The sequence below is a fragment of the Vicia villosa genome, linkage group LG1, assembly GCF_029867415.1.
Source record: "Vicia villosa cultivar HV-30 ecotype Madison, WI linkage group LG1, Vvil1.0, whole genome shotgun sequence".
Classification (NCBI taxonomy): Eukaryota; Viridiplantae; Streptophyta; class Magnoliopsida; order Fabales; family Fabaceae; genus Vicia; species Vicia villosa.
In genome coordinates, this window is record NC_081180.1 from 250173894 (window position 1) to 250318072 (window position 144179).

Sequence of the window (144179 nt, forward strand, 5' to 3'; positions counted from 1 at the left end):
GATTTAAAACTGTTTCAGGTATATTTGGAATGTTGGTTTAATGAGTCTGTTATTCTCAAGGAGTTTGAAAGCTTAAGCTTACCCAAATTGACAAGAACTTATATTATTGAAAGTTTGTGTGACATTTTACCTTTGAAAGCAGTCGCTACTTCTAAGTCTTTGTGCTTAGATAGATTACAATTCCATGAACCTTTCAAGGTATGTCTTATTATGCATTATTGATATTGAAATGTGAAGTTCATGCTGGTGTCCGGTCTTAGTAATGACGATGAGATGATAAAAAAATTTATCCGTTTTTTCTGTTTTTTTTTAATTAAATGATATAGTGTATTTTTATATAATATAGGTGAATCAGGCATTTGATGGTATACCCATCTTTCCTAATTTGACTCATTTGAAGCTCACTGAAAGTTGGGATTTAGTAGTACAAGTGCTCCACCATTGTCCTAAGCTTCAAAATATCGAACTTTACGAGGTTTGATAAGTTTAAGAATATCGGTTCTATATATTTTTAGCGCATCTCCTTCATGTTTCTTTTGTTTTATTTTATTTTATGTGTACTATTAATAGGCGATGTACGTGGCAAGGGAGAATGAAGATAATGATCTTGTTCCACAATGCCTTTCATCGCATCTTAGAAATTGCATTATTCATGACCTTGGACGCCTACATAGGAAGTTTATATTGCCAATGTATATTTTGAAGAATGCAAGAATTTTACAAACCATGAAAATCAAAATCTGGTACCGAAGTGAACTATCTGAAATAGAAAGAAAATTGTCCTTGTGCCCAAAGGCCTCAGCAACATGCCAACTCTTTGTTCATGTTTAAGATATTTACTAGGTAAGTAGTAGTTTCGCTATCTTGTTTGTTGTTTCCTGTTAGATTTGGTTATGAATATCACGACTTTGTCTCACAATGAAAACGGATTTTAAATGATTTACTTAGTAACTATTTTCTGTTTATTTATTTTTTAAAGTGTTTATTACTTGAACTTAGAAATGAACATTTTTGTCATACCATCCAGTAAGAGCCATGTTGCTTTTGTTTAGTTTTGACTTTTTCATGTTTACATGTCTAATGGATATTTTGTTTTCGTATATATATATACATATGTTTTTGTGAAAGTACTATGACCCTGGTTTAAGGTTTACATGTACGACTTCCACTGCATATTTTGGCCTATCACAATGGCTTATATGTATGTATACGCAGTTATGCATAAAGCAGAATTTCATAAATACTTTGAGTTATTGAGATGCAGCTCATCAACGAAAATATGGATGTGGTTGTCTATGGATTAGAATAGTTTGTGGGGGGGAGATCTTTGGTGGTTGGAATTCTTCTACCATGTAATTATGACTTTCTTCTACCATTTGTTTTTGTTATTGTTAGCAGGAACTGCATTAACTTTGATTCTTATTGGAGGGTTTACCATGGAATTGCTCTTCCAAATAGGTGTCTCAAATATATTATGTTAAATGGATGGTAAGTAGAGATTGCTACAAGTATGTATTAGTGGCTACCTTCCTTGCAAGAGTATTGGAAGGTAGAAAATGAAGATTCTGTAGAACTAGATTAGTTTGCTCTATATGTTTCTGTTATTTATTTAGTTTGCTCATTTGTCTTTAATTGCAGTGTGGTTTGGAATGATTTGAAAATCATTACAGATGGCATTTGATTTTATTGGCAATAGCTAATGATATCATTGGTATTCATTTTTTCCAAAATATAGTAAATTTAATTTATCTTTACTCATTATAGACACATCCCAATAGCTAAAACATGGATTAAAGTATAAGTGTTGGCACTATGAATATATTTTAGAAAAGGTTGATTACAATGTTGAATCAACGTTTATGCTTCAATGCCTAAAAGGTTGGTTGCTATTATATGTTTGATGTATTGTATAACTACTATGGATATATTACTAGTCAATCTTATATGTTAGAAAAATCACTAATTCCTTTAGCAATTTATTTTGAAATATCAATTTGTTTATCACGTCTTTAAGAATTACTTTGCGAATTTATTTTATTTTTTGTTAAGACGTTGTCTACGTCTAATGTTATCAGTGGAGTGTTGGCAAGAAAATTGTCTATTTTTGTTCAATTTAAAGACTCGTTTATGTAAAAAAATCCTGGAGTACATGGGAAGTGGTCGTCTCATGGAGAAAATATGTACGTCAATTGTAATTTTTACGAATTCTGCAAAAATTCTCTGCATTATTTTCGTTAAATTTTGTTTGGGACCGTTTTTAGGTCTCTCTCTTCGTTTGTATTTGGAATTGAGTACCCCTGGTTTTAACTGTATTTCTAGATGTTATCATCTAAAGGGTTATGCAGAATGACACTATCGAAAAGACGACTACTAATTTGGTGTTGGTGGACGACTATGGAGACTTTTGTAGGTGACTTTCGTCTTAGGGAAGTAACAACTATCAAGCTTGGTGTACAAAAAATTGTGAACTGTTGAATTATTTACTTTAATGCGAAGCATATATCATTATTTTGAATAATTGTTCAAAGACTTCAAAACTCTTTAATGTTTTAGTAAGGCCTGTTTCCAAACCAACATCAGGAAGAATTTTCTTGTCTTTATCCACAATAGCGGTTTTTAAGCTTGTATTTGCAAAAAGTACAAATATGTGACAACCTCACATGGGATGAAAAGCTACTGTATCTATGTATTTCTATGTTGTCGGTCCATTTCTTTGTTGCGATGTTGGAGTATTTATAACCACCCTGAATCTGAATCCAAGACCTCATTGAAAATAGTAACCACAAAGTAAGTGGGCAGTTTATCTCCTAATGTTTAAGGGAATGTGACCAAATTTTCTCGTGACTCATTCCAGCCTGTGAGGCACACCTCAGTTGGAAAATCTTCAAGTGTCCCTGTATACTTACAGGGAAAAGCGTGCAAGACATTTAATATCATCAATGGAGGAAGAAAAGAATGGAACAAACTTTTTTCTCTCTCTTAAAAAGCTACGTGTCAAAGTTTCATTGGAGAGGCGCAACTTTGAGTTGACTTTTTCATTTCATGTTAGCATCGTTACTTGGAGGTTCGACTACTTAATCTTAAGACCTATGTGCATAAACTCTTGTAGTTTTATCTGTATGTTTAGTGTGAAATAGAAATATACTCTAACTCCTATGAAGACTTTAAATATAAATTTGCAGAAAGTAAGGAATTTCGACATAGTCGAAATCTTGGTAAAAGTAATACAGAGAAGGTAAATAAATTGTTGTAAAGAGAAAAGTAAAAGTAAAGATATTTTGCTTAAATAGAAAGAAAATGGTGTTCAGAATCATACATTTCACTCAGGTAACTTGTTTCTCACTTCTTTGCTCGGGTACTTTGAGTATGTGAGTTTTTGTAATGAATTTTACACCCCGAATCCTAATAATAGAACTTTTATTTATACTAATACAAAACTAACTACATACAACGACTCTCTTTCTAGAAGTCGAAACGTGTTTGCAGCATGTTTTTCCCTTTTGAATTGGCTTTCACGTGTTCCTTTGGATAAAATCAAAAAACGGTTATTTGCTCTTTTTCATGCTAACTGTTGTTGTAGAAATCTTGTGCCAACTTATGATGTTGAAACCTTGGATGCATTGTTGACGTCGAAATCTTGAGAAAAAAAAACTAAGTCCTAATTTCATCCTACATTTGAGACTTCAACTTCTTGAGTTGAAAGGACCATGTCGAAATGCTCTTCCAAACTTTCAAATTTTACTAAGTTTTTTTCTTTCTGAACTTTCCTCTCACACGCTGAGCTCAATGACATCGAAAATCTAGTCTAACAATTTCTTATACAAATACCATAAAACAATGTATTTTTATCAGTAATTTGAAAAATATATGGTATTTCTTCAAATAATCTTTAAAAAATCGATTGTTTTTGTAATATCCAATATTTCTTCACAGAAATACAAAAAATTCGATAGTCTACTCTCTATCCATTAAAAATCAATTGCACGAACTCCTTAAATTGTCCTTTCATTACAAATTATTTACTTTAAAAAAGGGCATTTAAGTAATTAAGTATTTTTTACATTTTCATTCTCATATACTATTACAACATGTCACGTGTCCATTTTCAACAATCTACCACTCCTTCCGTAACAAATTATAAGCAAATTTTGCATTTTTGGTTCATTGAATAATTGATGTATCTACATCAATTATTCAATGAAACAAAAATGCAAAATGTGCTTATAATTTGTTATAGGGTAGTATATATAAAATATTTAACTTTTTTTAAGATTGACGCATGACATTCATTTTCCAACCTTCATCAATTAAACCATAATTGAATATTACATCCACTCATTCTCCTTCTTGATTAAAAATTTTAATCTCTCACATTCCTTTTTTCCACACTTTTTCACTTTCATTTTAATTTTTTCTCTATTTATTTATTACCACCAAAATACTAATAATCTATTTTCTATTTTAGTAAAATTAATAATTTATTTTATCTCACGAATCATTATCAACACAATATTTATTTTATTTTAATCAACGTCTTAATTTGAGAGACAAATTTTTTATTTTTAAATATTTTTTCTTTCTCCATCTCACAAATTTTTATTGTTTATATGATTATTTAATACAATTAAATTTATATAATTATTCTTCATTTTACAATTAAGTAAATCATTTTAATTTTTCCATGTGTAATATTGACGGAGTTGATATCATGAGATTCTCTGTATAAAATAACAAAATTTTAATTTAAAGTTTAAAATTATTCTTTTTAAATTGTCTCTTAGGCTATGTTTGGGAGTTTGGAGGGGAAGGGAGGGGAGGGCTTTGAAAAATAAGAAGAATTAGGGGAAAAGGATAAAAAGATTTTGGGTAGGAGGGTTTTGGAGGGTTTGAGTTTATTCATAACACCAAAAACCCCATAAAATGGGGAAACTCAAAAATTGTATTGAATGAGGGTTTTGAAGGGCTTACATAAAATTTTCCAAATATCTTTTAGGTTGTTATAGTATTCTGAAAATTAAAAATTTAGTAATTATAATGACTCTTTTATCATTCTAAACAAAATCATTTTTTCAAAAAATGTCAAATATTTTTCTATATTTTTTTAATTTTTAATTTTTGGAAACCTTTCCCTCCCCTCTCCTCCAAACTCCCAAACATAGCCTTAAAGATCTTAAATGTTTCATTGCGGACTTAAAAATTAATTTATATAGAGATAAATTTCTTTTTAAATAGAGATACATTAACAAGGTTCAAAGTTCACATTTATAATGGAATAGAAAAAACCATGTTACTAACTTATTATACCTATTCTAGTATAAAATGTTCATTTTTATTAATACTAGTATATGGAGTACTCCTCATGTCATTTTTGAGTTACATTTTTTAAGTTCGTACACTTGAAAGACTTATGAGTTTGCTCCAATTTATGCGTGTTTTAAAAATGCCATTTAGCAAGGGGAAGGACATAAATAATCTCTCATGGTACTGTCTTTTTATACGCAGTTACTTTGTTTATTTAATGAAATCCAAAAATATTTACCATTACTAAATTAAAGATAATCCATAATTTATTGATAAATTCAATTAGCAATATATTATTAAAAATTAAGTATTATAAAACCCTATAAAAATAAATTTTGATTATATATATATATATATATATATATATATATATATATATATATATATATATATATATATATAAAAGACATATCTTATGAAAATATATAGATTGTTTTTGGGAAATGCGACGGTGCGAAATTTGGAAACCAAACCAACGTCAATGCGAAGATGACTGAATTTGTACCGCGAGAATCGTCTCAATAGAATAAGCGGTCAAAAAGTTACGCGCGTTTCAATGACGAGAAACGTCGGTTCATCTGGCGTGACTGTGCAGAATTTCGTGAATACTGCTCAAGATCTCCTTTGTCAGCACATCTCTTCCTCTCTCTTTCTTGTGGTTTCAACTGTTAATTTCTCTTCGTCTTCAACTGTTATTTTCGAATCCTGTAATTTTTGAATCTTGCTGATGAACTTTAATTTGTGAATTTTGATATTAAACTAGTAACAAACCCGTGCTATCGCACGGGTCTCGTCTGGATTCACATTACATTTATAGATTATTAAATTATTAAGTATGTTACCATGTTTTCAGTTGAGTAACATGAATATAGGTAAAACTTCAATTATTTTATCAAATTTTCATTCATGGATTTGGAATATCACACATAATAACATGTCATTCAATTAACGATATACAAATTTTTTCAAAAGGTAAATTAAACAAAACAGCCAACATGAGTAAAACTAATAATAAGCTTTACATTGCAATGCGCTACATTCAACGTATTTAAAAATATGTCTCATGTAAACCATGTTGGCATTTAGCTCCATATTTGTAGCAAGCGTCGGTCCTATCAACAAATCACGTCTGCATGAACAAATAGGAAAAATTATATACTTCTTGAAATACATGGAAAATGTACATACTATATATGTTAAGGAAATTTCTTTGGCTACCTCCCAACCTTCTAGTCCACCTCTGGTGAAAAACCCAAACTACCCCTGACTTCGGAAATGCATTTCCGAAATGCAAGAAAAAGGTGTTTTCGGAGATGCATCTCCGAAAGCGCCTTTTTTTTTGAAAAAATTGTCTTATTTCGGAAGTTCATTTCCGAAAACACCATTTCGGAAGTTTATTTCCGAAATACTGCGCGTTTTGCAGATTAAGCAAAACAGCCCCTCCCCCAATTCATTTACCCTAATCTTCTTCCAAACTCAACCCCAAAGAGATTTTTCTGCAAACCACTTCCAAGCTACATCAAAGGCTCCATCTACTTGCTCTACTACATTCAAAAGTCCTCCAATCTATTCAATCGGTAAGCATTTTGATTTTAAGATCTATGATTAAAATTTATATTAGGATGTTTACAAATAGCAAAAAATGTATTAGGTTAGGTTTGTACTGATATTTAGGATGTTTAGAATGTGTAGACATATGTTTGATTTAGGATTTTGGGGTCTGCCATTGGAGGTTGCAGAGAACTTCTGCGCAGGGGTGTTTCGGAAGTTCATTTCCGAAAACACTTCCATTCCCAGTTTCAGAAATGAACTTCCGAATTGTATCAGAAGTGCAATTTTTTTTAGTTTTTTATGTTGTCTCGCATATTAATCGATTTCAATTGTTTTCAAGAACATGTCATGCAACCAACCAGCACGCATCAGACATGGTAGAGAGACCCAGACTGCGTCGGCTAGACGCGAGCGGGCGGCGGCGCAGCTGGCGTCGACACGTGGACGGGGGCAGGGCCGGGGACGACGTGTGCGAGTTCCCGTGGAGATGGACGAGGGTACGTCCACATCTGGATCGAGGAGTAGGCTGGCTCGGGTATCTTCTTCCCGCCAGCAAGAGGAGGAGGAGGTGGAGGTATCGGAGGTGGCAGTATCATACCACGAGGAGAAGGGTGTACCGGATGTTGACCCTCCACTCGAGGAGGAGGATGAGCAGGAGGAGGGCTTCCCGGGAGGGCCCAGTGACACTTCAATGCTGATATCCTACCGCGATCACGTCGCTCGGCGGACCTGGGAGGGAGGTATTTTTTTTAATTTGCCCAACTACATTATTTAACCGTTTATAATTTAGACGTTTATTCAATATTTTATTAACCGTCTATTTAACATACTTTTTTATCCATTTTTTTGTAACAGGAGAGAGAGCCGTTGAAAATGGTGAACCATGCCCGAAATATTTTCTGTCTGTTTAAACCGACTGCCGAGTGGTTTAACGACGCTGTGAGAGGTTCAGGGCTCAGTGGGCTCTGCATGACGGGGTACACCACCACCAGCCACGGCATGCAGGGGGCTTTTGTGGAGCGGTGGCACAAGGAGACGTCTTCTTTCCACTTGCCGGTTGGGGAGATGACGATCACCTTGCATGATGTGCAGTGTCTTCTCCTCCTGCCGATCAGGGGGCCACTGTTGACCCACTACCGGATTCAGAGGGTCGAAGCCACTGAGTGGATGGCGCTCTATTTGGGTATGGAGCCCGAAGTTGCTGACTTTGAGTGCGCCACGACATCTGGGTCTCATATCCGGTTCATCACACTGAGCCGCTACTTCGAGCACCACCTGGTGGCGGCGGCCGAGGCTGAGGATGCGGGTGACGAGCTATTTACACATTATCACCGTGGCTGCGCTCTCCGGTGCTGGTACATGCATGTGGTAGGCGCTGCGATCTTTGTGGACAAGATTGCGAGGTACGTCGACGTGACCTACCTCCGCTACTTCATGGACTTGACCATCGTTCACTAGTGGAACTGGGGGGCAGCTACTCTGGCATACCTATACCAGAAGCTGAATGAGGCCTCCAACTGGAGGACGAGGCAGTTTACCGGTTCCTGCATACTACTCACGGTACGTTTCATTTTAATTGTTCCGTATTTATTTATGTTTCGTATTTGTGTTTCGTATTTACTTATGTTTCGTATTTATTTATGTTTCAGAGCTGGATCATCTCTTACTTCTCCCAGATCCACGGCTTTCACATTGATCCTCAGTACGTTGATGCCTTGCCCAGGGCCGCCAGATACGTTCTCCAGAGGGGGAACAATGCGATGGGACCATACTGTGGGTACCTGGACCGCACGATGCACGATGACGTCACCTGGAGGCCATTCATCGACTACACTCAGGTTGTCCCCTTTAACAACATATCTCTATATTCTGGCTGGTTGGCATGCGGGACTACCATCATGGTCCAGTATCTCCCTGAGCGGTGCATACGACAGTTCGGATTTGTGTAGATGATACCCAAGTCACCTTTTGAGGCTGCTCCCGACACAGTGACCAGAGTGCAGCTCACTGCCGTGTTTGAGGATTGGGAGCATCATGTGGTACCGGAGGAGTATCGTCGCATGCGGGTCACCCAGGACTGGCACAGTGTGGAGGGGTACGCCACATAGTTCTACCGGGTGTCCCACCCTCTGCTGACACCCGACGCTCCCGGCGCTCCTAGGCCAGCAGACGAGGAGATCCTGGAGAACCAGCAAGCCGAGGATGACCACGCCATTGATCTCCTGCCGATCTGCCAGCGGATAGATATGCTTGGGCGGGACGCGTTGGATCGAGGTGTCGTTCATCAGGGTGGTCTAGAGGCAGTCGCCGTGATGGAAATGATCGTCACTGATGCGGGCCGTGCGGCGACATATAGGCGATAGAGGAGGGCCCAGGGTGAGAGGGTTAGGCATACCTAGTAGTGGTCGAATTTATTTTTTTTTGCTTTCGGATTGTATCTTTCGTACACTATTATTATTTGGATTTGGATCGGATCGGTTTGTATATATCACTATTCTTATCATATTAGTATATTAGTATTTTCTGTTTATATATCGCTTATTTTATTTGTCGTCTTTCTTTAATTAAAAATACGAGGCTGTTTCCAAAACCATAAAAAAAACACAGTTTCTGCATAATTCGGAAGTTCATTTCCGAAACCCCCCAAAATCTGGAAAAAGGTGTTTTCGGAAGTTCATCTCCGAAAACACCCCCCATTTGGTGTTTTCGGATATGAACTTCCGAAGTCTGGAAAAATTTAGAAAAAAAAATACTTCGGAAATTCATTTCCGAAGCAGGGGTAAAATGGGTTTTTCGCTGGGGGTGACCCCCATAGGGAGGTGGGTAAAGAAAAACCCTATTTTAATTCAAAATAGATTTTTAATTTGAATCGTAAAGTATAAGATATAAAGTTTACCACTATCAAAGTGCTTGAAATACTTCCTTGTACACAACATTAGTAGTAGTAGAACACAGTACATTCTCCTTGTCATGAATTAGGATTTTCAGCCCACTTTTGCTTTTAACTCTTGAAATCGCAACATATAATTGACCATGGCTAAACACAGGAGTAGGCAAATACAATCCAACACTATCAAGAGATTGACCTTGTGACTTATTAATTGTCATTGCATAGGAGACAATAATCAGAAATTGTCTCCTAATTAACTTGAATGGCCAAGGTGAATCAGAAGGTGACATAGACATTCGTGGAATGTAAAAAATGTTACCTATGTTCTTTCCAGACATGATTTTTGCCTCAATGACATGATTTGCAAATCTTGTAACAATTAATCTTGTTCCGTTGCACAACCCATCGACTTGGTCCAAATTTCTCATTAGCATAATAGGTGTACCAACCTTCAATTTGATCATATGATTAGGAAGCCCTGACGTTCTTAATTTACTGAGAAATTCAGGAGTTAGAACTTCATATGCTTCAGTATAACTTGAATCTGTTCTATCAATGGAATCAAAACTCAAATACTCTTTCTCTTCTCCTAAAAAAAGTTTAAAAGTAAAACATAAATAAATTAGTAAAACTATGTTCTTAAATATATATATATATATATATATATATATATATATATATATATATTAAGAATGTAATAATACAGTAAATATAACTGACATGTACCTGGTATCAAGTCTAATACATAATGATTGATTTTGTCCACAACTTCAATGGTTGAAGCAAGAATAGCCTTTCCTTGTAAGAATTCAACATCTTGATATTTTTCCAACAAATTGGGATATGTGTTTTCAACAATTGCTCTTATAGGATCATCAAAATTTGATATTAATAGCTCTTGAGGAGCTTCAATATCAACCAAACCATCATTGGGTTCACAAATCTTACCATCACCCACATTTAAAATCCATTTTGAAAATTCCGCTAGTTCATTAGAACTTGTGTTGTCTCTTCCCTCTTGAAGTCTCATATTTTTTTATAGTGTTAAAACCTGGCAATAATCCCATACATAAGATGAACTAATTGATGCATGAACAATATCAGAACGCCCAACTCTTGGAACAACAGGAAGAATCTGTCTAAAATCTCCTCCAAATACAACAACTTTTCCACCAAAAATAGTATTCTCAACACCCTTTTTGCTCATTACATCTTTAAGGGTTTTATCCAATGCTTCGAAGCAGTTCTTGTGAGACATAGGTGCCTCATCCCATATTATCACATCCGTTGCTTCAAATAATTGAAAATGTTCGGTGTCTTTGTCGATGTTGCAAGTTGAGTTGTCAAGCGTTGGCACAGGTATTTTGAACTTTGAGTGTGATGTTCTTCCACCCGGCAATAATAACGAAGCTATCCCACTTGAAGCAACAGTAAGAACAATTTTTTTTTGAGAATGAAGTGCACTTGATAGTGTTCTCCACATGAAAGTTTTACCAGTCCCTCCGTAACCATGCAAGAAAAATACCCCTCCACTCAGTTTGTTAACAACATCCATGATTTTCTCAAATATCAAACGTTGTTCATCTATAAAATACAAACCAAGAATTATAAGTGCAAGGACAATAAAAATCATTTTTGTAATTCATATTATAAAGAAAATAAATCACCTGTAAGGGCACGAAAAAGTTCTTGGAATTTTTGTTTCTCAGTATCGGCATCGTAATTAAGCAAGATCAAATTTTCGAAAGTTAGCAAACATCCAAGGAATCAACCAAATAAGGTAATATAAAGATATGAATAAACGTACCAACCATCAAATTAGATTGAAACTTTCCATCAACAATGGTGTCCAACCCAATAATGTTTAAAAAATTTGCAGGAATGTCTGGTAATTCTGCTTTCCTAATAAAAGTTGAACCACAAAAGACCAACTTGAAACCATGAGTACTTGATTTGAATGAGAAATCATTATTCTAGACTTTGAAATTCTGCATTATGTATGACCCTCCAATAGCAAGTTCAGCCAAGTATCTTGACACCAAATGCGGTTGGACAATGGCTTGAATCATATCCAGCTGCAAAACGTAAAATTAACCATGGGAAATTAGAACGATTAATTTAAACCTCCAACATCATATATTAACAAAAAACCCTAATATTTATACATTTGAATCAACCAAAATGAGTTTCAAGTGTTGTTTGTTGGATGAACTTGTCACAGTCCACATATGTTTACAACGAACGGCAATCTTCCACAAATCCTTTGAGTCGTTGATGTCTTTCACAACTTCAACCGGTCGCGCCATTGATGTTACTATTTAGACCTGTTACAAAATCTGTATTAAAATGGACACGGAGAATCAAAATATGGGAATGAAGAAGAATTGGAAAATAAAAATATGGGAATAAAGAAGAATTGGAAAATAATACGTAACCTTTTAAAAATAATGGAGAATGAAGAAGATTGAGGAGCGAAAGAGTAACAGTTTAGAATGGCTATAAATAGGGTTTAGAATGCATGGAAAGTTGTGATATCTTGGAATATCAAAATAATCCATTCTAATTCCAATAATATACATTTAATCTTGTAGTGTAATGATAAATAGTGGGTATTTTAAATCATGCAATGAATAAAAAACATTGGAATTGATTTGGTACAGCGAGAGTGAAACAAAACATTGACTCATTGGGTATTTTCATTTAATTATAATAGATCTAATTTGGCCATTCCAATTCCTTCCTCATTAACCGTGAGTCAAACATTAGAATTCAAATTCTGTCAACAAAAAAAAACATTGGAGTTCAAATATAAATAAATTAACCGTGAATGAAACATTGGAATTGGAATTCAAATATAAATAAAATTCAAATATAAATAAAATAAATTAAATAAATTAATAAATCAAATAAATAAAAAATAGTGTAAAATTATGATAGATTGACACGTTCAGCAAAATTAAATGCCAAATGATTATGGTAACAACATAGTGTTGATTAGTCTATTATACCCTTGGAATAAGAAAAGTTATAACATTTAATCAAAAGGTTAGACTTGAAATTTCCAGGTACTTTACTTTTAATAGATTGATAATAGATAAAGATATCGATACTCTTTGATGTTTGAATTGTGCGAATTGATAATTGTAATGGCTCAGTTCTTTGAATTCTCATGAAATATATGTTGTTGTAGTTTAGATGTTTGAGTAAATGCTTGAACTAGAATTGTTGTGTGCTTGTGTTGCTAATTGTTGACAAATTGAATCAAGTTGAGATGATGTTGACGAGATAGATTGTTTTTGTGATATTTGAAATTAATTGGTGATGTTTGTTAATCACGTGGAATTGTTGTTGGTGTGAGTCATGAAAAATTCCTTCGCGAGAATTCATGTTGATGATAATGTTTGATGAGAATTCATGTTGGTTTGGGATGCATTTTACGATTAATTGTGAAAGTTGCTGAATTTGGATTGGTGATACATGTTGATAATTTTCATTGTAAATTAATTGGAGATAATATGCTTTGAGAGGAGTGTTGTGTTAGAAATTCGGTATGATAATCCTGGATATCTTTGAAGAATCGTGTTCGTTCACTTTTCGAACAAAGTATTTCGACCCTATTCTTGTCTGGGTTCACAAAATCTTTGCGGGGATAATTCTCGAAGAGCAATCTGTTTTCTGACAATAGTGAACGAATCACAATGTAGAGAGGAAGTATATTTCGTGTACCAAAATCGAGGCCAAATGACTCCTTATATAGGAGACCAATAACAGAAAACGAACAGACACACCTTTTTCGAAAAAAACGGTCATGTTTGTTGGGAAAGGGTACAACTATTCAGCGGGACCCCAGCCAGGGGCGCTGCCCCTTGGACCCCGACGGGGCGTTTCCCCGCACCCCGCCAGGGGCTACGCCCCTTGGAATCCTGTTTCTATTATTCGTATTCAGTTACACGTTTGGCTCGACGAGCGTGCACTCCGCACTACCCTAACTCGTTTCAAACTTAACGCATAATTGCATTGGCCTATAGTAAATCACATTACTACCAAAATACATTGATGATACTAAAATCACCAACAAACTCCCCCCATTTTAGTATAATCCTTGATTTACTTACAGGTATAACGATCAAACAAATGCATAGACGAAAATGTCTTGCGATTGCATTTTCATCTTAGTACAAATACACATTCCAAATACTCGAAAATCGGGGTGTCACAATGATTGAACCCGTCAATCCATTTGAATATCTGAAGATATAGTACACATATGTTTCTTACAATACTCTACTATTCATACTTGACACTTTACAAGCCATGTGTCCTTATCCATTAATAAGCATATAGGAAGCCAAGTCCAAGCTTCTTGAAACGGCAAAACTTCATGCTCACATAGGCGATCCTTTTAATCTTGCACCTGCATTTGCAATTTTTCAAAAGAACCATTAAGAAGATATACTTCAACCTAGCCATCACTTGTAGGTCTGAGCACATACCTTGGGAAGATAAACACAATTGCTCCAATCTTTAATTATGATCTTTCCACATTGAATTCTGCTTCTAACGTTGTATTAGAAGGGAATTGGGTATACCATAGTTAATAGATTTAAATGGACTTTAATCCCATCCCAATTACCGACTTCTTCAGTAAGTCTCTAGCTAACCCATTCGTCAAGTGGTCGGCTAAGTTTTGTTGCGACCGAACAAACTCAATAGATATCACCCCATTCATGATTAATTCCCTAATCATACTATGTCTAATACTCAAATGTCTACACTTTTCATTGTATATTTGACTATATGCTTTAGCCAGTGTGGCACTACTATCACAACGGGTAGAAATTGGTGATATCGGTTTAGGCCATATCGGAATCTCATATACCAATTTCCTTAGCCATTCTGCTTCTTTACCAGCAGCAGCCAATGCTACAAACTCAGATTCCATTGTGGAACTAGTTATACATGTTTGCTTCTTAGAAGCCCATGAGATGGCACCTCCCCCAAGCAAGAACACCCATCCACTTGTAGAGGATGAATCTTCAACATTATTTATCCAACTAGCATTCGAATAACCCTCTAACACCTAAGGAAATCCCATATATGACAATCCATAATTCATAGTACCCTTTAAGTACTTGAATACCCTAGTTATCGCATGCCAATGATGTCTACTAGGATTACTAGTAAATCTGCTCAACTTTCCAACCGCATAAGCAATATCTGGTCTAGTGCTAATCATAGCATACATCAAAGAGCCTATAGCTCTTGAGTATTCGAGTTGATCCACAGGTTTACCTGTATTTGGCATAAGCTTTTCTCCTGGATCCATGGGAGTACTTACTGGAGAACAATTTTCATAATTGAACTTCTTGAGTATTTTCTTAATGTAGTGAGATTGCGTAATTACGATCCCCTTATTCTCCTGTTTAATCTTAATACCAAGAATAACGTCCGCTTCTCCCATATCCTTCATGGAGAACTTTGATGACAAGAAATTCTTTGTTTTATCAACTTGATTTTGGACGGTGCCAAAAATCAACATGTCATCAACATATAGACAAATGAAAACTCCTTTACCGGATGTATCAAATTTGCTACATACACATTTGTCAGCTTGGTTTATAATGAAACCATTAGACAAAACAAACTCATTAAACTTTTGATGCCACTGCTTCGGAGCTTGTTTCAGCCCATACAACGACTTAACTAGCTTACATACTTTATGCTCATTACCAGGCATTACAAATCCTCCAGGTTGCTTCATATACACTTCTTCTTCCAAATCACCATTCATAAATGCTTTTTTGACATCCATTTGATGAATCACTAGATTATGAATAGCCGCCAAGGCAATCAACAATCTAATAGTAGTGATACGGGCAACTGGAGCATAGGTATCGAAATAATCAATCCCTTCTTTTTGTCTGAAGCCTTGGATAACTAATCTAGCTTTAAACTTGTCAATTGTACCATCGACTTTCATCTTCTTTTTGAAGATCCATTTGCAACCCAGTGGTTTTCAGCCTGGTGGTAAATCAGATAATACCCAAGTATTATTTTCCATGATAGAACCAATCTCTTCATCAATGGATTCTTTCCAAAAAATAGAATCTCAAGATTTCACAGCTTCATCATACGTTCTTGGATCCTCCTCTATACTATAGCAATAATAGTATTGAGTTTCAATATGATCCTTTGATCCCTCAACTAAATATAGTTGAAAATCAGATTCATAAGATCTAGATTTTCTAGCTCTTTTGCTCCTACGGGGTTCAAGTGTCTCACTTGGCACACCATATGAATGATCATCCCTTAGAGATTCGTCTGAATTAGGTATAAATATCTTTGGTCTAGGTATAGAAGAGAAACAATTCTCATCAAATATGGCATCTCTTGATTCTATAATTGTGTTAATAGAAATCGAGTCATTAGGTTCTATAACATAAAACCTATAAGCCTTGGAGTGTTCAGCATATCCAACAAAAATGCAAGCTACACCCTTTTCGCCCAAAGTTTTCCTTTTTGGGTCCGGGAGTCTAACCACGGCCCTACAACCCCAAACACGTAGAAATGTTAAGTTGGGTCGTTTCTTATACCAAAGTTCATATGGGGTAGTCTTGTTCCTTTTATAAGGAACCCTATTTAACAAATAACAAGCCGTTAACATAGCTTCTCCCCAAAACCCTTCACTCAAACCAAAGTAAGATAACAAGGCATTTACCATTTCTTTAAGAATTCTATTTTTCCTTTCAGCCACACCATTTTGTTGGGGTGTATAAGGTGTCGTAGTCTCATGAATGATTCCTACGGATTGGAAAAATACAGGATCATAATATTCACCACCTCTATCGGTACGTAATGTTCTAATCAACACATTCAGTTGCACTTCAACTTCAGTTTTATAAATTTTGAATTTATCTAAGGCTTCGTCCTTAGCGTGCAACAAATAAACATAGCAGAATCTAGATGCATCATCAATGAAAGTGACAAAATATTTTTTATTCCCTAATGATGGAGTAGCATGAAAATCACATAAATCACTATGTATTAATTCAAGAATGTCAGATTTCCTCGTTATACTTTTAAAAGGTTGCCTAGTGATCTTTGTTAACATGCAAGTTTTACATTTTTCATTATTTTCATTAAAAACAGGAATTAAATCGTCTTTAGACATTTCATGCATTCTTTTATAATGTACATGTCCTAAACGAGCATGCCATAACGAAAAATTGATAACATTCGAAGAAGACATAAATATAGAACCAGAATCTTAAGGAACTCCATTCAAATTCATCATAAACATTCCACTATTATAATATCCATATCCTACAATAACACCAGACTTCGATAAAACATATTTATCGGATTCACACACTTGCTTGTATCCAAGCTTATTCAATACAGGACCAGAAATTAAATTCTTACGTAACTTAGGAACATACAATACATTAAACAAAGAAATAGTATTTCAAGAACTGAATTCTTGCACCACGTTTCCTTTGCCTTCAACGGGAGCGAAGTGATCATCTCCCATGTATAGAACAGAACCATCTTCCACTGGAACAAAAGTCTTGAACCAGAAATGATCCTTGCAAACATGTGTTGTGGCGCCAGAATCAATCCACCACGCGATAGCATCATCCTGCACATAAAATGCCTCAGAAGTTAGTGAAACCTTGGTCCTTAGACCCCTTTCCTGAACCACTTGCGTTCGCGTTGTCGTGCTTTTTGCCGAAACGACAATCCTTCTTGAATTGGCCTGTTCTGCCACACTTCCAGCATTCTAGTTTCGGTTTCTTGTTAACACCGAAATTGCCCTTTTTGTTATTGAAAGCACGTTTCTTTCCTTTGTTTTTGTTGTTATCGTTCTTACCACCCTCTTCGATCATATTAACCGAGGGTCCAGCAATTTCTTTGCCTTTTCCTTTGTTATCCTCATGCGCTCGTAGAGATTCCTCTATGCGCAAGTGACTTCCAAGTTGGATCAAAGACAGTTCGTCTTTTCCATGTTTTAGATTGTGTTTGAAATCCTTCCATGAAGGAGGCAACTTGTCTATGATGCTTGAGACATATATTGTTTCATCCATCTTCAATCCATGTTGTGTGAACTGTCCAAGGATTCGGAGAAGTTCATTGAATTGTTCCATGACAGACCTCGATTCAACCATTTTGTAATTGTTGAAATCGGTCACCAGGAACTTTTTACTGGATGAGTCCTCTACCATGTACTTGGCTTCGAGACAATCCCATAATTCCTTTGCAGATTCCACGTTTTGGTAAATATCAAATAAGGGATCAGACATACCGTTAAGAATGTGTCCTCTGTATATGTAGTCGTCGTTCTCCCACTTTGATCGGCGTCTCAGATTTTCAACTGTGTCATCCTCCTCAAGTTCTGGAATTGGTGTAGACAGGACGCGCACCACCTTCAACGTTGTCAACATGAAATGCATCTTCTTCTGCCAACGCCTGAAGTCTTGTCCTTGAAACTTGTCCAATTTTCCAAAACTTTTAGTCATCTCCTTGACGGTGCTTCCTCCTCCAGCCATGATTATCAGAAATAATACTTTGTTCGTTTGTTAGAAATTCGGTATGATAATCCTGGATATCTTCGAAGAATCGTGTTTGTTCACTTTCCGAACAAAGTATTTCGACCCTATTCTTGTCTGGGTTCACGAAATCTTTGCGGGAATAATTCTCGAAGAGCAATCTATTTTCTAACAATAGATAACATATCAGAATGTAGAGAGGAAGTATATTTCGTGTACCAAAATCGAGGCCAAATGACTCCTTATATAGGAGACCAATAACAGAAAACGAACAGACACACCTTTTTCGAAAAAATGGTCATGTCTGTTGGGAAAGGGTACAACTATTCAGCGGGACCCCAGCCAGGGGCGCTGCCCCTTGGACCCCGGAAGGGCGCTGCCTCGCACCCCGCCAGGGGCTCTGCCCCTTGGACCCCGACGGGGCGCTGCCCTGCACCCCGCCAGGGGATACGCCCCTTGGAACCCCGTTTCTATTATTCGTATTCAGTTACACGTTTGGCTCGACGAGCGTGCACTCCGCACTACCCTAACTCGTTTCAAACTTAACGCATAATTGCATTGGCCTATAGTAAATCACATTACTACCAAAATACATTGATGATACTAAAATCACCAACATGTTGTATTCTAATTGATTGACCGCATCACACGTTGAGATATTTTATGGGTACTTTGCTTACATGAATTGATGAAAACATGTTCTCCTCTTGCGGTGTGATTAGGGGTGTTCAAAACCAAACCAACACAATAGAAAACCGTAAACTAAACTAAATCAAATCGAAACCGCATTTGGTTTGAATTTGTTTAGGTCATCTTTTAATAAAACCACACAGTTCGATTTGGTTTGCGGTTTGTATTTTGTAAACCGAACCAAACCGAATCAAACAGCATTATGTTACAACCTTACTTTTACTTAACTCACATCCAACCCAAACTTAAATCTATTATACCTTAGCCTTATGATTATGAACAATTTTCTCATCCTTACACATATCATTTCAGTCCCGATCTTCTTAAATCTCTAAAAGCATTATGACGCCTTCTTTACCACATACATCTTTTCTCTTCTTCTCTAATACTCTCTTATATTTTTTCTTTTTCACCTTCTCATTTTTATGTAAATATTATCTATTTCAGTTTCGTTTTTATCGCACATCTTCTTCTCTAATCTCTAAACTCTTTTTTTTTTTCTTTTTCATTTTCACTCATCTCTTCTATTTTTTTTTTGTTTTATTATAATAATTTTTTATATTGTTTTATGCTATTATTTTATATTTATTATTCCACTTTTGTCTAATTTAATTTTTACATATTAAATTGAAAGTTGTTGTCAAAATATAACGAGTTTTGTCAAATAATTTACATATTGGTTTGTTTTGGTTTGGTTTTTTTCTAAAAGCTAATCGAACCAAATCAAACCGCACGATTTTTTCTCTTGCAGTTCGGATGATTTTTTCCGTCAAAACTGCTGAAACCCACGAACACTCCTAGGTGTGATCGGTTGGTTATTTCTATGCATGCTTTTATTGCATTTTATTGTGATGCACTTGCTGTCCGGTGTGAGGATTATCGCTAATTGCCGGTTTGATGTTGAAGCATGTTTGTCGTGGCATGGTGATAGTAATTGAAGGATGTTCACGTTGATTCGGTTATGTCAATCCGTGAATAATTTTGTTTGTACTGGACTTGTGATAATTCAAGCTTGCTTGCTAGTTCAAATTAACATAATATGTTGAGTTGGTAATTGGTGTTTCTTCATCTCAAGTTGCTTACTAATATAATGCTAGTTTTTTCAAGTTCTATGTTGATTAATATGATAATTCTCAGGTTTACAAACGTTTTCCCATTTTGGCATAATACATGTTTCAATGCAAATTGGTGATGATATTTGTTTGATGTTGAGTCTTGAATATGAAAAATATTGTGGTTTTCTATTGTTTGTTGACTCATGAAAAACGTGAAAAATGAGAACAAGTGTTGTGCAAAGTTAGGGATGGCAATTTGGCCCATCCCCAGTGGGTACCCACAAAAAACCCCATATCGGGTAGGGTAAATACCCATAAAAATGGGTATGGGCACGGCACGGGTAATTACCCATTAAAATATGCGGGTATGGGTGCGGGCACGGGTACCTTACTACCCAACCCGTCCCATACCCACACTACATATTTCTATAATGTCATTTATATTATTATATAAAAATGCATGATTCTAATTTTTTTTTAAATATATCGCTATTAAATCATTATACATTTTAATAAAAGTGTTTATTTGTTTCTTAATTCAACAATAACATACATAGTTTTTTTAATATTGTTAAAAAGACTTAAATTATATGATATTTTGTAATTAAACGATTTAATTTTACTATAAATGCGGGTAAACGGGTACGGGTATGGGCATTGAGGTACCCACAAGGTACGGGTACGGGCATGAATATTGATACCCACGCGGGTTTGGGCTCGGGTACGGGGATTTTTTTAAACTGCGGGTATGGGGACGGGTACTATAGTACCCTGCCCAAACCCTGCCCATTGCCATCCTTATGCAAAGTTGTTGATTCAAGGAGTGGAGTAGACTTTAAATGAGAGTTATTTATTGTTCATATATGCTGAAAGTTGCTGTTGTGCTAGTTTCCCTCTTCTTCCAATTTTGCAAAGTAGACGCGACACATCAGATTTAATTGAAAATGATGTATCTCTTGAATCATGTTGAATTTTTGCGCATGTGAATAATGTTTATTGAGTAGAATAATGTTTCCGGAGCTGATGGTGGGGTTTATTTTCGGTTTCAGCCGGCTTTTTTTATCGATTTTGCTACTGTCCCGTTTCAAAAATCGTGCTTCCGAGCCGATTTAATAAATTTCGACCGCATATTTGAGTTCTTCAACACGTTTCTAGCTTACTATAAAATTTTAGTTTAATTCTGACAAAGTTGATTTTTACCGTTTTTACCCGATTTCGCCGTTTCGGTGTACTTTTTTATTTGTATATATTTGCTTTTGTTTCCATAATACTTGTGTACATATTTGGTTAATATTTGAGTGCCATTTCATGTTGCTGTCCTACTTTCGCTCGATTTATGCTTAAAAGTGTGTTAATTGTTCAATTCTTGCTTAAAAAACCAAATATTTTGTTTCTAATTGTGTCTTGCCTACTTGTGGGTGTTTGTTGTTGGTTCCGACATTGTTTTGCATATATTTTCTTATATGCATTGTTGTTGTCCTGTTCGGGTTTTGATTTTCTTTTGCCCTATTTTCATTTTCTATTTCGTCGTTCATTTTCGGTTTAATTTGTAACACAACAACGCAATTCCGATTGCAGTACTTTGTTATCTCTAACTTGTGTGATAGTATGCGAGGTGTAACGCTCGTTTTTAGTTTAATTATTTATTTTATTGTATGTTTTGTGATTTATGTATTAATTATGTGATTAATTGGTTTTATGTTATTTTATTAGAAATTAGTAATAATAGCATAATGAGACAAATGGTATTGGGCCTAACTTAATGGTAATGTTAGTAAATGAGAGGTGCTAATTAGAGTCCATTAGTAATAATAAGTTAGTGAGTTAAACAAAACAAGGGAAATTGAGAAAATAGAATTAGAAGATCATTTGGTGAAATAAGAGAAAAGAAGAGAAAGAAGGGAAGAGGAGAGAAAGCTAGGTCAAACCCCAAATTGAAGCTAGAGTTGTCTTCAATCTAAAACCTAAGGTAATGGTGGGATTCTTTCATGATAAGGGATTGTATGATGCTAGATTATGGTGGGGTTTTGATGATATACTTAGTATCCATTTTTGTGAAATTGAAATTGTTAGGGTTTATACTAGATTCTATGAATTTGTGTTTCTAAACATGTTTTGATGATGATTTTGAAGTGAATCTCATTGTCTGATTCACTAGTCGGTTCCTCACATAGATTTTTACTGAATCCTTCTTGATGTTATCATTCCAATCCCATCCCTTCAAATCATCAATGATTACATCTCTGTTAATCTCATCTTGTTTGTTCACAGGATTATATAATTTGTAACCTCTAGTCGAATTGAAATTCTGGCACTTACAATATAGATGTCAAGACAGATGTCTCAACACAAACACAATGTCTCAACATAAACACTCGATCTTGCTTAAAAGCTACAATCAAGAACAATACTCAACTCTTTCACTTAAAAGCTTCAAGAGTGAGAACAACCAGTCCACCTCAATGTATTAGAAGATACATGAGTCACACACAAACAAAAACACAAAAACCTTAAAAGACTCCCAAAACCAACCCTTATTTGCACTCACGGTTTCTATTTGCGAACGCTTGCTATACTAGGTTTAACAAGTCTTTATTTATATACTTTTGCAGCATGGGCTTGGACTTATGAATAAAATTCAATCTTCTCCTTTTTCAATCAGGTGCAAGATCTTCACAAAAAATAGGACCAAATCAAATCAAATCTAAGTTTCCTAAAAAAGTCTCAATGATCCTTTTTTCAAAAACTCAATCAAATTTGCATTTTTTCCGAAAAACTCCCTGATTGCCTACGCCTGCATGAGTGTCTGAATCTTCTAGAATCTCATATTTTTCAATCAAATTTTCAAGGATTAAAATCAGTTTGAACTGTCATGATGTTCTAGTATAACATGTGACAACATCTGGCAAAACATCTGTAAAAACTCATGACAGCAGAACCTGTCATGACAGTTAGTCAAGATGTTTCAACATCTTGCTCAACATCACTTAAGAACCATGTTTTAGCAAAATTATGTCAATCACAAAACTATGGAACTAACACGAATGTTATTCTATCAGGATCATTAGGCTTGACTTGTCATCAAGTTTCCTCTTCAGCTGATCAGGCAGATGTCTATGTTATATATATCCTAACACCTTGAAGTGTATTAAGCTAGGCTTGACACCTGACCAACATTCTTCCGGTGTAATTCATTCTTGCTTCTTAGTCGGACATCTTTTCAAGATATAAGTTGCAGTCGACACAACTTCACCTCACAATTCATTTTGTAAATGTTTGCCTCCTGCTTACCATGTTCACGATGATCATGTTCTTCCTCTGTGCAGTTGTTAGCCTAGAAATTCTAGTTGAGGAAAAGTCAACCAAGAAAGGCTATGTTGAGAAAATAATAAGTGTTAATGAGTATTTGTTGATAACCTTCGACAGGAATAACCACGTTGACTAGAGTGTTCCGACTAAGCATGGTGAGCATGATTTGGGAGAATCACAAAAACATATCCAACTAATCTTTCAACACAATGTCGAAGTCGAAGCGTTCGACAAATATCAAGGACTTAGGATATTTTAGAATCCAAACACTTAAAAAAATTTGTCACAGCACTAAAGATTTTCTTAAAACACATTCGAAAAAGAAGACAGTTAGATGCTAAATCATATCAAAATTTTAAAAATAAAAGTGTAATTTAGCATAATACATATTTTTTATTAGTTGACAATGTAAAATTACACCTATAAGTGTTAGTGTATATTTTTTTCTCGTATTTCTTACTTGTTTACAATTTTTTCTCTCACATTTATAAGAAATAGGCGGAAATAGGACATAAAAAAAATAGGACATAAAAAAAAAACTGAAGAGGGTAATAAGTAAAAACTCAATAGCAATTGGGCGGGATTATTAAGCAGATAAGCGCCTAAATGTTGTTTGCAAACTATTCCCACTCCACTCTAAAAAAACCAACAAACCCTAACTGTTGATGGCTATGTGAAAGAAGAAGAAAAATGCAGCGATGGAGAATTTCCGAAGCAGATAGAATCAGCCGTTTGCCGGACGAAATCCTCAGCCACATTCTCTCTTTTCTAACCACCAAAAAGGCAGTTCGCACAAGCTTATTGTCCAAGAGATGGACCACTATGTATATATTCCAATATAGGGAGATGAATTGAAAAAAAATTCATTAAGTCAAGTCTCACATTGTATGTTAGTTGGAAGAATTCCTTAGTCCCACATCGCTTAGATTAAAAATTTTGGCTAGTTTACTTCATTATATAAGGAAGTCATTTGTTCCATTCCAAAGCACACCAAAAACTTATTTTGAGTTTTTCCTTCCTCGCTCTCATAACTCCGCGTCTTTCGAATTGTCGAAGCACCAACTTCTCTCCATTTCTTTCTACTTGTTGAATTTTCCGAGTATTTTCTTGAATTCTCCTTGGAGAATAATGTTAATTTCTTCTCCTTTGAGTTGAGAAATTTTCAAGTATAATTTTTCTTAGATTCTCTTTAGAGAATTATTCGAATTTCTCTTTGTTTGAGAAATTATTGTGATTGGTCAAATGACCATTATTAAATTCTCTTTGGAGAAAAATTGAAATTTCTCTTGGTTTGAGAAATTACTATGACTGGTCAATCCAGATAGTAAGGTGGTATTTATACCATATTTGAATGGTCTTAGTACCATCTGAAGGTGTATTTCTAGGCCGATTATCTATCGTGCAAATAGTAATCGTACAGTATAGAACTGGACTATTTTATCCTGGAGGCAGCGCGGTAGTTCGACTGCTTTGCATAATTTTGACGAGTACTGCGAAACGTCTTAAAGAGAGCGACCTAATCTGCGACTCGACCCAGTAATTTCTTCAGTGGAAAACTTTTTAGAACCGTGATCCAACAATTTTAAGAAGTTTCGAATTGCCATGGCTACCGAAGAAATTGTTGGTATTTTTGCGGATACTGTCTTTGACAAACCGTTTATGTTTGAGAGATGTCACTTCAAATGTTGGCAACAAAAAAAATTCTTTTTAAAGATAGCTTACATTTTGAACGAGGACATTTTGTTGCTCCTTTTGGATCAATTGAACAAACTAATAGTAAGAAATCTGAGGATTCAAAAGGAACGCGTGATAGTGTTGAAGTTGAATCTGTTGCACAAATTAAAGTGAACAATTTACAGCTTAGGGAAAAAATACCTTATAGAAAGAATGATTATAAGATTCTGAATGGAATCGCAAATGATTTGTATCACTACTACAGTAACTGCGATACTTCAAAGTATGTTTAAGAGGCTCTGAAAAACAAGTATGACATTGAAGAAGCTGGAGAACAGAAGAATGATTTTAGCAGCCACGTGAAGTATCATATGGTAGATGAAAGGTCCGTGGAAACCCAAAGTCACGAACTTCAAAAAATTGCTCATGAGATCATCACTAAAGATATGTATTTATATGAACAATTCAAATTTCTTTTATTGTTGACAAACTGCCCCTAGTTTGAAAGTTTTTATGAATTCTGCTTTCCTACAAAATAAAATAATTTTTAATTGAGAGACTGATTATTCTCATTTACATTGAAGAAAAATCTCAGAGACATGATTAAATAGAAAATTCTTGGTTGTTTTAATCAACAAAAAGAAATTCAGTGTGGTTCTGAAGCCATACGGCAAATCATTAAAGAATTAGAACCACAATATTGTGAATCGAATTTAGAATGGGAACCCTTATATGGTCCCAATTGCTCCAACTAGACAACAACCACTACCTCAAAGAAATGATGTTGGTTTCCCTTTGTTTCAACCGAGGAAAACTAAGTCATATGGCTATGTAGGAGCATGCTTGAACCCAGTGTAGCCCGTAATGCACAAGTTAATCTGGATAATGGGCAAATCATTGCTATGATAATTTAAATCAATGTGGTTGATAGATCTGATGGTTGGTGGATAAAAATTGACGTCTCTCGTCATGTTTGTTATGATAGTGTTATGTTTAAAACGTACACGAATACTAAAGATAAGAAAGTGTTGTTATGAGATGTCCACACAACTAATGTTGTCGCTATTGGAGAAGTGGAACATGGTCCACCTATGAAAAGACTTTAATCTTGAAGGATGTCATGTATACTTCTAATATTATAAAGAATCATGTTTATGTTTTTTCTTCTTCTTATAAATAAGGAAAGATTTAGTCAATTTATTGGGGTAGATTTGTACACCATCATCAAAAAGAATGATAATTTCGTGAATGAAATTGATAAGTTTAAAAAAAATTGTAAAGAATTTGAAAATGATTTATCAAGAATTTGTAGTGATAGGTAAACTGTATGATTCTAGTTTATTTAAGGGTTAAATAAGTTTTTAGTCCCTGTAAATATCTCAATTTTAGTTTTTAGTCCCTATAAAAAAGATGTTGACTTTTGGTCCCTATAAAATCACTTTTGCACTAACTTTTAGTCCCTCTACAGGGACTAAAAGTGAGTGCAAAAATAATTTTATAGGGACTAAAAGTAGACTTTTTTTAATAGGGACTAAAAGTAGATTTTGGTAATTTTATAGGGACTAAAAACATATTTAACCCTTTATTTAATGATATTTATAAACAACATGGAATTGTACATGAATTGACTGCTCCATATTCTCCTAAAATGAATAGTAAAGCAGAAAGAAAGAATAGAACTCTTACTGAACTTGTTTCCGCAATAATGATGAATTCTGGTGCTGCACCTCACTACTGGGGGGGGGGGGATTTTATTGACTGTTTGTTATGTCCTGAATAGAGTTCCCAAGTCAAAGAGTAATATCTCTACTTATGAGATATCAAAGAAAAGACAACTAAACTTGTCTTATTTGAGAACTTGGGAATATCTGGCTTATGTCAGAATTCTGGATTCAAAACGAGTTAAACTCGCTAGTAGACCATATGAATGTGTACTCATTAGATATGCAGCAAATAGTAAGGCACATATGTTTTATGTCCTAAATGCAAAAGTGATCATAGAATCAAATGATGATGATTTCTCTGAAGACGAATTTCCCTTTAAAACGAGAAATAGTGGGGGCACTCAATCGAGTCATATTCATGTGATAAGAAGCACGGAAAGCAACGACAATGTAGAAACCAAAATCCGACGAAGTAAAAGAGTAAGAGTTTCTAAATACTATGGGCCCGATTAGGCGGCTTATAATGTAGAAGAAGATCTAGTAAATCTTCAAGAAGCCTTGTCATCTATGGATGCATATTTGTGGCAAGAAGCTATAAACGATGAGATAGAATCTCTAGAATCTAACAAGACTTGGCACTTAGTAGACCTGCCTCTTGATTGCAAACTAATCGGTTGTAAATGAGTTTTGAAAAAGAAACTAAAACCTGATGGAACTATTGATAAATACAAGGCTCGCCTTGTAGCCAAGGGTTTTAGACAAAGAGAAAATATAGATTTCTTTGACACCTTATCTCCAGTCACCAGGATTACATCCATCAGGTTACTTATTTCAATTGCTGTTATTTATAACTTAATAGTACACCAAATGGATGTCTAGACAACCTTTTTAAATGGTGACTTAGAAGAAGAAATCTATATGGAACAACCGAAAGGGTTTGTGATACACGAACAAGAAAACAAGGTCTGTAAGTTAGACAAATCTCTGTATGGATTAAAGCAAGCTCCTAAACAATGGCATGAAAAGTTTGATAACTTAATGATATCGAATGAGTATAAAGTAAATGAAAGTGACAAATGCGTTTATTACAAATTTGAAAGTCGCATATGAACTATCATATGTATCTATGTAGACAATTTACTCATATTTGGATCAAACATTCAAACCATTTATGGTGTGAAATCATTGTGGTGTAACAACATTGATATGAAAGATTACGAAATTCTTGGTATCAAGATCACGATATTCGTGCAAGGAATTTCTTTGAATCAATCATACTATGTGGAGAAGATCTTAAAGAAATATAAATACTTTAATTGTAAACTTGTGTGCACACCTTATGATCCAAGTGTGAAACTGTTTAAGAACACTGGTGAAAGTGTGAGACAAACTAAATATGCGATCATCATTGGCAGCCTTAGATATGCCACTGATTGTACTAGACCCGACATTGCATATGTCGTAGGATTGTTATGCATATTTACGAGTAGTCTGAGTAACGAGTGCTAACAAGCTATTAAGCGAGTCATGAGGTACCTTAAGAGGACCATAGATCTCGGCCTACATTATCAGAAATTTTTTGTTGTGCTAGAAGCGTACAATGATGCAGATTGGAACACCTTATCAGATGATTCCAAATCTACTAGTGGCTATATATTTAGTATAGCAGGAGGAGTTGTATCTTGGAAATCAAAGAAACAGACTATCCTGGCTCAGTCCATTATGGAGTATGAGGTGATAGCACTAGCCACAACTAGTGAAGAAGCAAGCTAGTTAAGATGCTTGCTAGCTGATATTCCTTTAAAGGAAAAACCTATGCCAGTTGTGTTGATTCATTGTGATAGTACCACAGCTATTGAAAAAATTGAGAACTGTTACTATAATGGTAAAAGATGTCAAATAAGAAGAAATTACAACACCGTTAGAGATTGTATCTCTAAAGGAGCTGTAAGAGTGGATCATGTATGCACTGATGAAAACTTAACAGATCCTTTGACGAAAGGATAAGCTAGAGAGAAAGTCCATAATATATCCAAAAATGGGACTAATGCCTATAAAGAAATGAGTTTCTCATGATGGTAACTCGACCTAAATGACTGGAGATCCCAAGAAATAAGATCAATGGGTAATAACAAGTTTTGAGTAATATGAGGCGATCATGCTAGAGTAAATAAGAGAAGCATGAATCCTGAAGTAATAAGAAGATGAGATAATAGAAACTCTTAATGAAATCTATACTCTGTATGAGGGAGTACCTAGGCTACAGGAGTAATCTTGATAGACTCACCTATGTGATTGTAGAACTTAGGTCGGTTCTTATGGAATTTCGAGGCAGAATTCCTAGAGCATTCACTAAACCGGGATACACGTGCAGGGCCATTGAAGCATGAGAAATTAGAATACACCTCAAGAAAAGATTGTGTGCGATTTTGATGTTTGAGATAGAGTTCAAGACAATTGTGTCACTCTTGTTGAATCGAAATCCTACTTGTTACGCAAAGGTTCAAGTCGTAGACACCTCTGCTTATGCACAATCTTAGAAACGTCTGACGTTATTTCTGAAACATTTTTTTTTAAATTCAAGTGGGGGATTGTTGGAACATTATGTATATATTCCAATATAGAGAGATGAATTAAAAAAAATTCATTAAGTCAAGTCTCACATAGTATGTTAGTTGGAAAAATTCCTTAGTCCCACATCGCTTAGATTAAAAATTGGCAAAATACCCTTTTTGGTCCCTTAACTATACCCCAAGGTCCATTATGGTCCCTTATCTCTAAAAATTGTCGAAATGACCCTTTAATTGTTCAAAAAGGACCACGTTTGTCCTTTCTGTCAGCTTCGTTAGTCAAAGTCTGTTAAAAGTTTACGCAGCAGTGACATGCGGATCTGACCAAGTATTGTGACGGATTTAGCGTCAGAAAAACAGACGCTAAAAGCTATTTCTAGATTTTAATTATTTTTGTTCATCTTCTTCCCCAAATTTTTTCTTAAAAAAACCATAAATTAAGAATAACAACAAAAACCAAGAATTTCTTAATTAAGGAATTGATATTGATTTAAGGCATATGGTTACATACAGGTTCATCATATCACCCCTAATTTCTTTCACTTTTGTGTTTGTCTTCATGACAGCCAGGTTGCATGAAGGTCAAGAATGGAACAACACCCACCTTTCGATTCAGACCCGACTAAGTATCACCATGTTCAAACAGTGGCTCAACACCGTAGATTTGGACAACTGCGCCGCTACTGTGAAGAACATTGTGTCGCTATATTCTTATTTCTGAGTAGATTGGTTCTTTCTTTACTCACAAAATCACTGGATTGGTTCAATAAGTGATTGAAAAATACACTTAATGTCATCCATCATTTTTTGTCCTATTTACAGTCATAATTTTCTGGAAATGTTTAGAATGCTGAAGCAAAATGTTTACTATTTGTTTGTGTCTCATTTTTTTCAATTTTTTTGTTAAACCTAAGCATTTTTTCTGTTAACAATTTTGAGTTGTGATATTGGAAAACTACCTTGTTGGTAGGTGGGCTCAAGATCCGAGGCAAATGACATAGCAAAGTCTGGTGCGAAAATGGTGATGGTTGTATCTTGCGCAAAGGTTTGTGGATTCTACCAAATTACTTCAAAAAGAATACTAGAAGATACAAGAGAAATGAAACATACATAATTGTTTTTAAAAAGGACTAATGAATATAGAAACAAGATGGAAGCATAGGAGATGAGATTAGTGTTTGAATTTTTGATTATGAAATTCTAGGTTTTTTTTGTTGTCCTTAAATTTCTGGGTTTTTTTAAGAAAAAATTTGGGGAAGAAGATGAACAAAAATAATTAAAATCCAGAAATAGCTTTTGATTATGGAACTGTGTTGTTTTATCATGGAGGCGAGGCGGTAGTTCAAATGCTTTGCATAATTTTGGGCAGTACCGTGAAACGCCTTAAAGAGCGCGACCTAGTCCACGACTCGACCCAGTAATTTCTTCGGTGGCAAACTTTTTAGAACCGTGATCCAACAGTTCATCACCATCCTAAGAAAAGATTTCCTAAAAATAAACCTTATGTTCCTAGATATAGAAGTAATTTTGTTCCTACATGTTTTTATTATGGTATAAGTGGCCATACATCCAATGCTTGCTATGTTAGAAACTTTAGTGTATCAAGTGGACATTATGTGTGGGTTAAGAAAGGAACTAATTATGATGGACCCTGTCATACCCCAAAATTTTCCCGTGCTATTTTTCATACACAAAACCAAATCATAAGACAAAGCTCCAAAACACAGTCTCCCACACAGAAGTTCTAAACTAGGGTTTGAACAATTCAGAGGAAAATCATTGAATCAAAGGCTCAAGGTGGTTCCATAAGGTCACTAACATCCCAAAGCATCTCCATATAAAGTTTCAAGACAAACAGAGCAAACTTAGTCCCTCAAATCATGACTAGGTCAACAGTCGACTCTCAAGGGCAAAATAGTCATTTCAAGCCAAAATACAGTCAAAAGTTCCAGATACCTGGTCAACAACATCCTCATAACCCTAAAGTCATCATTTGATCAAGGATTGATCATGATGATGCAGGGAAAGATCAGAAAAGTCAAAAGTCAAGAGTTACTATTTTGGGCATGAACTGAAAAAGTCAACCAAACTTTGAAAATTCACCAAATATTCATACTTCATCAGAAAAATTCCCACCAAAGCTCATCTTGAAGAGAATTCATTCCTCTATCCAATGGTCCAAGAATCAAAGCTCACAGGTCAATGGTTTAAGAATTATGGCCTCATACATTACAGGTCCTTTTCAAAGGTCAACAAAAAGATATGTTTTTCAAAAGGTCATAAAATGAGAATGGAAAAGAATTTTGATATGGGACCAAAGACATTGGTTAGAAGACTCTCTAAGGCTTCTAAAAAGTCTTAGAACACCTCCATACCCCAAAACTTGAAGGAGATAGACCTTGTCAAAGTTAGGCTATTTTAGAAGGAAAAAATGTGAAGAAACTCAAATATTTTTGCTAATGGGCCTACTTTTTTTAAAATCCAAACTTGTTCCTTATGACATTGAGAGCCCATAAATAAATTTCCACGAATTTACTTGAATTATGTGATTTATTATGAATTTTTATTCATATTAAAGGAAATTAAAAATAAAATTAAATCATATAATTGCAAAAATTTGATTTGATTCTATTTTTAACCAATTCCAATCACCAATTAAATCATATATTCAATAAAATTTCGTTCAAAAGAGATTGATTCATTGAAGATTGAAATTGAGCCAAAATTGGAAAGAAAAAGAAGAAAATTTCAATCAAATTTTCTCAATATGCAAATCAAAGATTGAAGGAGATTTGATTCAATTTCTGTTGCCCTAATCCATCACATATAAGTAGCAAACAATTGCAGACCCCTAACACACGAATTGGCTGCCTACCAAAGAACCAAATCCGAGTGCAAAAGCTCAAGAAAATCTCAAACCACAATTCTGAATTCCAGGCCAATTCAAGGTGTTCTAGCTATTCCAAAACGTTCCTCAAAGATCACTGAAGGTGTTTGAATCGTTCCCCTGCCTCTATACTTCAAGAACACTCCACTGTAAGTCGTTCTTGGTCGATTCTTAAATTGATTCGATTACATGATTTCACGCATCCATTCTCAAATGTAATTGCATATTTATGTTTAGAATGATCTGTTTGTTATTTCTGGAAAGTTTGGTGTGTTATTATGGTGTTATGAGCATATCACCATGTTAGGGTTCGGACCTTCAATTTGGGGGTTTTAGACACAGGTAAAATCAGGACAAATAGATGCCATGGTTAGATTCGTGAGGTTGAGACGATCTCAACCATGGCCTCGCGAAAAGTTTATTGGTACTCTAGACCGTATTCGCTATTTTCCAGGTGGTATGAGTTCGTGTTTTTACAGCGCTTCATGAAAAGAAAGCTGTAAAAGATTCGTTGCAGATGTTTGCGTGAAGAAGACGATGACGCGTCGTCTCTCTATTGGCCCAAATTCGCACGCGTTCCTTATTTTGAAACTCGTGGATCGTGTGCATTATGACGTATGCACTGTCATGCGCCCTCGCTCCTGTAACCATCAGATCTCACTTGTTCACAATCTAACGCCTCCATAGCCGCAGACGCATCATAGTCCTCACGCGCAGCACCACACTGGAACGAAAGTTAAGTATTTTCTAAATTTTTTTATTTTTTTTATTACACAGCCACTTTATTTTATTTTAATATATATTTGTTTTATTTGTTTTTTTTTTCTTTCTTTTATTTACATAAAACTTTATGAAAACTTTATAATAACAAAAAATATTTTATTTTTTATAATATTTAATATTTAAATTTTTTTTTCCCTTTTGATTTATTGTATGTATATATTATTTATTTATTTATTTAAATACTTTCAAAAATTCATATATGCATTATTTTAATTCCAAAAATTCCTAAAAAATCATTCTTGCACTCGATTTAGTTTTCTTAACTCGATTTAATTAATTAGGTCGTAAGAACAATAATTAGTTAAATCAATTTAAAATTATATTCAATTTGAATTTTAAATTAGGGTTTACGAAGATCAGCCCTGCACTGAATATATTTATTTTTTTTCTGTGCCTTTTCAGGATTGTCTTTCCAGATACCCTCCGAATACGCGCCTGATTCAAAAGCCAAAGTTAAGTACTCTGTTTAATTTAACTTAGATTCTACTTGATTTATTTTTAGAATTAGGGTTTGTTCCGCCTTCATCTTCTTCTGCCTTGTCTCTTTTCAGGGTTAACCTTAAAGGCGCCCTATTAACCATATCAGATCAAATCCAAATCAAAGCTAAGTATTATTTATTATTCATTATTAATTTATTTATCTTTTATTTTATTAAAGTTAACCCTAATTGTCCCCGAACCGATAATGCACTCACCCTCTTTTGTTTGCCATTTTTTCTTTCTTTCAGGGTTTGTCAAATGCCAAAGCTACGTCATCGGCAACCCTAAATCTTTTCTTCTTTTTATTTTATTATTACTTATGTCAAACCCTATTAAGGGATCCGCTGGTTACAATTCCCCTCTCCTCCGCTGGTTTCATTTTCCCCTTCCCTTTATTGCTTTATATACTGCGTGGTTAGTAAAATAGGGAGTGCAAGCCTTAAACTGAATTAGAATAATTAATTAAAAGATAAATATCCGAATTGAATCACGTGATTGATGCACACACGCACGCTTTTTTGGGTAACCCTCTCTGTTGCCTGTTGCCTTGTTGCCTGTTGCCTTTGTGTTTTTGCAGAATAAGCCACGTCCCTCGAATTCGAGGATACCTCAGCCATGTTGCCTCGATAAAAAGGTCACGACCCTAATGATGCTGCCTTCGATACACAAATGACCTCGACCCTCGGATGTTGCCTACGGAAAAAGGCTGAGGTATCTTCTGGCTGCCTACGAAAATGGCTTATTCTGATCCTTGCCTTAGGCTACCTGCCACTCTATGGCATGGGACAGTCTTATGGCAAAGGATGCTTCGATGACCCTTCAACCTCCAAACGAAAGGCTTCCTGCCCTCTTATGGCAAGGATAGACCCTTTCATTCTGAAAGGCAAAAAGAGACCTATCATCTGAGTTTAAGGTAATTGCCCCTAATTGCCTTGCAATGCTCAAACCTTTTTATTATATTCTTTCTCGTAATTTTTCAAAAGGGCAACGCTCATTTACGAGCTAAAGTCCACTTTTTTCTTTCATCTACCTTTTTCTAAAAACAAACGAGCAAACAAAGCAATTAAGAGCCCATGGAAAACCATGGATGCAAAGGGTGCCTTACACCTTCCCTTTGCATAAATTACCCCCCGAACTCAGATTTTCTTTAAAAGGTTTTTTTCTGTTTCTTTTTGCCTTTCTGAATTTGTTTGGATAAAATAAAAGTCGGTGGCGACTCTTGCTTACCGCGACATTCCGATTAATAAAAAGTCAGTTCACCGTATTACAGACCCAAAGCACATTGGGTACCAAATCAAACTTAATTTTTTTTGTAGGTTTGCTTAAGGACCACTTTAAATCTATGATGGTTTGATAAATGGTGGTTCTAAGCATTTGATGAGAGACGTAAACTAAATTTTAAATCTAGTTCAAAAATTCCAAGGGTTATTTCATATGGGGAATACCTTAAAGGAAGAATTCTTGGCATTGGCAAAGTTTAAGTACTAACTTTCACATCCAATTGAAGATGTACTTTATGTTGAAAGACTAAAGCAAAATCTTCTAAAGCAAAAGTCAACTTTGTGACAAAGGTTTCAAAATCATATTCACCAAAGATGAATGTTTTGATGAAGTCACTCATGAGGTAAAACTCATAGGTATAAATTTCTTTTATTTTTTATAAATTTCTCTATAATTTTAAAGTCTTTTCCCATCCTTTTTGCTAATGACAAAGGGGGAGAAGAAATATATGTGTATGTGTATGCTTGTCTCTAACTATTGCAGCCTAAAAGAAAGATGCAAAAATCTATATGAATCAAGGGATAGATTTGATCAAGGGGGAGTTATCAAAGATAGGGGGAACATTCACATAAGAGATTCAAGCGTTCCAACTTTCAATTGTTTGTCATTGTCCAAAAGAGGGAGAATGCGAAGTCAAGACTCTCCATCCAATGTGTTTTGATGAAGACAAAGTGAAAGCCAAATAATCATGTCAAAAAGTATGGAAAAAGCTTCAAGAACAATGTATCAATTCAAGTGTCCAAGTCTTATCATGAGCAAAAGCTAGCACCAAATTATTCAAAATTAAAGTTGAAGACTAAGTATGGATCTTGATTGATAGAGGTACAAGCATGCAATTATATTGATAATTTTAGTGCTCAAATTATTCTCCAAAAAATCACTTGCATGCATTGGCCATTTGTGTTTAAAATTATTTTCAAATATATTTTTTTAATCATATTTGAACCATATTAAATCACTTTTAAATATCATTTTTTTATCATGTTTGAACCATGTTAAATCACTTTAAAAGAAGCTGTGTGGAAACACCAAATCAATCAGGTGCAAGATCTTCATAGAAAATAGGACCAAATCAATTCAAATCTAAGTTTCCTAAAAAAGTCTCAATGATCCTTTTTTCTGAAACACAACCAAATTTGCATTTATCCTAAAAACTCCTTGATTGGTTGCGACTGTATGAGTTTCTCAATCTTCTAGAATCTCATATTTTTCAATCAAATCTTCAAGGATTAAAATCAGTCTATAGTATCATGATGTTCTGGTATAACATGTCACAACATCTGGCAAAACATATGTAAAAACTCATGACAGCAGAACCTGTCATGACAGTTGGTTAAGATGTTTCAACATCTTGCTCAACATCACTTAAGAACCATGTTTTAACAAAATTATGTCAATCACAAAACCATGGAACTAACACGAATGTTATTCTATCAGGATCATTAGGCTTGACTTGTCATCAAGTTTCCTTTTCAGTTGATCAGGCACATGTCGATGTGCTATATATCCAAACACATTGAAATGTATTAAGCTATGCTTGACACTAGACCAACTTTCTTCTTGTGTAATTCTTTCTTGCTTCTTTGTCGGACATATATGTTGCAGTTGGCACAGCTTCACCCCACAAACCATTTGGTAAATGCTTGCCTCCTAGCATATTGCTTACCAAGTTCATGATAATCCTGTTCTTCCTCTATGCAGTTGCTAGCCTGGAAATTCTAGCTAAGGAAAAGTCAACCAAGAAAGGCTACGTTGAGAAAATACTAAGTGTGAATGAGTATTTATTGACAAGCTTCGACAGGAATTACCACGTTGACTATAGTGTTTCGACTAAGCTTGGTGAGCATGGTTTGGGAGAATCACAAAAACATATCCAACTGATCTTTCAACATAATGTCGAAGTTGAAGCGTTCGACAAACATCAAGGACTTAGGATATTTTGGAATCCAAACACTTAAAAAAGTTGTCTCAGCACTAAAGGTTTTCTTAAAACACAATCGAAAAAAGAAGACAGTTAGATGCTAAATTATATCAATATTTTAAAAATAAAAGTGTAATTTAGCATAATACATGTTTTTTATTAGTTGACAATGTAAAATATTTTAATATTTTACAGTATTAGTGTTAGTGTAGAATAAAGATTCACTCCATTTCCTAAAAAGAAATGGATGGTCCATTACTATAAATTTGTGTGCATAAAGATAAATAAATAATAAATATATGTCACATATCTTAAAAATACGTATAATATACATACAAAAATATAATAATAGACCCTCCATTTTTTTTTAAGAAATGGAGTGAATCCTTACTCATTTCTTACTTGTTTACAATTTTTTCTCCCTCATTTATATGAAACTAGTACTTTTACCTGTGCGATGCACATGACTGATTAGAAAAAAGTTAGGAGGGAAATTTATGAAGGACTAGGAGGGAAACTTGTATTTTGTTTTAATATATTAAGGATAGACGGAAATCCTTAATATATTAAAACAAAATACAAGGTTCCCTCTTAATCCTTAATAAGTTTCCCTCCTAACTTCTTATTAAATCTATAGTTTTGCATTTAATTATTCAAATCTTTTTATTTTTTTTATACAACTCTTTTCAAATCACCAATTCCAAGAATTCCAATTTCACTAATTAATTGTAATTTTTATATTCACAACATATGAAATATAATATTTTTATTTTTACATTTATAAACATATAATATATCTTCCTAATAAGTCATGTGCATGGCACAGGTAAAAGTCCTAGTAAGACATAAAAGAATAATAAACGGAAGAGGGTAAAAAGTAAAAAGTCAGTACCAATTGGGCGGGATTATTAAGCAGATAAGCGCCTAAGGGTGTGTTTGGTTGGAGGTAGATGGAGGGGAGGGGAGGGGAGGGGATATTTATAACAAAATGTGTTTGGTTCAATTTTTAGGAGGGGAGAGGAGGGGAGGGGAGGGGAGCAAAATCCCTCCAAATCACACTTTTTGCGTTCCCCCGAATTGGGGGGAATCGGAGGGGAGGGGAGGGAATATCACTTTTAATATTTAATAAATTGATATATTTACTAAAATATTCTCAATTATATTTTATTATTTTAAAACTATTGTTTTCTTTTGTGTTTCTGCTTTTCTTTTTTGTGATTTTTCTCTATTGTTTTTATCAATTTATTATAATTATTCTTCAACTTCAAATTAAATTTTTATTTAATAAAAATTATAATCACTGCAATATTTCAGTAATAAGTTATTTTATGTAATTAAAAATTGTTATCAAACATAGTTTAATTTATGTAAAAAGTTATAATATGAATCAAGTGTACTGAGTTTTTAACGTTACGTGGTAAGTTATGAATTTTTAATCACTTAATATTACAAATATTATTTTCAAAAAAAATATTTATGAAATTTCCACCTTTGAATATCATATCATTTATATAAAATTATAAGGATAGAAAAGTAAATCTACTATCTACCCATTAATATTAGATTGGCCAAACAACCCAAAATGCCCTTTCCTTTAAATTCATTCACACTACCAAATGGACAAAACAGTAATTAACAAAATAACACTACCACTTTTCTACTTTCTAATCATTTTTTGACACTTGGCACCAAACTTCTACCATCCATAATACGATTTCCCCCTTTACTCTCTCTTCCTCCTCACTTTTTTTCTTTCTCTCTCTCTCCTCGTCTTCTCTTCTCTTCTCTCTCGATTTCTCTTCTCTCTCTTCCCACAAACCCTAATACGATTTCTCTCTTTTCTCTCCTTATTCTCTTCTCTCCGTCTTCTCCTTTCATTTTTGGCGGTGATTTCAGTCCTCAAAACCCTAATCATGTTCAGGCACCAATGATGATTATGGTGACAGCAACATTTGGATAGATGACAACAACATTTGTTCTTCACTCTCACTTTACCATTATTTTTGCTGCATCATAAACCCAATGATGATTATGGTGACAGCAACATTTGGATAGATGACAACAACATTTGTTCTTCACTCTCACTTTACCATTATTTTCCAAAGAATGAAGAACTACACGGTTTGTTATCATTACATATTCTTTTTACCACTCACCATGTTGAATTAACATTGTTATCATTTGACACCATTTTTGTTGTATTTCAGATCTATGCAGTGTCTATCACTATCCGTATAGTGGTAAGTAGACAAGTGTTAATGTGATTATATATGTTATTTTTATAACAATGTATATGAATGCTAATCAATTTGTATTTTTCATTGGTGAATGCTGATTAGGAAATGTATCTCCTAGGTTCTGGTTTTTCCGTTTTCGAACTTTTTGATAATATGATTTTTTTTCTGTTTTCTACTTTTCAATTCACAGTGTCATGTCTATACCTCCCATTATGATATCTGATTTAAACAAGGGTAAAAATATCTAGAAGATTGTCGTTCGTATTGTCGACCTCTGGACCATGAAAGAACAAAATGGACAGGAGCCTTTTGAAACTATTATACAGGACATCAAGGTACACATTTTGGTTTTGTTCATAGCTCAAATATAATGGTGGAACATTCAATAGCTTTACTAAATAATACTTTTGTGTCTAGGGCAACGAAATTCATGTCATCATTACTAAAAACCTTAACATAGAGATTTGGAAAATGAGGCTACAAGAACATCAAACCTATAAGACTATTAAGGTGAACCTTTAGCCAACGATCTTCCATTGAAGGTTTGAGAGAATACCTTAAAGCTACTTTTTACTAATGGAACCGCTGTCACAAAGCTAAACATTCCTGAAATCCCAAAACACAAGTTCATTTTCAAGCCTATTGTTGATTTGTTAACAAGAAATTTTCAAGCTGACTGTTTATACGGTATTGCTTCTATATTTTCTTATCATAATGATTCTTCATAATGAATGTGTGTATTACGCCTCGCTTTAGCACTGTGATTTTTAACCCCATTCATTTATATACTAAGAGCCAACATGTCTATATTTTCACTTTCACAGGCAGTGGAAAGTTCAACCTCTCCAATTTTTTTTATGATAGCTAAATTGATCTGTTAGCAGTAGAATACTCTTACAAGTTCTCAGATGATCATGCTACTAGAGATTCATTCGCAGGACTAAACTATAAAAACACTCCTAATATATAAGGTGTAAAAAAATAAGGTGCATGTGCAGATCTGTGCTAGATTAATGTGGAAAAGATTTTTTCTGTATTAATAGCTAAATATTTAACACCAACTTGCATTTGACTTAGTATTTGTTTGGATAGCTTAGATGCTATACTATTTTAAAATGAAATGGGAAATGATGTGATGCTTTCTATCTTTTCATTTAAAGCGGTTTGAATCTCAATTGACTATCATCACTTATTATTATTTTTTATGTATCAGGGTTAACTTTGGTGACATGGAACGGGAAGCACTGCTTTGTAAAGCTCGCAAACTTATGGGTCAAGGCTGCAAAATCGAAGGGAACTGTGCCTGTTATTGATGTGATGCAGCATGGTTTCTTTAAGGTTCTTGGTAAGGGTGTTTTTCCGAGTAATCAGCCGATTGTTGTTAAGGCAAAGTTGATTTCGAAGATTGCGGAGAAGAAAATTAAGGAGGCTGGTGGTGATGTTGTTCTTAATGCTTAGGTTTTTATTCTGTTGCTTTTTGAAATTTTCATTAATTTGATTTCATACATTTGTATTTGATCTTATGTTGGTTAGCTTAATTGGGTATGTTTTGGAAAATTACATGTTTTGGTTATAATTATATCATATGCTTCTGATAAAAAAAAGTTCAGATCAAGTTTAGAGTTGATGGTGAATGGAAAATTGATTTGTTACCGGCAGTACCATTTGAAACTTGGAGGTTTGTATAATTACTAAACATTACAGGCAGTACTATTGAGAATCCATGTTTGTAGTTGTGCATTAAAACATTCTCATTCCTAAATGATTTACATCAATAATAGAAAAGTTAGCAATACACTCTCTCCTACCTGCAAGAAATTCAACCAATATAAAAGAGAGTGTTGTGACGTGTGTTAAAAATTTGTTAGAAAATTACTATATCATTTTACTATCTTAATGACCTTCTTAATACTGTGTTTAAAACATGGGCATGGTCTTTGGAAGGGTTGCATCAGTTGAACATGCAGCTCCCATGTAAACAATATAAACTTGATTATCAGTCTCTGATTGAATTGATGATGATGTTGATTCTCCAAGAAAATTGAAAAGAGAGTAAAATATTAGTATCAACAAAATTGAATTTCCTCACGTTTTTGGTATTCTCCCATGGAACAATTTAAATTTTTTAATTTAATTTTTTAAAATTAAATCAATAACCATATTTATGTTTATTAAATTGATAATATTTAATTTTTTAAAATAGTGATAAGAGTAGACTTCCATAGAAATTTATTCCTTCAATTTATAATATTATAATTAATTTTTGCTAATATTAAATTTTAGGTTATTTTAACTCACTATTTTTACGGGTCACTATCACCGCAATACTTTTTTTAAAATTTTAATTAGTACATAACATATTTATATTTATTAGTGATATTTGTAAATATTTATAGTTATTAGTCATATTTATAAATATTTATAGTTATTAAACATATTAGATTTATCATGTTGGTGACTTGCTACATATTTATTTCTAAATATTTTCAGTTATTAGTAATTTTATGATAATTATATATCATCAATAACCAATCCTATGTCGGTGATTTGCTACATATTTTAAAAATGTATTTATTTTACAGGTCACTAACAAGACAAAATTTATTTTAGTTTAATCAATCATTATTTTAATTTAAGAGACAAAATCTTTATTTTTTAATATTAATTTTTTTCCATCTCATAATTATATTTTTTCTTCTTTGTGTATGATTATTTAATATAGTTAAATCTATATGATTATTGTTCATTTTAAAAAAAAAATCATTTTAAATTTTGCATTTATATTGAAAATTTTATATCTATATTTAATACTATCCAAGTATTATGAGATTAAGACTCATTCATGTGTTATCACATTAACAAATATTTTATTGTTATTTTTTTATTTCATGATTATTATTTAAAAATTATAAATTATTATATTTATTTTTAATTATTTACACAATATCATAATTCAATTACCCGTGCGGGAGCACGGGTCTCTTACTAGTTATTAGTAAAATCCCTCCCCTCCCCTCGTGAACCAAACATATTTTTAACCAAAATCCCTCCCCTTCCCTCCCCTTCCCTCGTTTGAACCAAACATATATATAATTAAAAAAAATCCCTCCCCTCCCCTTCCCCTCCCTCCATTAAAATCCCTCCCCTCCCCCTCATTTGAACCAAACAGACCCTAAATGCTGTTCGCAAACTATTCCCACTCCAATCTCAAAAAAACCAACAAACCCTAACTGTTGATGGCTATGTGAAAGAAGAAGAAAAATGCAGCGATGTAGAATTTCCGAAGAAGATAGAATCAGCCGTTTACCCGATGATATCCTCAGCCACATTCTCTCTTTTCTAACCACCAAAAAGGCAGTTCGCACAAGCTTATTGTCCAAGAGATGGACTGATCTATGGCAATCTTGCGACACTATCGACTTCACCGATATTCAAGTTCATTGCAATAGAACTAATCGCAGATGTAACAAACTTGTCGAGTCCGTTTTGGCCACCACCGACTCTCGCAACATCAACACTTTCCTTCTCGAAATCCTGTACGGTCATCCTCATTTTGCCTATAAGGTCAGTTTTCGCAATGTAGTCAAATGGGTTAACAAGATTGTTCTTCAAAATGAACTCGAAAATCTCTGTCTTCGTCTCGATGTGGATGAATATGATGATGAAGATAACAATGAATATGAAGATAACAATGAAAATTTATCTGCTTTTTCTCTTCTTTTTTTTTTAATTAAATCATAGTGTATTTCTATATAATATAGGTGAATCAGCCATTTGATGATATGCCCATCTTCCATAATCTGACTCATTTGACGCTTACTGATAGTTGGGATTTAGTAGTACAATTGCTCCACCACTGTCCTAAGCTTCAAAATATTGAACTTTACGAGGTTTGTTAAGTTTAAGATTCATATTTGGACTATCGTTTTTTTTAGCACATCTCCTTTATGTTTTGTTTTATTTTGTGTGTTATTAATAGGCTATGTACGTGGAAAGGGAGAATGAAGATGATGATCCGGCAGTTGTTCCACAATGCCTTTTATCGCATCTTAAAATTTGCACTATTCATAATCTTGGACGCCTACAAAGGGAATTTATATTACCAATGTATATTTTGGAGAATGCAAGAGTTTTACAAACCATGAAAATCATAATTTGGCACCACAGTGAACAGTCCGAACAATCCGAATTAGAAAGAAAATTGTCCTTGTGCTCGAAGGCCTCTGCAACATGCCAACTCTTTGTTCATGTTTAAGATATATACTAAGTAAGTAGTAGTTTCGTTATCTTGTTTGTTGTTTCTTGTTAGATTTGGTTGTTTGAACTGTGTTATTAGCTATTATGATTATGAATATCACAACTTTGTCTCATGTCGTGAGTTAATGAAAACTGATTTTTAAATGATTTACTTAGTAACTGTTTTTTTGTTTATTTTTTAAATTGTTTATTACTTAAACTTAGAGATTGCTACAAGTATGTATTAGTGGCTACCTTACTTGCAAGAGTATTGGAAGGTAGAAAATGAAGATTCTGTAGAACTAGATTAGTTTGCTCTATATGTTTCTGTTATTTATCTAGTTTGTTCATTTGTCTTTAACTGCAGTGTGGTTTTAAAGGTATTTCAATTGGACCGTAAGTTTGCTCCGATTAAATCAACCAGTCTCATGACTGAAAACCAATGTTTATTGTTGTAATATTTGCTAAAACATGAATTAAAGTATAAGTGTTGGCACTATAAATATATTTTAGAAAAGGTTGATTACAATGTTGAATCAACGTTTATGCTTCAATGCCTAAAAGGTTGGTTGCTATTATATGTTTGATGTATTGTATAACTACTATGGATATATTACTAGTCAATCTTATATGTTAGAAAAATCACTAATTCCTTTAGCAATTTATTTTGAAATATCAATTTATTTATCACGTCTTTAAAAATTAGTTTGCGGATTTATTTTATTTTTTCTCAAGACATTGTCTACGTCTAATGTTAACAGTGAAGTGTTGGCAAGAAAGTTTTCTATTTTTGTTTAAATTAAAGACTTGCTTATATAAATTCTATAGTTTTTGGTTTTTACTGTATTTCTAGATGTTATCATCAGAAAGGTTATGAGGAATGACACAAGGGGTTTTCAAAACCAACCAAACTCAATAGAAAATCGTAAACTAAACTGAAACCGCAAAAAATCGCATTTGGTTCAGATTTGTTTGGGTCATATTTTAACAAAACCGTACGGTTCGGTTTGCGGTTTGTATTTTGTAAACCGAATCAAACCGCATTATGTTACAACCTAAATTTTACTTAACTCACATCCAACTCAAACTTAAATTTATTATACCTTAGCCTTATGATTATTGATTACGAACTATTTTCTCATCCTTACACATATGATTTCAGTCCCGATCTTCTCAAATCTCTAATAGAATTATCTCGCTTTCTTTGGCACATACATCTTCCCTCTTCTTCTCTAATCTCCACTTTCTTATATTCTTTCTTTTTCACCTTCTCATTTTTATGCAAATGTTCTCTATTTCAGTTTCGTTTTTGTCGCACATCTTCTTCTCTAATCTCTCAACTCTGTTGTTTTTTCTTTTTTATCTTCACTAATCTCTCGTCTCTTCTATTTTTTTGTTTCATTATAATAATTTTTATATTGTTTTATGACGAATTTTGTTGTTATTTGATAGTATATGAATGGCGAAATGCAAAGTTATGTTGTCATCTATATGTCTATGTATGGCTGAATAAAATATTTGTAAAAAACCGAACCAACCAAAACGAACCAAACCGCATTGATTTGGTTTGGTTTGGCTCAGTTTTTTTCTTCTAAAAGCCAACCAAATCAAACCAAATCGCACGATTTTTTTTCTTGCGGTTCGGATATTTTTTTCCGTCAAAATCGCCTAAACCGGACCGCGAACACCCCTAAATGACACTACCGAAAAGACGACTACTAATTTGGTGTTGGTGGACGACTATGGAGACTTTTGTAGGTGACTTTCGTCTTATGGAAGTAACAACTATCAAGCATGGTGTACAAAAAATTGTGAACTGTTGAATTATTTACTTTAATGCAAAGCATATATCATCATTTTGAATTAGTTGTTCAAAGATTTCAAAACTCTTTAATGTTTTAATAAGGCCTGTTTGCAAATCAACATCAGGAAGAATTTTCTTGTCTTTATCCACAATTGCGGTTTTTAAGTTTGTATTTGCAAAAAGTACAAATATGTGACAACATGTAATAGTTATGGGTTATTAGAGACTTTAAGGTTGTTGTGAGGTTGAGAGCTAACTCACATGGAATGAAAAGCTACTGTATTTATGTATTTCTTTGTTGTCGGTTCATTTCTTTATTGCGATGTTGGAGTATTTATAACCACCCCGAGTCTGAATCCAAGACCTCATTGAAAATAGTAACCACAAAATAAGTAGGCAGTTTATCTGCTGATGTTTAAGGGAATGTGACCAAATTTCCTCGTGACTCATTCCAGCCTGTGAGGCACACGTCAGCTGGAAAATCTTCAAGTGTCTCTTATAGGGAAAAGCATACAAGACATTTAATATCATCAATGGAGGAAGAAAAGAATGGATAAACTTTTTTCTCTCTCTTCAAAAGCTATGTGTCAAAGTTTCATTGGAGAGGCGCAATTTTGAGTTGACTTTTTCATTTCGTGTCAGCACCGTTACTTAGAGGTTCAACTACTTAATCTTAGGATATATATGCATAAACTCTTGTAGTTTTATCTGTATGTTTAGTGTGAAATAGAAATCTACTCTAACTCTTATGAAGACTTTAAATATAAAGTTGCAGAAAGTAAGGAATTTCGACATAGTCGAAATCTTGGTAAAAGTAATGCAGAGAAGGTAAATAAATTGTTGTAAAGAGAAAAGTAAAAGTAAAGAGATTTTGCTTAAATAGAAAGAAAATGCTGTTCAGAATCATACATTTCACTCAGGTAACTTGTTTCTCACTTCTTTGCTCGGGTACTTTGAATAAGTGAGTTTTTGTAATGTATTTTACACCCCGATTCCTAATAATAGAACTTTTATTTTTACTAATACAAAACTAACTGCATGCAACAACTTTCTTTCTAGAAGTCGACACGTGTTTGCGGCATGTTTTTCGCTTTTGAATTGACTTTCACGTGTTCCTTTTGATAAAATCAAAAGACGATTATTTACTCTTCTTCACGCCAACTGTTGTTGTAGAAATCTTGTGCCAACTTATGATGTTGAAACCTTGGATGCACTGTTGACGTCGAAATCTTGAGAAAAAAACTAAGTCCCAATTTCATCCTACATTTGAGAATTCAACTTCTTGAGTTGAAAGGACCATGTCGAAATGCTCTTCTAACCTTTCAAATTTTACTAAGCTTTTCTCTTTCTGAACTTCCCTTTCACACGCTGAGCTCAATGACATCGAAAATCTAGTCTAACAATTTCTTATACAAATACCATAAAACAATGTATTTTTATCAGTAATTTGAAAAATATCCGGTATTTCTTCAAATAATCTTTAAAAAATCGATAGTTTTTGTAAAGTCCAATATTTCTTCACAGAAATACAAAACATTCGATAATCTACTCTCTATCCATTAAAAATCAATTGCACGAACTCCTTAAATTGTCCTTTCACTACACATTATTTATCTTAAAAAATGGCATTTAAGTAATCAAGTAATATTTACATTTTCATTCTCATATACTATTACAACATGTCATGTGTCCAATTTCAACAATCTACCACTCCTTCCGTAACAAATTATAAGCAAATTTTGCATTTTTGGTTCATTGAATAATTGATGTATCTACATCAATTATTCAATGAACCAAAAATGCAAAATGTGCTTATAATTTGTTATAGAGTAGTATATATAAAATATTTAACTTTTTTTAAGATTGACGCATGACATTCATTTTCCAACCTTCATCAATTAAACCATAATTGAATATTACATCCACTCATTTCTCTCTTGATTGAAATTTTAAATCTCTCATATTCCTTTTCTCCACACTTTTTACTTTCATTTTAATTTTTTCCTCTATTTATTTATTACCACTAAAATACTAATAATCTATTTTTTATTTTAGTTAAATTAATCATTTATTTTATCTCACGGATCATTATCAACACAATAATTATTTTATTTTAATCAACGTCTTAATTTGAGAGACACAATTTTTACTTTTAAATATTTTTTCTTTCTCCATCTCAATTTTTTTCTTCTTTTTTATATGATTATTTAATAGAATTAAATTTATATAATTATCCTCCATTTTACAAAAGTAAATCATTTTAAGTTTTTGCATATGTAATATTGACGGAGTTGATATCATGAGATTCTCTATATAAAATAACAAAATTTAAATTTAAATTTTAAAATTGTCTCTTAAAGATCTTAAATGTTTCATTGCCGACTTAAAAATTAATTTATATAGAGATAATTTTTTTTAAATAGATACATTAAGAAGGTTCAAAGTTCACATCTATAATGGATATGTTACTAACTTATTATACCTATTATGGTATAAAATGTTCATTTTTATTTCACTGTGAATAATTTCGTGAGTACTGCTCAAAAAACGCGATAAAACTCAATCTTCTGCTCAAAACCTGAATGAGCGTATGTGACAATGAATTGTAGCTAAGGAAACTTCAGATAGAATGCCGCCGGAATGGGCTTCATACGATGAAAATCAAAGAAGTTATGAATTTCTTCCTCCTTCTTCCGATCAACCACCGTTCCGTGGCCAGTATCACCGATCTCCATCATGCGGTCAGCCGTCCTTTCCACGCCGGCAGCCACCGCGAGCTCGCGCTCAAGATCTCCTTTGTCCGCACATCTTCTCTTCTCTCTTTCTTGCGGTTTCAACGGTCAATTCGTCTTCGTCTTCGCACTTCGCTTTGATTGTGATGAACTTAAATTTGTGAATTTTGATATTAAATAGAGATGTCTATACTCTTTGATGTTTGAATTGTGCGAACTCAGTTCTTTGAATTCTCATGAAATATATGTTGTTGTAGTTTAAATGTTTGAGTAAATGCTTGAACTATAATTGTTGTGGGCTTGTGTTGCTAATTGTTAACAAATTGAATCAAGTTGAGATGATGTTGACGAGATAGATTGTTTTTGTGATATTTGAATTTAATTGGTGATATTTGTTAATCATGTGTGGAATTGTTGTTGGTGTGAGTCATGGGAAATTCGTTCGCGAGAATTCAGGTTGATGATAATGTTTGATGAGAATTCATGTTGGTTTGGGATAATGGGATGCATTTACTATTAATTGTGAATGTTGCTGAATTTGGATTGGATATACATGTTGATAATTTTCATTGTAAATTAAGTGGAGATAATATGCTTTGAGAGGAGTGTTGTATCCTAATTGATTGACCGTATCACATCTTGAGATATTTTATGGATACTTTGCTTACATGAATTGATGAAAACATGTTCTCCTCTTGTGGTGTGATCGGTTGGTTATTTCTATGCACGCTTTTATTGCATTTTGTTGTGACGCACTTGATGTTGAAGCATGTTTGTCGTGGCACGTTGATTCGGTTATGTCAATCCGTGAATAATTTTGTTTGTACTGAACTTGTGATAATTCAAGCTTGCTTGCTAGTTCAGATTAACATAATATGTTGAGTTGGTAATTGGTGTTTCTTCATCTCAAGTTGCTTACTAATATAATGCTAGTTTTTTCAAGTTCTATGTTGATTAATATGATAATTCTCAGGTTTACAAACGTTTTCTCATTTTGGCATAATACATGTTTCAATGCAAATTGGTGATGATATTTGTTTGATGTTGAGTCTTGAATATGAAAAATATTTGGATTAAAGTGTTGTTGCAAATCTTGATGAATAAATAATTGTTGTTTGATTTGAGGACAAGTTGTTGTTGCTTGAGAATTAAGGAGGATGCATATTATGCTAGTACTTGAATTGCTTGAGCTTGTTGTCATAAATTGAATCGATTGTTGATTGTCAATGTGGTCACTTTGGTGTGTTGAAGCTGAGGTTATAATGCAGAATTTTAGTGAGATAATATTGTGGTTTTTTATTGTTTGTTGACTCATGAAAAATGTGAAAAATGAGAACAAGTGTTGTGCACTTTGCTTAATGCTTAATTGTTGATTCAAGCAGTGGAGTAAACTTTAAATGAGAGTTATTTATTGATCATATATGCTGAAAGTTGTTGCACTATTGTGCTAGTTTCCCTCTTCTTCCAATTTTGCAAAGTAGACGCGACGAGTCGGGTTTAATCGAGAACGATGTATCTCTTGAATCATATTGAATTTTTGCGAATGTGAATAATATTTCTTGAGTAGAATAATGTTTCTGGAGCTGATGGTGAGGTTTATTTTCGATTTCGGCCGACTTTTTTTATCGTTTTCGCTACTGTCCCGTTTCGGAAATCGTGCTTCCAAGCCGATTTAATAAATTCCGACCGTATATTTGAGTTCTTCGGCACGTTTCTAACTTACCATAAAATTTTGGTTTAATTCCGACAAAGTTTATTTTTACCGTTTTACCCGATTTCGCGGCTTCGGTGTACTTTTTGATTCGTAAATATTTGCTTTGGTTTCCATAATACTTGTGTACATATTTGGTTAATATTTGAGTGCTATTTTATGTTGCTATCCTACTTTCGTTCGATTTATGCTTAAAAGTGTGTTAATTGTTCAATTCTCGCTTAAAAAACCAAATTTTTTGTTTCTAATTGTGTCTTGCCTACTTGTGGGTGTTTGTTGTTGGTTCCAACATTGTTTTGTATATATTTTCTTATGTGCATTGTTGCTGTCCCGTTCGGGTTTTGATTTGCTTTCGCCATATTTTCATTTTCTATTTCGTCGTTCATTTTCGGTTTAATTTGTAACACAACAACGCAATTCCGATTGCGGTACTTTGTTATCTCTAACTTGTGTGCTAGTACGCGAGGCATTTCGAAGGTATCTTCCGGTTGGCGCTTACTCACTCGTGTTCCTCTTTATTTGCGGGATACAGTATCATCTCTCCTTGACACGCATTCTCGATCAGGAGACGCGCGCGTTACTTTTATATCTGTATTGTCTGGATTTCATGTTCCCTTGCAGGTGTATAGTACGTTTGTGCTCGACGCACATATCGGCGCATGATTTATTTTCACGACGCCGATTCTTGTTGACTACGCGTTTAATCGGTGTGCTGATTGTTTGCTTGTTGCTTTTGCTAGCTCGCTCGCAGGATCTCTTGTTTTCTTTATTACTTTGTGCAACAATTTACGGATCATAATCCATTTGGTATTGATCTCGTTTCATTTTACCTTTTCTTGCATTTTATTGCTTTCGTTCATCATCTTTACTATGAGAAGTATGACTTAGGCATGCATTGCATCTGGAAATCCTCTTAGGCTTGTGCCGGAGGTTCTGTTTTTTTCGGTGCGTTTATGTTTGTGCTTGCGGGAAGTCCTAACAAAGGCCTTTGGTAGTCCTCAAGAAGGCAAGCGGAAAGGGTTAGCAATCAACCCCCGCAACTTTCAGTCCCCAAGTCGTCCTTATGCTTACTTTTTGCAAGTTAAAAACTCTAGACAAGTCCCAAGATCGTCAAGTCGAAGGCCCAAACGGGTAAAGTGAAGCGGGTCCATGGAATCGGACCCCAACATTTCTTAGCTTACGTTGACCGACGTTGACGCTATGTGTACGCACGCACCGATTTGCCTCTGCTTCTCTTTGCCCCAGTAAAATAATGTCGCGACTAAAGATTCAAAGCTCCTTAGTCTAATGTTTGGTTGACTCGGGTGATACGCTCCCCTTGGCTATGGCGGGACCACTTTTCGACTACATGACCTGCGCCTGTAGGTGTGTGTGCACGAACCGAGCTCGTTTATTTGATATTCTTGTTTGCTTTTGCTTTTCCCTCGTAGATTGCTAGTTTAGTATAGACTTTCACCCTTTGTATGACAATATAAGTAGCAAGCTTTCCCTCTTAGCTTAGGCTTTCCTCATGCATCTTTTAAAACACAAATCAAACTCTTTGATTTTCTTTTCTTAAGAGCTTGTTATTTCCGCTCCACTCCCAAGCGTAAGGCTCCAAAGGTCGAGCAGCAGAGTGCGAATGTAACTCGTTTACCTAAAAAACACAAAACAAACAGAAATTAGTTAGTCGAGCTACGGTACCTCTGATTCCTCAAAAAGGATACGTAGGCATTAGGGTAGGGCCCGTGCGAGTACAACTGTTTCTTTTCCCTACATTTTGCATGCATTTTAGTTCAGTTTCAGGCGTAGATTTGTTACACACCCATAGATTAGACCACAAGCGTGGATCCCGTCGAGTACGACGGACGTGAGGGGTGCTAGCACCTTCCCCTCGCGTAACCGACTCCCTTACCCATTTCTCTGGTCGTGAGACCATTGTTTTGTTTTGTGCTTTGTTGGCATTCCCTTCCTTTTAGGATAAATATGTTAGTGGCGACTCTGTTAATTTTCGCGGTAGCGACAGCTGGCGACTCTACTGGAGAGCGTCGACCTATTGCGAGTCCGTTCACTATGCGAATCGATCCTAGCGCTTGTGTGTTTATCTTTGGGTGTTTTACTACTTTGCATATTTACCTGTTTGCATTGCATTCTATCTGCGCTTTTACTTTTCTGCATCATAGTTCTGGACTGTCTGGACTTTACTTGTAGGGTGGGTGTTACAAGAGGTAAAAGACTCAATACACAGGTCATGAGTGATACCTTAGGAACTAGGAATAGAGTGGCCATGACGGACAGAAGACGTATGTATGATTGTTCCGATCATGTATCCACGGGAAGAGCTTGGTTGAACGAGGAAATTTCGTATGATTGCGCCTATGTTTAGTTCTCTGTTGACCTTTCGACCTACCCTGGCCTAGATTTACCGGTGAGTGGGGCGGGAATCAATCATTTTTACAGGTACATTGTTGGTGACTATGGTTCTTGTTCGGTTGGTGACTATGGTTCTTGTTCGAATGGTTCCATTTCTGTTTGATGGTGACTATGGTTCTGATTCTGTTGGTGATGTTATGTTCCGTGTTATACGGGGTGTTCCGAAATTGGGTAAAACTTTTGAACCTGGGTCGTGTAACTTTGAGGAAATTCATATTTGTCTGGTGGGAGACATCAAAAGTCCCACCGTTTTGCATCATTGCATATTTACTTTCCAAAAAAATGATATATAAAAAATAACTAGCATACATGTTCCTTTCAAGGGGTACCCTCCTTAGTACGATAGGCTGACGAAAGAGGAAGCGATGAAGATGTTCATTGAGGAGTTGGGGGGTTGATCCTGCTGATGCGCTTGAGGAGGTGGAAAGGACCCGCGGGGCGCACGTGAGGTTTCACATCTTGCAGCAAATATATGATGAGGAGCTTCTTGCGACACATCAAGCTGCTGGTGACGAGGCAGAGGTTGATATACACAGTGAGCGGGTGCTAAGGACTTACTTACTATATTTGATAGGCACTTAGCTCTTTATGGACACGAGCTCGACGTACATAGACGTCGTTTACCTGACGTACTTATCAGACATCGCACGTGTCCATGAGTACAGGTGGAGAACGGCTACACTGGCGTACACCTACCACAGACTCGGAGAGGGATTCCTGTGGAAGGCGATGACTGTGGCTGACACTTGTACCCTCTTAGTGGTAACAGTCTTATATCCTTCTACATTTTCTCAAAGTTTATTATATATTTGTAATAGTATGTTTGGTCACCATATTTTTTCAGGCTTGGATACTACAGCACTTCCCTGACATTATTGGTTGAGGAGAGGTGTCGGGTTACAATGAGGACATGCCGTGTGCCAGAGCCTTCGCCCCCCTCAGAGGGAACCAGGTTCTGAATCCTTACAGGCGCTGTCTTGACCGCATGGCTGATGAGGACATCCACTTCGAATGCTACATTGATCACTGTGAGACGGTTCGGTTTGATGAGATCGTACTATATTCTGGATGGTTGGCTGCCAGTTCGACCATCATTGTTCGTTATCTTCCGAAACGCGTCATGGGTCAGTTCGGCTACCAGCAGACCATACCTCGCTTGCCTTTTGACTCCGCTCCTAACGCCATGACCCGTCGGCAGCTAGATGAAGTCTTTGCAGACTTGGAGCACCACTTGGTACCTGCTGAGGCTCGGGCGACCACATCAGAGAGGGACTAGAGCTGTGTCGACAGGTACATCACCTGGTACTACAGAGTATTGCATCCATACATGCTTCCCACCGCACCTGGATCCGTTTGATGAGATCGTACTATATTTTGGATGGTTGGCTGTCAGTTCGACCATCATTGTTTGTTATCTTCCGAAGCGCGTCATGCGTCAGTTCGGCTACTAGCAGACCATACCTCGCTTGCCTTATGACTCCGCTCCTATCGCCATGACCCGTCGGCAACTAGATGAAGTCTTTGCAGACTGGGAGTACCACTTGGTTCCTGCTGAGGCTCGGGCGACCACATCAGAGAGGGACTGGAGCTGTGTCGACAGATACATCACCTGGTACTACAGAGTATTACATCCATACATGCTTCCCACCGCACCTGGATCACCGTCCAGACCAGCCCACGAGGAGATTCTGCAGGCTCATCAGGCTCAGATGGACCACACTCAGGATGTTCTTCCTCGGTGTCGTGAGATTGCTGACATGGCGCAGGCAGGCATTGCCGATGGTTTATTCCTTGAGGGGTTTGTTGGCCTGCGTCTTGTGGAGGGTATCATTAGGGTGGCAGAGGAGGCATTTTTGTACCCTAGAAAACGTTCCAAGGAAGGCGGGGCAGTCGACGGTAGAGGCAGAGTAACCAACAGACGCCGCGGTAGACGCAGAGGCGGAAGCGGGGCCAGAGGCAGCGGAGAGGTGCAAGATGATGTCCGACACACAGTAGTGATGCTTGTGATTTATTTGATATATGTATTTTGATGTTCATTTATGTACGAGGTTTTTATATATGTATTCGACATTATTACTCGACGATTTATACAATGTGTTTTTTTTTGTGTACTATTTAATATTGCGTTTAAATTGCACTACTTTGAGTTTTTCATTGTTGTTATAAAAATTAAGTTTTGGAGTCAAATGTATGTCATTTGAAAATTTAGCAGATTGTTCCGTAGATGCATCTACGAAACACTCTGTCTAAACACGTTCTTTAGATGTACCTCCAGAAAGAAACAATTTTTTTGAAATAAAACGAAAACAAGGATAAAATTAAAATTTCGTTAGGTGGGTAAGAGATTCAATGGGTGAATTGAGATTTTCTCATTTTAAATTTAATTACATATGTTAAAATGTAAAATAGTTTTACACTGTCAACCAATCACAACCATGCATTCAATTACACCCCATGACATGGCATTTTGTTGAGTTCTTATTGGTTGAATGTGTAAATATTTACACTGACAATGTATGATTCTCTATAATTTATATTATATTTAGGGGTGGAAATAGGCTAGGCTAGGCTAGGCTTTAGAAGGCCTGAGCCTGGCCTACGATAAACTTAAAAGGCCTAAGCCTGGCCTAAGGCCTATCATAGGCTCAGTTTTTAGGCCTGACCTGACCTTTTTAAAAGCCTGGCCTGGCCTGAAAGCCTATTTAAAAAGCCTTTATTTCATTAAAGTTTTTAATTTATCCATATTACTTAAGAAGCCTTATAGGTCGGCCTATATATGCATATATAAGTAGACCTATTTAGCCTTTGTTATATATATATATATGGTAGTCTATTTAGCCTTTTTTTCTAATATATATGTCTACATGGACCAACTTATTTAGCATATTTCTAATATATATGAAAATATAGGCCGGCCTGTAAGACTTCATAGGCTTTATTAATAGCCTAAGCCTGGCCTATTTAATAAAATAGGCTTTTAAAAAAGCCTAAGCCTTGCCTTTTTATTAAATAGGCCTGGCCTGGCCTAGGCCTATGTAGGCTGGGCCGTAGGCCCCTGTAGGCCGGCCTGGCCTATTCCCACCCCTAATTATATTATATTAAATAAATTTATGTGCACGAGCATCTGTTAGATGATTTTGATAAAATTTTAAAATTTTTAAAATTAAAATTATCATACAAGGGTGAAAGAGTAAAAGCATTGCATTTGAGGTTTGATTGATTAAATTCTCCTCAGTCAAATTGTGCGAAGAAGGATGTCGCGCCGGAGAATTTCAACCGCAGCACCGGCGGTGGATAATATCAGCAGTTTACCAGAAGTGATTCTGTGCCATATTCTGTCTTTCCTCCCCACCAAAGAGGCAGTTGCAACAAGCATTTTGTCAAAGCGATGGACACATCTATGGCACTCTGTTGACACTATCAACTTCACAGATATCCAAATCCATAGATCCAAATCCAATTACACTTTCAACGAATCGGTTTACTCCGTTTTGGTGTCTAGAGATGCTGCTGCTGCCGGTGGCTCTCATCTCATCAGCAGTTTGTGCCTCAAAATTTCATACAGTAACCATCGTCTCGCACATCTCAGTTTACCCAATATTATCAAATGGATTAACCTTGTTGTTCAACGCAAACTCAAACATCTTCTTCTTCATCTAGACGTGAATGATGACTTTGATGAAAACGATGGTGATGATGCTGATGAATATTTTATACCTAAAATTCCTGCAAGTGTTCTCACATGCAAAACCCTAGTAAGTCTCGACCTCAATAGATTCGCAACGGAGGATTTTTCTGATTCTTTTATTGGAATTGAATTTCCCTCGCTCAAAACCCTTGTTTTGAAAGATATTCGATGCCTCACAGTTAGAGAATTTATGGTGCTTCTATTTGGCTGTCCAATTCTAGAGTATTTACAATTGCGCGAAATGTGCTTCCATGGCGAGGAAGATTCTCTTTCCATTCCAGAGTTTAAAAGCTTTACCTTACCCAAATTAATCACAGCACATATCAGAAATTGTTGTTGTTCATGTTTTCCGGTGAAAGCACTCTCTAACTCTGAGTCTCTCTGCATAGAGACATTATTCTTGAACAAAAAAGACGGCATAGTCTATCAGGTCCGTTATTTCTTGAAGTTTTGATGATGTCCAACACCTACACATATGATTATATTTAATAATTATATTTTCTCGAAATATTACCAGTGTTGATATGTGGAATGAAATAGAGAACAAAGTAGTGAAAAATATGTTTCATCTACATTGTTTTTCTTCGGAATTTTTTCCCAATTTGATGGAATCTTTCTTCATAATTTAGGTGAATCAGCCACAATGCCGTTATGAAGAGGTTACTATCTTTCATAATTTGACCCAGTTGAAGCTCTACGATGGTTTTAATTTGGCACCACAAGTGCTCCAACAGTGTCCTAAGCTTCAAAATCTTGATCTTTACCGGGTTTGTTATGTCTAAAAATTATATTTGTTTTATTTTTTGAGTAGCACACCCTTATGCTTAATCTTATTTTATGTATACTATTAATAACAGTATGAATCAGTGGAGAACGAAGAAGATGATCAAGAAAATTGGGTGGAACCTGGATTTGTTCCACAATGCTTGTTATCGTCCCTTATAACTTGCACTATTCATGATTTATCAGACCTACCAAGTGATTTTCTATTGGCAAAATATATTTTGAGAAATGCCAAAATTTTACAAACTATGACAATTTGTAGCAACGGGGAACCGTCGGAAATAGAAAGAAAGTTGTTGTCATGCCCAAAGGCCTCTGCAACTTGCCGACTTCTTGTTTCTTGATAACATATAGACTATGTAAGTATTAGTTTCTCTATTTGGCTTGTTTCATTATCTTCAACTATGCAACTGTTTGGTTTGGTGGTTTTAACTATGATCTATTATGAAGGCTGTAACTCTCTCACTTCTCAATTTCTGAAAAAATCATCTTTGAATTGTTTACTCAATACTCGTCTACCTACCTGTTTATTTATTATCCTGTTTTTTTTACTTCAATTAGATCAAGGCTTATCTTTTTTATGGCCACTTAAATGCTAAATTCAGATTTGATGCATAACCATAGGGCAACAGGCGTAGAATAAATAGTAGTAACAAAAAGTTGATTCTTAACACCCTAATGTTTAAATACATGCAACTTTTAATTGAGGGACTAAATCCAACTAATACGATAAACGTCACATTTAAGAAGTTGGTTGTTGTAGGATAAACACATAAGAAAACTTTTTTTACTGATTAAATCCCAAAGAGTAAAAAAATATATTGAAAAAAAGTGTTCAAATACTTGCAAACCTTAATTGAGGGATCAATTGTTACTACTAGAATAAATCTCACCTTAAACTACAATTGTAAGAAACCACAGTAACTTGCTTTCAATGATTCCCGTCACAAGAACACTTTGGTATTTAAAGAATGTTGATATAAAGAGTTCTGGTTGAATTAGGATATTAATGTTGAATCACAAGAGCTATCTGGATTTGTTTTCTCTATTTCGGACAATTTTATGATGAATAAAGTTTATTCATGCTCTAGATATATTGTTGATTAATTGTGAATATATTTTTGTTATAATATAGTGATGCTACAACTAGATGATTTATGTATCTCGTTATATTGATTTTGAATCATTTGGTGGATTGATTCTCAACTCTTAAAAAAATTCTCTTACTATTTCTCAACCAATTTTTCAATGTAACATTAACAAATTCAACTTTATTAGTTTTGATATTTCCAAGTCTTTAACCTTATTAATTCATACACAAACAATTTTCTATTTCAACTTTATGTAGCATGAATAAATGATGTAGGAAATATCTCTGCAATTGAATTCATTAGTGCAATATTGCGATTAATGACCATTACCTATAGCATGTTTTCTAGGATTTTCAGTATATTTCAATACATTTTCAGAATCCATGTAACAATATCTTCTTTTTTTTCACATTCCAAACATGTGAAGCCAATTGAATAAGTCATCTCTGGAGAAGTAACACAACCAATTTCTAAAAGAGGAAGCATGTACTTGTTGGTCTTATATGTTGAATCAATTATCAGTGTTGTGGGAAATGTGTTAAACAAATTGATGAAATCATGATGAGTCCAAAATATATCTCGAACCGTTTTTCCATTCTCACACACTGTGTACCTAGATACATAGTGATGCTCACCCATTAGTTTGGTGACAAACATTGTATACTTGATTAATATTTGATACACTTGGCCTCTTTTCCTTTTTAAAGTTGGGAGTATGCTTTTGGGTTCAATAATGTTTAATGTTGCGTTAAAAAACTAGTTTCTTCTCTTCAGAATTTAGATGATAGATAATAAGATGTCAAACGAACTTGTGACACAATCCATTATTATGTATACCATAAATCATACTAAATGTCCATGTATTAATCAATTTATGGTACATGTATAGCTTAAAAGGATATCCACAATTTGCCACCATGTTTCAATTTTTGGATAAGTTATTTATGCTGACCACTTTTTCCGCATCTTATCGTGACAAATGCATGCCTTCCATCACAACCAATTTTTTTTCTCCCAATAACAATTTCAAAACCTAAATAGAAGGGGAACAAAATCCACATCCACATTTACTTTTAAATCATGGCATTTCCCTCCTACATACACAATTTTTTCAGAGTTCACAAACTCACCACTATAATATATTTTCAAAAACAAATATCCATCCATGTCCACCTAAAACAAGAAAATGCAAAATTATAAAACAGATTACATTGCGACAAAAAACCCTAGATTTCTAAACTCAGGTAACGAAATAACGAAAGGGGACAAAATCCATATAATGATGGTACGAATAACTAAATTCAGATAAAGACATGGTTAGAACAAACCTCAATTGAAACCTTCTTCGTCTAAAACGCTTTCGTCGTCTACAGGTCCTTCATAGCATTTCTCGTGTTCATCTTCACTCTGCTAGGGTTCGTTCCTCTTTCAATTTTTCTGAAAATGCTAAAGTGAGTCAAAGATAATGTGTAATCTTTAAGTTAATATTACATTCCTGCCATCTAAGCAATTAATTACCACGTCAGCAAGACGTTGAGCCAAAATTAATGTTTCTAATAGAAAGGATAATTAATGTTTCTAATAGAAAGGATAGACGTGGTATACTTTTGATAACATAAGGGACTAACTTGAACGTTTTAAAAGAAAGAAGACCTAAATGGATCTAGTAGTATAGTAAATGGACTAAAAATGATATTAAGTCTATTTTCGACAAACAATAAATTGAGTGAGAGAATAATAAATTAAATTTTTTAATTAAATAGTATAATTAAAAGATAAAAATTAGAATTACATCCTAAACTAAAAACCACAATCATTTTTAAGACAAATAATTTTATTAGATAGTAATTTATAAAGTAGCATGGTAGATTGGTAGTGATGGTGATTGGCGTTGTACTTGATAGGAAGAACTACTGTTCGATTTTCCTATTTGATGTCAGAATTGATCCCGAACCGAACTATATGGCGGTGATAATTTTTTTTTTCCATATTAATTAATCTCTTTATAAACAAATAAACAAAATGTATAAACCCTAACATTTGTTTTAAAAAAACTAAACCCTTTCAAAAAATTGTTCCATAGATGATGGCACCGTGAATAACGCCGGCAAATAACCGTCCCGGCAGAAATTTCACCGGCGGCGATGGATAGGATCGGAGCTTTACCCGACGAGATCCTAACCCACATTCTCTCCTTCCTTCCCACAACACAAGCCATAGCCACAAGCACTCTCTCAAAGCGATGGATTCATCTATGGCGTCACGTTCCCCTTCTTTGCCTCAGCGACACCAAACTCAAAAACCTAGCAGACAATCATCGCTTCAACGAATTCGTCTACACACTCCTTCTCTCCCGAGAAGCCGCCGGTAATCATTCCATCAACAGCTTTTTCCTCGACATCGAATATTTTTACGCTAAACTCGCTTTTCGTCCTAGCAATCCCAATATCACAAACTGGATCGATTATGCAGTTGATTGCAATGTTCAACATCTTGATCTCTATCTCGATGTTCTTCGCGATGACGATAAGCATCTAAAGTTCCCTAGATTGCCTGTTAGTGTGTTCAATTGTAAAACCCTAGTTTCTCTCAAGCTTCATTGGTTTCATGTGGATGAATGTTTTTCCGATGAATTCGTTGGTTTTCCGTCGCTTAAAGTGCTTCATTTGAAAGAAATTCATTTCGATGAATATGAAGAATTTGTTTTGCTTCTGGCTGGATGTCCTGTTCTTGAAGATTTACATGTGTGTGATTTGAATTTTGGATGTTTGAAAATTCTTTTGGAGTTTGATAATGTGTTTAAAAGCTCGAGTTTAAGGAATTTGACTAGAGCTTATGTTAGAGGCTGTTGTTGTGATTTTTGGTTGAAAGCACTTTCGAATTTGAAGTTCCTGAGCATAGGCTTTTTGAAGGTTTGTTTGATTTTATTATGAATTTATGGTGCATGCCAATGGAATGAAACGATAAAATTGTGAATTATCTTGATTTTAGTTTAGGTTAGGTTTGGACAGTGGTACGGGATGGAATGGAGTGGCACACGATTGGATTTCATTGTTTGTATTTGTAAATAATGGATGAAGTGGATTGGAATATAATGAAATTCATTTCATCTCATTCTCCCCAATAATGGATGAGATAATTTGTTATGTTCTACTCCGTCACTTTATAAATACATAAACAATGGAGTTGAATCTATGTTTCATTCTGCTCCATCCCTCTACCTTCCATTATGTTCCATTCTGATCTGTTCTGGTCCATGAATGGATTTTGTCTTAATTTCTGATAAGTTGTTTTTCTACTTAATATAGGGTGATCGGCATGATATTTTTCCCACCTTCCATAATTTGACCCACTTGGAGCTTAACTATGATTGGTATAGAGTTGTGGAAGTGCTCCAACACTGTCCTAAGCTTCAAAAGCTTGACTTTCATCAGGTTTGTTAGTTGAGAATCATTTTTTATTTATCTTTTCTTAACATATATCTTATGTTTGATTTTATTTGGATTATTAACAGAACTTAGCAATTAGATCGGATGAGTGCTTTATAGAAAATTGGGCAGACCTAGAATTTGTTCCAAAGTGCCTTTCATTAAACCTTACAACTTGCACTCTTTGGGGCTTTTTACGCACAACCTTACAAGGTGAGTTAATGGTAGCAAGATATATTCTGAAGAATGCAGCTGTTTTACAAACCATGAAAATTTGGTGCATCGGGGAACAGTCACTGGAATTAGAAATAAATTTGACCTCATGCCCTAGGGCCTCTGCAACATGCCAACTTTCATTTAATTGATACGGGAACGGCCACCTGAATTAGAAATAAATTTGTTCTCATGCCCTAAGGCCACTGCAACATGCCAATTTTCATTTAATTGATATTATATAGGATTGTTTCACTTTCATTAGCTTCTATTATTTAGTTTTTGGATTTAGTTTTTTAAACTATGAGCTATCAGCTATATATGAATGCCATATACTTTGTCTCTGTGCATAATCTTTATGAAGACTTGGTTTTGACATAGGTTACTAGCTGCACAAGGAATGATGTTAGTTATAGAGAGTATAGTTTAATAGGTAGACAAACAGCCACAAATCTACAATTCCATAAAATGAAGTAATTGCATGCATGATTTGTCATTGGGGAGAAGCTTATTGATTAAAATTGTGGCTAGATGTTAATTTTAAGGCATAAAAAAGTAACCACGAATATAACATCTGAGGGCTCTTTATGTTGCTTTAAATATGCAAAGTACCGACACTCTTCCACATCAAATATGACCCTACATTAAATGATTTTGGAAAATAATATTGAAATTGATGCATTTTATTTTTAAAAAAATAAATAGAGTTATTGCATTTTAAAAGGTTTAACATTTTCTTATATATAGAAAAATTCTAAACATTTTTTTATATATGAACCAATGTAATTTATAAATTTGATTATGACTAAATTCAAATTGAAAATTGATCAAAATTAGTTTCATAAAATTGATTATGACTAAAAAGTAAATTGAAAATAAAAGGATTTATGTTGAATATATTCTAGCAAATAATACCCACACAAATGTTTGCATGCTTACGCGTACTATATAAGCATCTATGTATACTCATATCTGCGTGTGTGTGGTCTAGTGGTGAATTGTTTGGATCTTTGGAGTGTGTTCCTCTCAAGGTCTCTATCCTTTACCTTTAATACTATTACTCAACCATATTAATTTCTCATTAAGGGTGGAAATAGGTTAGGCCAAACTTATTCATTCTAAAATTTTACCCAAATCAAACAAACAACAAGTGATTATTAATAGATTCATAAGTGGTCTAGTGGTGAATTGTTTAGGTTTTTGGAGTGTGTTCCTCTCAACCATATCAATTTCTCATTAGGGGTGGAAATAGGTCAGGCCAAATTTATTCACTCTAAAGTTTTACCCAAATCAAACAAACAACAAGTGATTAATAGATTCACCAACTTGTGCACAGATACAACATTTATTATTATTATTATTATTATTATTATTATTATTATTATTATTATTATTGATTATACATAGTTGGTAGAATCATTGTCTCGTAACCAATCTCCCGTGGCGAGTGAGCCACATAGTCATCAAAGTCCTCAAAGTCCTCGTTCTAGCATCATTAAAATGGAAAAAATTAATTTTTATTGTTGAATTTTTTAAAAAATAAACGTTTATATTAAAATATATAATAATATAATGTCATGTAATTTTAAAAATCAACATACATATATTAATATATAATAATATAAATATATACTATATGAATATGAATGGAGGAATACTAAGAGATTAATATACTCATTTATTTTATAAATATCTATTTTACAAATTTTTATCTATGAATTTTTTTTTACTTAAGAGTAAATTGTCTTTTAAATATAGTAAATTCTAATTTACAAATTACGTTGAACTCTTAGCCTCAGTTAGGAGTGTACACAGGTTGGGTTGGACCGGATTTGGTCTAACCCGTTATCCAATCCATTCAAACTTTAATGGGTTGTGTTCGTCGTCCAACCCGCAATTTTATCATCAAATGTTGAGTTGAGTTCGTGGATTGTGTTTCAAATTAAAGAATAATTAGTATTTTTTAATTTAAAAATATTGTAACACAATTCAATACATTTATATTGGAGCCCAAGTGCATGGTTACATTAACTATTTTTTTTAGGGGTGGCAAAACGGGCCGGGGCCCGCCGGGCCGCTCGCGCACCCGCCAAAAAATGGCGGGTTGGGTTGGGATTTTAGGCTCGCCGCTCGCCAAAGCCCGCCCCGCCAAAACCCGCCGCCCGCCATACCCGCCCCGCCAAAGCCCGCCGCTCGCCAAAGCCCGCTCCTCTTCCATAATTCACTCTTTTTTTAGTTAATTCTAGTAATTGCAATTCTTGATGGTTTATTTTATACATTTATTTATAAATATATGTAATATTTTTTCAGTAAATTTGTTAAAAAATTACTTTTATAAAAAATTGTTTTAAAAAATAAGTGAAAATTTTAATTAAAAGGTAAAAAAAGTCTATTAATCTATTAAAAAAAAATAGGCGGGTAAGCCCGCCGCCCGCCAACCCGCCATCTTGGCGGGGCGGGCATGACTTTTATGCCCATTTTACTTGGCGGGCATGCCCGCCCCGCTCATTTTTTGGCGGGCATAAGGCGGGGCGGGCGGCCCGTTTTGCCACCCCTAATTTTTTTAATAATAAAATTTTTTTTTTATACTATCTCCAACTTAAATTAAATGATATTAAAAGTATCATAAACTAAAAAGATATAATACTGTTTTTATCAAAAGAAATCTTGTCAAAAATATAAATATTTTTTTAATTTAAATATTGATAATTAAATTATACAATTAGAAACATATAATTAATATTATATTCTCCTTGTTGAAGAAAGAATGAAAAATCTGCCAAATTGCCAATAGATGAAAAATATCCCAATAACCTACCTGGCTGGCTACCTGTAAAATTGACCAATATAACAACAACAAAAAAACCACTTCCTCTCCAACACAACACAATTTCTTTTCTATCCACAGAAAGAGAGAGAGACAGAAATGGAAAACTCCATTGGCAGAACTCTCCAATACTACCTAGTCTCCCACCCAAAAATCCTAAACTTCACATGGAACCCTCCCCACACCCCATTCTCCTCCCTCCAATTCCTTTCTCTCTCCATCCTCTCCTACCTCTCCCTCACTCTCCTGTTCCTCCTCCCTCTCCCCCCTCTCCCACCTCCCATCCTCAAACCCTTCACCGCCCTCCACAACCTCACTCTCTCCCTCCTCTCCCTCACAATGGCCATCGCCACCTCCCTCACCATCCTTACCCACACCCCCACCCTCCGCTCCACCATCTGCTTCCCTCCCAACACCCCTCCCACCGGCCCCCGCTTCTTCTGGGCCTACATCTTCTACCTCTCCAAATTCCTCGAATTCATTGACACTCTCTTCATCATCCTCTCCAGATCCATCAAACGCCTCTCCTTCCTCCACGTCTACCATCACTCCACCGTCCCTATCATGTGCTACCTCTGGCTCAACTCCTCCCAGTCACTCTTCCCAATCGCACTTCTAACTAACTCCTCCGTACACGTCATCATGTATTCTTACTACTTCCTCACCGCCGTCGGGATTCGACCGCCGTGGAAGCGCGCTGTCACGGATTGTCAGATTGTTCAATTTGTGTTCAGCTTTGCCGTCTCCGGCGTCATGCTTTATTATCATTTCAATGACGGTGGATGCTCCGGGATGATGGCCTGGTGCTTCAATGCTGTTTTCAATGCTTCACTTTTGGCTCTTTTTCTTAATTTTCATCTCAAGAGTTATGCTAATGCCAAGAAGACTAAAGATTCGTGACAGCATTTTTTGTAGTTATGGTTGTTCATTTGTTGATGTTAAGGAATTGAAGTTGTTATTTATTTCATTTTTCCAATTTTGTTGTTCAACAACGCTATACTAAGTTATCATAAGAAGTTATTTCATAATTGTGATATTTCATGTAAAATGTATCAATGTATAATAACAACATTTTGGCACAATTCAATAAAAAAAAAATACAAAGAAACCAGATTGAGTAGAAAATGAGAAACAACACACAAGTTTTTTTGAACGGAACAAACTTATTTCGTTTCCTTCATAAATCATAATAATGTTTATAAAATAATAATACAGGTTGGAATATATTCTGAGTATATGTCTTAATAACAATATAGAAAACATTCAATCTTTTAAAATATTTATTTAGTGTAACTTTTTGCATGTGACATGCACATATGTTATATATACACCTGAGTCTTATCCACTAAGTTCCAGTGTAACTATAATTTGCACTTTACAGTGGCCAAAAGCCTGATTGTTGAAAGATTAAGTTAGTGCAGCATTGTTAATGAGCATCACATAATAGTGAAGCAAAGGAATTACCATAACCAATGAAATAATTCCTACATCATAATTTATAAACCAGGCAGGCTTCGGTTTGAGATCTCACAGACGAAGCTACGGAATGAGCAATGCTCGCCACCAAGAGTTACCTGCAGACAGTTATCTAATAACTTTGTTAGCAAAATTTAAGATTACATGTGAAACAATAGAAGTAGATAGCAGCATAAGAGTTTGATCTTACTTCTACTACGAGCTTGGGCATGGTGATTGAAACGGGACCGCGTCCAATCTAGGACTGCACGGATAGGCCAAATCGAAGTAAATTGGCTCCAAATCCAGATAAAGCTGCTTGTAAGTTCCTCAAATCCAATGAATCCGACGTCGTACTCATTTTCATTGTGAAAAGAGTAGTAATTAGCATTGTTACTATTATCAATCCCTTGTAGCTCGTGGCGGCATACAGGGCAAGTGTTGTGCATGCGAAGCCACGGGAGAATGCAGTCAGAATGGTAGAAATGTTTGCATGGTAACTCTTTCACTTCTAAATCAACTTCAAACTCATCTTTACATATTGGACAATTCGGGTCACTTGCCAAATGAGCTTCTGTCACTTTCACCATTGGTAAGGCTTCAATGGCCGACGGTGACGCAGGAGGCGGCCCTGGTCTACTATTGTTGTGAATCATCCCATCAAAGAGCTCATCTAATGAAGGGGTGTTATTGTCGTTGAGTCGAGGAACCAAGTTTTGTGGTGGTGGCGGTGGCGGTGGAACAATAGGCCTTGGTAGACGAATTGGTCTTACGAATCGAAGTGTAATCCATGTTTGTGGATTCCGATTTTGATTTTGATCATGTTCATGTTCGGTTTCCCACTGTAATGTTGTGTTGTTTTGTCTTCTAAAAGATGGATCAAGAATGAAAGCTAAGCTACCCATTAACTGATTAGTAGTAGGAGGAGGGTTCATGTTATTAGGATCATTCATGAGAAGCCTTGGCCTTGATATATCAAGTTCATATCGCAATTGATGGAAGCAATATGGACAGAAAGAGCCATAATCTGTAAAAGTATTAGTTGATGGTATTCTGACAGTACGTTGGCAGTTGAGACACCAGAAATAATGAAAGGTTCTCATTCTTCGAACACCGTTGACGATAACACGAGGCCGGCCCGTGAGGGACATGATATGGAGGAGATGAAAAGGTTATATGGAAGTTGGAGTTTATTGTTCAGGAAGAATGAATAAGAATTTGGAGAAAGTATTTTATATGTGAGTTTTGAGGAAGGAGAAAAAGGGTGAAAGGGATGGCTTTGGATTGAAGCCACAACAAGAAAGGGATATTCCTTTACATTTGTATGTTACTATTGATGATTGATATTCTCTGGTTTGGTTCACCCAATTTTTATGTTATCATGTTTGGCTTTTCTTCACAAACTGAGTCTCCTCTTTATAAGGCAAAAGATGCTTGAATGTTGTTGACAAGTTACACAAACAAAGCTTTAATTTTGGTTTCCTTGAGGAAGTTGTATGTTAATACCATAGTAGTTATAGATAATACCCAGCTTAGTGATAAAGCAGCCGTGAATGTGAATCCACAGCAGCAGTGGCGGCTGCAATATTGCAGATGCGAGTTTCCTCAACAGCATCTGATCGCAAAGGCTCTTCTTAATCATGATTTTAAATTGCGGCCTGCAACCGCAACGGCGGCCACAATATTGTTGATGTGATAGTTTTTACAACCACATTGGAATGCAATCGCGGTGTAATTTAAAATCATACATCCTTTTACATTAGAAACTGCATCAGACAACTTTGCCCAAGTTTCTTCAAGTATTTCGTCAAGACTCAATTTAGAACTCAACTCATTTTACTTCAGAAAAATCTAAACGTCAAGTGTAAAATTTAGAACCCAGCTCATTTTACTTCAGAAAAATCTAAACGTCAAGTGTTTTTCAATGTTGTATATCAAACTCTTCTTAATCAAAATTCAAGCCGCCAATCGCAACATCCGCAACTGCATCGGCGACCGAAATTTAAAACCACGTTCTTAGTATTCAATCTCAAAGATCAAAACAAACAACCGCAGACATTCAAGTTCAACTTTTGTTGAGGTGATCAATGGTTGGGACATAAAAAGCTACAATTTGACACAAGACATTGAGTGATTTAATAAGAACCAACATTGAAGATAGTTGAACTTAGAGACAGAAGATAAAGCTGAACTATCCAACTCAAGCATTGCATATAATAAGGCAAATCCAAAGAGTTAGTTAAAAGTTAGATAGTACAAGAGTTTCCTATTTCTATTTACACAAAAATCAAAACTAAATTTCATCTTTACACTTTCTGTAATAAGCAATCCTGAATATGTTATCACTGTTTAGACTTGCCACTGCTCTGATTTCCTTGTGACTTTAATTTGTTCTCAATCACCTTTAAGGAAATTTCTGGTTTAGATTCTTCATTTTCAAATGGTAACACAGCTACTGGGGCAGCAGGAACCGCATGCCAACGATCTCTTAACATTTTCATGAATCTCTTAACCATTTCTTTCCGAAACTCGAGCTCCCGTGTGAACATATCGAAGAGAAGAAAGGAAAGAATGTACTTGAATGGGACAATGAAGAGAATGGCTGACCAAGTTAACATCAGCACAGCAACCTCGGTAGTTATCTGACAAATGATTAGATCAAATTAAACATCCACAAAATAATATAGTAATACAAAGAACATGCATGATATTATAATACCTGTGGATTGCCAGAAAGTAAAATTGAACGTATTTTGAGAAGCGAGACATTCACTTTCTGCGTAATATTCTCAACATCACGCATAGCGTCTTTTACAGCAATGATCTTTTGTATAGTATTTGACGGTGGCTGATCACGTATTGTGACTCCACCAAAAAATCGTCCAAGGCGGCCTTGCTCCTTAAGACCCCTGATTGTCAGCATTCCAACTGCCGTGATCATTAACATCGTTGGAAGCATATACGACAGCAAATTTCTGGAAAGGCAAATAAACATCACCTCAAAAAACAATAACAAGAAGGTTCTCATGAACAACTAGGTTCAACATCAATAACTTTCAAACTAACATTCTATACAAACGTCACCTAAAAATCATGGTATATGCAAGTGCAAGAAACCCGACGGTCAGGTGTGGCTCCTCCCAGCGCCTTAGTTTTTCAAAGTTTTTGACAGTTAAGGTGATAGGTAATATTAGCTCCTGCACATGAACATGATTACCGTTTAAGACCGCATTGTTTTTGAGACCCAATCAAATGAAAAGAGAATAAAAATGGAATATATCAGCGGAAAATTACAAAACCAAGGTAAGCGTCCCAACCTTGAAAAGATCAATGTTGCTGGGTATGCCTTTCAGAGTTGCAGCATTAATGGTGGCTTGAGTTTTCTCCACAACCTGATACTTTTGTTTGCTTGTTTTTGCTGCTCTTTCAGTGAGTGATAGGTCAGCTACAACGAGATTCTTACTTAACACCAAACCTTTTGTTGAAGTGTTCTTCCAAAAAGTAGTAGAAGTACTAGACGCCCAAGATTGAGATTTCATCCACTTCTGCAAGTAGACACTTCCGTCGATGTCGAAAGCATGGTTACAATTGTCAGCTGTCTCATTAGAAAGGCGATTTTCTGACTGATTGCGCGTGTTTACAAATCCTGTAACTAGTTGACCTCCCCAATAATTAACAGCTAAGGTTTGGAGAACGATATCACCATGCGGTGCATTTTGTAAATATGAGAACTGGACGAGCTTCATAGGATCATCGGGGAATTTTTGCAAATGTTGAAGGGCCTGGAGTCTAGCCATACCATTAATGGCACTGGCTGTTGCTCTTTGCTTTCCTTTGCGAGTCCCGTAAACATTAAACAGTGATTCATCAGAATCTTCGGGTCCATACTCATGAATGAATTTGTGTAAAGCAATGACTTCACTTATCAATGCATTCCAAATATCCCTCCTCATTTCACCTCCCAAGTCGATGAATTCCAGCGCCCACCAATTCGGCCTAAGTATGAATGTAAGTATAAATAGAATGAATTATTTTAAAATGATGATGATGATAAAATGCAGCAAAGAGCAACACAGAAAAGTGGAGAACAAATATTGCGGGTTCTAAACACAATGTGCACGTTTACGAATGACTTATGTTATTCATGCATAATTATTAAAATTACGAGATAAAACAATATTAGACAGTAAAAATAAAACTGATAATGAATGCTTGAAGTAGCTTACTCACTCTGAGCTAGAAGAAATAGAAACAGCCGAGTCAAAAAGTGAAGACCCTAAGGGCCCAACTTTTGCTTTCTCTACTTTCAATCCATCATATGTAAGATCCAATCTCATGGCTCTCTTATTTCCCAATAAGCCAGCTGCCTAGAACACGGATTAGAAAACATCATTAAAACAATGTGACGGGAAAACATCATATAATCATGAAAAGTAGTATTAGTAATAGTGTGCTTAACATTCAGAAACCTTCATGGAATTATTCTATGAGACAGTAGGTAAAAATTTCATTAAGTTATACCTCAAAATAGATTGCTTTATCCGTAAGAGTGAGTTTGCCAGGCCATGCCATATTATTCTCCCATTTCAGAACAGGTTGTTTATTGTTGGCACCAATGCATAAGATTTTCTCCTCTGCAATTTGAGGAAACTCTGGAATCTGATACGACCTATTTTCTCGACGTACTCTACAGTAACATCAAAGTTCAGCAGAAGAATTCTATAAAAAACTAACTATCCAAATAAAGTGAGACCACCTAGTAAAAAACTCGAAGCATTTGAAAATTGGCAAATCATTATATACCATTACATCAACAAAAAGATGATTATTACAAACTCACTTAACAAACTCGTTAATGTAAGCTAGCCACACGCTCATGGAAATTCCCTCTTGATCGCCAGCAAGAGCCTTAAAAAGATGGTGCACTGTGGGGCGGTCAACCACACCAGAGACTGCAGGAGCAATTCGGACAAAAGCCTCCTCGGTGACAAGCTTACTCTGCAAAGTTCCCCAAGTGATCTCTCAAAATCATAAAAACGAACTAAAATAAATAATGTTATTATGTTGAAAAATTAAACAGAAAAACTCCAAAAAAAAAAACAAATCACTCCTTGCACATCTTCTGCATCGAATCAGCTGGGTATTCACATGCTCATAGAGTTTCTGAATTCAATTAAATAAAGGAAGTGAACCTGTAAAGAAGCTTTCTCGGCATTGCTAGAAAGAACTTTAGTGTAAGGATTTTCCCAGGCAAGCATGGTTATGAATATCAGCCTCTGGAAAGCAGGATCCTACAAACGTGTCCAACAGAAATAAACCGCATTACATTTCTTTATGTGATAACACAATAGATTCTATTTAGCATTACTATATTTGAATAATAACTAATTGAAAAATGATAAAATAGAAAACCAAAAATACCAAATGCAAGTTTGATGACACTGTAATGAACTAATAAAAATAAACAGCAAATGAACACGGTTTCTAATATAAGATTGAAGAACAGTATCCCATACCTGGAGGGAAGGATGAATATCAGAACTGTCCCTTGACAAGTATCTAAAGCAGCAGTATTCAACAAAATTACGGGCATCAGTATATACCGTCTCTGGAACAAGTGTTTGAAAAATCTTCTTCATTTTTTTCCCAGTCAATCCGCTCATCCTGCATATCTTATTTTCAAGAAGTCAAATTATAATGTCTGTATCAGTCTGTTGTAAATATTAAACGTAAATAGTTATTGTAATATTAGTCTGAGGCCCGTTAAGCAAAGCCTATTACGTTTATTTTTCTCTCTATTTAAGTAATATTATTTCAGCATTGTAATTACAACTTTTAATATATCAAAACTTTATTTTATAACAAGTCTTATAGGCATGGTATCAGCAAGAAATACAAAAAGACAAAGCCACCGTTAAGAGTGTTTCCAAACTATAGACTTCCATCGATATTTAATCAACAAACCCAGCTTAGTTAACACATATTGTACTTTCGAATTGAAGCCATCAACTTGTGAAGAGAGCACAGGAAATTATCAGAACCTACAAATCAACATTTCAAGGGAAAAGATGAAACAAGAGTGCGTAAAATGTACATCATCTAGTGTCTTCTCTTATAACATTGTTTTAAGATAGCTTGGGGAACAAAACACTGTATTGCACGTTCTAAGGGAATAAGTTCAAACAATGTGATAAAGCACTTCTATTCTATACTTTAGTCTTGAATTTTGTAACATTTTATCCAGTTGGTGTATGCATTGGCCCAAGTATCGATATAGAAAATAGAATGATGCATAAGTAATTCACCTGCTGAATTGCTCAATACATATGACAGCAGCTAGAGAAAGTGTCCCGTATGGTGTTCTGCGTTCAATTGTTTGCTCTACCATAAATATATCTTCCATAACTTGAAATCCGATATCGTTCTCAGGATCAGGCTTTTTACTTTGGCCAGATTTTGCAAGCGGAGAAGTCACTTCATTCAAAAAGTTTTGGGTCCTCGACATCAATACATTCAATCTTTCTTGGATAGAACCTTCACAAAAATAGGTGAAAAAATAAAAATTACAAGAAATGGCCAGGAAAAGTAAAGACATTACACAATCCCCTTCTAATACTTAAGCTTACAAACAGAAAGTATTAAGGCCCTGTTTGGATGAGCAGGTGTATAGCATAAGCATTTATCATATAAATGTTTATGTATAAGTTGTTTCTATAGTAAAAGATACAATAAAGTCAAAAAAAAAATTATATCAGCAATAAGTTGTTTTCACAAGCTATCCTAAAAACTTATAGAAATAAGTTGAAAACAGTTTATGTACATGCCATAAGTTGTCATAACTCACACAAATAATATCACAAAGTGTTTATGGCTCTGTTTGGATAAATTGCTTATTTACAGCTTTTAACATAAGTGTTTATATATAAACTAATTCTATTGTAAAAGATAAAGTTAAACCTTTTTTTTTTGTGGCATAAGCTACAAACTACTTTTGTAAGCTAAACAATTCTGAAGAACTTATGAACAATGTCAATTGTCAAAAAAGTTTTCGTAAGTTCTCTCAAATAATCTCACAAAATTTATGTCAATAGATAAGCTCAAATAAATCAATCCATTAACACACCTTATATGTAACTAGATAAGCTCAAATAAGTCCAAACAAACCCTAAAAAATAGAGAAAAACATTTGATATTTCATATAATCCAAAATTCATCTCCTACTTTCTTCTTTGAATAACAAGTGATAATTTAGAACTTAATTACAATTTGCATTAATAATCAGTGAAATCCAAAAAACAAACAACTGAACTAATGGTAGCTTTTAAAATATAATCGACAATAACAGAAAAATCTCCTACAATTACTGATAATATAACCTCATAAATTCATATAATAACTGAAAAAGCGATTAAATAAATAAGTACTTATGACTGCAAAAAAAAGCTAAAAAAATAAGTATAGGAAAAAAAAAAAAAAAGAGTGAGGATGCATACTAGCAGTTAGGTCATTGAGGTTCCATTTATCCCCCAAAGATTTGAATGAAAACTTCTGCTGAGAGAGAATTCTAGTGGAATACTTTCTGTGGTAAGAAATCACATAATAATTTGGTGTCTTCAACTGACTCATAGGAAACTTTGGCCCCATTCTTCTTCTTTTTGAATTGTTGGATATTGAATATTCAAGATCCGAGCTTAGAGTTCATAGCACAAACTCAAGTAAGCGTGAATCGAAAAAACACTGTTAACTGTTCATATAATTAATTAATCGTAAAAAATGATTAATAAAGAAGTGTGAGGAGACTTGAGAGAGAAAGAAGAGAGAAAGAAAGAGACTTATGTTTGCGCTTATCTTTATGTTTTAGATTAGTTTTAGGATTTTAGGTGAGAGAGGCACCGAAGCAAGCCACTAATGAAATTGCACGTGCCATGATAACACCACTAATAATCAAATTAGTTTATACAGTTTTGGATTTTTCTATAGATTTTTTTTAATCCGGTTCGGGGTCACCTCAAGTGGTTTTAACCAGCGGTAGTTTTATGGCCCAGTTAGTTCAGACACGCTTCCGATTTCAACTCCTATTTTCTTTTTCTATGTATTCCTCTAATTTAATATTTGTTTTTTAAACAAAAATAGAGATAAAATCAATAATAATAATTTTAAAAATTAAAACAAATGAATAATTAATCGTTTAAAACTTTTGGCTAAGCTGTCTATTAATTTTTTAGCGAAAAATACGGTTGGATCTCAAGTTAAAAATGTATATAATTACTATAGCTACCAACCTAGAATCTCTTTTCCTAATTAGTAAAATGTAAACCGTTAGATATAAAGTTCAATATGAATCTAGCGGTCAATATTTCAGATGAAATGAACTGGACTCTAGAAACCCACATGATGATGCCTTTTTGAGTAAATCAAACCAAACCAAACCTTTAAACTCATCTCATATGGTTATGGCCTTATCTTCTACTTCTTCTCTCTTTCTCAACACCACTGATTTTTCACCTCACAAACCACTCCATTATCTACCATCTTCCTCTTCTTCTTCTCACTTTCCAATCAAACCTCTCATCCACCAAACTCACAACACCCTCCCCCTCTCTCAAAAATGGAGAACAAATGTTTCATTCTTTACCTCTTTCTTGAAAAAACCCAAAGACGCTAGCATCATCAAGGAAGAGCTTCTTGAAGCCATTGCTTCTCTTGATCGAGGAGCTGATGCCACTCCTGAAGACCAACAAAGGGTTGATCAGGTCGGCTGTCTTCAAAACCTTTGATCTCTGCACCTTTTCAACTTTATATGCATGCATTTTCATTCTTGATTCATGGAATTTACTTCTAAATAGATTGCACGCAAACTTGAAGCAGTTAATCCAACTAAAGAGCCTCTCAAATCTACTTTACTTGATGGCAAATGGGAGCTTATTTACACTACCTCTCAATCTATCTTGCAAATTAAGGTAATCCATTACTTTTTCCTTACCATAAGTAGCCCTATTTAGGTAAACAGTTCAATTAAGCGCTTTTAGCATAAGCACTTATCATATAAGTGTTTATATGTTCTTCTCTTAGACAAATTGATAGCTATGATTTTCAATATTGTAATGACAGAGACCAAAGTTTTTGAGGTCAGTTACAAATTATCAAGCAATCAATGCCGATACTCTCCGAGCCCAAAACATGGAATCTAGGCCATTCTTCAACCAGGTGACACTAAGTGAAATTGAGATAATCTTTCGCGGTTTACGTGTTCTTACTCTAATATTTGTATATGTGAATGAACCAACATTGTGTAGGTGACAGCAGATTTAACACCTCTGAATACAAGGAAAGTGGCTGTGAAATTCGATACCTTCAAAATTGGAGGCTTCGTGAGTATTCAAACTCTCAAAATTGCAGTTCTGTTAAGTAATGTGTATAAATGTTAGTATCATAATTACATTGATCATCGTGGTCTTCGTCGTCATCATAATGTACGTTTGCAGATACCTGTTAAGGCTCCTGACACGGCTCGTGGCGAACTGGAAATAACATATTTGGATGAAGAACTTAGGTGAGTTTCATATTACACATGTAGAGATATAAGAAGTACCGCAGTTTTTTCGAGTATGTTTATAAACTACATTCGGCCTAATATCAACATTCAATTGCTTTACTGTCATCATGTTCATGTGGCATACGTAGATATTATCAAGTCCTTGTTTTATTGTCATCTATGAAACATGGACACAAACACCGATACTCGTAATAATTTGAAAAAATGAATAAATTGAACATAGTCACAAGTGGTAGTGTATGACACAGCCACAGCCACAACCACGTCTTTTTTTAGAGGTGTCAGTGCTATAGAGGTTGTCATTCTTTCTAATTATAATTTGACAGGGTATCAAGAGGGGACAGAGGAAACTTGTTCATATTGAAAATGGTGGATCCATCTTACCGGATTCCTGCATGATGTGTCGTCACAACTCACAATAGCATTTTATCGTCATCGCGTTTTCTTTCTTTCAACGGATTCAAACTACCATTAGAGCTTTCTGAAGTTGGAACTTATACTAGCAAACCAATGCATACCATTACTCAAACTTAGCTTGAAGCATTTTGGAACTGTGGTTTTTGTACAGAAGTGTTTGTAAAATCTTCTGTACCCTTGAATGTGGAAATCTCGGATTCAAAATAAGCAGTTGTAAAATCTTTACATACTGATATAAATATATTATATGCTACAATTTTGCTATGAGGCATTAAAGACAAGAAACATTTCTCTATCTTGCTTTATTAGTATAAATATATCTTGATATTCTGAAGTTTAGAACACTTACACACTATGTTCATAACATTTTTCTATCTTAGACACTAACTAATATAGGGTCTTCATTAAAACTAAATAGAAAACAAAATAAATATGCATAGATATAAATGTTATAAATTTTGTTGCAAATTGCTTTTTTCAAATCCCAGCGGCATGTGAGAGTTCTTCACTTGCGGATCAAATTCGAAAAAATCTAACGGGACACTTTGTGCGAGATGTTTGAGAAAATGCATTTGTGTTAAAAGATTTTTTAATGTAAAAGTTGAATAAAGTAAATAAAGAGAACAATAAAGAAATAAAAAAAATTGGATTAAAATGTTTGAAATTAAGATTGAGATGAAAGTTCATACATTTTTCATAAATTATTTATCTCTTTGACTGGGATGTTTGAATTTTACAGAAAATAAAATAAAATGCAAACCCTTATTTCATAAACGAAATCTACTTATATACTATGTATATCAATAACTATCAATAATGATTACATTTCTAGAATTTGGCACATATCTTCTACGTGGGCTTTTATTTTCTTGTGAGTTTTCACATGTCTTTGGTTCTCGAACCGCTTCAAACCGTTATTGTTGTCGAAAACGTCTTCAGGTTACCTGACCATCATGTCAGTAACGTGCATGTACCTATCACCATGGCTCTGATTTTTAAGGTCATTATGGTCCACACAAATTAATTGTATTAAATAAAATGAAAATCATTAATTAGCAATAATCTACTATCTATCTACTATCTATCTACTTCTACTATCTACTATCTACCCATTAATAAAAGATTGACCAAACTTCCAAAAATATCCTTCTCTTAAATTTTTTTTACACTACACTTTGGATATTTTAGTAATTAACAAATTCACTTTAACTTTCAATCATCATTGGACACTTGGCAACCTCAATTCTTTTTCTCCCCAAGACACATCTTCTCTCTCTTAATTCAAATTTCAAATTTCTTTCACATTTCATTTTCCCACACTTTTTTACTTTCATTTTAATTTTTCTACATTTACTTATTATCACAAAAAATATTAATAATCTATTTTTTAATTTTAATAAAACTAAATATTTATTTATCTACTATCTACTATCTACTATCTACCCATTAATAAAAGATTGACCAAACTTCCAAAAATATCCTCCTCTTAAATTTTTTTTACACTACACTTTGGATATTTTAGTAATTAACAAATTCACTTTAGCTTTCAATCATCATTGGACACTTGGCAACCTCAATTCTTTTTCTCCCCAAGACACATCTTCTCTCTCTTAATTCAAATTTCAAATTTCTTTCATATTTCATTTTCCCACACTTTTTTACTTTCATTTTAATTTTTCTACATTTACTTATTATCACAAAAAATATTAATAATCTATTTTTTAATTTTAATAAAACTAAATATTTATTTATCTCACGGGTCACTATCAACACAATATTTAATTTATTTTAACCGACCATTGCACACTTTCTCTATCTTAATTAAAATTTCAATTTTATCTCACATTTTATCCCACACCTTCTTCCTTTCATTTTAATTTTTTTTCTATTTAGTTATTATCCCTAAAAAATAATTTATTTTTTAATTTTAATAAAATTAAAAAATTTATTATCGGACGGGTCACTATCAACGCAATATTTATTTTATTTTAATATTGTTTTAACTTGAGAGGTAATATTCTTATTTTTATGACGGGCCACTATCAACACGATTCTTTTTTTTTATGATTATTTAATACAATAAAATATATATGATAAAAATAATGAAATGAATGAGAAAATTAGAATCACTCAAATTTGCTATTTTTACGGGTCACTTTCACCATTATACATTTTTTATTTTGATCAACAAAATATTTATAATTATTAGTAATATTCGTAAATATTTGTAATGTTAGATAAATCCTATAAAAATTCATGCTTTCTTTACAAATGGAATCCTATAATTATCATAAGACCAATATCCATTTAAGATTATGTATTTTAGATGATGTACCATTGTTCATCATCTCACCAAATATATTGATTTTTTTTTGTATTTAGAACATATTTTATCTATTCTATTTTGTTTATTATCACTAAAAATACCAATTAATCTATTTTTTAATTTCAATAAAATTAAAAATGAACTTTATCAAAGAGAATAATACTACATAGTTATTCACACAACTAATTTTTTATCTTACGAGTCACTATCAAATTATTACCATTATTTTCAAATGTCAATTTTTTTCTTCTTTTTCCATGTCACAAGTTTTTTTAAAATTATTTAATACGATTTAGTTTATCTAATAATTGTTTATTTTACCATGTGTATCTAAATACATCATATATCAAATTGTTTTTTGTTATAATATTTTGATTTCATAATTTTTCATTGTATTTTTCTAATAAATATGAGTTTTTCATATGTATATCTAAAAAAATTATTTCGTCAATATTAAAATAAATTCACCCGTGCGGAAGCACGGGTCTCTGACTAGTTTAATCCAAAATCAAAACGCCAACGTTTTAATTTGAGAGGGAAAACCGGAGAGTCTCATCCTAACAACTATATAACTTTCACTACTATAAATAATACATTTTATGACAAAGCTTTCACCTCACCCAACAAAAAAAATGACGTATAATGTCAAAACGCAATCCTAACAACTATATAACTTCCACTACTATAAATAATACATTTTATGACAAAGCTTTCACCTCACCCAACAAAAAAAAAACGAGCTATAATGCCAAAGCGCGCCGTGTTTTATTTAAAAATAAAAATAAAAATCACTTATTTCCTCGGTTTTTAATATAACCAAGGGAAAAAAGAATTCAGGACATGCTTCGAATCCCAGCTATTGCAATTTATGTTTTCACGGAAAGGACTAATGTGGACGTTTTTGAACAATTAAATGACCACTTTGGAACTTTTTAAAGATAAGGGACCATAATGGACTCTGAGGTAAACTTAAGGAACCAAAAAGGATATTTAGCCTAGATTTTACTATAAAACACTCTTTAAATAGATTTTACCTTAATCCTAACTTATGTAGCCGCCCTAAACTCGTACACATCATTATTTGGTATGGAATGCAAGACGGAAAAAATCTTCAATGTTTTATTTTATATGTAGACGATACATTACTCATTGGAAACGACGTCCCTACCTTGAAACAAGTGAAAATTTGGCTAGGGAAATGCTTTTCTAGGAAGTACCTTGGTGAAGCAACCTATATATTAGGAATCAGGATCTATAGAGATAGTTTGCAAAAACTACTTGGCCTAAGTTAGAGTACATACATATACAAAGTGCAGAGACGCTTTAATATGCATGATTCTAAGAAAGGATTCATACTTATGCAATATGGCCCATGTCTATAGAAAAATACAATCCCCTTCAACTAAGGAAGAAAGAGATCACATGAATAAGATTACATATGCATCTGCAATAGGATCTATCATGTATGTCATGTTATGTACTTGACCGGATGTCTCATATGCTTTAAGTGCAACGAGTAGGTACCAGTCTGATCCGATGATGATCATTAGGTAGCTGTCAAGAATATCCTTAAGTACTTAAGAAGGACTAAGGACTCATTCTTGGTATATAGAGGCCAGGAAGAACTTAATGTAATTGGATACACCGATGCTAGCTTCCAGACAAATAAAGATGACTTCAGATCGCAATCTGGTTATGTGTTGTACTTAAATGGCGGCGCTGTGAGATAGAAAAGTTTAAAGCAAGATACTGTTGTTGATTCTATAACTAAGGTTGGTTACATTGCTGCCTCAAATGCAGCAAAGGAAATTATTTGGATCAAGAAGTTCATTAAGGATCTTGGCATAGTCCCTAGCATTTTAGATCCCATTGATCTCTATTATGATAACAATGGTGCTATCGCATAAGCTAAGGAGCCTAGATCTCACCAACGATTAAAATAAATACTTAGGCGATATCACCTCATTCGAGAGATAATAGATAGGGGAGATGTGAAGAAATGCAGAGTACGTACACTTGAAAATGTTATTGACCCACTAACAAAGCCTCTTGCACAACAGAAGCATGATGACCATACTGGATTCATGGGTCTCAGGGGTATATCTGATTGTTTCTAGTGCTAGTAGGAGATTGTTGGTGTAAGCCTTAGAGGCCAATACTTTTGGTACTTGTATCGAATTATTTATTAATAATAAAATGCATTTATTTATTATGTTTGTGTTTCCAAAATAATAAAGTCCCTAGAATAGCTAGTCCGTTTAATGATATGTTAAGTGTGACTTAATCATGAGATCTCATTAAATATAAGGACATTATTCTTAAATTATCCATAGTCGAGTTTTATTGTGAAGTGGGATAACATTAAATCATTGAGACTATTATGAAAATAGAATGATGATCACATCCCATGGATCATGGATAAGGAGTTATCAAGTCTTGACATAGGTATGAATACTAGGAGTAATATTTATACTGGATTGACCCGTTATGAGAATACTATGTAGAATGTTATGCAAAATGTCATAAGTTATTCTCATGGTGATAGGTGGTGTATATCACCCTTTGACTTGAAATCACAATGGACCTTAGATGTAGAGTCGAGTACTTTATTGTTGATCAAACATTGTTCGTAACTGGATGACCATAAAGGAAGTTGATGGGTACTCCACAAAGCATTCTGAGAGACATGAGTGACCTATATAGAATTTTCCCATCTTTCATAACATGATAAATGTCTAAGGGCCCAATATTGAACTAGACAAGGGTGGCACGACTTATGCCTTGTGTTCAATAAAGACTAAGGGCAAAAGGGTAATTGTACACACAAGTATTATCATGATAAGGTTTTGTCAGATCACATGAATTTTTTGTGACTTGGGTAGCAGTGAGGTGTTATTAGATACCGCTCACTATTTTATTAAGTTAAATGTGATTTAGTATAATTGGCAGCGTCACGAGAACCTGCAGGGTCACACACATAAAGATAGATTGATGAGAGATAAAGTAAATAAGGAACACCGTAAGGTACAATACACTTAAGTGAATTATAAAACACCGTAAGGTACGGTGCACTTAAGTAGAATACATAAAATGGTAAGGTACCACGAGCTTAAGTGATATACATTACACTATAAGGTATGGTGTGCGTGCACTTAAGTGGGTTTTTGGCTTGCAGCCCATACAAGTGGTTCTATAAATAGAACCCTTGTTCAGATGTATTCAATCTTGATGGAAATTCGGTCTGTGAAACCCTAGCCGTATTTTCCTTCTCTCTCACTCAAAGCCTTCATTCGTATCAGCTAGCACTGAGACCGAAGGCATCTATTCGTGTGGACTAAGTAGAGGCATTGTTCTTTATAAACGCTTGTGATCACTCCTTCAATTGTGCATCAAAGGTTTTAATCGCCACAAGAGGTAATCGTTTCTATCACTAATTATGCCCATTCATAAGGATCAGTGAAGGAAAAATTTTGTTTTCTGTTGCATATTGTATCACAATTTTCCTTCAGTTATCACCACATATCTCCCTAAATTTCAACATAAAGAAAGAGAATGACAATTTCTCCATCGGAGCAAAGATAAGTGGTGACTGAACAAAAAAACGTTTATGGTATTCAAGAAATCCCATATGGAAATTTTTGGATTTCTTGACTCACTTGAGCCATTTCAAATATTATGGAAGAACTGGGGTGACATATATTATCACCATGTGCTCTTTCATAATAAAGTGTACGGTATTGTAATGCGGTAGAAAAGTGAGAATAACTTTATTTTTTGACAAGGAAGATGAAGCTTGAGGTAATTGAGAACACCTTAACAACCAAAAGTTAGGCTCCAAAAAAGGCAACAAAAAGGGTTCTAGTGTCGTAAGGGATAAAAGTTATTTCTCGAGTTCACAAATTTGTGCATAAGGGCTTTCACACGCGGATGAAGTCATGTTTGATGATGAGATTTTGTAAGAATTACCTGTAGGCATCGATGTAAGATGTGCAAAGAAGATTCGAGGATTTCAAAAATAATACAAAGAGTTCTTTTTAATATAACTTCAAAGCTAAAAAGCATAAAGAAAAGTTTTGATTTTCAAAATAAGCCTTTAATAAAAACACTTAAAGAGGTGTAGTGATGAAATAACTAGTCTCGAAATCTCCAAACGACACATTTACTCGATACCATATTTCAAGGTGAAATTCAATGATTATGCATTAACAATAAAAAGTTATACAATATATTAGTATTATTTCATTGCGGAAGAAAATTGATCGGAGAACGGTGGTTGTAGTGAGCAACGGTAGACTAGAGATTCAAATACGACAAAGGATGGGTTGGCCTGCAAGGTTAATACTCCAACGCTCAAGTCAACATGTGATGGAAAATAGTGAATGAAATTTGAATTTGAAATTGTGTACTCGAGAATAGCGCATTTTCCATTTATACAGAGGTGGAGTTGTAACAAACTACTATTCTTTAGGCGTGAGATGCAGAGAGCCGTTAGATTGTATCATGGCCTTTGGATCCCCGTTCTCTTCCATAGGATAACTCTCATATTCTGCGAACAGTCCGAATAAATCACAACTCATCAAATGAAGCCTCATTATAATATCTATTTACTTTAAACATTTCTAAAAACATATTAGCATATTTGTCTACCGTCTTACTTAGAATATTATTAACCCATAGTACATTTTCCACTAATATTTTTAGAATTTTCTTTAAATAAATTTGATCTCGACAATTCATCAAATCAAGTAAAACCAAAAATATCAAAAATAAATTTCCATATTTTATAGTAATATTCTTTACATAAACATTGAGATTCAAACATTAATAATACACAATCTAATTTAAAATTTTACCGGCGATACTAATCTAAGATTTTTACGCACGCTAATTTAAATTCTTACTAACAGTAACAACCGTTTTTTGCGTAATAAAATTTAAATTCTTACCAACATTACTAATCTAATATTATTTCCGCACGCTAATTTAAATTTTTACAACAATATCGATCTACGTTTTCTGCATAATATAATTTAAATTCTTACCAACAATACAAATTTAATATTATTTTCGCGCGATAATTTAAATTCTTACAACGGTATCGATCTACGTTTTCTGCATAATATAATTTAAATTCTTACCAAAAATACAAATCTAATATTATTTACGCGCACTAATTTAAATTCTTACCAACGATATAGATCTCCATTTTAACTTCTCACCGACAATACTAATCTAATATTATTTACGCTCGCTAATTTAAATTCTTACATCAATATCTATCTACGTTTTTTGTGTAATGTAATATAAACTCTTACCAATAATACAAATCTAATACTTACGCGCGCTAATTTAAATTCTTACAACATGATCGATCTACATTTTTTTCGCGCGATGTAATTTAAATTCTAACTATATTTTAAATATTTTTAAAGTACTATCACTTCATATCTATCTAACTTTCATGTATGAAATAATTACTCTCTTTGAACAAAATAAACATGTAGGACTAGGAGTGTAATTTTATGTAGGGTTATGTAGTGCGCGTGTAATGGAATCTTAAAAAAAATTCAAACAAATTTGAAATCCCTAAAACATAGACGCGGGCTTTTTTTTCATTCAACCCCCCTTTGTCCAATTTTTATTTACATTATTTTCACATTATTTATATATCTCTCTCACTTTTCTCTCTCAAAATCAAACTTCATCAAATCCCTAGAAAACCTAATCTCTCATTTCAGATCTTCATTCTCTTCACTTCATCATGTGTAAGCTCTTTCTCTCTCTTCTTTCTCTCTCTAACCTTGTTTTTTTTTGTTCTTGCTAGCTCGATTTACTATGCATGCAGTTTTTCAAAATTGAAGTTTAATTGTTTCATTTCTGTCTGTAATTGTGTGCTTAGATCTTGATAGATTTGAAAATGAGTGTTTTGAGCTTGATTTGTAGATAATTGATGATAAATTGTGATTTTTTTTTGGTTGTGAAATGTTAGTATTTTGATTCTGTTGATGGTAATTGTAATGCTTACTTTGTCGTTTTCGATTCGGAGTTGGTGTTAGTTAAGTTGGATTGTAATTTGAAGATTTTGGAGCTGAACTCAATAGGGTTTTGGGGTTGTGATAGGTTAGATTGTTAGAGGAAGGGGATGGCTCAATTAGATTGTGAGAGATGTGATTTGAGGTTTTTAGACTCTTTTAATAAATTGTTTTTGCTTGATTGCACCAATTTTGACTTCAAGTTGTACTCATTTTGACTTAAATTATGTACTGTATCTTCATTTAATGCTGATTTTGGGAAGATGTTCTTTGATCTGTCTGTATGTTGGCAACTGTTTTAGCACAAAAGAAATTTGAGCTAAAATGAAAATGGGTTGATGATTTGGGGTTTTCAGATTCTTCTAATATTTGTGCTTGATGACTGACACCAATTTTGACTTCAAGTGGTGCTCTTTATTCATATATTATTGAGTTGGAAATATGTTTTTTTGATCTGTCTGCAAGCTGACAACTATTTATTTTGATTCTTGTCCTCAGCGATTGAGTCTCTGCCTGATGTGATTCTTCAATACATATTGTCGCATATCAGTAATGGACGTGACGTGGCGTATTGCAATTGTGTTTCTAAGCGATGGAAGAACTCATTGGGTTATATCAGATCTCTTTGTTTTACTCGCAATGCGTTTGACAACCCTCCTAATGATGAAGATTCTGACATCATTGTGAGAAGAATGGTATCAGCTGTTGAGCGATTAGAGGAGCTAATTGTTTTCTGCCCGTTCTCCCCTTCTGGCCTTGCTTCATGGCTAGCGCTTGCAGGTCCATCTCTTTCTTATCTCGAGCTTCGAATGGACAACCTTGGCGACAACGCGGTTGTTCATGAGAGCCCGTCAAAGTTGGATTGCATTGGTGCAGCAATGAATTTGGAGATTCTGAAACTTTGGGGTGTCTTGATTGAGCGCATCCCTAAATGGGATGAGTTCCATAATCTTAAAATCCTTGAAGTTGTTGGGGCAAGATTGGAAGATGCTGCAGTGAATGCTGTGATTCGGTCATGCCCAAATCTGACAAAGTTGTTACTGCTTGGGTGTGAAGGTGTCCAATCAATTACAATCGATCTGCCATTTTTAGAGGACTGTAGGCTGGATTTTTATGGTCTTGGAAACTGTTCGCTTTCGCTCATTGCCCCTAAAATTGAATCTCTTGAGGTACAAGGCTGTAGCTGGATTAGGGTCCCTGAAACCAAGCATTTGAAAAAGCTTTCAATTTCCAATAGTGCAGGTAGTTGAATCGAATGTTTATAGTGATTCTTGCACTTTAATTTCTTACTGGTCTTTGATTTCTTATTGCTCCCATTTAATTTTACTAAATTATTGGCTTTGTCCGCTTAAGTTAATTTCTTTTCTTGTTAATTTCTTACAGGGAGAGTTTACATGATTGATTTTGGAAAGCTTACAGCCCTGGAGACCCTGTCGATGCGGGGCATTCAGTGGTGCTGGGATGCAATATGTAAAATGCTGAGATTGGCAAGTGATGTGAAACATCTTTTTATGAAAGTGGAATTCACTGGTGACTATGATGCTCTTCAACCCTTTCCAGAGATTGATTTTGTTGATTTTTTCAACAGCCATCCCAAGCTGCTCAAGTTCGATATCCATGGAGCCATGTTTGCAGCACTATGCCAGAAGAACAGTCTAAAACATGTAAGCTTATGTTTGAAAACTTAATTTCCTGCACTCCAACATATTATAACTGTGATTTCAACGAATCTACAAAATGCAGCTTTTGATAGGATGTGTGTTCAAATTGAAATGATTGTGAAAACAAACAGGCTTTAAATTCAAAATAATGTTGATCTTTAAAATCTGCGTGTGTTTGTATGTGCTGTGTTCTATAACATCTTATCTAAACATTGCATTCTTTTATTTTACAGGTTGATTCTGACTTTGTGATTCCATGTTTGGAGGAGGTCTTAATCACTGTGAGATCACCATTAAATGCTGAGCAGAAAATGAGTACTCTTGAATCCTTGTTGAAGTATGGGAAAAATTTAAGGACCATGGTTATCAAGATTCTCCAGATGAAGGGTTCACATAACAGTGCTGATGATTTTTTTGACGAGATTTGCCGGTTTCGATACATGCACCGTGAGATAATTCGAATAGAGTAAAGTTTGATGCAATTTGTTGATGCAGTTTTTAATGCAGGGCGTTTCATGCTGGTTTTCAGCTTCAGCTGGACTTCTGAATTGATTATGACTTTACTTCTGTGGAGTTAATTTATTGTTCTGAATGTTGTTTGAAATTTCATAATCTCTTTTCATTTAATTTTTGAGAATAAAGAGTTTACCTCCTCTCCCATGACTGTCAAAAGCACAGTAAAACAATGTTGTGGAAATTATTCAGATAGAAGTATGGTATTGGATAGAACTTAGTGGGATAAGACTTAGTTGTTGTTGTACTGATTCTTGACTGATAATCAAACTTATTCAGGAGGACCAGAATAATCAAAGGTTTGGTAACAAATTTGTGCTGACCAAGAATATGTTACCATGTGTCCATACTCTCAGAGAAGGAAACTATTGTGGGGACTCTGTAGCAAAGATGGGTGCCAAAAGCAATGGTCCTTTGGTGTTTCTTGATCCACCTTCTACAGAGATGGGTAGTTTACTGCTTGCTGATGCCATGGTAATGAGTTTGTTAGGCATTAAGTCCTAGTTTCTGTCTTTCTTTTTGCTTTTTCTTGTTGTAACAAAAAATAATTGAGTTTCAATTTATATTTGGCACTTTGTCCAGCCCATATTTTGAACTTACTGTTTATGACTTATAATTTATAAGTTCATGTTTATTTAAAAAGTTTGTTTGGAAATTGTTTTTTCTCATAAGCTTATAGCTTTTCTTTTTCAACTGATTTATAGTTTTTTAATAAGCTAATTGAAATAACTTATAATTTAACTTATATCTGATTATTTTTCTCATAATTTTATCTTGATTATCTTAATTAAAATATTAAATATTAATTAAACATATCTATTTTATGTTATTTTACATTTATACATTATTTTAGTTGTTGTTTCACTAAACACTATAAACTTGTATTGATATATTTATGAAGGGCTCACTATGGGAGATGTAGGAGACAAATGATGTAGCATCTTGTTCATAGCGTCTTTTTGATCGCTAGTTTTTTAGATAGATCGTCTATTTATTGAAGGTGACACATTTTCCTCAAATATGTTGTCCACTTTTTGGATGACTCGCCCGAAGCGTGGTTAGAGTGAAATTAATCATGTTCTTCTGAATAACAGGGGACTAACTGTCCACTCCCACATTCTTTAGAAAGTGGTTGCTTCTTTTAAAGGACCTAAGATATAGTCTTAGTACAAGATCTAGTCTTAGTACAACTATAAATACCCTAACCTTGTCCACTCCTACATTTTTTAAAAAGTGGTTGCTTCTTTAAAAGGACCTAAGATCTAGTCTTAGTACAACTATAAATACCCTAACCCTGAAGTTGAGGGAATATAATCTCACTTACGCATATACCACATATACAAAAATTTTCACCTTCCAACGCGAGCTAACTCTAAACCAAACAACAAACCTAAAAGTCTATGACAACCCTTAATCATAAGAGCTTGTCATTTATTAGCAAGTACAATTGACGTCCACCATCATGCCTCATAAAACTGACGAAAGCCACACTCATCATTGCTAGTCGTTTGTTTTCACCATCTTCTCATGAGGATGTTTACGTAAAGCTCAAGAAGTTTACCGACAGGGGAGAATCTAGTTCTTGTTGGAGAAAATACGACAGGCAGGTATTGACATCAAACATCATACTGGCTAATATTACTAAAATCCAAGGGAGAGAACGAGAATCCAAAATCACTTTCTCGCATGAAGATTCCATTGGCATTGTCCCTCATAATAACGATCTCATGGTCATCATAGTGCAATATGATAATTGGGATGTGAAGCGAGTGTAAATCAACCCCGGAAGCTCAACAGATCTCCTGTTCTGGAGCGAGAGATCGTCCAAGAATCTTATCGTAGCAACCTGGAATTTATGAGGGAACACGTCGCCTCCATCCAAAAGCCTATAACATAGATGTAGCAGGCTGGGACCTTATACTAGGGACCAAAATTGAAAGGCTCACTCTCACGGAGGACTTGAAGGAAGTCCAGATTGGCCCTTATACCACTAAGTCATCAAGCTAGGCACTTCTTTATCTGAATCTTAAGAGGAATAGGTGGTCACCTTATTGAGGAGGAATCTTGATTTGATCGCTTGGGCCCTTTTTGATATGTCAGACATAGATACAAGTGTGGTGTGCCACCGCCTCACCATTAATCCCATCGTGAAACCAATATCTCAAAGGAAACTTAAGGTAGGCAAGGAGAAGATAACAACCATTTATGTAGAGATGCATAAGCTAATAAGCACAAATTTTATAATTGAGGTAAAATATCCATCTTGGTTAGCTAATGTGATTTAGTAAAGAAGTCATCAAACAAATGATGCATGTGCGCCGATTTCACTGACCTTAACGTTGCATTCTCTGAAGATTTGTATCCCTTAACTAACATGGATCGCCGAATTGATAGATCTTTAGGCTACAAAACATCGAATTTCATGGATGCCTACTCTAGATACTACCAGATTAAGATGGATCTCGTGGATGCATCCAAAACAACATCATGTCCAATCACGACAACTATTACTACTGACGCAGTCGGAAGCCGCCCAAAGGAATAGCAAGCGCTAAACCTTGAATGAAAACAGGGTTGCAAGCGCAAACCCTATAGATAAGCTCTGGAGTCCATCAGGAATAAAGAAAACTTTGGATTCTATTATAATAAAAGAGATAATCCTTATGGCCATGCCAAAGGTCTTTAAATACAGAAAACAAATAAACCCTATTGGGCCTTATGGGCCTTTAATCCAAAACAAAATTAAATAAAACAAATAAAATAGAAATTACTTAAATATTAAAACTAAAATTGCTTAAATATTGCTTAAATATTAAAATGCTTTCCGACTCGCGATTTCTTCTTTGATACGCACAATCCTCCTACATCAGTCTCCTTCACTTCTGAAGAACTCGACCCCGAGTTCTCTTCTTGATAAAGAAGTTCATCTGGCAGCTAGCTATACTTGTAAGTACCAACTGAAAACCTCCTTACGCCGAAATGCCATCACATCTTCTCCCACATTGAAAACTTTAACTTCCATGTGTTTATCTCGCATAGGAGGCAAATCGTTTGCCAGCTCATCTGCGGTCAACTCCTTGAAATCCTTTAGGATCCGTAGCAGTTCTTCTGGAATTGTTTCCTCCTTTACAGCATTCATCAACCCTTTGATCACCACTGGACAGAAACATTCAGTTTCTTTTACAGCCTCATTAAGCTCCTTTTCACTCTGCGTCATCATCAAGAATCTAGGATTCTTTCCTCCTGGATTCTTATCAAAGTGCAAAATAGGAGCCATAACAATTTTATGTGTGCCCCATGTAAACATCATCACGTTATCCCGTCCTCGATAAGTGATATCATTATTAAACTGCCAAGGCCTACCAAGTAAAATATGACAAACATCCATATCAAGAACATCACAAAGTACCTCTTCTCTATAATGTTTTCCGATGGAGATAGGAACTCTGCAAGTTAGTGTTACTCGAACTTGGGAGCCCTTACTTACCCAACCGAGGTTGTACGACTTCTCATGTGGTTTTGTGGACAACTTCAAATAATCTACCAATTTTTTTGACACCAGATTCTCCATGCTGCCACTATCCACAATTAGATTACACACTTTGTTCTTGATAGAACAATGTGTCTTGAACAAATTCTTGCGCTGCCCTTCGTCTTTGGATGCTAGTAACATTCGCTGCAACACAAAATTTACCCTCTCATCAGATTCGTCCACCGCAAACTCAACATCGGCATACTCATCGTTCTTTACTGTAGAATCTTGTCTTTCCTCATCTTCCTCCCTTTCTTCCACAAGAGCAGCGACTCTTCTTGTTGGACAAACATTTGATTTGTGGCCTCTTCCGTTACAACGATAACATGTGTCTATAGCGGGTCTAGCATATGGATTATTTGGCCTCTGAATTGGTGCTTTACCATGCTGCACACTGCTAGAGCTGCTAACCCCCTTATTCTCAAGATTAGAATCCCGGGGTGTTGCATTCCTTTCCTTGTCACCTGCTGATTCACAGTTACTTTGGGTTGAATACCTTTCAATAGACGAGAAATTTCGAGGGGATTTCTCCATCAATTCTGCCTTCAAAGCCAAACTGGATGCTTCAGCTACGGTCCATACAGTCTGTAAACCCATCTTCTCCTGCAAGGATCCCTTTAGGCCACTGATGTATCGAGCCACTTTTTGGCTTTCTGATTCTCCCAATTCATTGCGCTCAGAAAACCGCAAGAACTCAGCTGTGTATTCAGTCACGGTTCTCTTGCCCTGAACACACTCGATGTACATCTTATAAAGAATCTGCTTATAATCCTCCGGTAAAAACCGCTCTAGCATCAATTGTTTCATTCTTCTCCAAGTTCTGACTGGCCCCTTTCTTTGTCTCTGCCTTTGAACAACAAGTTTATCCCACCAGACAGCTGCAGTACTTTTAAGCCTGATCGCAACCATCTTGACTTGCTTGTTCTCGGGGACACCCATAACGTCGAAGAACCTGTCGACGTCGATCTGCCAATCAAGAAACTCCTCCACTCCCATAGTTCCGTAGAACAATGGAATATCAGCCTTCACTCGATAGTCATGGTTGTTCTGTAGATTCCCACGATTATCTTCTTCATTGTAAGGTTCTTCTTCATCAGAACTCGAATCTTCGACACAGTTTCCACCCCGTAGAACCCTAATCGGTTCCCCTCTCCTGTCTCTTCGCCGATTCCCATTGTCGGCGTTGTTCGCCTGATTTGCTAAATTCGCCATCTGTTCAGTCAAAGCAGTTAGAGCCGCGGTAAAAGCCGTGGTAATTCCCTCAAGATCTGCTTTGGTCACCGGTTGGTCCGCCATAGTTGTCAAGCTACGAAAAGAACAGGAGAAAACCTGCTCTGATACCAACTGACGCAGTCGGAAGCCGCCCAAAGGAATAGCAAGCGCTAAACCTTGAATGAAAACAGGGTTGCAAGCACAAACCCCATAGATAAGCTCTGGAGTCCACCAGGAATAAAGAAAACTTTGGATTCTATTATAATAAAAGAGATAATCCTTATGGCCATGCCAAAGGTCTTTAAATACAGAAAACAAATAAACCCTATTGGGCCTTATGGGCCTTTAATCCAAAACAAAATTAAATAAAACAAATAAAATAGAAATTACTTAAATATTAAAACTAAAATTGCTTAAATATTGCTTAAATATTAAAATGCTTTCCGACTCGCGATTTCTTCTTTGATACGCACAATCCTCCTACATCAACTACAAAGTCATGCCTTTCGGGCTAAAGAAAGCAAACACCACCTACCAGAGACTCATGGACGTGGTGTTCACATAACAGTTAGGGCGCAACCTGTACGTCTATATTGAGGATATGATAGTCAAAATTGTGAAAGGAGAAAGTCAAACAATAGACTTAGAAGATATCCTAGGACCAGTCAGGGACTACAACATGCGCTAGAATCCTGCCAAATGCTCATTTAGACTGCAAATGGGAACATTTCTTGGTATTATGTTAACCAAGGGAGGCATAAAGGTAAACACAAACAAGTTTCAGACCATCATTGATATGAGGAGCCATTCCAATGTTAAAGAGGTTCAGCAACTAATAGGACACTTAGCCGACCTGTCTCATTTTCTTTCTTGTGCATGTGACAAGAGTTTTCTTTTCTTTGATGCTCTAAAGAAAAGGAAAGGTTTGAATGGACACGCGAATGTGAGGAGTCATTCTCAAACTTAAAGGCCTTTCTGCCATCGCGGCCCATCTTGACACACCCTATAACACGTTCTCAATTTTACCTTTATCTATCTGTTACCAACTAGGCGATGAGCATATTACTCGTCGAGGAAACATATAAGGTGGAAAGACCCATCTATTTTGTGAGCAAGGTGTTTAACTGCGTTGGGGTTTGATATAAGAAGATTGAGAGGCTGGCTCTCGTGGTCGTGATAACTGCAACAAAGCTCTCACCCTATTTTCAGGAACATAGGGTAATGGTAAAACAAATTACCCCATTCGACAGGTCCTAAATAGATAATATGTAGTAGGTAGAATGGTATCTTGGTGATAAGTTTCAAAATTATGTAAAATACATAAGCACTTATTGACTTATTTTATAAACAATCAATATGAAAAAAAACCCAACATTTCATTAATGAAAAGTATTAAAACACTTGTTTGAATTTTTTACTTGCACATTTATCAAATATAGGTGAAATGGGCTGAAAAACCACCAAGAAACACACAAATACATTGCCAAGACCATTTTTCTGCAAGCAAAGCTCACTAGGCCAGGTCCATGGGCGCGCTAGGCGAGCACAAGCGAGAGAAGACTTCAAAGCTAAGTAACTTCATAGCGAAGAACGGTTTTGTGCGCTAGTCGAAGATGGGTGGTGCGTCTAATGAGCTAGAGGGTTAGGTTAGTTGTGTAACACCCCTTTTCTAACCCAAAATATAACATACAATCTCACACAGTAATTATGCATAAGGAAAAAGGGCGCCACATGTTGATTTCCATAAAATGAAAATCTCAAAATAACACGCATACAACATTCATAATATGCAAAGATCATATTGTAACACAATAATGTAAATCTCATGCTTCCATACTTTATGCATAAATGCTTGCTAAAAACAAAAGAATTGCTATCACATAAATTCAATGAATATGTCCCATACCATATTCATCTACCAATTCAAAGTAACATTCACATCTATGCTACTTGAATTCACAAAACTAGGCTACAAGGCCTTTAAAACAACATATTCAAATGTTAACACATACATCCAAAGTATTCAACAAAACATAACAATAGCAATGTTCAAAACATAAGCATAAGTCAACGAAATCCCCCCAAGTATTACATGACCAGAGCATATGACTCGCTACCTAATCAAATAACAAAACTAGGAGCTCTTCGGCTAAGCCACGAACAAGCAACTACTCGTCTGAACTTGTACGTTACCAACAAAGGGTAACATTCAAACAGAAGGGTGAAAATTCAAATTATCATAGAAAATATATAATGGGAAATGCAACATAAACAAGCATAGGGTGCATGGTGCATCTCCGGTCTGGGGTCCTTGGATATGAGCGCTAGGAATAGATCAACGGCTCATGGTTGAAGGCTCACGGTGGTCTTGCGTATGTGCACAATGCCGGATCTGCAATGAACCAAAGGGGAAAATAATGGAAAATTACAAAACACGTCTCTCCTGGGTATCGAACCCAGGCCTTGAACGAAACACCAATCTCCTTTGCCAATTGAGCCACGTTTTTATTCATTAATAACCCTGGTTAGTAAAATATAAATATAACAAAAAGTAAATAAATGGAATTTTTAAAGGAATAGTCAACACATGGGCCCAGGGCTTCTAGCGTGAGCTAATAAGAGTTGAAGAGAGGAAGCAGCCTTTGTTGACCGGCTAATGGACTCTTGCCACGCATGCGGAGAACAATTCAATGGTTGACTGGCCAACCAAATAACGCCGCGTGTGGCATGTTACTATTCATCATCCCTGCCAATGCTTCGTTGCCACTATTCTTCTAATTACATGCGGATCCTGTTGCCTTTTTTTCTGCAGCAAACTTGTGAATTCAAAACTAACCAAAAACGCATGATAAATTAACAAGAAAGGTATGGGTCAACTGGAAATTCCATCCTGAATGCAATGGTGATGCTCGTTTGGCTTAAAATTCGCTGTAGCTATGAACACCTTCTTCTTGCCCTAGCCATGGTGAATTGCGATTCTGGCGTAAAAGCTTTGCGTTAATGGCTCAAAGGTGCTTTAAACGGTACTAGGAACTCGTACATGTGGTTAGTTGGAGACGAAACATGGTAAATCATAAGATATAAAAGTCATAACTTGGATGAATATGCATAACATGATATGAATGTTCCAAGCGTTACATGACTTAAATAATGGTGGATTCTTACTCTATATTACCTATGGAGTAGATTGAGATGATTAGCTTGCTCTGAAAATTACTTGGATGGTGAACACGAGTTTCTCTTTTTTCTTTGAAATCTTGCACCTTTGAAAACCTAGCTCTTCACCTCCTTTTTTCATCCTTTTGTGGTATGGAATTGTTATGTATATATAGTGGGATGATTTAGGTTAAAAAAATAGAAAGAAATCATGCCCTTGAAAAGATTGAAATTTGATTTGAATTAAGTTCAAAATTTCTATTTTTGCACCATATCTTTCCTATCATCAAACCAATGAATTTTAATGATTTAAATTATATATTGTATTCATGATTTGATTGGAAAAATAATCTTTGAGAATTCCTTGAATATCTCCATTATTTATTTAATTAAATTTGATTTTTAATGGATAAAAATAAAAAATAAATAAAATAATAATGCATGTATGGGCTTATTGGTCGTGGACCATGTTAGAAACAAGTTCCCAACATAAAAAGATAGGCCCATTTGGAAGAAAATCCATTTTGCTCAATATTGACTTCATGCACTTTCTCCAAAATTGGTCAACTTCATCAATGCATAACTCTCTCAATTTTTATCATATGGAGATGATCTAGGACTTTTTGGAAAGCCCAAGATGTCCTCTACAAGCCATTTTAGAACCGTTTTTGCATTTCGAGATTTTATCTTGATGATATGGCTCCTGACAAAAAAACAGCTTTTTACGAGCTTCTAGAATGACCTGTAATGTTTTGACTTATATCTCTTAGGCGGGAGCATTTCTTGACCTTGGGCCCAACATCAAAGTTGTAGATAATGAAATTTACTTGAGACCAGGCTTTAGTTGGGGAATTTATGATAAATTATGAAAGAGATATGATCAGTCAAAATTGAGTTGACTTTCTCCTAGAAACCCTAATTTAGTAACTTGTACTTTTGTTGATTTCTGAGATTTTCTTGATGAATCATGATCAATACTTGATCAAATGATGAATGTGACTTCAAAATATTGATGTTGACCAAAAATCAAGAGTTTTGACTGTAATTTGACCATAGTTGACTTTTAGGTCAAACTGGTCGACTGTTGACCATTTGAGCAGTTGATTGATCAAGCTTGTGAATCAGAGCTTGAAAATTGGCATGAGGATCCTTTTAGGCATATGAGAGACCATGGGATCCATTTGAGGTCTTAGAACGTGGTTTTACCTTGAGAGTAGCAAAACCCTAGTTGTGAGTTGATTGCTTAGGAGATAGGTAAGTGAGCCTATTTCCTCAGTGCTTGAACCAAATCGTTTGAAATATGATGGGAAAATTTTGGGGTATGACAAGATACAATGAGAGTAATAAGCGGTAACATTAATAGCTTAGTAGAAAAGAATATTACTGACCAATGGTTATACATGAGAATAAACGATAACAAAATCTACCCCTATCAATTTTTCTCACTGTTAACACCGAAATTTCAATTTATTTTATGTCATTTAATTTTCCACAACAAAAAACATTTAAATAACCCTTGCTTAGAATCATAAAAATTGTTGAACCCGTCTTTAAACACAACCAGACTCTGTTGATACGATAATATTGCACTTGCCATTTGCACTGCAACATTTGGGAGGTTGAGTTATTAGAGTATGCCATCTAATATATACCCAGAGAAAACATCAAATCACACACATGTACACATTCAGGACTCCAATTTTATTAATGCCACTACTAATCGAGGTAAAAACATTTTTATAAATATTGGTTTTCATAACCTAGGAACAATATCCTGGAAAAGGTTACAGGTGAAAAGGAAAACATAAAAAAGAATACAAAGAATAAGTGATCAAGATGCAGTACCCAGAGCTCAAGTGCATGAATCACCCCCGGAGTCCTCTTTCGGAGCATCCTTGAAGGTATTCCTAACATCACCACCCATCCTGGCACGCCCAATAACAGGTTTACCTTAATATCTTTATTTGTCTGTTACTGACTAGGCGTTTAGCTCAGTAGTCATCCAAGGAACAAATAAATTGGAATGACATGTCTATTTCATGAGCAAAATGTTGAAGGGTGTTGGGGCTCTTTATCAGAAGATAGAAAGGCTCACATTGGTGGTAGTGATAACTACAAGAAATCTCGTTCCTTATTTGTAAGGACATCAAATATTGGTAAAACTAGACTATCATGTACACCAGGTCCACAAATTAAGAAGCCAGATCTGGCAGGAAGAATGGAATCTTGAGAATTTGAACTATATGAATATGATAACTAGTATATTCCTAGATAAAGTATCAAGTGCAGGTCCTAGCATACTTTCTGAGAGAGTTCAACATGCTAATTGGCGAGGAGATTTCCCCCGCCTAGATCCTTTCGATGGACGAAGCCTCTAATGTTATAGGGAGTTGCATTGGGATAATTCTTAGCACTTCAAAACGTTTGAGATAATTCACGTTCCTAGAGAATAAAACTTTGGGATATATCTTCTATCCAAGTCCAAACTAGCTAGTTCAAAGAAAGCATAATTCAACCGTACTATAATTCAAGAAACGCTCGATATCCCTAGCATATAGTCGGGGAAGAAATCACTATCGATATCGCCCCGAATGGCAGGTGGATGACACCTATAATCAATTATCTACAATCAGACAAGTTACCACAAGAAAAGTTAGAAGCAAAGCAAATCCCTAATCATGTAACAAAGTACAATCTTGTGTCGGTGAAGCTCTACAAATGGCAAGAGTCACTATTATGTTAAAGTGTCTAGGGGAACAAAAGATCGCCCCAGTCTTAGCTGAAGTTCATCAAGGGGCATGTAGCATCCATATTGGTGGGCGATACTTGACCCACAAGTTGTTATGAGTAGGTTATTATTGTCCTTCATTAATGAGATACATCACGACTTTCGTCAAGAAATGCGAGAAATGACTGAGACTTGTTAATCTACTCCATGTGCCATCCAAACTCCTCTACTTTGTAACAATGCCTTGTCCATCTTAACATAGAGGCGTTGACAACGTAGGACCCTTTCCTATGTCACCTGGCCAACTAAAGTTCCTGATCATGGGAGTAGACTACTTAACAAAGTGAATAAATGTAGAAGTTATATACAAGATTATGGGAGGAAGACTTCACTGCTTTTATTGGAAGAAGATTATGTGCAAGTTTCTCAAATAATGGAATTCAGTTCTCCAGTACTACTATGATCTATTGCTACAGGGACATGGGAGTAAAAATCAATTACTATTAGTCGTTCGCCTACAAGTGAATGGACAAGAAGAATCAACCAATAAAGTGATACTGAAGGGGATCAAGAAAAAGGTAAATGATGCCAAAGTATTGTGAGCTGAGCAGTTGAATGGAATATTATGGTCATATCAGACTACACCTGACTCCACCACCAGGAAAACCCCCTTTACGCAAGTGTGTGGGACGGACACCATGCTGCCATTTGAAATTGACACGCCATCATGACGATGCTACCATTTCAATGAGGAAGAAAATGAAGTGGGGTCAATATGCATCGCTGACCTAATAAATCAAACCAAATGTTTCCCACATACAAGAGTGTGCATTATACCTAAACCGCGCATTGAGTCAACAAACGTTACATAGGAAGTTATGGGATTTAACTAGACTTCATATATTTTAGGAAACCAACCACTCATTCTTGGAGAGATTGTTATATTATAGGAAGACTCGAATTTAGGCCTTTGGACTATAAATACATCAGTATTGTGATACTCAAGGACTAACTACAACATATACAAAAATGCATATACAATAGCTTCTCACCTTACGTGAGCTAGCTCTTAATACCATAATAATCCTAAAGCCTTTGATACTATTAACCACTATGAATTGTTACGTATTTAAAGGATACACATTTATCTTGTAATCATGTTTTTGTAAATGTAAAAAATTATTTAATTAGTTAAAAATATTTAAAAACTTATTTGTATTTTTATTATTCATAATTATATATTTTTCCGTATTTAACTATTATTTTGTTAATTAATTCAATAATTTAATATATTAATGGAAAGCTTAAAAAATGCAAAGGAATGAAGAGAATTATTTTGATAATTTTTCCCCACAAAATAGAGTAGTTTGAGTTGTTGGAGAAATAAATTAAAACGAAGAGTAGTTTTGGATTTTTCGTCAAAAAAAAGAATGAAATATTATTATAATCAAACTTATAAAATAACATTTCTCTTCGAATATTGTCACATAAAATGGACGACCACTTTTGCAATATCTTTTGTGCACACCAAATCTATGAGGAAAAATAATTTAACTTGACAGTTTACATAATTAAAATTTAATTAGATTAACGTCTTAACAATCTATATTATATTATAAGTACAACGACCCAAGAGCACTCGAATGAGATGGAAAAAATCTCTTCTAATTTACCTGAGATTCTGAATTCGAATCTAACCCAAGACACGCAATCTACACATAACAATCTCTTGATATTATATTATAAGTATGATGACCCGAGAACACTCAAATGAGATGGGAAGAAATCTCTTCAAATTTACTCGAAATTTTGGATTCGAATCTAACCCAAGACATGCAATTTGCACATAAGCAATTTAACAATCTATATTGTTTATACAAAAAAGTATTTTATTATCATTCATCATATCCAACCTAATGAACTATAACAAAATTCTTAGGATAAGAAAAGTTAGAAACTCTCCAACTATATAATTTTTTTTGGCTACTTGTGAAGAAGTAAGTCATAAAAATATAAAAAATCATGAAATTTCATCTTTAAAATTGAACTAACACTATTAGCATCTAAATAAGCTTCTTCTTTTGGAAGTATCTTTTCAAATGCCACAATTGCAAAACTGAAACTGCAATGCAGATGCCCAAGGACATAATACTAAACCATGCCACTCTTGAATTTGTTACCTCACTCACTGCCCTCATCTCTGCTTCTCTGATAAATATCACAAAAAAATAAAGGATAAAACATAAAAGTTAAAATCAATTTCAAATAAAAAAATAGTATTTTGACTAAATATCTCTGTAAAATATATGTTTGAAATCACAGTGAGTTTGATAAAATCACGAAAATACTGTGATTATGCTGGAGCTCTAGAATCTAGCTTTTGTATAATCATACCGGTAGAAGTGAGTTTGACAAAATCACAGTAGTACTGAGATTATGTTGAAGTTCTTGAGTATAGATTTTGTATAATCATACCGGCTCAACGTGATTTTTCAAAATTCACCGTGAATCCAAATAAGCACTAAGAGATTAGTTTGCTATAGACACTTAACATTACCTGCCCCTAAGATAGATCAAATTCTCATGGATAGCTTCCACTGACCCTTCTAGCTTTCTCAACTCAAGCTCTACTCCCTAAGCATCAATCATAGACGATGAAAATCAAATTTCGATCAACCAATATCAATTATATAGAATCATCGAATCAATCATAACCAATTTTTGTCACCGCAGAACTATCCTTGAGAGGCGAAAATAAAAAGTTGTACAAGAAACTCATGTGATTGAAATGTTTTACCTCAATCTTGTCTTTTCTAGCAACAGAATCCCAATCTTTGGCTGCAACTCCAATTTTCCAATCAAGGTTCATGTTGACATCTGCACCTGAAGGGTTGTGTGCAACCCAAAAGCATGCTAGGTAGTTCCCACTCTCTTGAGTTGTAAATGCAAAATTACCAACTGTAGCATTCTCATTATGATGAAGAGTGTTTCCATATGGCGAGCTTACCTAAAGAAAACAAATTATCATATAAATTGTCTCAAGGTTGTCAATCGTACCGCAGTTAACGTAAAGAACAACTACATGTTAAAATTTGAGGTAGGATCGTTAGAATCACAATGAGCCATCATGATCTCATGTAGCTTCAAGAAAATCACGGTGCCATATGATTTTGTTAAATCTTGATGGCTCATCAAAACATACACACAAGTCATCGCGATTTTGGTAAAAACTACACTTTGTAACTTCAACAAAATCACGGTGTCACAGTGATATTGCGTATCTGGTTATAAATGGGAAACCAAAAGAGACGACGTCTATAAAACAACACATCATTTTTGCCGAAGAATCATGTAAGAATACAGATTATACTATCATGATTAACTCCAACAAACAAACAAAATATAATCATGATTCTTATGTAAGAAAATCCCATAATGCAAAATAATCAATTCCGTATAACCTCATACTTATACTACAACAAAAATGTTTCACCGATGCTCAATTTTCCCTACACCTACGATAATTTGTTAATCACAAGAAAGCAATGGTTAATTCAGTTGAACGAATGGTAAATTTAAACCACATTCAAAATGGTGAAATTGTGGTTCAGCATTGAACCGCGATTTCTTATCGTCAATTGAATCAATCATCTAATTAAGTAAATTACATTTATTTCAAATTTGTGAAACTGTGATTCGTCATGTAATTGAACTAACCACCACAATTTTTTATCGTCAATCGAATTAACCATCTAATTAACCGAATTAACCATATTTTTAAACATGATTAATCATATACAGCAAATGTACCAATATATTTACTCATTCCATCATCTAAACATCCTCAAAAAACAAATTCCCAAACACAGAATTAGATTAAAATCAATTGCATGATTAACATTTAATCCTTAAATTTATCAAAAATAAACCTAAGCAACATATATGTATATCTCAAAATTGATCAAGACCCAAAAAAATTAAACAACAACCCACAAAAGAAAACGCAAAAGGGTAACCATTTGTAAGACAAAAATCTTACCTTAACCGAGATAGTGGGATGGTATGCTTCCACCGGAAGAACAGCATAATCAGCCAAAACAACAACATTATGCTGAATTTCTTCAGAAACACATTTGGTTCCCGATGAACCCGGTAACGTGAGCCAAATAGCATCACATGTTGAAAAAAACAAGAAAAACAACAATGTCGAAGAAACCATAATGGATGCTCTGTTTTTCTCCATGATAACACTTTTTTTCTCCTTTTTTCTTCTTCTGTGATTTATTTATGAACAATGTTAATGTAAATTATGTAATGATGATGAATATTTTAATGTTCCTTTTTGGTTTTGATTTGAGTTTGATTTTGATTTGAATTGTTTCGATAGGATAAAAGACCAATAACTACATTCTCTCTGCCTCTTACAAATTTATCTTTCCTTTTCTTTCTGCGATTTTTTTGTTAAATTTATAATCGATTTTTTGCTTTTAATTATTTTTAACTTTTTGTTCTATAAAAAATAATATTTTTAGTTTATTTTTATTTGAGTAAATTTCTCTGGTCAAAAAATGATTTTTTCTTGACAATAGCTAAATTAATTTCTTTTCAAAGGAAATATAACTTTTTCTTAAATCTGCCTTCAATTAAGTCATACTATACTATTATTTTATTAGATTTATATTTTAAAATGTATTTATAAATATTTATTTGGTTTACTTAAATAGATATATGTAAAATAAATTTTTTTATCAAACAAAATAACATATTTGTTGATTGATATTGTTTGGTCGTACACTTATATTAGCTTTGTTACAGAGTTGATATTTTTTCTTTGCAATTGGGCTTTTACGTGACCTGGTATTTTTTCAAATCAAACCATATCCTCATTATTAGTAGCATGTTTAGCAATTTGGTGTTCGTTGTTTATTCTACTAACGTGTTGAACTCTAAGTCTCCGAAAAAAGTTCTTCTTCCTTTTCACCTGATTGCAAATTAAACGCTGATTTGTTTTGGGCATATCTTTTGAATCCATAGCTTCATCAATGGTATTGTTGTCTAGTTTAATGATGACGTCGAGAAAGAAACACTCAATCGTTATGGTTAAAGTTGCTTCATACCTACAACTTCAGCCATAATGGGATGATCATTGATAGCAAGAACGTTTTTGTTTTCATATCTGAAAATCGCTCCAAGCCCTATTTACCTTTGCAAGAAAGAATATCATAAGAGTTTCATTTGATCCACCTCTTATCTGAAGCTTTCCACCACAATGTGTGGTTTTTAATGCCCTTATTAGGTATAACATCCTTTTTGTTACAATTATTTTAATTTGTCCTTTGATTTGAATTATCACCTGAATTCTCACTATCCGTTTTATGCAAGTTGATGTTTTGGAGATGGTCTCGCCTATCCGGGTCCTTTTCAGGGTGATTTAGGTGATTCTTCAATTGATGGTTACCATAATCCCCTTTTAAGTTAAAATTAGGGTATTGAGTTTTCTTCTTATTATTATTCATGTCTTAGTTGTAACAACTGCTTATATTGTCATGCACGTGGCTCTCAATGTTGGTAGTGTTGTATCTCCATATCCCCCCTAAGATAAGGACGATTATTTGCGCTCTTAAGCCCCCTTTCATTCAGGTTCGTGACCTTTTCTTTCCCTTTCCATTCGCTTTGGTTCTGAATCCTCTCTTTTAGCCTATTTAACCTAGAATTTTTCCAAAGTAAGATTTGGTAGTTCTTCTCGAGGTTGTGGTCATTGCTGATGTTGCTCGTGCTATCAAATCTTGTCTTATTGATATCCTTATTGGTATGCCCTAAGGTATCTTCTCTCTTTTTGTCTTTCTTATTCTCCAAGTTCTCCAACATATTCTTTCTATCTTGGTTTTTATTGATGTAATCCTCACCACTTCCCTTTCAATTTTGCTTATTTTCAAGAGAAGGATGCTTGTTAGTGTTGTTATCAATGATCTTAGACAAGGTGATGGTATACTTACTCATGTCAACCTTGTTAATCTTCATTTGAATATCTTGATTATTTCTTATTATTCACTCTTTGCTTTTAATATGACCCATGTTATTTGCCATATGATAACTATGGACATTTTTCTGGCTTGGTCAATGGCATCACGTGATATGATCCATTTGTTGTCATATAATAAGGTATTCTGAGAAAACCATGTGTAGTCTATATTTTTAATGATAATAGCTTTTGCATAGTAATTCATCGTACTTACGGTGCCTCTAATTCAATATGTAAATTGAATGTTATTGTTATGTATTATGTTGAGTTGCAACCCAAACCAAACATGCTTAGTCCAAATACAATTTTGGAAGCAGTGGTTGATGGAATTAATACTTGAGTTATATCTAGGGCAAACAAGATTGCATTAAATTCCTCTGTTAGTGAGGTCTTCTTTAACGAGTATAGTGTAGTTGAGAATTCTCTATATGAGGAATTGTCATCTAGGAGTTGCTTGGCTTTTCCAAATTTTCTTCCGCAATGTTTCGTCCTTCTCTTTGATGGACTCTTGAGGTTCTTTGTATTTCTTCCGGTTTGATATGCATTAGTAACCCATTTTAACACTCTAATTTCCATTTGGGGTTTCTATCCAACCGAGGACGTCTTCTTCCTCATATGATAATTGACACTTGTGTTTGATAGACCTTTGATTTTACGTGAAAACAACATTAGTTATAGTATTAAAAAAATACTAAACAAGAAGAATAGTCTCAATGTATAATTTTTTAATCCATAATAGTAAGGAAACTAGTAATATATGATTTATCATCATAAAAAATCATTCTTCGATTACTTATAAATATTGTTATTACTATTACAATTCAAACAAACCAATAATTTCATTAGTTAAGTTAATCACCGCACAAATAAAAACTAGTACTCACAAGTCTCTTTGGGGTATATCTTATTTTATAATATGACATAATCGTGCAAATATGGGTGTGTCAAGTGGATGATGCATCCGACATGTTTAATTGTAAAATTGGCCAGATTCCTTAAATATATGTTGAATCCCCATTGTTGGTAATCTAAAAAGAAGTATTTTTTGGAACTCTCTAATTTGAAACGATTCGAAAGAGGCTCTCTGGGTCTGCTTCTTCCGTTATGGTTCATGGAGATTTTGATGTGATGTTTGATGATTTCTATAATCATCTTGTACTAGAGGAAGCATGGAGTGTTCAAAATCATCAACCATGAAGTAATGCATTCTGTTACATTCAATGATATTTTAGAGTGTCACATCCATACATGACATCAAATGCTCACAGAGATACACCTAGATCAGCTCATTAGGAGATATCAGAGGAGGAGCATGCTCGGGAATATCATATCGTTGATGTTATACTTGCATGTCGTCATATTATGAATATTGCACAAACGGGTATAGAGAGAAGAGAGTTTCTAGAAGACACTCATGTGATGGCATCTATAAGTGCCACTTTATCCGAGTTATAGACAACGTTGTAGTATAAGAGGGTTAGATATACTCGATAGTTCACTTTTACTTCTATTTTGATAGTATTTATATTATGGTTTGTAATTTGTCAACAATGATGTTTGATTATGAATTCTAGATTGATTCTAACATATGACATTTTAATTGAATTACATTAGTATATGGTTTAATTGATAACAATTTTATTTTTGATGGTGCACGTACTGGCCACCATTCTATAAATATGGTGATATATCTTTGGACTATTTTTTTTAAAACTAAATGGATTAAGTTTATAAATACAGAGATATATTTTTGGACTATTTTTTTAACTAAATGGATTAAGTGACTTAATTACAAATGAATGTATTAAATTTGAGATGCGTATAGATAGAAGTATACTTTCGTATTATAACAAACATATTTTCTGACTTTATTAGAGCGAGTCACATGGAAAAGCAACCCCTTTGTATTTTTGGGGGAAGGGAAAGCGGATTTTGCGGAGTTTTGTGCCATTATGGTGGCTATTGAGAAAACTAGAGATTTTGGTTGGCAGAAGATTTGACTAGAATCAGTTTGCATTCTTGTTGTTAAGGCGTTTTCTAACACTAACTTGGTGCTTTGGAATATCAAGTCTCGTTGGCTTAAGTGTTGGTCTTTCACGCTTACTATTGATTTCATGATCGCTCACATTTACCGAGTAGCCAATTTTTGTGCCGATTTCCTGGTTAGTTTAGGCCTTAGTCTTAGAAATTTTTGTTGGTTTACTCATGTTATTTCAGATATTCTTAGGGAACTCTTGCTTGACAAGGAAGATACCCCTAAACTTAAATTTTTTATTAAGGCGTTTTGGTTTGATATGTGTTCTTGTATTCTCTCTTTTGTTTTATAATATCTTTCCTTTTTGTTTTGTAAAAAAAAAAACCCTTTAAAATTTAGATATATCTTCTCCATCACTAAATTTGAAATTCATGTTTACTCATGCATCAAATAAAACAACAAACTATGTCAAGTGGAAGAGTGAACCCCATTGCTTTAACATAGTAGTAGAATGACAATTGCAAATTCACAAAGTGAAAACATTTGTTGTCCCTTAGGTTAAGTTCACACATCATAGACCAGACCCTGACACATAAACGGGCACTGTCGTTTTCTCCATACCTATGTGTCTCTTAAGCAACGTGAAATGCATTATTTTTACCATATGCTACAAAAAGTCCACAATTCCATGATTCTAATGTCTATCTATCTATGTTTTGAGAAATTTGTTAACATCAAAATTTCAAAGCAATGGGCCCACTCTTCCACTATTATTAAGATTCCTCAACTATGAGTTAGATTAGAAAAACTATCCTCCAAACCTTATCTACATCATAGATAAAATTAAAAGGTTATTGATTCCTAACTTTTTTGTGTAAATAAGTTGAAAATGAACTTCAACGGTTTCATTTAAGTCCTTTTCACAACAAATTGAGGTTATTCTTCATGCAACGGTTAGTTGATCAAAGTAAATTAGGACTATGTCTTAGAAAAAAGAAGATAAAAGTAAAAAAACCAAAACATAAAAATAAGTCCAATGATTACTAACAAAAACACAAAAAAATCATTTTTCTCCTTTTGCAAAGTAAAGTGAATTCTCATGGTATATTCTTAATTCTTTTTAGTGTTAACATCTTATTTTTGTTGCAAGTTTATCAATTTTATTTTGGGTTTTTGTTGTTTTGTTTGAATCTCTAAAATATCACAAATGATGAAAATGAATACTACACATATGTTATAGAAATTAATTATAATATAATTTATTTTACAACAACTAGAGCAAAAAAATTAAAAGAAAAAATAAAATAATATATACTTTTAAAAATTAAAAATAAATAAAGTATATTTTTAGAATGGCATAAATAAAATTATTTTATCAAGACTAAATGTGATTTATTTTTGTTTTTGGTATGAAGCGGAGTATCCTCTGCCCGCAACTAAGAGACTAATTTCTAATCAAATAGAATTTTATAGGCGACAAAACTCCCTAAAAAAAATTTAACACTTGCATATCCAAAGATCATTTATTTTTAAAAATTAAAATCATATTCTAATTTTTATTGCTATTTTTTTATCATAATTTCTATTATTATAATTTGATTTTTTAGATGAAATTTTAAAACGAAAAGGCTAAATATATATATTTTTAATTATAAATATAAATAAATATGGTCATCAAGAATCATAAATATAAATAAATATTTTTTAAAAATATATAAATATAAATAAATGTTATAAAAATAATAATAAATTAACATATTATACTCATTTAAGTTAATTATTTCCTATCAGTTGAACCTTCATCCACCCGCCGTACAAATATTTAATTAAATATTACAACTAATCTATTAAAAAAATTGTATTACTAGTTTCATTTATTACCTCTGAGAAATTAATTAATGAAAAATTAGATCTCAGCCATTCATTATTATCACTAATTACTATCACTATCCTATAATTTCTATTAAAATAAATAAATTTAAAATTATTCTCTAAAATAATGATAAATAAACTCAAATAACTCTTAGTATATAGCATTACTCAAGATACTCTTAATTAATATATTTATTATAATTATAGTTAGTATATGTGTGAATTAATTAATCACAATTAGTATCCATAGTTAGTATATGTGATATCCTTTATATCATTCCACACCATTCACCTACCTCGCTTCCTTTTTCTTTCTTCCACTCAAACTGAACCAACTCAACTCATCCAGATCTCAATTTCTCAACCAAAAATGGAAGCACTTCTTTCCCAATTCACCTTCCTCTCAGACCAATCTCTCCACGACAAAACCTTCGACCCGTCCACAATCGAAGACCTCATGAAGCTCTTCGAGCTCGAATCCTACAAAGCCTGGGCCGCCGCGGAGCTCGAGCAACAAACAGAATTCGAAGAAACCGAACACGCCATGCAAGAAGCCGAGGAGCATCTCGATTCGGTGATGCAAAGCGCCATGGACGAGTTCGCAAGATTTGAAGAGGAGATGGAGAGAATCTCGAGAGATGAAGTGGAGAGCTTGGTTGAGAGTGGTGAGAGAGCGAGGAGGATGGGGAATTTGATGGAGAAAAGTGCGGCTGTTGCTTCGAAGAAGTATATGGAAGCGGCTTTGAATTCGGCTACTGCTTCTATGAAATCGGCTTGGAGAGGAATTTCTTCAGGAAAGGTTCATCCATCTTGATTGATAGATATGTGTTTACTGTTTATGCATCTGAAATATATTTATGTATCTATCATCTATTATCTATATATCTATATGTGGCAAAAATTGCATTGAAACTAATCTACTAGTGAAAAATAAAAATAGTTTTTATTTAGTTGATGATATCTATGGATTTATTTTGTTGTTTTGAGTGATTTCAATACAAATTATCAATTTTTTTTATTTTTTTAGAAAATGGGTGATACACTTAGGGTGTTTATTGGTTCGGGAAAATTCGAATTAAAACAGAATCCAAACCAAATCATAGTGTTTGGTTCTGGCATACTTTTTTAGTTTGGACAAAAACCGAACCAAATCGACGAAATTCGTTGTTAATTGGTTCGAGCATCGGATTTGAAAAATTCTATCCGCGAGTCCGTCTACCCGAACCAATCATAACTGATTTGTATAATTTATATCATAATTATCATGAAAACTAATATAAAATATTCAACTTCAAAAAAAAAAAATTCTATTGGTGACATTCACATTCAATATGGAGAAATTTGAAATTTAGTTGATGTAAATTAGGTATTTTTAAAAACATTTGTCACATTTGTTTTTAGTGTATTTTATCGATCTAACTCAAATCAATATGTTGTTTCTCGCTTTGGACTTTATCGTAAAAATGTGTAAATTCAAATCATACCAATTCATACATTTTTTATCAGTTTGGGCATTATTCTCTTAAAATCGAATCAAACTGGCCCGCGAATACCCCTAGATACACCGATAGTATAAAATAGTTTTAAAATGTCAATCACTCTATTATTTAAAAAAAACTTTTAATAATACAACAGATTTACGATTTTTTATTGGATAACTTTCGGTGCATATCCATTAAACCTAATTTTTTTTCTCATAAAAACAAGAAAAGTGGGGAATTAGATCCAATTTGAGATGAATATCATTAACTAAAAGTGGAAAGGGAAGTAGATTCATTGTTTTTGATAGAGGAAAGAAATTCGTTACATTATGGGGTGGATCTATACGATAGTTTTATATGGTATAAGATGAATCACTTTTTGTCAGAATTTTGTTGATTATATATCCTAAATGCAAGCCTTTCTTATATCCTAAATCAAATTAAACTTAAATTTTTATAACAATAATTTAAATTAACCTTAATTAAAAATTTAAATTTCGTCAATTGTCCAAAATATTTCAAATATACTCCACTATTTTTCACGAAGAGTTGCTATTCTCTTTAGTCTTGTAGTAAGATTTAGATGAGGACCACTAAATGTTTTAACTCTTGAGATGTTTTTTATATTATCATAAGAGTAATCAAAATCACCCTCATATGTGGGTGGTTCGTCTTCAACAAATATGTTGTGTAATATGATACAAGCATATATGATATGTTTGAGGGTTTCCATGTTCTGCCAGGCTCGTATTGGATCACATATAATTTAAAATTGAAATTGAAGCACTTCAAATTTCCACTCTACATTCTTTCTAATTGATTCTTAATGTTGTGCAAATAGTTTTATCTATTCTCCTTGCGACATTTAAATGTGTTATACCCCAAAATTTGCCCGCATCTTTTTTCAAGAAAACTCCAATCTGAAAATTAAGAGTCTCATATAATCATGGATTTTTTCAACAAATATCCTGACATATGAAATACTTAGTTTTAGAATTTTTTCTTATACAGTAATTTGGCTTGCAGTTGAATTTATTCTTACGCAAACGCCAAATACTGTTTATTACTTCACACATGCTATTTATTTATTTACAAATAAATAGTACTGACACAATTCGTACAGAGTTAAATCTTTTGCAGGCGCAGAATCAGAAAACTCAGACTGTACTGGTAACAGTAAATATTAGTTATTTATTATGTCTGTGTTTTTTAACAAGTTATGTAAATAAACTTTCATTTTTCACATAAAACAAAAACAAAAACAACAAAAAAGAAAATTAACTTTGACTGTTGATTTTTCACTCTAACTGCTACGTCAATACCTGAACAGTCAGTTGACAGCCAAACTGCTGGCAGTACAATTCTCAGTGTTTTGTACCATCAATCAAATCAATCTTTCACAATTCAAAATTCCAAGATTTTTGTTCTAGAAGTCTTCTGAATATCACGCGATTAGCAGAGACTCAACACTGCACAAAAATCAGGTACGCTTAACTGTCTCCTACACAAACAGTCCCTGACTAGGGTTTTCTTGTTTTTACAGGAGAAACAAGCTTTTGAGACCTCAAATGGATTTCATGCACATCCATATATCTCAAAGTACCATCATACAAATTTTCAAACTTCAATTCACTCAGACGCACCGTCAGCAGCTCAAACAGTCAACAGACGACCCGTTTGACCAAAAAAGTCAACAGACAGTCAAAAATGAAATTTTTTGTCAAAGTCCATATTTTGTCAAAGGATTCATCATTTGATCATTGGATGATCATAATTCATCAAGGAAAGATCAAAAATCAACAAAACCCTAAGATTCAAAATTAGGGTTTTTGCCTGAAAAGTCAACTCAACTTTGACTGGTCATAACTCTCTCATCCTTCATCCAAAAAATTCAAACCAAAGCTCATTTTGAAGGAAATTAAATTATCTTTCAAATGCAATTGATCCCATGGTCATTGCATTCACCATTTGAAAAATATGACCAAAGACATTACAGGTCATTTTCAAATTCAACAAAAAGACACTTTTTTCAAAAGGACACACAAGGAGCATCAAAAATCATTTTGACATGAGACCAAAGGCATTGGTTAGAGGACTCTTTTAGGTTTCCAAAAAGTGCAATATCTCCTTCATATGACAAAAATTGAGGGATTTACACCTTGTTGAAGTTGGCTAAATTTTGGGAAAATGCATGAAATCAACATTGCTCAAAAATGTATTTTTTCCAAATGGGGCCAAGTTTTCATGGTTCAAACATCATTTCCATAATATTATGGGCCTCCCACGACCAAGACAAGGCCCACACCTTTTTTTATCCATTTTTTTCTTAATTTTATCTTATTTTAAGATTAAATTAAAAGGAAAATGAATGGATAATGAGTAGCTTACAATCCAAGCATGACTCACCCAAGGAATCTCTGATTTTCTGCAGAGAATTGAAGAGCAAGGCAAGAGCATTGAAGAGAAGAAGACTTGGTCAATAATTCAAAGGTTTTTAATATAAAAAAATCAAGAATTCCACAAAGGCAACTAGATGCTTCTTGGCTTCAATTCTAAGCACAACATAGTCTATATAAAGGCTATAACACTTCACAATCAAGAGAGACAGAAATCAGAGCCATTCTTATGCTTGTACCATGCTTGTAACCACTTAAACTTTTCAAAGAAATTTCAAATTCGAATTTTTAGTTTAATACATTTTCAATATAAACTAAACACTTAAACACCTTCCTCAAGCATTACTGAACATATCTCAATCATTTCCAAGTCCTGAAACCTCATAAATCGAGCTACCTAGGCCACGGTTTGTTCAAACTAAAACTAACTTATATCTCATAATCCATGCATGTTTAGCAAGATGTAGATATATATTTGTGTTTGGTTTGAGGTCCTAATCGTTTCTGGAAACTTAATTGAAGTTTGGACGCCTATACGAAGGATCACCATTTTAGGGTTCGAACCTTTAAATTTGGGGTTTTACGATCCATGCAAAATTATGAACTCTAAGTAGTATCTTCAAACTCGCATGAATAAGACGAATTGAACCATGGCATCGCGCCAAATTTATATTAATGTTTGCTTGCATTCGTTATTTTCAACAGGTGTAAAAGGTTGGAGTTTTTACACCACCTGCAATTGAAAGGTGTAAAAGACCCATCCTGAGGAAGAAGATGATGCGTGGCGTCCTCTGATTGGCTGGAGGGCGCGCGCGTGTTTTTTAAACTGATCTTGGATTCAGTGTTTTGCAGGTGTACCACGTGCGATGGTCCCCCACTTTAATCACCTTCTGATCCACTTGCCAGCTCATCCAACGTTCCAGAACACTCATCCTTACCATGTTCCCTCATGAATTTCCACATCTGATCAGTATCCTTTTATTTTCTATTTTATTTTAATTTCTTTGCAAAATTAATTAAAAATAGTTTTAAAAATCCAAAAAATACACAAAAAATATTTTTAGACTTCTAAAATAATATATTATTTTCTGAAATAAAAATATTTTATTTTTCTTCAAAATTTCAATATTTTGCATAATTAATTAGTATATATTTATATATTTGCTTTTTAATTATTCTAACCAATCAAAAATCATAAAAAAAAATTGTTCTTTATATAAAATATTGTTTATATATTATAAACTAATTTTGTACATATTTTGAATAATTTTCTCTTTGAGTTTTAATTATTTGTATAATTATTTGTATAATTATGTATTAATTAGCTTAATCAATTTCAAAAATTCCAAAAAAATTAGTTTTGTTTTAAAATTAATTGACAAATATTTTGTACATATTTTAAACTTAATTTCTAGGTTTAAATATATTTTCATCTTTTTTTCTTCATTTTAATTTAATTAATCATGCATTAATTATAATTAAAATCAATCATAAAAAATCCAAAAATATGCCTTTTATTTTTCCTGCAATTTAAAATTCCTAGATAAATGTATAGGATGTCAAATTCATGTAAATAGGCTAGTTTACATTTCCTGCACAATCGATGTAATAGCGTAGATTTACTTTCCGCACTTTACATTTCCGCATTTTAATTTCCAGCAAATATAAACTACGTGTATGTCAAAGATAAAATTGAATCGTTAGATCACTAACTCCAAAAGATAAAATATCTGAATTCAAACACAAATCACACTTGCACCTTTTAAGGTAATCCCTTCTCATTCTTTTCAAAATCAAAGTCAAAATTCTACTGTTTCGAGTACAAAATCGAACCTTTTGTTTGTATCCGGTGAAAGGATAGATTTTTAAAGGAAATAAGGATAAAGACCTTACAACTCAGGGTAGACCTCCTAGTTTGCTTGCTCAAATCAAAACAAACAAAATTCTCATACACTGTTGTTTTTCAAAACAAAACTTTCCAAAAAGACAATATTTTGTATACATCCAAACACGGATCATTACAAAGTTAACGTTCTTTTCAAAACATCTTTTCAATACATCCGCACAAGCATCTTTCGAAAGGTTCATCCTTCTTGATAGATAGATGTGCGTTTATGCATCAATATATATTTATGTATCTATTATCTATTATATCTATATGTGGCAAAAATTGCATTGAAACTAATCTACTAGTGAAAAATAAAAATAGTTTTTATTTAGTTGATGATATCTATGGATTTATTTTTGTTGTTTTTGGGTGATTTAAATCCAAATTAGCTAAACTTTTTTTCTCATAAAAACAAGAAAAAGAAGAAATTGGATCCAAACTGAGATGCTGAATGAATATGAATATGATTATCTAAAAATGAAAAGGATAGTTTTATATGGTATAAGATGAATCACTTCTTGTTCATAATTTTGTTGATTATATATCCTAAGTGCACGCCTTTCTTATATCCTAAATCAAATTAAACTTAAATTTTTATAACAATAACTTAGGATAAGTCAAATTTAAATTTCGTCAACTGTCCAAAATATTTTCAAATATACTCCACTGGATTTTTTTAAGTTGTTGATTAACTATTTTTTCACGGAGACTTGTTATTCTTTGTAGTCTTGTATTCTTTGTAGTCTTGTACTAAGATACACATGAGGACCATTGAATGTTTTAGCTGTTGAGATGTTTTTTATATTATCATAAGAGTAAACAAAATCATCTCCATATGTGGGTGGTTCGTCTTCAACAAACATGTTGTGTAATATGATACTTGCATATATGATATGTTTGAGGGTTTCCAGATTGTGTCAGGCTCGTATTGGATCACATATAATTTAAAATTGAAATTGAAGAACTTCAAATGTCCACTCTACATTCTTTCTAATTACTGATATTGACAAATTTAGTTCACCCATGATATATATACCATCCAATACTAGATAATATCCTAATTATATAAAGTCTTATCGATTGTATATTGCATAGTGGGAGTTCGTCCTTCCAAAATATCATTAAAGTCATTGGATTGGTTTAGCACGTTAATATCACTGTTTGAATCTGTAATACCAAAAAATGCATGTCAAACCCACAAGTTTTGTGATGTCATTGTTTCATGCATGATCGTGGGTTTACCATAATCACCTCGACAAAAGTGTCATTTTTATGCAATATGACAAGTTTTCCGTTTCTAATGCATACAATTAATGGAACCTATTTGAGTACCGAGTTCTACTAGTTTTGTGTTTATCTAAGGTGATCAATAATGTTGGTTCGAAATATTGTTTTGCTTTAACAAATAAATTCTTTTAAAAAGAGGACTTAGGGTTCATAATTATTATCCAAAACAAATTGATGCAAACTCTCAATTTCATTACTAAAAAACAAAACACTTTTGTAGAAAAATAAAAAAAATTGAACAACACCTACTTACATTAGCGTGTTGTCCTGTTTAAACTGACAAGCTACCTACTTTCATCAATGTAGTCTCATCGATTAGGATTGATTTTAAGTACAACTATTAAATATAGTATTTTCTAAACTAAGTTTAAGACACTTTCGTAGCCTCAAATTCAATTGTTCGATATTTCTCGTTTAGATACCGAATCACACCCTTTTAGTATGTGATTAGCATATAAGTATCTCTACTTTCGTAGAGATATTTGTGTTTGAAGAAAAAATCCATAACAACCTTTGTAGTTTTCTTATAGCAGAATGGTCGAAAATCTACATGAGATATGCCATAGAATGATCCTCATGACCCTAAATCTTGTGAAAATCTACTCAGATATATTTGAAACTAAAGCATACATAGCAAAGGATAGAGGCATACACATGATAAGAAATAAAAACATAATAAGAACTCGTATTGCAGTTAAAATAATTGTACCAAACGCTCTGAAGAGACTTTATCAAAACAAAACAAGCTTAAACTTTGCAGAAAGAAAATGCAAAAAATGTAAAGTGCTTGGAAACATAAAGTATCTAAAGATTTGGTTTTTTGTTCTGAATTATAAGCCAAATATATAGGCACTAAGACATAAATTCATACTAAATTCCCTTAATCATGAAGAGAAGCGAATGGGAAATCTAGAGGTCACCAAAAGAAACATTAGAAATATATTTATGTATCTATCATCTATTATCTATATACCTATATGTGGCAAAAATTGCATTGAAACTAATTTACTAGTGAAAAATAAAAATAGTTTTTATTTAGTTGATGATATCTATGGATTTATTTTTGTTGTTTTTGGGTGATTTAAATCCAAATTAGCTAAACTTTTTTTCTCATAAAAACAAGAAAAGAAAAGTGGGAATTGGATCCAAACTGAGATACTGAATGAAGATGAATATGAATTGGATTGACTAAAAGTGAAAAGGGATATAGATTCATTGTTTTTGATAGAGGAGGCAAATTCATTACGTGATGGGGTGGATCTATACTAATAGTTTGATAGGGTATAAGATGAATCACTTTTTTGTAGTCAGAGTTTTGTTGATTACTTGATTATACATCTATGAAGACGAGATATCCTAAATTCACGCCTTTCTTATATCCTAAATCAAATTAAACTTAAATACTTGACATGTATAATCATAAGTAGAATAATTAGATATAATTTCTTAGGTGTATTTTGTCTTATTTTTCAATAAAAATATGATAAGTGTATAATTTCTCTTACACATATGCAATTTTTTCATATTTTCACTTCTTAAATGATGTAAAGTACATTTGTTATATTTTCATGAATCACACCTAAAGAATTATAGACAAGTTTTCTCCTAGTTAAAAACGATAAAAATAAAGGCAAATTCTTTGATACCCTAATCAAAATCACCTCATATGTGTGTCATTCGTCTTTAACAAACATGTTGTGTAATATGATATAAATATATATGATATGTTTGAGGGTTTTCATGTGCCAGACACGTGTTGGGCCACATATAAGTTATAATCGAAAATGAAGCACTTTAAATGTCCACTCTACATTCTTTCTAACTGATTCTTGATGTAGGGCAAATATTTTTATCTTTTCTCCTTGCGACATTGAAATGGTATTGACAATTTTAGTTCACTCATTATATATACCATCTGATACTAGATAATATCCTAATTATATAGAGTCTTATCCATTGTATATTGCATAGTGGGAGTTTGTCCTTCCAAAATATTGTTAAACACATTGGATTGGTTTAACACGTTAATGCCATTGTTTGAACCTGCAATACCAAAAAATACATGTTAGATCCACAAGTCTTGTGATGTCATTGTTTCATGCATGATCGTGGGTTTACCATAATCACCTCGACAAAAGTGTCATTTCCACGCAATAGGACAAATTTTTCATTTCCAATGCATACAAATAACGGAACCTATTTGAGTATCGAGTTCTACTAGTTTTGTGTTTATCTAAGGCGATCAATAATGTTGGTTTGAAATATTATTTTGCTTTAACAAATAAATTCTTTGTAAAAACAAGACTTATGGTTCATTATTCTTATCCAAAACAAATTGATGCGGACTTTCAGTTCCATTACAAAAAAAGAAATCACTTTTGTAGAAAAATAGAAAATTGGAATACACCTACTTACGTCAGCGTGTTGTCATGTTCTAAACCAACAAGCTACCTACTTTCTTCAGTGTAGCCTCATCGAGTAGGATTAATTTTAAGTGCAACTATTTAAAATGAAGTTTTTCAACTAAGTTTGAGACACTTTCGTAGTCTCGAATTCAATTGTCTGGTATTTCTTGTTCAGATACCAAATCACACCCTTTTAGTATGTGACTGGTATCTAAGGTATCTTTACTTTCGTAGAGATGTTTATGTTTGAAGCAGAAATCCACAACAACCTTTGTAGTTTTCTCATAGCAGAATGGTAGAAAATCTACATGAGATCTGCCATAGAACGATCCTCATGACCCTAAATCTTATGGAAATCTACTTAGACATATTTGAAATTAAAGCATACATAGCAAATGATAGAGGCATACACATGATAAGAAATAAAAACATAATAAGAACTCGTATTGCAGTTAAAATAATTGTACCAAACGCTCCGAAGAGACTTTAACAAAACACAACAAGCTTAAACTTTGCAGAAAGAAAATGCAAAAAATGTAAAGTGATTGGAAACTAAAAGTATTTAAAGATTTGTTTTTTTATGAGTTACAAGCCAAATATATAAGCCCTAAGACATGAATTCACACTAAGTTTTCTTAATCGTGAAGAGAAAGGAATAGGAAAGCCAGAGGTCACCAAAAGTAACAGAAGAATGTGAAAAGCACCTCTTGTTACTATGAGAATTATGCTCGTAAAAGGGAATTATAAGTTGGCTGTGATTCTCCCAGTGGCCCGTAATTCCAAATTACGCTTAAAGCGTAATTTCCACAATTTGGCCCAAAAATAAAATCCTAAGAGGAGGAAAATTACGACCATAATTTAGTATTACAGGTTCATTGTAACTCCCTCTGTCTTTTTATTTTTCCTTGGCTTTTCCTATTGATCATTAGAAAATAGTCCTATACCTCCAGAGTTGTGAAAAGATGGAAGTGAGAAATCTCATTTGGTCGTGTTTGTTTGAGTGACCAGTGTATTGTAAAGACACAAGGCATTTTTGGAAATACTATGGCAAAATAACACACACAAAAAATATTTAAGAAGTCTCTCATGTTTTATTTAAACCACCTAAAAATGTTTTTATAATCTAGCTAGTTGATTAGTGGAGTGCATGATTAATTGGAAGCATTTTTACAACTATATAATCAATTAGATCAATAACCTAATTGATTATATTTTTCTTGGTTGAGTCTAAAATTGACTGGCGCGATCTCTTAATGATTGGTAACAACTAAGTATCAAAACCTTCCATTTGTGGCTTGAATAATTGATTATTGAAGATCAAAAAATTCATTGGCCTAATCAATTATAGCATTGATTTGGCCCATGGGTTATTTCCAAGTTTATACCACGCTCTAGTCTATAAATACAGAGCTTCTCTATCACTTTTAAACATCCAGAAAACGAGCTTTTATCTCACTTTCATTTCTCTCATCATTTTCACTAAATCTCTTGTATTTTTGCACGTATATTCAGCAATAGTGCCTCGAGAGTATTCTTGAGTCTAAGTGAGGATCTTTGCTTTTGGTAAGGGCTAGATTATAATTTATAAAATGTGTATTATCTCTTGTGTAAAATATTCTTCCATAGGAAGTTGTTTGGTAGTGAGCTAATCCAATGAGAGATATTGTTTGCTTTGGGGATTATCTTAAGAATTCTCTGCTTGGTTCGTGAGTTTCGTCAAGAAGAAAAAAATATCTTTTGGTTCGTCAATATCAGTCAGGAAAATATCCACAATGGTTATTGAGCTCCTCCTAGTTAAAAGATTTATCAATTCGAGATAAGCCTGATTAAAATAACACTTGATTCCTGAGTTCAACTTTGTAAAAGCCCAGTCAATTCGAGATCAGATAGTATAAAATGTCACATTGGTCCCTGAGTTCTGTCTGGTAAAAGCTTAGCCAGTTCAAGATTAACCATTATAAAATCTCACCTTGTTTTGTGGTTATCCTATGCATAACCTCGGTTTCGTAGAGATATTTATGTTTAAAGCAGAAATCCATAACAACCATTGTAGTTTTTTCATAGCATAATGGTAGAAAATCTACATGAGATCTCTCATAGAACGGTCGTCAAGACCCTAAATCTTATGGAAATCTACTAAGACATATTTGAAACTAAAGCATACAAATAAAAGGATAAGGGCATACACGTGATAAGAAATAAAAACATAATAAGAACCCGTATAACAATTAAAATAATTGTACCAAACGCTTCAAAGAGTCTGTTGATATTTGTGTATATATATATATATACATCTTAACATGGTATCCGAGCCTACTAAGAGACAACTGTTAGAACAATATTTGTTCTGATCAATTATCTTAGTTTTGATGATAACAATAATATGAATTTTGCTTAAGATAATATGGTACTCTAATCCAATGCAATTTCCTTTTCAGGAAATATATAAAGAGTATGCATAATTCAGCGCTCAGAAGCTTTGTCTCAAATGGTTCAGCATGCAACATCAGAACATGGTCTGGCAAGACATCAGAAGATGGTCGAAGCAGAATCAGAACATGGATCTATGGAAGCATCAGAAGAACATGAGATCAGAAGCACTGAAGTTCTGATGGTATCACGCTCAGAAGCACTTCAAGGTCAGAAGATCAGAAGATGCTATGCACCAAGCTGTTTGACTCTGATGATATTCAAACGTTGTATTCACAAACATCAGATCAGAAGAAAGTACAAGTGGCAGGCTATGCTGACTGACAAAAGGAACGTTAGAAGCTATTAAAGGCAACGTCAGTAGACACAGCGTGAACAAGGCTCGAGGTAGTTGACAAAAGCGTATAACATTAAATGCGATGCTGTACGGAACACACAAAGCATTAAATGCACTCAACGGTCATCTTCTCAAACGCCTATAAATATGAAGTTCTGATGAGAAGCAAGGTTAACGATTCAAAAGCAAAACAACTCATATCAACTTGCTGAAACTCTGTTCAAATCAAAGCTCAGAATCTTCATCTTCATCAAAGCTCACTACATTGCTGTTGTAATATATTAGTGAGATTAAGCTTAAACGTTAAGAGAAATATCACAGTTTGTGATTATAGCTTTTAAGAAGCATTGTAATACTCTTAGAAAGATTACATTAAGTTGTAAGTAACTAGAGTGATCGTGTTGATCAGAATACTCTAGGAAGTCTTAGCTTGTGTCTAAGCAGTTGTAATTAGAGTGATCACGTGGTGGTCAGGATACTCTAAGAAAGTCTTAGCTTGTGTCTAAGCAGTTGTTCCTGGAGTGATCAGGTTGTGATCAGGATACTCTAGAAGACTTAGTTGCGGACTAAGTGGAAAACCATTGTAATCCGTGCGATTAGTGGATTAAATCCTCAGTTGAGGTAAATCATCTCTGCGGGGGTGGACTGGAGTAGTTTAGTTAACAACGAACCAGGATAAAAATAACTGTGCAATTTATTTTTATCTGTCAAGTTTTTAAAGCTACACTTATTCAAACCCCCCCTTTCTAAGTGTTTTTCTATCCTTCAACAACATTTCATTGTGTTTTACCCGGTTTACCCACTGTCTTCCGGTGAAATTTTGTTTTGCAAACCGTGACATAACTCCGGTTTGCCTTTCATCCACTGTTGTGGCACATTCTAGCATCATTTTTCGAAATTCTTCGGTTCCCATCGCACTACCTCCGCCATGGCTACTGTTCACGGAAATCTTATGGCAAACCAACCCTACCAACAGAAGTGCATCCTCTGATCCGACTATTCCCTAGTTTATCACAATCAAAAACTGTCGCATGCGCTCATACGCGCCACCTCGTTCTCTGTGTGTGGGCCTCACACGCCGCCACCTAAATTGCGCGTGACAGCACTTATAGCGGCCGATCCGGGAAATTTTTCCACTGCGTTGCCTGTCTTCCTACACTTGTTCCAGATCCGGACTCAGATTTTATTTTCCATTCATGGAAAACTGTGATCTAATACAAACCGAGCCTTTTCACTTGGTTTGTGTGATATTTTCTCTTTTCAGATACTTATGGCTACTCCTCAGAGATTTTGCCGAACTACGATAATTTGCTCAAGTGGTATCAGAATCATCATAACTCATATTCTATTGCTTCGGCTGCACACATTAGTAATTCATCTATTTGCCTATTTCAATCATCTCCTCGGGGATCTTGGGTCCTTGATTTTGATGTGTATGATCATGTTACCGGTAATAAATGTCTTTTCTTTTCCCTCTCTACCTATGGTTTCTTACCTATTATAACTTGATCTGCCAATGGTTCTAAAACTCGATCAAAAGGAATTGATATTGTTTAAGTTTTAACTTCTCTCTTTCGCTACTATAAAATATGCATATGACATATATGAGTCCTTGAAAATGACTCATGAAGGAAACGCTCAAGTCAAGGAGACCAAAGCTCTTGCATTAATCCAGAAGTATGAAGCCTTCAAGATGGAGGATGATGAAGACATTGAAAAGATGTTTTCAAGATTTCAAACTTTGACTGCTGGATTGAGAGTTCTTGACAAAGGCTACACCAAGGCTGATCATGTAAAGAAGATCATCAGAAGTTTGCCCAGAAGATGGGGCCCAATGGTGACTGCATTCAAGATTGCAAAGAATCTGAATGAAGTCTCTTTGGAAGAGCTTATCAGTGCCTTGAGAAGCCATGAAATTGAGCTGGACGCAAATGAGCCTCAGAAGAAAGGTAAGTCTATTGCATTAAAATCAAATATCAAAAAATGCACTAACGCTTTTCAGGCAAGAGAAGAAGATTCTGAAGAATCAGAATCTGAAGAAGAAGATGAACTGTCCTTGATCTCCAGAAGGCTAAATCAACTCTGGAAGAACAAGCATAGGAAGTTCAGAGGCGTCAGAAGTTCAAAGAAATTTGAACGTGGAGAATCTTCTGATGACAGAAGATCTGACAAGAAGAAGGCTGTCTGCTATGAGTGCAATGAGCCTGGACATTACAAGAATGAGTGTCCGAAACTTCAGAAAGAAAATCCCAAGAAGAAGTTTCATAAGAAGAAAGGTCTTATGGCAACCTGGGATGAGTCAGAAGTTGATTCAGACTCTGAAGATGAGCAGGCTAACTGTGCGCTGATGGCGACAGAAGATGACGGATCAGAATCTACATCAGAATCAGATTCTGAAGAGGTATTTTCTGAACTATCTAGAAAAGAGTTAGTTTCCAGTCTAACAGAACTTCTGGAACTCAAAGCCCATCTTAGTATCAAATACAAAAAGCTGAAGAAGCAATTTGAATTTGAAACTAAGAAGCTGGAATTGTAAAATTCTGAACTGAAGGAAAAAGTTTTAAATTTATCCAAAAACAGTGGATCTCCTTCTGAAACAGAAAAGGCCATTCCTAGCATGAATCATATTCTGAAAGAATATGACTTGAGCTTCAGAAAATTTTTATCAAGAAGCATAGGCAGAAGTCAACTTGCTTCTATGATATATGCTGTGTCTGGAAATAATAGAGTAGGCATTGGTTATGAGGGTGAAACCCCATACAAACTTGAACCTGTTGATAAGATGAAAATCACATACAAGCCATTGTATGATGAGTTCAAGTATGGCCACTCACATGATATTAGGCACACATCACATGCACAGAAGTTTAACACTGTCACACACACTAAGAAGCATGTGACACAACCTAGGAAATATCATGAAACTCACATTAAGAATTATCATGCTATTTCTCCTTTTGCTTACAATGTTAAACCCAAGTTCAATCAGAACTTGAGAAAATCTAACAAAAAAGGACCCAAGAAAATGTGGGTACCTAAGGATAAGATCATTCCTATTGCAGATATCCTTGGCTGCAAAAAGGACAAAGCACAACATGTCATGGTACCTGGACTCTGGATGCTCACGACACATGACAGGAAGAAGGTCTATGTTCCAAGACCTGGTGCTTAAATCTGGAGGAGAAGTCAAGTTTGGAGGAGATCAGAAGGGAAAGATAATTGGCTCTGGAACTATAAAGTCTGGTAACTCTCCTTCCATTTCTAATGTACTTCTTGTAGAAGGATTAACACATAACCTCTTATCTATCAGTCAATTGAGTGACAATGGTTATGATATAATCTTTAATCAAGAGTCTTGCAAGGCTGTAAATCAGAAGGATGGCTCAATCCTATTTACTGGCAAGAGGAAGAACAACATTTATAAGACAGATCTGCAAGATCTTATGAGTCAGAAGGTGACTTGTCTTATGTCTGTTTCTGAAGAGCAGTGGGTCTGGCACAGAAGATTAGGTCATGCTAGTTTGAGAAAGATTTCTCAGATTAACAAACTGGATCTTGTCAGAGGACTCCCTAATCTGAAATTCAAATCAGATGCTCTTTGTGAAGCATGTCAGAAGGGCAAGTTCTCCAAACCTGCATTCAAGTCCAAGAATGTTGTTTCTACCTCAAGGCCATTAGAACTCTTGCACATTGATCTGTTTGGCCCTGTCAAAACAGCATCTGTCAGAGGGAAGAAATATGGATTAGTCATCGTAGATGATTATAGCCGCTGGACTTGGGTAAAATTCTTGAAACACAAGGATGAGACTCATTCAGTGTTCTTTGATTTCTGCATTCAGATTCAATCTGAAAAAGAGTGTAAAATCATAAAGGTTAGAAGTGATCATGGTGGTGAATTTGAGAATAGATCCTTTGAAGAATTCTTCAAAGAAAATGGTATTGCCCATGATTTCTCTTGTCCTAGAACTCCACAGCAAAATGGAGTTGTAGAACGAAAGAATAGGACTCTGCAAGAAATGGCCAGAACCATGATCAATGAAACCAATATGGCTAAGCATTTCTGGGCAGAAGCAATAAACACTGCATGCTATATTCAGAATAGAATCTCTATCAGACCTATTCTAAATAAGACTCCTTATGAATTGTGGAAGAATAGAAAGCCCAACATTTCATATTTCCATCCTTTTGGATGTGTATGCTTTATTCTGAATACTAAAGATCATCTTGGTAAGTTTGATTCCAAAGCACAAAAATGTTTCCTTCTTGGATACTCTGAACGCTCAAAAGGCTACAGAGTATACAATACTGAAACATTGATTGTAGAAGAATCAATCAATATCAGGTTTGATGATAAGCTTGGTTCTGAAAAACCAAAGCAGTTTGATAATTTTGCAGATTGTGATATTGATATATCAGAAGTTGCTGAGCCAAGAAGCAACGCATCAGAAGCAGAGCTTCTCAGAAGCAAAGAATCTGAAGATCAAGTATCAGCTTCTCTGGAGGATCTAAGCATTTCTGAAGAACCGTCTGTCAGAAGATCATCCAGACTCATCTCTGGTCATTCAGAAGATGTCATTCTTGGAAAGAAGGATGATCCCATCAGAACAAGAGCATTCCTTAAGAACAATGCAGATTGTCAATTAGGTCTTGTATCTTTGATCGAGCCAACTTCTGTTGATCATGCTCTAGAAGATCCAGACTGGATAATTGCTATGCAAGAAGAACTGAATCAGTTTACAAGGAATGATGTTTGGGATCTTGTTCCTAGACCAGATGGATTCAATATAATTGGTACAAAGTGGGTCTTCAAAAACAAGCTCAGTGAGAAAGGTGAAGTGGTAAGGAACAAAGCCAGACTGGTGGCTCAGGGTTATAGTCAGCAAGAAGGGATTGACTATACAGAAACCTTTGCACCAGTGGCTAGGTTAGAATCTATTCGTCTATTAATTTCATTTGCCACTCAACATAACATCACTCTCTATCAGATGGATGTTAAGAGTGCCTTCTTAAATGGTTATATAGATGAAGAAGTTTATGTCCATCAACCTCCTGGTTTTGAAGACTCTATGTCTCCTAATCATGTTTTTAAACTTAAGAAATCATTGTATGGATTGAAACAGGCTCCCAGAGCTTGGTATGAACGTTTAAGTTCTTTCCTTCTGGATAATGGTTTCACTAGAGGAAAAGTGGACACTACTCTCTTTTGTAAAACCTTTAAAAGGGATATTTTAATTTGTCAAATATATGTAGATGATATTATTTTTGGAACATCTAATGCTACACTTGGAAAGGAGTTTGCTGAGTCTATGCAGGCTGAGTTTGAAATGAGCATGATGGGAGAACTCAAGTATTTCCTTGGAATACAAATAAATCAAACATCAGAAGGAACGTATGTTCACCAAACCAAGTATGTGAAGGAACTTCTGAAGAAGTTTAATCTTCTAGACTGCAAAGAAGCCAAAACTCCTATGCATCCAACATGCATCCTAGGTAAGGATGAGGTAAGTAAGAAGGTAGATCAGAAGTTATACAGAGGTATGATTGGATCTCTTCTATATCTGACTGCTTCTAGACCTGACATTCTGTTCAGTGTTTGTTTGTGTGCTAGATTCCAATCAGATCCTAGAGAATCTCATTTAACTGCTGTTAAGAGAATTCTAAGGTATCTGAAAGGTACTACTAATGTTGGCTTAGTTTACAGAAAATCTAAAGAATACAACTTAGTAGGATTCTGCGATGCTGACTATGCTGGAGACAGAATTGAAAGAAAAAGTACTTCAGGAAGTTGCCAATTTCTTGGAAGTCATTTGATCTCCTGGTATAGCAAGAAGCAAGCAACTATTGCTCTATCAACGACAGAAGCAGAATATGTCGCTGCTGCTGGTTGCAGTACACAGATGCTCTGGATGAAGAGTCAGCTGGAAGATTATCAGATATTTGAGAGTAACATTCCTATATTCTGTGATAATACTTCTGCCATATGTTTATCTAAGAATCCTATTCTTCATTCAAAAGCTAAACATATCGAGATTAAACATCATTTCATAAGGGACTATGTTCAGAAGGGCGTTATTTCTTTAAACTTTGTTGATACAGACCATCAATGGGCTGATATTTTTACAAAACCCCTGGCTGAAGATAGGTTTAAGTTCATTCTGAAGAACATCAGTATGGATTTATGCCCAGAATGAGAAGATGAGAAGTTCTTATGTATGAGTATCTTCTGAAATGAAAGTGGATTATCTTTTTTAATCAGAAGTTCTGATTGAAATCTTTTAGAAATTATGATTCGGTTATTACTAACGTTTCATTGTCTAAGTTGATTCAGAACCTCTTTTAAAGCAAAACAGCTGTAACGTTTTATCTCGGGATGGTAAACCTGTCGTTACTATTCATGGATAAGCGCGCGTGCAGTTGAAGGGACGCCGACCATAGGTAACTGTGCAAGTCACCTCATTTGTCTTTATTATCTCTCCTCATGTCACGTAACATTAAATGCTATTCATCATTCGTTTCATTTTATTTTCTTTTAAATACTCTTCAAACACTTCTCCTTCCCTCTCATATTTTCTATATTCACTCTATCTTTTTGCATTCATATCAAACCCTAGCTGTTCATTATCTGCAAATCCATCATGAACTCTTCATCAAGCCCAGGAAATCATGAAAATGATCAAAACAACAAGAGAAAAGCTGTTGAAACATCACCTTCCAAACCCAAAAAGATAAAAATCACCTATGATCCTCTCAAGGTGAATCCATTCGAAGCAATGTTATCTGGAAACTATTCTAGACGTGTGTTTCATCCCCCTGGTGAAAGCCCTCCATCATCTCCATCTTCTTCCTCATCTTTCTACTTTCAAGACTCAACTTCCTCCTCATCTAACCTTTCCTCTCCCTCAACCCATTCCAAAGAAATCTCCTCATCTTCACCTGCTGAGAATGTTGTCTCTGATAAAGATTGTGGAAGATCTGTATCAGAACCAAGTCTCCCTGACCCCTCGCCTGGAAGCCCAAGAAGCAGTCAATAAGGCGTTTCGCTCCTTCATGGCATGCTGGCACAGCCTTTGTCTTAGCTAGGGTCTTAGGTTTTGGTCTTAGTAGTTTTCTTTCCTTGTTAAACATCTTCTCATGTAATCCTTTTTAATTATCAATGAAAAATTTCCTTGTTTTACATTCCAGTGTTGTTATTTGTCGTTTTATACATCTGAATCTTTTAGAATATTCTTTTTGATGTTATGACAAAAAGGGGGAGAAGATAAATGATAAATGATTTGATTAATCTATCAGTTGCTGGGTAAAACTCCCACACATTTACTAACAAGAACTGCAAGTTCTATATGGTTTAAGTGTGTTGCAGGTATAAAGAAGTGAAGAAAATCTTCAAAGCAAACACAAGAAGCAAAACCATAAGAAGCGTTATTCTGTAAAAAGAATAAGCTTATGGAAACTGAAGCAAGCTGAGTGCTGTCAAGCTTCAGAATCAGAAGCACTGAGAATAGAATTTGATCTAAAATTTGTCTATTTGCTTTGACAAAATTCTATTTGCTCTGATACATTTTATGTTCTGACTCGTTCATGCTGACTTTTGTCGTTTAGTTTTTGTTCTGTAACATTTCAGGATGTAGAGATGCTCTGATGATGCTCTGGTACATTCAACAATGTTCTGATACAAATCTAGCATGAAGTGATGTTGGAAGAAATTCAAAGCTCTGAAGCTATCCGAGGGAAGCAGAAATCAGAAGCTGTGAATGTTCTAAAGATCCAGAAAACTCAAGTTCTGAAGCTGTCCTAAATGGAAGCAGAAATCAGAAGCTGTGAATGTTCTGAAGATCAAAGAAATTCAAGTTCTGAAGCTGTCCTAGATGGAAGCAGGAATTTGAAGCTGGGAATGTTCTGAAGATCAAAGAAATTCAAGTTCTGAAGCTGTTTTGAATGGAAGCAGGAATCAGAAGCTGTGAGTGTTCTAGGGATCTAAAGAAATTCAAGTTCTGAAGCTGTCCAATGGAAGCAGAAGTCAGAAGCTATGAATTCTCTGAAGACAGAAGCTTATGTGATCGTCTCTACCGAAATAATCAGGGAAGTCTTTTATTAAAGTTCTTCGAGTATTTATTTCAGGGGGAGATTATTTATCTCAGGGGGAAATTGTTAATCTCAGGGGGAGACATATTCACATGCTTATGCTATAGCTGTGTAATTTGTCTTTTGCCGTCTGTTCTTTCTGATCGCAAATTCATATCATTTATATATGTTTTTGTCATCATCAAAAAGGGAGAGATTGTTAGAACAAGATTTGTTCTGATCAATTATCTTAGTTTTGATGATAACAATAATATGAATTTTGCTTAAGATAATATGGTACTCTAATCCAATGCAATTTCCTTTTCAGGAAATATATAAAGAGTATGCATAATTCAGCGCTCAGAAGCTTTGTCTCAAATGGTTCAGCATGCAACATCAGAACATGGTCTGGCAAGACATCAGAAGATGGTCGAAGCAGAATCAGAACATGGATCTATGGAAGCATCAGAAGAACATGAGATCAGAAGCACTGAAGTTCTGATGGTATCACGCTCAGAAGCACTTCAAGGTCAGAAGATCAGAAGATGCTATGCACCAAGCTGTTTGACTCTGATGATATTCAAACGTTGTATTCACAAACATCAGATCAGAAGAAAGTACAAGTGGCAGGCTACGCTGACTGACAAAAGGAACGTTAGAAGCTATTAAAGGCAACGTCAGTAGACACAGCGTGAACAAGGCTCGAGGTAGTTGACAAAAGCGTATAACATTAAATGCGATGCTGTACGGAACACGCAAAGCATTAAATGCACTCAACGGTCATCTTCTCAAACGCCTATAAATATGAAGTTCTGATGAGAAGCAAGGTTAACGATTCAAAAGCAAAACAACTCATATCAACTTGCTGAAACTCTGTTCAAATCAAAGCTCAGAATCTTCATCTTCATCAAAGCTCACTACATTGCTGTTGTAATATATTAGTGAGATTAAGCTTAAACGTTAAGAGAAATATCACAGTTTGTGATTATAGCTTTTAAGAAGCATTGTAATACTCTTAGAAAGATTACATTAAGTTGTAAGTAACTAGAGTGATCGTGTTGATCAGAATACTCTAGGAAGTCTTAGCTTGTGTCTAAGCAGTTGTAATTAGAGTGATCACGTGGTGGTCAGGATACTCTAAGAAAGTCTTAGCTTGTGTCTAAGCAGTTGTTCCTGGAGTGACCAGGTTGTGATCAGGATACTCTAGAAGACTTAGTTGCGGACTAAGTGGAAAACCATTGTAATCCGTGCGATTAGTGGATTAAATCCTCAGTTGAGGTAAATCATCTCTGCGGGGGTGGACTGGAGTAGTTTAGTTAACAACGAACCAGGATAAAAATAACTGTGCAATTTATTTTTATCTGTCAAGTTTTTAAAGCTACACTTATTCAAACCCCCCCTTTCTAAGTGTTTTTCTATCCTTCAACAACATTTCATTGTGTTTTACCCGGTTTACCCACTGTCTTCCGGTGAAATTTTGTTTTGCAAACCGTGACATAACTCCGGTTTGCCTTTCATCCACTGTTGTGACACATTCTAGCATCAGTTTTCGAAATTCTTCGGTTCCCATCGCACTACCTCCGCCATGGCTACAGTTCACGGAAATCTTGTGGCAAACCAACCCTACCAACAGAAGTGCATCCTCTGATCCGACTATTCCCTAGTTTATCACAATCAAAAACTGTCGCATGCGCTCATACGCGCCACCTCGTTCTCTGTGTGTGGGCCTCACACGCCGCCACCTAAATTGCGCGTGACAGCACTTATAGCGGCCGATCCGGGAAATTTTTCCACTGCGTTGCCTGTCTTCCTACACTTGTTCCAGATCCGGACTCAGATTTTATTTTCCATTCATGGAAAACTGTGATCTAATACAAACCGAGCCTTTTCACTTGGTTTGTGTGATATTTTCTCTTTTCAGATACTTATGGCTACTCCTCAGAGATTTTGCCGAACTACGATAATTTGCTCAAGTGGTATCAGAATCATCATAACTCATATTCTATTGCTTCGGCTGCACACATTAGTAATTCATCTATTTGCCTATTTCAATCATCTCCTCGGGGATCTTGGGTCCTTGATTTTGATGTGTATGATCATGTTACCGGTAATAAATGTCTTTTCTTTTCCCTCTCTACCTATGGTTTCTTACCTATTATAACTTGATCTGCCAATGGTTCTAAAACTCGATCAAAAGGAATTGATATTGTTTAAGTTTTAACTTCTCTCTTTCGCTACTATAAAATATGCATACAACAACGCCAATGTCACACGGTTCTTCCCAAAACCGTGGTGACACTTCTAAACTCATGTGCTAACATTATTTTATTTTTTAATTAAAAATTTTAAGGGTATAACTACGGTTACTTCCATAACCCTGGTAAAAGGCGCGCATTAACGTAAAAGGAATAAACTATTTGATACACTTCTAAACTCATGCGCTAACATTATTTACGTTAATGTGCGCCTTTTCATTTTTATTTATATTTTAATAAAAAATAATAGGGGTATCTCTACGGTTCTTTTATAAAACCACTGTTACACACTGCCGCTTCTTTATATATATATATATATATATATATATATATATATATATATATATATATATATATTAAACATTAAGTGTCCCTTTTTCCACTGATAAAAGAAACAACCCTAACACCAACGTCATAGTCATCATCGGGAAGAAAACAACAACATCTACATAGTGTTGGTACGTCAAATATTTTCAACATTTTTGTTGTTCAATTTCGTTTCAATGTCGCATTTGAAGACAAACTCATCCAAAGGTGTTTGTATGTCTTCTTCCGCTGTAAAATCTCGACCTGAAAATTTCTGTGGTTGTGATGGTCGTATGGTTTCGTACCAATGCAAGAAGGGACAAAATAAAGGAAGACTATTTTGGAGATGTGCATTTTGGAGGAGTGATGAAACATGTAATTTGTTCATATGGGATAGCGATATGGTAGAAAATGGGGAAATGAAGATGGGAGCATTATGAACTCCGAGTTTGAAGCTTTGGGATATTTGAAGGTTATGTATGAAGATTAAAAAAAAGAACAAGAATTTTAAGAACAAACTGAAATCAGAGAGATTTTGTAGAAATTTGAAGATGTTATATTTTGTTATCTCCTTTATGTTTAATATTTACTTTGTTATGAAATGTAATAGTTGAAGATATTATGTTTAGGGTTTAGGGTTTGAATTTCATTGTTAATGTTGAAACTGCAGATCCAGTGAACATGACAAGAATGCAACTTACAGACGGTTTCTTACAAGTAAGTTTATTGTAAAGGGAACACTGTAACTTGTTTCAACTGCGGAGAAGAGGGTCATATTAGTCCTAAGTGTCCTAAGTCGAGGAAGAATCAAGCTGGTGGTAAAGTGTTCGCCTTATTTGGTTCCGAGACTACTCCAGAGGATCGGTTGATTAAAGGTACGTGTTTTATCCATGGCACTCCTTTAATTGCGATTATAGACACTGGTGCGACACATTCTTTTATTTCTATGGACTGTGCTAAAAGGTTGAATTTAGAAATATCTGATATAAATGGAAGTATGGTTATTGACATTCCTGTGTCGGATTCAGTGACTACTTCGTTTGCTTGTTTGAACTGTCCAATTGATATTTTTGATAGAGAATTTCGGGATGGACTTAATCTGCCTTCCGTTGGAACAACTCGACATTATTCTGGGAATGAACTGGTTGCAATTCAATCGGGTTCATATCAATTTTTTCACGAAGACGGTTATTTTTCCTGAGGATGTGAGTGTAGAAGAATTGGCAATGACTCCTAGACAGGTAGATGAAGCGATGAAGGACGGGGCTGCTGTGTTTATGTTGACTGCATCTATGGAAGTGAAAGGTAAAGCGGTGAGTAGTGGATTACCGGTAGTATGTGACTTTCCCGAAGTTTTTCCAGAAGATGCAAGAGAGTTACCGCCAGAGAGGGAGGTGGAATTCTCTATTGAGCTGGTGTTAGACGCTGGCCTGAGGATCTAGAGGGGGGTGAATAGATCTCACAGAGTTTTTCGGAATTATTTCGAACTAAAGCGAAAGCGGTTCTGAATCGACTTGCGTCTATTCCGGACCGTTATTGCAAGGGTCGTATATGTGACAAAACCACAAGATAATTGAGATTAACGATGAAGTGATATGTTATCGAATCAATACGTTTCACAGCTGAAAATCAATTAACTTCTAAATTGACAAACTTTGGTTTGCAATGCAGTAATAATGGAATAAGCAAAACGACAAACACTTGGTGATAATGTTCAAATTGATGATGATTCAAGATGTGGTGAATTGTGATGTTTATGCAGAACCTTAATTCACAATTTTAACACTTGAATCGTTAATCAATTTTGCAATTATGACCAAATATGAACAGAACGTAAATGAAAAGATAAAAGCGACAAGAACACGATATTTGTTCAGGCAGTTCGTCGATCGTCCTCGCTACGACTACGTCTGCCCCCAATTCCAAATTGAAATTGGGAAATCTTCCATTAATGTTGAAAGCAGTTTATACAAAGAAGAAAGCAAAGCGATAAACAATAAACCGAATTTGTCGATCCTTTGAATCTTCTTCCCCCTTAATCTTGAACCAGATCAAGGTGATCCAAGAGCTTCACTTGATCCCTTTTCTGCAGTGTCTTGAATTGCCTTGAACCCTTGTTCTTCAATCTTCACACTCAGATGGATCCTCGATGAAACCTCTTGATAAAAACCCCCAAGAAACACCTATCTTGGAGGACAAAACCCTCGGATTTTATTCACCAAAAACCCCACAAATCTTCACCCACTAGGAATCTTCAATTCCGTTCCATGGACGTTATCGAACTCGATCACTAACCCTCAACGCAAGAATGATTATGTGTAATTGTGTTGGAGATGACGAAGAACGAAGATGAGAAGCCTTTGTGTATTTTTCAGTCGTTGGTGTTATTTTCAATAATTGAACCTTGGACAATATATATGAGAGCTTTTTAGTTGATGCAGAGAAAACCAGAAATTTTGGCAGTTTTGATCAGATAGGTCGACCTAATTTAGGGCTGGGTCGACCTAACAGAGCTGCATATCCTTTGGAAGTCAGTTTTGATCAGATAGGTCGACCTAATTTAGGGCTGGGTCGACCTAACAGAGCTGCATATCCTTTGGATGTCATTTGTTCCCAGTTAGGTCGACCTGTCAAAGAAGTAGGTCGACCAGAATCCACTTCAGATGCGTTTTGGGGAAATTTTCTCAGATTAGGTCGACCTAGTTGTTGTGTAGGTCGACCTAGCAGAATGATATGTAAATTTCTTCATTTTAGGTCGACCTGTGTTGGGAGTAGGTCAACCTGACTGCTGATTTTCTGAGTTCCTCTTATTTTGCTTGTGTTGAGTCGACCTGTATGCATAGTAGGTCGACCTGCTCTGTTATGAGTGACCAAAGCTTGCTTTTCTTTGAGTTCTTCTGCTTGTACCTTGTTGCTTGTATGCTTGTTGAGTTTGCCATGAATCAAAAACATCTTTGTGAGTGTGATCTTGTATTCACATACTCCCCCTTTTTGATGATGGCAAACCGGTAGTAGAAGCTTTGGCAATAAGTGGTAAAAGCAAGCTTTGGCAATAAGTGGTAAAAGCTCCCCCGTACACTCAGCATCTATTTACTCAGCTGAGCTCCCCCGTACACTCAGCATCTATTTACTCAGCTGAGCTCCCCCGTACACTCAGCATCTATCTCCCCCTTTGACAACATCAAAAGAGATACAAGAAAAACAGCAGAGGAGAGTAACGAGAGAAACATAGATAACACGCTAGCATTCATAGTATAGTAGATAAAAGGTAGATAGTGATAGCATGAGAGCCAAATATGTTTAAAGGTGTATTAAAGATGAGCACATATATGAGCAAGAGAGATATATGTATGAAGTCACTATAAGCATGTTAATTGATAGCATATTATAGTATCAATAATATTTTTGGAAGTGAACAACAATTACGTTACCGCTTTCTCAATATGTAGGTGTCAACTTTAGTGGCAGCCTTTAGTCAATGTGGAATGACGCCTGGCTTGATAATGAACTACCTTTACGCTAAGAGAGATGTTAGCAAAAAAAATATATATAAAGTAAAGGAATAATATTAAGAGAGAACAAACGTAATTAGCCCAAATTGGAGATATCGAGTATCCCCAATTCCCTACGAATGTTGAAGTATTGCTCCATTGCTGGAGGTTTGGTGAAGATGTCGGCTAGTTGCTTCTTGCTTTCTACATGTTCAAATGTAACGTCTCCTTTCTCTACATGATCTCGTAGGAAGTGATGTCTTATTTCAATATACTTGGTGCGTGAGTGTAAGACAGGATTTTTACTCAAGTTTATGGCACTTGTGTTGTCGCACATGATAGGTATACGATCAAGCTTAATACCAAAGTCAAGAAGTTGATGCTTGGGCCATAATATTTGTGCACAGCAGCTTCTAGCAGCTACATATTCTGCCTCAGCAGTAGATAATGCAACCGATACTTGTTTCTTGCTATGCCAACTTATCAATGAATTTGAGAATAGATGACATGTTCCACTGATGCTTTTTCTATCGGATTTGCAACCAGCAAAATCTGAATCGGAGAATCCTACTGTAACACCCGGTATTTAGTTAATTATTTAATTATATACATTCAAATTATTTCGAATTTAATTATTGAATTTGTGGAGTGTTGAGAATTGTTGACATGGGTTTTTATGATTAATTAGTCGATTAATTAATTGATTAAGTTGTAGAAATAGTATTGAAGAAATACTAGATTTATTATATGGACCTAATTAAGTGATAGTGGTAGTAAAACGTGGGGTGTGAATGTTAGGCCCAATAGATTTAATGAAATTAGGTTAATATAAGGATTAGGCTAATTAGAAGAGAAAAAGTCTTGGGGAATTGGTCATGGGAAGTTGTAGAGAAGAGAGAAAATAGGAGAGAAATTCATTCCCGTTTTTCTTGCAGCAGTCTCACTAAATCGAAGATCCCCGATTCGTTAACCGTTGGATCGTCACCAAATTTTGTGGGTAGGTTTGCAACACCTATAGCTAACTTTTGACCGTTGGGATCTTCAAAATAAGGTCTGAGTTGTGAGATATCATCATCGCACTGTAGCTGCATATTTGGGAAAATTTTCAGCTTTTGATTCTGATTAAAAGAGTCAATAGTTGGGAGCTAAGGCTAGATGGCTTCGATCGGTAGAATTGTAGAACGGACTCCGAATACAAGGTAAGGGGTGAGGTTCTAACTCTATAGCCGGACTCATGATGAATGATATGTGGGGGTTAAATTCGTTGGAAATTATTCCGGTTTATTGTGTGTGATTTATGTTGCAAAACAATAATTTATATGCTGTTGTGTCGAATCTTGTTGTTGTTGAATCGATAGTGTAGTTAAATTTGTGGTGCAAAATAATTATTGGAATACTTGGAGACTGGAATTAATTGAAAATTGTATAGGTAGTTCGTATATGTTAGTAGGTGATTGTGTTTGGCTTGTTTTGTGAATTATGATGAGTACGTTGTGTTGTTATTTCCTTGTGATTTTTGAGCGATGTGTATACCGTCATGGTTTTATGCGAAGTTGCAGGATGTTTCAGTGACGATGAATACCTCTATTTATTGGTATAGCGACGATATAGGCTTATGCCTTTGTGATGGTGATGTTGTTTTGTTTGTTGTGTGTGTTTGTTGCATTCATATACATATGCATTTTGTGACGGCCTGGATTGGCAAAATTAGTGACGAAGGCTTATGCCTTGATGCCTCTGTTTAACTGGCAATTGGTGATGGGGGCTGAAGCCCTGGGTACCACATGCATGTGCAGTTGTAGAGTCTCATTGTATGTGGCATGAGTGTGATTTAATTGTGATGTGATGTGACTTGAGTTGTTGTTATATTGTGATAATATGGAGTTGTAATTATAAATTGTTATACTAATGACGTGTTGTGACAGGTATTGTTTGGAAGATGAGAAATAGTTGTTATAACTATTAATACGTTGTTGTTGTTGATTTTTGTTATTATAACTGTCCAGGTTAATTGTTATTATAACTGTTGTCTGAAAGCCGTAACGTGATAATTTTGTATGATTTAATTCTAATATATTGTTTATCATGCGTTTGTTTATATTGGTAGATATCTCACCCTTTCTGAATGATGTTTCCCTACCATGGAAAATTGACAGGTACTCAAGATAGCGGTGGAAGTTTGAAGTGATTTTATGAAGTCTTTAGTTGCTGTTAGTCGAGTTGGTGTCTTGCTCTGATACGTAGCACTCGGGGGGATAAAACGATTGTTTTATTTATTAATGCTTTTGCTGAATTTTTATATGGTTTTGGTTTAAATTGTAACTTAAAGTTACCGTGCAATGATGCTACGACTTGATTTGAATAGTTATGAAGTTTGTTGATTCCGCTGCGAGTTAATTATTGAATTTAAACAAAGTGATTTTTTTGTAATGATTTGATTATCGTTTTAAATTCTTGTGCTATGTATCTATATGAAGGCAAGTAAGCCGTAAATGTTTTTGAGATGACGAATATGTGATACCTCAAATGAACTTGTTTGGAATTTATACTCTGATTTTTCGTATAATTTATCGGGTAGATTTGGGGTGTTACATTAGTGGTATCAGAGCAGGTCGGTCCGTCCGGCCAGAGTCGTCTAATTATTGTTTATCCTTTTGTATGCGACAAGTGTGTACAACACTGTCGGTACTTGTTGCTTTCTGGTTGTTGCAGGAATTAGTTTGGGCGAAGTGGGGGAGAAGCTTTGCTTCTCAGATGTGGTTCAGTTGCAAGTTCGCAAAGAGGATTGTTGTCTGGGTGTTTCGAAAACTGAATTTCGGCGAAAGAATGTGTCTCTCGAGTTATAAAAAGTTTGGGAGTGAGGAGATATGTTAAGAGTTGTTTGAAATATGTTTAAGTTGAAGAAAAATGAGTTTTTGAGTGGAAATTCCGTAAGTAAAACGCAAGAAATTGCTGAATTTTTTGTGAAATTCAAAAATTCATAACTTGAGTTCTGGACATCCGATTTGAGTCTTGTTTGAAGCGTTGGAAAGCTAACAAAATGAAATTTATTTTTAAAATGGTTTCAGAAGCTGTAATAGACTTATTTATAGCAGGATGATGTTGGAAAGAGATGGAATTTGCGGTTACGCTTGTCCTTGGAACTGGACTTGTTTGTTGGTGCCGCACAGGATGTCAGTGTCAGAGTTGAGTGAATTGAAGGAGTAATTAAAGGGTTTGTTTAGAAGAAATTTTAAGAATTAAGTGTCCCATTTGAGAAGTTTTGGAGATACCGTAAAGAGTGTCGCGGCATGGCGTCGATGTTTGCATTTTCAAATGGCGTTGGAATAGTTAACAAGTTAGTAACGGTTATGTTGAAGAAGTACCGGAATGGTTGACATATGTGTAGTCGATTTGAGATGTGTTAATTGGTTGTTAAGTTGGATGGTTAGACGTGGAAGTGAAGTTGATGATGGTTGTATCAGATAAATTTTCGAGGACGAAAATATTCTAAGTGGGGGAGAGTTGTAACACCCGGTATTTAGTTAATTATTTAATTATATACATTCAAATTATTTCGAATTTAATTATTGAATTTGTGGAGTGTTGAGAATTGTTGACATGGGTTTTTATGATTAATTAGTCGATTAATTAATTGATTAAGTTGTAGAAATAGTATTGAAGAAATACTAGATTTATTATATGGACCTAATTAAGTGATAGTGGTAGTAAAACGTGGGGTGTGAATGTTAGGCCCAATAGATTTAATGAAATTAGGTTAATATAAGGATTAGGCTAATTAGAAGAGAAAAAGTCTTGGGGAATTGGTCATGGGAAGTTGTAGAGAAGAGAGAAAATAGGAGAGAAATTCATTCCCGTTTTTCTTGCAGCAGTCTCACTAAATCGAAGATCCCCGATTCGTTAACCGTTGGATCGTCACCAAATTTTGTGGGTAGGTTCGCAACACCTATAGCTAACTTTTGACCGTTGGGATCTTCAAAATAAGGTCTGAGTTGTGAGATATCATCATCGCACTGTAGCTGCATATTTGGGAAAATTTTCAGCTTTTGATTCTGATTAAAAGAGTCAATAGTTGGGAGCTAAGGCTAGATGGCTTCGATCGGTAGAATTGTAGAACGGACTCCGAATACAAGGTAAGGGGTGGGGTTCTAACTCTATAGCCGGACTCATGATGAATGATATGTGGGGGTTAAATTCGTTGGAAATTATTCCGGTTTATTGTGTGTGATTTATGTTGCAAAACAATAATTTATATGCTGTTGTGTCGAATCTTGTTGTTGTTGAATCGATAGTGTAGTTAAATTTGTGGTGCAAAATAATTATTGGAATACTTGGAGACTGGAATTAATTGAAAATTGTATAGGTAGTTCGTATATGTTAGTAGGTGATTGTGTTTGGCTTGTTTTGTGAATTATGATGAGTACGTTGTGTTGTTATTTCCTTGTGATTTTTGAGCGATGTGTATACCGTCATGGTTTTATGCGAAGTTGCAGGATGTTTCAGTGACGATGAATACCTCTATTTATTGGTATAGCGACGATATAGGCTTATGCCTTTGTGATGGTGATGTTGTTTTGTTTGTTGTGTGTGTTTGTTGCATTCATATACATATGCATTTTGTGACGGCCTGGATTGGCAAAATTAGTGACGAAGGCTTATGCCTTGATGCCTCTGTTTAACTGGCAATTGGCGATGGGGGCTGAAGCCCTGAGTACCACATGCATGTGCAGTTGTAGAGTCTCATTGTATGTGGCATGAGTGTGATTTAATTGTGATGTGATGTGACTTGAGTTGTTGTTATATTGTGATAATATGGAGTTGTAATTATAAATTGTTATACTAATGACGTGTTGTGACAGGTATTGTTTGGAAGATGAGAAATAGTTGTTATAACTATTAATACGTTGTTGTTGTTGTTGATTTTTGTTATTATAACTGTCCAGGTTAATTGTTATTATAACTGTTGTCTGAAAGCCGTAACGTGATAATTTTGTATGATTTAATTCTAATATATTGTTTATCATGCGTTTGTTTATATTGGTAGATATCTCACCCTTTCTGAATGATGTTTCCCTACCATGGGAAATTGACAGGTACTCAAGATAGCGGTGGAAGTTTGAAGTGATTTTATGAAGTCTTTAGTTGCTGTTAGTCGAGTTGGTGTCTTGCTCTGATACGTAGCACTCGGGGGGATAAAACGATTGTTTTATTTATTAATGCTTTTGCTGAATTTTTATATGGTTTTGGTTTAAATTGTAACTTAAAGTTACCGTGCAATGATGCTACGACTTGATTTGAATAGTTATGAAGTTTGTTGATTCCGCTGCGAGTTAATTATTGAATTTAAACAAAGTGATTTTTTTGTAATGATTTGATTATCGTTTTAAATTCTTGTGCTATGTATCTATATGAAGGCAAGTAAGCCGTAAATGTTTTTGAGATGACGAATATGTGATACCTCAAATGAACTTGTTTGGAATTTATACTCTGATTTTTCGTATAATTTATCGGGTAGATATATGGTCAAGTGGTAGCAGGAATTGCTATGAATATGTATTTAACCCCTAGGTACATGGTTCGATTCCTGCGGGAGGCAAAAACAATATTTCCTGGGCAGCCGATAAGCGGACCTAGGGGGGATTATTGATTAAGCCGGTAACATGCTCGGTTGGCCGACACGGTTGATGCGTGCAGCGGATATCGGGATGTTACATTAAAAAGGCGCCTTTTTAATGTAACAGCCCGAGCCTTCGGCGTTCCCGGCACTGTCACCTCACGATCTTCTCTACCCCACTCACTAGTAGAGTTTTTGCCTTTCGTGGGAATCGAACCCTGTACCCTGGGGTTCAAGTACATGTTCATTCCATTCCCACTACCAATTGAGCTACTAGCTCAAGTGGTAGTGGGAATGGAATGAACATGTACTTGAACCCCAGGGTACAGGGTTCGATTCCCACGAAAGGCAAAAACTCTACTAGTGAGGGGGGTAGAGAAGATCGTGAGGTGACAGTGCCGGGAACGCCGAAGGCTCGGGCTGTTACACCTACCAAATGGCACTCATTTCCCTTTCTCATCTTTGTCTAGATTAGTATTTGTTGCCATAGGTGTGTCAATTTCCTTCGCTTCACTCATTCCAAATCTTTTGAGCAGCTCCGTACAGTATTTAGTTTGATTCACAAACGTTCCATGACTGAGTTGCTTGATTTGTAGGCCAAGGAAGAAATTTAGCTCACCCATGAGACTCATCTCAAATTCACTCTGCATAAGCTTAGAAAAATCTTTGACAAGTTTTGCATTAGTCGACCCAAATATAATATCATCTACATAAACTTGGACTAAGAGAACATCTTTATCTTTTCTTTTAATAAAGAGAGTAGTGTCAACTTTACCCCTAGAGTACCCTTGACTAAGAAGAAATTTGCTCAAACGTTCGTACCAAGCCCGAGGGGCTTGTTTAAGACCGTATAGAGCACGTTTCAGCTTATAAACATGAGTTGGGTACATGTAATTCTCAAAGCCGGGTGGCTGAGCAACATAGACTTCTTCATTTATATAGCCATTTAGAAAAGCACTTTTAACATCCATTTGGAATAGTTTGAAGTCTTTAGAACACGCATAAGCAAGTAAGAGACGAATAGCTTCGAGACGTGCTACAGGAGCGTATGTCTCTTCATAATCAATACCTTCCTATTGATTGTAACCTTGAGCAACTAATCTAGCTTTGTTTCTAGTGATAACTCCGTTTTCATCAAGTTTGTTACGAAAAACCCATCTAGTACCGATTACTTGATGATCTCCCGGATGAGAGACAAAGTCCCAAACATCATTCCGTTTAAATTGGTTTAATTCTTCTTGCATGGCCATTAGCCAATGCTCATCAAGTAATGCGTCCTTCACGTTTTTCGGTTCAACTTGTGAAACAAAAGCAAAATGATGACAAAAGTTACTTATCTTGGAGCGTGTTGTCACGCCCTTTGAGATGTCCCCTATTATGTTGTCGATTGGATGATATTTTACATTTGTCCAGGCCTTAGGAAGTTCTTCATTGTTTGAGATGATTTCTTTTTCAACACTGTCATGAGACTCATCTTTCTCTTTCTTAGCATCTTCCTTTGCAACACTTTCACTTTCGTCTTCCTTATCTTTGACAATGTCTTCAATAGATGGGCCTGCACTATCAAAAGATATACCTTTCTCGACACATTTTGCATAAGATTCATCAAAAGGACACATGAACTGACTCTTCAACAATAAGTAGTAACTGAATTTAGAGAACCTATATGCCTATATGCCTTCGTCCAAGTTTTAGCATATAAATGTGGTTTACTCATGTGCCATTAAACATGATTACTCTTTTCTTAATATGTTCTATTGTGCAGCCAGAATTTGTAAAAGTTACTTTGAAGTCTTTGTCGTACAATTGACTAATACTTAGGAGATTATGTTTAAGACCTTCTACTAGTAACACATCAGTTATAGTTGTGGTAGACGGGTTACCTACACTTCCTTTACCAAGTATAGCTCCCCGATTGTTGTCTCCATAGGTGACATACCCCTTTTTCTTTGCGTGGAACTCAACAAAGAGTGATATGTCTCCCGTCATATGTCTTGAACATCCGCTATCAAGGAACCACAACCTTTCGGCAATTGTCAAGACACTTTTCCTGCAAAATTAATTTAGAGTGGAAGGTCCCCAATCTTCATTGGGTCCTAGGTGGTGAGTACATAAATTGTTGCACTTAGGCAACCATTGAAATACTCCTTTAGGAACTAAAATCCTCCTAAATTTGCATTTTTCAATGGTATGACCCTTTTTGCAACAATAATGACAGGTAATATGATGAGAATATGCTGTTTTGCTAGTTGATACTTTTGGTACAAAAGTGTATTTACTATATAAAGGAGTATACGATCTTTTGAACTTATTTGGATCAACCGCAAAGGTCACTTTTGGTTGTAGAGCCTTGTCTAACTTGGCTTTTAGATCTCTTACTTCTTTTTGCCAAATGTGACAAGTCTCACAACCAAACCATGATGTAGGATCTATTTCAACTTTATCCTTTTGAATGTCTAGCATAGATTGTTTTAAAGCTTCCATATCCTTTTCGGTTTTCTCAACTTTTGATTCAAGATATGAAAAGATTTTCTTATTTTAGGCCAAAAGTTTGAAAGCTTCAATTGCATCTCTATGTAATTCTTCAAAAGCAAGTTTTAGTTGAGAATGAGATACCTTATCTATGAGTTCAGGTTTAAGATGACTTACAGCTTTCTTTTTCTTGTGTTGATGAGCCATAAGGCATAAGTTTGCTGATTCTTCTTCATCGCTTGATGAGTTTTCACTAGATGAATCACTTTCCCATGCTATGTAGGCTCTCTTGGATTTGTTATGACCTTTGCTTTGGTTCTTCTCTTTTTCCTTCTTAAGGTATGGACAATCCGGTTTGTAGTGACCGACTTTCCCACAATTAAAGCAAGGGCCTTTGATTTTTCCTTTGTTGTCGTCATCTTGTTTGAACTTTTTTGATTGCTTTCTATAGTTGATCAAGCCTTTGTCAGAATGTTTTGCTCCATTTTTCTTTAGATATTTGTTGTATCTTCGCACAAACAGTCCCATTTCCTCATCATCGGAGTCTTCGTCATCACTTGTATCACTATCCTCTAGCTCTTGTCTTGAGGTCTTGGAGCTTGAAGCTTTTAGAGCTATTGACTTCTTCTCTACCTCTTTCTCCATGTTCTTTTCTTTCTTTGCCCTTTCCTCATGCATGTCAAGGCATTTAAGGTGTTGTTCATGTTCCTCTAGTTTACCAAAGAGAGTGGTAATGTCTAAGGTGTTTAGATCATTTGCTTCCTTTATTGCTGTAACCTTGGGTTGCCATTCCCTGTTCAAGCATCTTAATATTTTGTTAGTAGCAACTGCATTGGAAACAGGTCTATCAAGAGAATTTAACCGATTTTTCAGGTGAACAAATCTCTTCTGCATGTTTTCGATGAATTCACCATCTTCCATGTGGAAGAGTTCGAACTCTTGAGTTAACGTATTGATCCTAGCTAGTTTGACATCATCCGTTCCCTCGTGGGCAACTTGCAATGTGTCCCACATAGATTTAGCGGATGTACAATGGGAAACGTGATAGTATTCATCAACTCCTAGAGCTGAGATTAGAATGTTTCTCGCTTTCCAATCGTATGCATATCTCTTTTCATCTTCAGCATCCCAAGTATTTTCTAGTTTTGGAACAACTGCACCGGCTGCATTTGTCATGGTGATCTGAAAGGGACCATTGACAATAGATGTCCAGATGTTCCTATCAATTGCATTGATGTGGACACACATACAATCCTTCCAATAGCCATAGTTTTCACCGTTGAAAACTGGAGCTCTATTGTGAGCCCCTTTAGGTCCGGAAGCCATCTTTCCAATAAGTGTTTCACGTAGCACGGAATAAACCAGAGCTCTTGATGCCACTTGTTAGACGATGGCCTGAGGATCTAGAGGGGGGTGAATAGATCTCACAGAGTTTTTCGGAATTATTTCGAACTAAAGCGAAAGCGGTTCTGAATCGACTTGCGTCTATTCCGAACCGTTATTGCAAGGGTCGTATATGTGACAAAACCACAAGATAATTGAGATTAACGATGAAGTGATATGTTATCGAATCAATACGTTTCACAGCTGAAAATCAATTAACTTCTAAATTGACAAACTTTGGTTTGCAATGCAGTAATAATGGAATAAGCAAAACGACAAACACTTGGTGATAATGTTCAAATTGATGATGATTCAAGATGTGGTGAATTGTGATGTTTATGCAGAACCTTAATTCACAATTTTAACACTTGAATCGTTAATCAATTTTGCAATTATGACCAAATATGAACAGAACGTAAATGAAAAGATAAAAGCGACAAGAACACGATATTTGTTCAGGCAGTTTGTCGATCGTCCTCGCTACGACTACGTCTGCCCCCAATTCCAAATTGAAATTGGGAAATCTTCCATTAATGTTGAAAGCAGTTTATACAAAGAAGAAAGCAAAGCGATAAACAATAAACCGAATTTGTCGATCCTTTGAATCTTCTTCCCCCTTAATCTTGAACCAGATCAAGGTGATCCAAGAGCTTCACTTGATCCCTTTTCTGCAGTGTCTTGAATTGCCTTGAACCCTTGTTCTTCAATCTTCACACTCAGATGGATCCTCGATGAAACCTCTTGATAATAACCCCCAAGAAACACCTATCTTGGAGGACAAAACCCTCGGATTTTATTCACCAAAAACCCCACAAATCTTCACCCACTAGGAATCTTTAATTCCGTTCCATGGACGTTATCGAACTCGATCACTAACCCTCAACGCATGAATGATTATGTGTAATTGTGTTGGAGATGACGAAGAACGAAGATGAGAAGCCTTTGTGTATCTTTCAGTCGTTGGTGTTATTTTCAATAATTGAACCTTGGACAATATATATGAGAGCTTTTCAGTTGATGAAGAGAAAACCAGAAATTTTGGCAGTTTTGATCAGATAGGTCGACCTAATTTAGGGGTGGGTCGACCTAACAGAGCTGCATATCCTTTGGAAGTCAGTTTTGATCAGATAGGTCGACCTAATTTAGGGCTGGGTCGACCTAACAGAGCTGCATATCCTTTGGATGTCATTTGTTCCCAGTTAGGTCGACCTGTCAAAGAAGTAGGTCGACCAGAATCCACTTCAGATGCGTTTTGGGGAAATTTTCTCAGATTAGGTCGACCTAGTTGTTGTGTAGGTCGACCTAGCAGAATGATATGTAAATTTCTTCATTTTAGGTCGACCTGTGTTGGGAGTAGGTCGACCTGACTGCTGATTTTCTGAGTTCCTCTTATTTTGCTTGTGTTGAGTCGACCTGTATGCATAGTAGGTCGACCTGCTCTGTTATGAGTGACCAAAGCTTGCTTTTCTTTGAGTTCTTCTGCTTGTACCTTGTTGCTTGTATGCTTGTTGAGTTTGCCATGAATCAAAAACATCTTTGTGAGTGTGATCTTGTATTCACAGCTGGTTCCTGGAACTAGTCCAGTTTCGATGGTGCTGTATCGTATGTCGGCATCTGAATTAGCTGAGTTGAAGAGTTAATTGGAAGAGTTACTTGAGAAGGAATTTATTCGTCCTAGTGTTTCGCCGTGGGGTGCACCGCTGTTACTAGTAAAGAAGAAAGAAGGTTCGATGAGGCTATGTGTGGATTATAGACAGCTGAAAAAAGTTACTATCAAGAATCGGTATCCGTTGCCGAGGATTGATGATTTAATGGATCAACTAGTTGGGGCGTGTGTGTTCAGTAATATTGAACTGAGGTCGGGATATCATCAGATTTGGGTGAAGACAAACGATATTCAGAAGACTGCATTCAGAACAAGGTATGGTCATTACGAATATACTGTGATGCCATTTGAGGTTACTAATGCACCTGGTGTATTTGTGGAATATATGAATAGGATCTTTCATCCTTATCTCGACAAGTTCGTGGTGGTGTTTATCGATGATATTTTAATATATTCTAAGAATGAAGAAGAGCATGCAAATCATCTTAGAGTTGTATTAGAATTGTTGAAAGAGAAGAAGATTTATGCTAAACTATCAAAGTGTGA

General features: G+C 34.8%; 13 protein-coding genes and 1 long non-coding RNA gene across 18 annotated transcripts in view; 10 read left to right on the forward strand and 4 right to left on the reverse strand.

Annotated features, from left to right (window-relative positions):
* The window catches only part of LOC131625544 (F-box/LRR-repeat protein At4g14103-like), a 3554-nt gene extending 716 nt beyond the window's left edge, over positions 1–2838 (forward strand). The window contains exons 1-4 of one of the 3 annotated variants that reach the window (XM_058896405.1): positions 1–198; positions 347–475; positions 571–843; positions 1396–2838. The exon at positions 1–198 is cut by the window's left edge and continues 716 nt beyond it. In XM_058896405.1, coding sequence (XP_058752388.1) covers positions 1–198; positions 347–475; positions 571–831 — 588 coding nt within the window. In that variant the 3' untranslated portion in view covers positions 832–843; positions 1396–2838. The remainder of the gene's footprint in view (positions 199–346; positions 476–570; positions 844–1395) is intronic. The other 2 variants (XM_058896399.1, XM_058896411.1) reach the window with 2 other exon arrangements.
* A 6915-nt stretch (positions 2839–9753) lies between these two features.
* Positions 9754–10772, reverse strand: LOC131599074 (uncharacterized). The gene is made up of 2 exons (XM_058871572.1): positions 10469–10772; positions 9754–10331 (listed from the first exon to the last, which is right to left on the reverse strand). Exons 1-2 carry the CDS (start codon positions 10770–10772, stop codon positions 9754–9756), a joined length of 882 nt encoding a protein of 293 aa, XP_058727555.1.
* Positions 10773–38351: 27579 nt separating this feature from the next.
* Positions 38352–40946, forward strand: LOC131625565 (uncharacterized). Its single transcript, XR_009290887.1, has 5 exons — positions 38352–38723; positions 38810–38842; positions 39030–39174; positions 39257–39526; positions 40053–40946. It is a non-coding gene; the product is annotated as an uncharacterized LOC131625565 (long non-coding RNA).
* A 1083-nt stretch (positions 40947–42029) lies between these two features.
* LOC131625573 (putative FBD-associated F-box protein At3g50710) lies at positions 42030–43676 on the forward strand. Of its 2 annotated transcripts, XM_058896430.1 has the most exons (4): positions 42030–42403; positions 42601–42729; positions 42819–43106; positions 43443–43676. In XM_058896430.1, the coding sequence occupies exons 1-3, from the start codon at positions 42101–42103 to the stop codon at positions 43092–43094; spliced, it is 708 nt and encodes a 235-aa protein (XP_058752413.1). In that variant the 5' UTR covers positions 42030–42100; the 3' UTR covers positions 43095–43106; positions 43443–43676. The 2 variants fall into 2 exon arrangements, with proteins under 2 accessions (XP_058752413.1, XP_058752407.1); XM_058896424.1 differs by having other exon boundaries at positions 42819–43676.
* An 11256-nt stretch (positions 43677–54932) lies between these two features.
* On the forward strand, positions 54933–56713 carry LOC131625586 (FBD-associated F-box protein At4g10400-like). Its single transcript, XM_058896437.1, has 3 exons — positions 54933–55852; positions 56052–56189; positions 56280–56713. The coding sequence occupies exons 1-3, from the start codon at positions 54989–54991 to the stop codon at positions 56547–56549; spliced, it is 1272 nt and encodes a 423-aa protein (XP_058752420.1). The 5' UTR covers positions 54933–54988; the 3' UTR covers positions 56550–56713.
* Positions 56714–59298: 2585 nt separating this feature from the next.
* On the forward strand, positions 59299–61281 carry LOC131625596 (F-box protein At4g22280-like). The gene is made up of 3 exons (XM_058896445.1): positions 59299–60208; positions 60605–60730; positions 60811–61281. Exons 1-3 carry the CDS (start codon positions 59441–59443, stop codon positions 61087–61089), a joined length of 1173 nt encoding a protein of 390 aa, XP_058752428.1. The 5' UTR covers positions 59299–59440; the 3' UTR covers positions 61090–61281.
* Positions 61282–63765: 2484 nt separating this feature from the next.
* LOC131625612 (elongation of fatty acids protein 3-like) lies at positions 63766–64740 on the forward strand. The gene has a single exon (XM_058896460.1). It carries the CDS (start codon positions 63864–63866, stop codon positions 64662–64664), a length of 801 nt encoding a protein of 266 aa, XP_058752443.1. The 5' UTR covers positions 63766–63863; the 3' UTR covers positions 64665–64740.
* Positions 64741–64948: 208 nt separating this feature from the next.
* Positions 64949–66606, reverse strand: LOC131625605 (E3 ubiquitin-protein ligase RING1-like). Its single transcript, XM_058896453.1, has 2 exons — positions 65431–66606; positions 64949–65338 (listed from the first exon to the last, which is right to left on the reverse strand). The coding sequence occupies exons 1-2, from the start codon at positions 66368–66370 to the stop codon at positions 65304–65306; spliced, it is 975 nt and encodes a 324-aa protein (XP_058752436.1). The 5' UTR covers positions 66371–66606; the 3' UTR covers positions 64949–65303.
* Positions 66607–67400: 794 nt separating this feature from the next.
* On the reverse strand, positions 67401–73065 carry LOC131645144 (uncharacterized). 2 transcript variants are annotated; one of them, XM_058915802.1, is made up of 11 exons: positions 72713–73065; positions 71525–71753; positions 70736–70883; positions 70412–70510; positions 70060–70217; positions 69741–69906; positions 69450–69586; positions 68537–69215; positions 68304–68416; positions 67939–68194; positions 67401–67861 (listed from the first exon to the last, which is right to left on the reverse strand). In XM_058915802.1, the coding sequence occupies exons 1-11, from the start codon at positions 72861–72863 to the stop codon at positions 67562–67564; spliced, it is 2436 nt and encodes an 811-aa protein (XP_058771785.1). In that variant the 5' UTR covers positions 72864–73065; the 3' UTR covers positions 67401–67561. The 2 variants fall into 2 exon arrangements, with proteins under 2 accessions (XP_058771785.1, XP_058771786.1); XM_058915803.1 differs by lacking the exon at positions 72713–73065 and having other exon boundaries at positions 70736–70891; positions 71525–71663.
* Positions 73066–73620: 555 nt separating this feature from the next.
* LOC131625623 (probable plastid-lipid-associated protein 4, chloroplastic) lies at positions 73621–75487 on the forward strand. Its single transcript, XM_058896469.1, has 6 exons — positions 73621–73972; positions 74066–74179; positions 74331–74426; positions 74516–74590; positions 74705–74772; positions 75102–75487. Exons 1-6 carry the CDS (start codon positions 73667–73669, stop codon positions 75172–75174), a joined length of 732 nt encoding a protein of 243 aa, XP_058752452.1. The 5' UTR covers positions 73621–73666; the 3' UTR covers positions 75175–75487.
* Positions 75488–83147: 7660 nt separating this feature from the next.
* On the forward strand, positions 83148–86379 carry LOC131625633 (F-box protein At1g10780-like). Its single transcript, XM_058896477.1, has 4 exons — positions 83148–83283; positions 84049–84792; positions 84934–85214; positions 85445–86379. The coding sequence occupies exons 1-4, from the start codon at positions 83280–83282 to the stop codon at positions 85679–85681; spliced, it is 1266 nt and encodes a 421-aa protein (XP_058752460.1). The 5' UTR covers positions 83148–83279; the 3' UTR covers positions 85682–86379.
* An 11987-nt stretch (positions 86380–98366) lies between these two features.
* LOC131625639 (transmembrane emp24 domain-containing protein p24delta4-like) lies at positions 98367–100728 on the reverse strand. The gene is made up of 4 exons (XM_058896483.1): positions 100392–100728; positions 99150–99359; positions 98910–98986; positions 98367–98560 (listed from the first exon to the last, which is right to left on the reverse strand). Exons 1-4 carry the CDS (start codon positions 100593–100595, stop codon positions 98416–98418), a joined length of 636 nt encoding a protein of 211 aa, XP_058752466.1. The 5' UTR covers positions 100596–100728; the 3' UTR covers positions 98367–98415.
* A 5750-nt stretch (positions 100729–106478) lies between these two features.
* On the forward strand, positions 106479–107171 carry LOC131625647 (uncharacterized). The gene has a single exon (XM_058896490.1). The coding sequence runs from the start codon at positions 106592–106594 to the stop codon at positions 107033–107035; it is 444 nt and encodes a 147-aa protein (XP_058752473.1). The 5' UTR covers positions 106479–106591; the 3' UTR covers positions 107036–107171.
* Positions 107172–130293: 23122 nt separating this feature from the next.
* The window catches only part of LOC131599086 (uncharacterized), a 16079-nt gene continuing 2193 nt past the window's right edge, over positions 130294–144179 (forward strand). The window contains exon 1 of the mRNA XM_058871576.1: positions 130294–130380. Coding sequence (XP_058727559.1) covers positions 130294–130380 — 87 coding nt within the window. The remainder of the gene's footprint in view (positions 130381–144179) is intronic.

Coding starts and splice junctions, on each gene's coding strand:
- LOC131599074 (XM_058871572.1), bottom strand. CDS start 10,772: ATGAGACTTCAAGAGGGAAGAGACAACACAAGTTCTAATGAACTAGCG. Junction 10,332..10,468: donor TGTATTAGACTTGATACCAG/GTACATGTCAGT, acceptor AACTTTTTTTAG/GAGAAGAGAAAGAGTATTTG.
- LOC131625573 (XM_058896424.1), top strand. CDS start 42,101: ATGCAGCGATGTAGAATTTCCGAAGAAGATAGAATCAGCCGTTTACCC. Junction 42,404..42,600: donor ATCCTCATTTTGCCTATAAG/GTCAGTTTTCGC, acceptor TATATAATATAG/GTGAATCAGCCATTTGATGA. Junction 42,730..42,818: donor AAAATATTGAACTTTACGAG/GTTTGTTAAGTT, acceptor TGTTATTAATAG/GCTATGTACGTGGAAAGGGA.
- LOC131625586 (XM_058896437.1), top strand. CDS start 54,989: ATGTCGCGCCGGAGAATTTCAACCGCAGCACCGGCGGTGGATAATATC. Junction 55,853..56,051: donor AAGACGGCATAGTCTATCAG/GTCCGTTATTTC, acceptor TTCATAATTTAG/GTGAATCAGCCACAATGCCG. Junction 56,190..56,279: donor AAAATCTTGATCTTTACCGG/GTTTGTTATGTC, acceptor TATTAATAACAG/TATGAATCAGTGGAGAACGA.
- LOC131625596 (XM_058896445.1), top strand. CDS start 59,441: ATGGATAGGATCGGAGCTTTACCCGACGAGATCCTAACCCACATTCTC. Junction 60,209..60,604: donor TGAGCATAGGCTTTTTGAAG/GTTTGTTTGATT, acceptor TACTTAATATAG/GGTGATCGGCATGATATTTT. Junction 60,731..60,810: donor AAAAGCTTGACTTTCATCAG/GTTTGTTAGTTG, acceptor GATTATTAACAG/AACTTAGCAATTAGATCGGA.
- LOC131625612 (XM_058896460.1), top strand. CDS start 63,864: ATGGAAAACTCCATTGGCAGAACTCTCCAATACTACCTAGTCTCCCAC.
- LOC131625605 (XM_058896453.1), bottom strand. CDS start 66,370: ATGTCCCTCACGGGCCGGCCTCGTGTTATCGTCAACGGTGTTCGAAGA. Junction 65,339..65,430: donor TGCCCAAGCTCGTAGTAGAA/GTAAGATCAAAC, acceptor AACTGTCTGCAG/GTAACTCTTGGTGGCGAGCA.
- LOC131645144 (XM_058915802.1), bottom strand. CDS start 72,863: ATGGGGCCAAAGTTTCCTATGAGTCAGTTGAAGACACCAAATTATTAT. Junction 70,511..70,735: donor ATATTCATCCTTCCCTCCAG/GTATGGGATACT, acceptor ACACGTTTGTAG/GATCCTGCTTTCCAGAGGCT. Junction 67,862..67,938: donor TACTTTCTGGCAATCCACAG/GTATTATAATAT, acceptor ATCATTTGTCAG/ATAACTACCGAGGTTGCTGT.
- LOC131625623 (XM_058896469.1), top strand. CDS start 73,667: ATGGTTATGGCCTTATCTTCTACTTCTTCTCTCTTTCTCAACACCACT. Junction 74,591..74,704: donor CCTTCAAAATTGGAGGCTTC/GTGAGTATTCAA, acceptor GTACGTTTGCAG/ATACCTGTTAAGGCTCCTGA. Junction 74,773..75,101: donor TATTTGGATGAAGAACTTAG/GTGAGTTTCATA, acceptor ATAATTTGACAG/GGTATCAAGAGGGGACAGAG.
- LOC131625633 (XM_058896477.1), top strand. Junction 84,793..84,933: donor TTCAATTTCCAATAGTGCAG/GTAGTTGAATCG, acceptor AATTTCTTACAG/GGAGAGTTTACATGATTGAT. Junction 85,215..85,444: donor AGAAGAACAGTCTAAAACAT/GTAAGCTTATGT, acceptor TTTATTTTACAG/GTTGATTCTGACTTTGTGAT.
- LOC131625639 (XM_058896483.1), bottom strand. CDS start 100,595: ATGGAGAAAAACAGAGCATCCATTATGGTTTCTTCGACATTGTTGTTT. Junction 99,360..100,391: donor ATCCCACTATCTCGGTTAAG/GTAAGATTTTTG, acceptor TGTTTTCTTTAG/GTAAGCTCGCCATATGGAAA. Junction 98,561..98,909: donor TTGATCTATCTTAGGGGCAG/GTAATGTTAAGT, acceptor GATATTTATCAG/AGAAGCAGAGATGAGGGCAG.
- LOC131625647 (XM_058896490.1), top strand. CDS start 106,592: ATGGAAGCACTTCTTTCCCAATTCACCTTCCTCTCAGACCAATCTCTC.